Source organism: Meleagris gallopavo, chromosome Z (genome assembly GCF_905368555.1).
Source record: "Meleagris gallopavo chromosome Z, MGAL_WU_HG_1.1, whole genome shotgun sequence".
In the NCBI taxonomy this organism is placed as follows: Eukaryota; Metazoa; Chordata; class Aves; order Galliformes; family Phasianidae; genus Meleagris; species Meleagris gallopavo.
Window position 1 is genome coordinate 57872133 of NC_139435.1, and position 144179 is coordinate 58016311.

A 144179-nucleotide genomic window follows, 5' to 3' on the forward strand; every position below is an offset into this window, starting at 1 on the left:
CTGGGGAGACCTCACTATGGTCTTCTAGTACTTGAAGGAAGCTTACAGGCAGGAGGAGGACGAAATTATTACGTGGTCTGATAGTGATAGGATAAAGGGGAATGGCTTTAAACTAAAAGAAGGGACATTTATGTTAAATGTTAGAAAGTAATTTTTTACTCAGAGCAGCAAGATGCTGGAGCAGGCTGCCCACAGAGGTTACGGATGATCCTTCTCTGGAGGCCACGTTATGTGGGGCCCCAGGCAGCCTAACCTAGTGGGTGGCAACCTTGCCCATAGCATGGAGGCTGGAGCTAGATGATCTTTGAGCTTCCCTCCAACTCAAGTTACTATAATATAAGATGTTTTATGGAAAACACAATGCATATTAGACTGTTCATCCTGTAATTTTGAAACCCACAATTTGATTGAATATGTGTTGCTTAAAATACATTAAGTAAACTGTCCCATTCTATACTCATGTCTCACTGTCCCAGATGTTTTTTGAGAAATTATACCTTCTGAGAAAAATGTATTTCCCCTGTGGTTTTCTGCAAAGTAAAGACGTTTCCGTACCAGTTTCTATAAAAAAACTGTATGTCTTTCCTCTTTTAGATGTAGCAATATTATCAGAACAATAATTCAGAAGCATGAATAGACTGAAACATCCCTCAGTAACTGTGTTATCCCAATGAGCCATGCATCACCCCATGCCTTACAACGTTTTCTACAAGTTTTTTTCTTTCTTGGTTGAATCTATGGGAAAAATGAGATCTGTCATTTGCATTTGCTATTGGAATCCAGCTAGTTCAAACAAGGCAGGCTGATATTACATGACAACTCAGCAGAAAACTCCACATCCAATCTGCTCTGTTATTTCCACCAGTGTCAAGGGACATTAGCACCAAAAGCGTCCCTTTATTTTCAGCATGAATGAATATTTTGATTTCAACTCAGGAATATTCCCCACTAGTCACAAGAGGGATTCTCATCTCTGGTGTCACATTGGTGCAAGATGTTCAAGTCATCTCCCTAACATGTGGGTAAGATGCAACTGCTGTGATGCAGGTTTCTTGTCCCACTGGAGAATACATGGTACTTGAAAGTCATCTGAGTAGCTTGACAGATGAACACATGCCTTGCACATCTGTAATGATGAACAAGGTCCACCATGGAATTTCAGGGCCATGATAGGTATCTTATAGGATCAAAAATAACACATAGGTTTCTCTAAAAGTAATGCTTCCTGTTTATCTCCACGGAAAATACAAGAGGTACAAAGTATTCAATAACACTTACTGACAGAGCAAATTAGAGCAAGTTCTCAGCTATAAAAAACTATTTTTCAGCACAGTTACCTCCATTAGCACTTTCAACAACAATGGTCAAAACCTGCATGCCATGCTCATAAAAATCTGCACCAGCAGAAGTGACCACTGATGAAATGTGCTGTCCACCACCTCCCTGAGCTCATGTTCAATGTTTGGCCTCCAGAAAAGTTCAGAAAGCATTGATCAACACCAGTGGGTGCTATTTTTTCCTCGTTGAGGAATTAAATTCCACACCTTTGCTCCATAAGCATTTCCATGTCAATCACCATTTTGTCAGACTGGTCCTCTGCTACCATTTGTTGCATGGCAACAAAATGTAAAAGGATATTGGTGGGAAGGTTCAACCTGTACTGCTATACCACCAACATCTGCCTCTGACTTCATGGGTCAACATAATAAAATAGGAGACATTACTTCTGGAACATCCCTTTTATAAATGTTTTGGCAACATAGTACTTCCAGATATGCCTGGAAGTAACAGTGCTGTATCATTCAGAGATGCTGGTCAGAACCTGAAAGCAAGAGATTTGTTTTGGCATGCCATTGGAACATCTGATACCTTCCAGATAACTAGGCTTTTTCTTCCTGTGGTAATGAGGACATTTGCTTGTAGCACTGACACTAACTAGACCAGAGATGCCTTGGGAAGTAACACAGGGTCGCCTGGGACAATTCTTCAGAAATGGCACTTCAGTGAGATGGTAAAAGATGAATGCAGTTGTTAGAAAATACTTTGCATAACATATATTAGAAAAATATTGCTTATTGATCGCTGTGTCAAACTAGACGAAAATGCACATAAAAATTACAAGAAACCAATAAACCTACAAGAAAAAAGTTAGAGATTTTTCATTAGGATATCACAGTATAAGAACTTAAACATTAATGTCTGATTTGAGCCACATTCTGACAGGTGCAGAACAGGAGCAAGTACCAAGGCTTTTATATGGTTTTGGTTACCTAAGAACAGCTCTTTTCATTCCTTTCACGCCCTACCCTGCTCCAATCAGAACACTTTTAATGCCAGTCCAGCCCCTTACTGTGTAAGCTTTTCCCTACTCTAAGCATGAGGCTTCTGAACTCTGTTACTGAAAATCAGACTCTTCAGAACAGCCTAATGCATTTTATGTACAGGCAAAATGTCTTCAACAGTTTAAAAAAATGGAGTAAGAGCACTTAAGGGTGATGCAGGAATTGAAAAAATCAATCTCAACATTTGTGAGCCCCCACATACTAACACAATAAAAGGGAAGCTAGACATTCATAAATATCAAAGCTTTCATCTGTAATAACTACTCCAGCAAATGCAGCTCCGTGAGTTATAATGGTAACACAAATAACATGCAGTGAACTATCACAGTACACAGAAACAAGAAATAGTTCCTCAGTGCAATAAAATAAAACAGTGTGGGTGAAATATTTCATTCTGGTTATTCCTAGCAGCCGCATAGAGAAATGTAGTTCATAAAAGAAAAGCGTTAACATCCATACTGACAAGCAAGAGCTGGAGATCCAGCTCCCATCTAATGGAGCTCTGGTGTAGGCAGTGAACGCTCCTTCTAGAAATACTAAGAAGTTCAACTTGAAGCACAGTGATTTGTCAAGTAAAAAGGACCACAAAGATGCTAGGTCAGGTATGTCCAACCTGCAGCCTATGGGCCTCTTGCAGCCCAATACAACTCAACCTTGCGGATGCTCCCTGCCTCACACCATCATAGTGGCAACTCTGCCCTACTGAGCAGCCAGGCTCAGCCCCAGGCGTGCACCCATTTCTTGCAACAGCCACACAGTGGTGTGCAGTGAGCACTGTCTGAGATGAAATCAGGACATGGGAAGGGCGCAGTGCAGTGCTGATTCAAGTTATAGCCAATGACTGTGTGCATTTTGATGCAATGCCTGAACACAGCCCTGAAAACAACAAATGTGTATACCCATGTTGATGCACTGGTTTCACAAAAACAGGATAAAATATCCCACTAGTCTTGTGTTTTTGTTGCCTTCTCTTTTTTATGCTTTAATAAAATAAATAAATAAATTTTTTTTTTTGTTTCTTATATACATTAATGATGTACTCTTACATGGGCTGCTCAAAAAGTAATGCCTCCTATGTTATTAAGTTGGCTGACAGTGTTGGAGGTGATGTGGTGGTATGGCAGAAGAGGATGAACCTTCCCACCTGTATTCCATTACATTTCACTGCTGTGTGACATATGGCAGCAGAGGGACAGTCTGACAAAATGGCATATGACATGGAAGTATGTGTGAAGAAAAGATGTGTCATTGAATTCCTCCTTGCAGAAAAAAGGCACTCGCTGACATTGATCAACAGCTGCTGAATGTATCTGAAGACCAAACAGAATGTGAACACAGTGAGGCGGCGGGGGGTGCATTTCAGCAGTGGCAACAGTGGGTTATTTTTTGCTGGTGCAGATATTTATGAGCAAGGCATGCAGGTCTTGTTCATTGCTGGTGAAAATGCCTTGCTCATAGTGGTGACTATGATGAAAAAGTTTTGTTGCTGAGAATTTGCTCTATTAATCAGTGCTATTGCGCTCTTTGAATCTGCTTGTTTTCCATGGAAATAAACAGGAGGTATTACTTTTGCAGCAGCCTATGGCCCAAGACAATTCCTCTTCACTCATTACAGCCCAGGCAAGCCAGAAGGTTGGAAACCCATGTACTGGATTTTCCTCTGAATCATAGATGTATGCTAGCATCCAGCCAGTATCCCATCAGAGAATATCATACTGCCTTCTGAAAACGTACAAAGATTTGTAGTCTTCCTCTCATCTCTCTTCTTTTTCTGATCATATTCAAACATCAGACAAGGAGTCACCTTTCCGTGCTCCCTGTCTCCGTTCAACTTTTCCCAAAGGCAAACATGCCTGGGCTGGAGTTCCTTGCCTTTCAGTCCTGAACCAGAAAAGCAAGGTGCTCACATCTCTGCAGTGGTTTTTGGCAGCTCCTTTCCATTGAAATCTTCTGCCTCTGCTCTCTCTTATTCCCACTCAACTTTACACAGTAACTCGAAGCCAGCTGTACCACCATGGTGTTACCTCTGCTGTGACTGCCAAACTAGTCACAGGCATTTTTCTTACCAGGCAATTCAAAACAGTCAATTAATCGCTATTGAACCAGACACTATTTTATTACATAGATACAGTCTTTTTCTTTCCTTTTCTCAGTGAATTTATTAATTGCGTGATATACTAATAAAAGATTTTCGGGCTTTAATATTTTGCCTACAACACTCCTATCCTACACTCTTATTCTTTTTAGCTGTATAAAATTTAGATAGTATTAGAATTTATATCCAGTAAATATGAACTTTAAATATAATATGTAAGTGAAAGAAAGAAAAAGTATTCTAAAAAGATGTACAGAATAACTTTTCAATGTATGACTTATTTTTGTATCAGGGAGTCCCAGTATTTGTAGCAGATAAAAACTTCTTTTTCTTTTTGTTATTTTTCACTGCCCCAGTTATACTTTTTGAAGTATGCTTAATAATTTCTCTGTCTCCTTTTAAAGTGTCCCACTGTACCATTTTTAGTATGAGGTACTGCTATATTTGCAGCACAGACAATAAAAAGTAGTAATGATACATCAAAACAGCCTATGCATTTTCTGTCAACCCCAGCTCGAACATCCTTTAGAGCAAATCTCTTGTGCATGCATCAAGCAAAACAAGGTCTTGATAGAATAGAAATTCCATATACATGGTATTTAACGTTTCCAAGACTGTATTTTAAACACATTAACTGTCTCATAAACCTTCCTTACTCAAGTCTCCGTCATTACATGTCCACCTCACATGTGTTAAACCAGATTTACCATGCTATGAGATTCCCAAAGTCTTTGTGGACCACGGCACTGTTTGTGTATCTGATTAAGAGTGAAATATCAGAGAACTAAGTATGTCATCGGAGTATAAACCTGGAAATGGCTGGAGGAGCTGCCAAGATTATGCCTTTAGAACAGATTTTGCAGCATCACATGTATTGGTCACAGGCCTGGATCATTTGCTTGCACTTTAAAACAGCCATTCTTGTCAGGATCATGCAAAGGTTTTGTCTGATTAACAAAGGCCATAATTAGTATTATCGTGGAGATCTCACCAGCCTATTGCAGTCTGGGTAATGATATTGCAAAGACAAACTACAAAAACTCTGCATAATATACCATTCTTTGGTTTTCCATTTTTCACATGCTCTGTTGACACCCTGTTTGCAACCATCCTCAACATGACTCTGGCCGCAGGACATTGGATCAAATGGATCCCACACAGCTGTTTAGCATTCAGACATACACACATTGTATTGCCCCAGAAAAAAAAATAATAATAATAATAAAAAGCATGTTTTTCCTTACCTTTCCTTTCTTTGCCTCACAGGCTATTCAAAACAAACTCAGCTTGCCTTCCTTCACTCTTCTACCAAAGTCTTAAAGAATAAGAAAACAAGAAAAACTAACAAAAAAAAAAAATCTTTTTTTTTTTTTTGCCTCTGCCCTGCTTTTGAAAGCCTCAAAATTATTTGCTTTTCTTTACTGAACACTAGCGAAAAAAAAGTTTTTTTCCCTCTCTCTTCCAATCTGAAAGATGACAAGATTTATTTCACCCAGTGATCTCCTTTCCCAGTCATTCCACACGGCTTCTCACTTTTCTGTAAACTATTCCTGGATATCTTGCTAGTTAATTATCTTAGTCTTAGGCTCATTAATCTACTTGCTGTCCTTTTCCCAGAACAGCCATAGATGTAAAAATCAAACACTGAATGAATGATTATTCTCACACCTACCTCCACGTTGGGGACTGAATAGTCCTGAGACATTTTTCGTGCCTGGTCATGCTGCTATGACGTAGCATAGGTTAATGACACAAATAAACTTGCAAAGAAAAAAAAAAAAAAAAGGAAAATACAGAAATCTTTCTGCCCAGTAACTAAAAAGGACTAGTAAGCTAATAACAGCTATAGCAGCAAAAACCTTCAATAAATAAAACCAATTAATAAGAAAGTGGAGCCACTAAGAGAAACAGGACCAACTGTGAAATATCTGGTATCGAAAGAACTTGTAGTGCAGAAAACACAAACCTCTGTGGGATCTTGTAAAATGTAATAAAAATGAGGATGTTTTGCAACATAGCTCAGGAAATTGATGTACTGCATCAAAAAGTAAACTTGTTTCCAGCAGAGAGAGGTCCTGCGCCTGAAGCTTGCTGGGGTAGCTCTTGGTCAAATGGACATATCTGGAGAACTACCAGGAGGTCTGGAAAAATGGTAATGATAATTTGCAAGGCAGTGTTAAGTTTTCTTATCACTCTTGAGCCTCCTTTGCTGGGAGTCTCTATGGTAACCTCACTCGCAGATGGAAGGCAGAGCACTCTCCAGTGCCTGTCAACAAGTACTCTTTAGATGCCTTTCACCAGTTTCACACTGTGACCAGGGCTGACCTCTTGAAGTTTGAAGCACTTGTGGCAAAGAGAATATATGCTTCATTGCCAGTGACTGGAAACAAATAGTGTTCCCTAAAACACTGATGTCTACTCAAACACTAACACCATCTGAGGATACATTTGAAGCTGTGGAAGCCAGAACTGCATAAAAGCTTTTCAAATGTTGTGGATTTTTTTCATTCATGGTGGTTTTGGCCTTGGTCATAGAAACACAGTTACGTATTTGAGTCTGCTGGTTCTTTGGGAATTTGACTGTAATAAGGTGCTCAGAAGGTCTGCTTATTACAGAGTCTTATTACAGAAAACTTTTTCAGTCAAACTCTTATGAATTGTTCAGCTACTAAATACGTTACAAATTGAAAGGGAGGGAAATAAAGCAAAATACACTGCTAAAACTGCACAATAAGAGATATTAAGTGGACTAAATATAAAAATCTACTTCTAAACTCATGCTCAGCATTTATATAACATAGAATTTAGACAGAGAGGAACAGACAGGAGAGCATTACCAAACCTTAAGCTACCACTGCATGACCCATCGGAAAGAGATGTTCCTAGCTCCTGATGCCCACACTTGTTTGAGTACACAGCTTGTGATTGGTGAATTACTCTGACATCCAGTGAAGTACTCATGCTTTCTCATTTTTACAAAGGACATTTATAAATAATTGTGGTAGAATGATACGTTTCAACACAAAACCAAGAAAGATGGAAAACACTATAGGTTGATGCTAAGACGAGATGAAATATGTAGAACTGGTATTGCCAGGGTACAGATTTCTGAAGCACCACAGGAAAATCTGAGCAGAGAGACAACCATTTACAGAGAAATACGCAGCATCTTAAAGAAAAAGTATTCTCAGATGCACCTGTGGATTTCAGTTGCTTTTTTTCAACTTGTTTCATATATCAAACCCTTCTGATATGAGGATGTGGATATGTGCAAAACTTTCAGTATGTTAGCCCTGCAAATTATAAAAAAAAATTATAATCTTTTGTTTTTTAATAAAATACCTCTGTATTTAGGACAAGAATGCCAAAGATCAAAATTAATTTTAACGGTTATAGTTCAGAAGACTGCACATACCTCATCAAGCAAGTAATAGAGAAGCTTGCTACAGTTCTATGACAAAAGACACCACACAGACACTGTATGTGAAGACTATGTTGTTGACAATATTTAAGACAAGTCCACTGGTCATACAAAGTGGGAATGCTAGAGAAACAAAATGCCTAAAAGTAGAATTGCTTGTTTATGGCTGAAAACATATGTAGTTAGCTTTCAATTGAGGAAATTCTGGGTAGCTTTCTCAGCTGGTGCAAATGAGAATGCAGCAAACACTGTAAATCTGATCCTGAGTCTAAATAATATTTCTTTTCTGTGTGTGAAATTGTTTCTTTTTGCAATAATAAAAATGCAGAACGTACAACAAATAAAATAGATATGTTGAAATATAATATTATCTTATATCAAGCATTATATTGTAGTTACACTTTTTAATAAAATGTAATCAGCTAAACATTTATCCAGCATTGTTTTAAAAGAGTTCTTTATGGAGCAGATGCATTTGAGCCTCATGGAGAAACTGACTTCCTTTTGTTCTTGCTAATTATTATTTCTATTTTTGAAGGATTGCCTGTGATATTTTTCCTTAGTAACATATCACTACTAATTATAACTATTTTCTTTGACTAATTAATCAAGGGCAATTGATATTCATGACAAAAAAAAAAATTAAACTGCTCTCTAAGATAAGGAAGAAAAATAACATTTTTAATAGCATCTTAATCCAAATGTTCAATATTTCAAAAGCCATTAATTTCAAAGGGATTAGTTGTATAAAATACTTGCATATGGCAGTACAAATTTGCAGACATATGTAATAATCTTAATGCAAAAAATAGAGAGAACAGCTTTAGGGGAGAGGAAATGTGCTGATGAAAGATTAAGAGTAGACTACACATTCAGATTCATACTGTTAAATTTGCTCACCACTTGAACTGACATTATATGTCTGAGATCTGGCCTGTAAACTGTAGACTCATAGAAAACCTTAGGTTGGAAGGAGCCTTAAAGATCATCTAGTTTCACCCTTTTGCCTCTAAGAGAAGCTGACCTGTCTGTCTCTTTGGTTTCAAAATTTGAATGATGCCTGTGATAAGTACAAAGGGCCATGGGGTACAAGAATTGTGCTGCCTTGCCTAAACCATCTCTAATTATGAACCAGGAGAAGCCTGGATTTTGTATCATTCTGAGGTCAGGACGTGCTGACCTACCCAGAAGATGGGCTGAGAATGATTTGTAAAGCAGCTGACCTCTGAGGGCATGCTAATCTGTGATCACATATTTTGGAGAATTTTCAACCAATTTGAAGCTGATGAGTTATAAAGGAATCTTCCTGCAATTACAACATTTTTTTTTTCCTTATTAGTAAGCAATATTTGTTTTTTTTTTTTTTTTCTCTAAAACAAATGAATCAAACACATCACTCTTCTTTACAGAATCATAGAATTGTAGGCACTGGAAGGGATCAGTGGAGATCACCTAGTCCAACACCCCTGCTGAAATAGATTCTTGGTCCTCATAAATGATTAAAGGTGTGAAAGCATTTAATATTTCTCATAAAAAATATTTGATTAGTTGTTTCATTTTTAGCACTGGTTTTGAAGTTAGCATCTTTAAGTAATCCTGTACCATGTTTAGATTTTTAGGAGATACTTCTATATAAATGACATTATATTTAATGCTAAAACAAACTGGCTGTATTACAGATTAATATGTTGCCCTATGTACAGAATTCTCTAAAACTGCATTGTTAAACTTTATCTTCCTTTCAAACACATTCTTTTCTCTGTGCAAACAGATATTTCTCTTTTGTAAGACACCACCAAAAATCAATGGAAGTAACTTACAGCTACAATTTTAAACAGCACCACTCTCCCTTCTAGCCTGTTCCCTGAATGACTGTCTTTGCAAAGACTGTGTAGAAGTGTTTTCAGTAATACCAAGGCATGTATTAAAGAAAATGTTATTTTAAGAAACCTCTATTTGTTTTTTTCTCAGAGATTTAGTGAACTCTTCTGTCATTACAGATGTATCAAACACTAATATACTTCATAGGCCAAGGTAATGAATTCTTTTTGCTTCTACGACAGTATAAACAGTAAACAATAAAAGCCAACTATTCATTTTAGCACCAATCTTCAGAAAGTGGAAGAAACTTCATCTTCAGACAATGCATCACTAGAGAAAGGGAGTGCATAGCATTTTCTAAGCAAAAGTGCTTCTCAAGTGGAGAATGCTACTGTGAGCAGTGAGTTCTCTGTAAGTCATCTTATTGATCGTGACTTTATGAAATGGGATAGATAGATAGATAGATAGATAGATAGATAGATAGATAGATAGAAAAATTTTCAATAGTAAAATATTAGAAAAACAGTTTGCCTAAGGAGCAGTTTCACAATGCCTAAGTGTTCTGGTAAAAACTCCAACATAATGTGAAAAGAACTACTTAAAATCAAGAAACACTTTAAATAACTCTATGCAGCTTTTCATTATCTTCTCTAAAGGCTGCATGTCAAAACTTAACAGTCTCATCAGTTCAGTGTTATAATTCATTTCTTTCTTGTTTTTTCTTTCATGTCATGTCAGAGAAAAACTAATCATTTATTGTGTTGCCTAATTCTTAAAACATAACTTTAAAAAAAATCCATAATGTAGCTTTTTTTTTTAATTATTGGTTTTACTGAATCAATTTGGTATGCTATACATCTACCTTACATGGCTAAGTAACTTACCACATCCAAATATATTTTCCACTTTATCTTTCTCAGGTAGATATATTTTTTCAACAAAGAACACAGACATTTCAGAAGATCAATTTTCCATATATGAGTATCAGTTGAACTAAATACATATCCTTCAACCTGTTTATCAAATGATTCTTGCAACAGACTTTCATTATTTCTGTGAATCACCATTTGTTGCTGTTCTTTATTTCTTTTTCTCTGTAAAATCACCATAACTTTGTCAGTCTTCCCAGTTATTAGAGTTTTTATGCTACATTTTTAGATCTATGAGCTGCTAGAATTTACAGTCCCTATAAATCAAAAATCTTTTTTTTAGTGGACTTCATGTAGAACATTCCCAATGGTCACTGGACTTCTTATGACTGGGCAGATTTATATTTAATAAATAAATAAATAAATAAATAAATAAATATTTTCCCATTCGAGTCTAATAAAGATCAAATTTCTTCTTCTTGAATGTTGTAAAGCTCCCTTTCTTGTTAGACAATCTTCACTTCTCTTACTAACTTTCTTTCTTGAAGAAATTATCATCTTTACCTGTAGCCATTTAGCAACTGATTTCTTCATTATATATATTCCATTTATTATAAGTTAAATTGTGGTATATTATACAATATTGCTTTTAAATTTCTATTATTCCACTTCACAACTGGTGATTTATCACCAAAGTTTCTTAGTTCTGTTAGGGTGTAAGTGAACTTAAACACACCTTGCAGATGTTTTTGGCAGGCATTTTTTCTTTACATTGTTCTCTTGAGAATGCAGAAAAGAAAACTCTGAAATATTAGTTGAGTTTATTTTTGGAGAAGACATTATAAGCTGATGGAGTAATTAACAGGAAAAATGCAAGCGAGTTGGTGAAACAGCTGGAGGAAGCCTCCCCAGGAATATACATGGCTGACTTCCTTCTATGCGTGGCTATGTTTATACATAGGCACAGCATTCTGTATTTAAATGATACTTAAAGGAAAAATGGAATTATTAACCAAACTGTTGATCTCTATACCTTAATCGCTGAAGTTAATGTTAACTTAAATGAAAGTAATGTAGGTATGCATTCTCTGAAAAAGAGATTTTCCATTCTAAACTGAAGTCTTTGAATAAAAAAATGTCTAATGAATGAAATAAAAAAGACTGAGTGTAGATGGATTAGAAAATGAAAGTACGAGGATAAATCTATCAAGTTGACTTGCTTGAAGAAAAGAAGAAAATAAGAAAAAAAATACGTGATATCTCTTTAAATAAATGTTTATAGAAATCTTTTTGGATGCCTCCTTTGTCATGCAAAGGACAGAGAGCAGAGCACCTGGTGGCCTCCACAAGCAATGATAATAACATTCCTTAATTACAGTAATACAGATAAGCTGTTACAGCTGGCTAGACTGAATAAACGTCTGATTTATAATTCAGAAAAGTATTGCTATTCCTTGATTGCAGTATGAAAATACAAAGGAAGCAGAATACATAGAAGCTGAGAGGAAGCTTTGGGATTATAAATTAAGTGCCTGCTTTATCCTGCTAAACTTGAAACTGATGTGGGTGAAACCAGACATTCTTCTGTATTACAGAATGATTATCAGCTTTGATTTACACTAGAGAGGAAGAAGTGATATTGCTGTAAAAAAAGGAGTACTATCTTGAACATTCTAATCTGCAGGTTTAACAGTTCTCAAAAGAATGCAGAGTCCACAAGGCTCGTTCTCAGGTTTACTTCTGGATTTCATCCTCAAAGCAGAACACAGAAGAGTTTTAAAATCATGATTCTTCTTTCTTGAAGACCTTTTCCTCTCAAGGGTGGCATACCCTGGTATACATGATGTTTTCCTCCTGGGAAAGGATGCACACTTTGAATATATTTTAGAGGGCATTTCAGCTTTTACAGAATGTGTACACATACATAGCAGCTCACACGTATACGCCTGCAAAAGGAAAATCATCACACATACAGAAACACAAAGACTCTCATACTCATTGTTTAGCATTAGCTTGCGACAAAATCTGCAAAAAGGGGCAGCGGGCTGAGTCCTGTAGTCTCAGGTACTCACCATTCTGCATAGTGTAGAAGATAAAGCTGTAAAAGCACCAAAAATAAAAGAAAAAGAAAAAGATGAAGAAGAAGAAGAAGAAGAAGAAGAAAAGAAAAGAAAAGAAAAGAAAAGAAAAGAAAAGAAAAGAAAAGAAAAGAAAAGAAAAGAAAAGAAAAGAAAAGAAAAGAAAAGAAAAGAAAAGAAAAGAAAAGAAAAGAAAAGAAAAGAAAAGAAAAGAAAAGAAAAGGAAGAATAGAAAAGAGTGTTTTTTATCTACAGCTGGTTTGTTCATCTTTAAAAGAAAATAATGAAAGAAAATAATGATGTGATTGTCCATGCCCAACTGTATGAGATGAATACCTCATACTGGACACTGTTTTGCCACTGAGCCCCAGCCTTATAGAGGAAGTTTCCTTAGGCATCCAGGAAGGAGAGAACATATTTACGTCTTCATTATTTCTTTTCGGGCATATTAAAATTTTTGGACCTCAGTATGCTGGCTTCTGTGAATGTGTTTTTGAGTATCTAAATCTGCTCAAATTGACGTAGGACATTTACTCACTTTAATACAGCACCATGAATTTTACTGCTAAGAAAGAAACCTAACTTGAAGGCATAGTATTAAAAATAATCACAACATCTAATCTCCTCTTGGCATTTGATCCAAGAGCTTTGCAGATTTGTAGAGTAAGAATTTTCAAGCAGTCTTAAAAATCTCTCAGCTGTCTCTTGCTCACAAGCTGCCAATTATTACTTTTGGGCAATTCTGCCTGTTTAGTATAGCTACTTTCATTTGCAACTTGATTTTTGTTTCTTTCCATCTAAGAATAATATAAATTTAATAAAATATTTTGGCCTTAAAAATAGCTATGGAGTAAATAATTCATAAACATTCTGTATTGCTCCATATCTTGAGGAATTTCCTGGTAGGGGGTTAATGGAAATAATGTTTTTTACTGCAATAACTGTGGCAGTTTCGGAGCAGATAAATAGTTGGAAACGTGATCAGATCTTCCCAGACTAGCTCTTCACAGAGTTATCTCATAGCCGCTTTTGTGAGCTCTGATTTGGCAAGAAAACAGGTACCACAACTGCATTCCTAAGTTTTATATCTTATCTTATATAAAGCCTCTATAGGTGGCAGGTAACACAATAGCAGTAATAATCCCTTTGCTTCCTGTGTTCACAGTAAATTGCTGACAAGTCTTCCTGATAATCTTAGAAAAATAGTAGAGATCAATTATATGCAAAACGTTTTGAGATTGTAAACTCATGCTGAGGAGGTAGAGGGCTGGAGCTGCTGCATCTCAATGACTGGTATCAAATTTGCTACCGTCAGCAGCTCATGAAGATTCATTCACTTTTTTTTCTTTTTAAGAGAAATAAAACAAATGAAATGGAAAAGTGAAAGTGTTTGCCTATAACACTCCCGTTGCATTCCTGTCACATGCTATATTTTGCTAAAACCTCTCCTCTCCAGATAAATAAGCAGACTGAAATTGTTAAAGAGTTTGAGAATCACTAAAAGTGAATCTGACAGTTTCTGTCTCTTGATGGGTCAGAAGAATATCCTGAAGGAAAATAAGTCACTTCTTTCACAAATATTTGCTGCATTTAGATGTGCAAACAGGATTTTAAATGGCTGCTTAGGCATGATCATTGTAATACGGTGAGGCTGCAACTCAAGTACAGTGTTCAGTTTTGGGCCCCCCACTACAGGAAAGACATCAAAGCCCTGCAGCATATCCAGAGAAGGGCAACAAAGCTGGTGAGGGGTCTGGAGCACAAGTCTTATGAGGAGAGCTGAGGGAACTGGGATTGTTTAGTCTGGAGAAGAGGAAGCTCAGGGGAGACATTATAGATCTCTACAACAGCCTGAACACAACCTGTGGCAAGATGGGAATCAGACTCTTCTCCAGAGTAATTAGGATGAGATGGAACGGCCTTAAGTTTAGCCAGGGGAATTCAGGATGGATGTTAGGAAGAATTCCTTCTCCAAAAGACTGGTCAGGTGCTGGAACAGGTTGCACAGGGAGGTGATTGAGTCACCAACCCTAGAGATGTTCAAGAAACATTTAGATGTGTTGCTAAGGGTCATAGTTTACCGAAGATATGCTATATATGGAGGTCTTTTCCAACCTTGGTGATTCTATGATTCTATGCCTCTATGATCTGAAAGACCAAGCATGTGAATCTTTCCATTGTGTGAGAAAGCAGCTCAAGTGCCTGAAGAAAACTTTGGATAACACATTCCCCCAGCAGAGGATATTTCATACTGGATACTGGAAAGTATAATACACCCCAGACAGAGAGCAAATTGTGGAGCGTATTAGCATTGCATTTCAGAAGGAGACAATAGAGATGATGAAATCTTTATGGTCTGTGAAGGTTTCACTGAGTTTTTAGAATGCATGGATTAGACTATCACACGTGCAAACTGTAACAAAAACCATTCTGTGACACTTACATAAACCATGGATGATTTTGCATTCCAATAATGCCAAATCTCTAAATCTCTTTTTTTTTTTTCAGCCGGACACATCAAATGTTCTTACACTTTTTTGCTGGTTTGCCAACATACTAATAAGGGTATAAGACTCAACAGACCTCAGATTTTTGTAATATCCTACCATATAGATCACAAAATCTGGAAGCACGGAAACGTGACAAGTAGAGTTCCCAGGGAAGCAGAAAATATCATCAATCACTGAGTCATTTCTACTTCCTCTATAGCCTGTTAATTATTTTTACCCCAAAATGTATGTGATATGCTACAGAGACAGTGTTCATTCATGTCAGATCATGATTTCTGCATTTATTCCTAATGAGACAGAACACTAAAACAAAGGCTGATGACACAGTGAATATTCAGCAGAAAATATAATGCTGCTTTTATGTTCCAAGAACTGCTATCATATTAGCATCTTGACAGTCTATTGAGACAGGAGTTTTAGCAGTAATCATTTCAATAACATGGATGAAAAACTTAAACATACACTATTGTGATCTCCTGCTAAAAGACATTGAGAAAAATGCATTAGACACACATCAGCTATTTTAATTACAATTTTTAAAGCTTCACTAGTTCTTTTATCTTTTGTGCTTAATAAGCTTTTCTAACAGTTCTATATTATCTTCAAATTATCTTTTTTCTCATGGAAACTAAGAACCAAGTCAAATATTTTGTTACCAATAGACAAACTTTAAAAAATATTCTTAATTTTTCCCCTTACCATGATATTGTCTGAATAGCCAATAAACCTGAGGAACCTCTTCTATAGAGCCAATATTTCTCATTTATCTCTCTTCAGAATACAAATATGGATTGATACTCCATCTTCCTGAAAACTTCAGAGAGCTTATGAATTAATATCCTACAAGAAATCAGCATTGTGAAATCTCAACATTAATATCTAATCATATGCATGAAAACTTTTATCACACAGACAGAAATTTGTTGCGGCTGACATACACATTAACCATTACTTGGTAAAATTCTTCATGTGATTGTAATTCAAGTGTTTTTCTAACACATTCCAGTATGGTTTTGCCTCAGATTTGCTGTACTTCAAAGGAAAGACATACTCAAATGATTTTAGAACATTTTAAAAGTGATCTGTGAGAATTTTAGTGGAGAACATGCATTTTGAAACAGGCCTGTTTCAGGATTAGACACTGTTGGTTTCCGGTGATTCTGCTGATAGAACAAGATGGATCACAGGAAGACGTTGTTACCTGTTTGTAAATCCAAAATGGATTTCAGGGACATTAGATCTGATTTATGCAGTGTCACTGAGATCGACAGTAAAATTCTAGTGCATTCCAAAGCATTTCAAATGGTGCTAATGTCTCCAGCACATCCTAGAAAGAAATACTGCCTATAATTAAATAGTTTATAGGACAGCTTTGCTGTGCTGTAAGATCTTCTGCCCAGCAAAACAAAAGAGCAGTTCTTGGTAGAACACAAATATTAGAGTAATGTAGAGAATTGTAGATGGCACTTTGGAAAAAATATAGCCCCATTTACTAAAGTCATTTTCTTAGATTTATGGATTTTTTTTAAATTAGTTTGTTTTTAAATCATATGGCAAAGCCTAAACTAATGTCAATAACATACCTTAAGCATAACCACAGTACAAACCATATATACTTAAAATTATGAGAGCATTAAAGGAGAAGAATACCTACCAAGTTCTTAAGGTTACAGGGAGACACATAAGTGCCTTTGATATTTGTCTACCAACTCAAACGTGAGTGCTAGAAGTGTCTTAGATGCTGACAATTCTGTTTTGAGCATCCACAAAGATGGTAGGCCTCTAAGACATTTGTCCCTGCTGAAGTTGTTTGAGCTTCACAAGGAATGCTACCTTGATATGCCATTAAAATCACTGCCCATTAGACCTGTCTGGTAATTAATACATTTTGGTTTTTGCATTGTAAAGGAGTATTTGCTATTTTTATTTAAAACCCATGCAGAGGAGTAGGGCTTGCTTGTCTTCTGCCTATTAATGCACTAGATGAAAAAAAAGACTTTCACTGTGCTCTTGATAGGAGTTAGATTTCCTCATTTCCTAGGATAGTGATAGATGCTACATATCCAGAAATTGTATTTAGAGCCGATTATAGACAGATGTAGGACCATGAAAAGGTTGTGAGAATAAATGTTGCTATGAAATATATCTTGAAGAGAGCCAGGTAGCTCTCTTCTGTGACACTTTATCTGTTCTACTTTAGAATTTTTATTGACTGATTGATTGATTGATTGCATAAAACACAGAAATAAACAGAAATTAGCCATTACTGAAAGTATACATTGGACTTTCTTTATCTACTTCTGATATAGACACACTTCAAAACAGCAGTCAAACTGCAAGTCTGTCTCAATTTTCTTTGGTATTTTTTTGCTTTCATCTTCATTCCTTTCCTACGAAGAAGCTCGTGAGCTGGCCAAGGAGGCTTGAATGGCCCCAGTCCATATAATTACAACAATAGCATAACAGCTATAATTGATAGAAGCCATTTCATGCCATTTTAGCTCCACAGGTACTACACTTTATTCCTGTATAATCAGTAGCATTACAAATAACATGACATGCAACAGTGCCATCCTGAATAACAAAATACTCTGAGAGATTAGAGGAGAAGATTGCAGGATTAGAGTTAGACTGATTTGTAGGTGCTAAAATCATTGACTAGGCTCTCCACTAAGCTTCACCGACTCAATTGTCTACATTTCTATTTTTACTGAGTGTTTGACTTTCATTTTTCTAGTTCAAAGGATACCTAAAAATAAACAAATAAATAAATAAATAGAATCTATCCCTGAATCTGATGTTTATTTCATGATCTGCCTTGATAATAAAATTATGTTCCAGAAATGCATAGTACAACATTTAAACAAACATGCTGGATTCTTTGCCAAGGTAGACTTTGTGTCCATAAGATATACACCCTTGGCTACAGTAACAAAAATGAAGAATTTTCATACTTATACAGGTGCTTTTTTGTGCTTTGTTTTGTTTTGTTTTTTTTCCAAGATGATCGGAATAAGATTTGTTACAATCCACCCAAGGAGTCTTTTTAGACTTTATTATGTTTTTTCTAGATATAAGTAGAAGCAATGTGGCCTAAGAATATTTTAGTCTTCCTTGATTACCACCGGTTTATGCAATTACAGTCAAAAACACAGAGCTTTATAGCAATTAGCCTTAGGAACAACAACAAAGCTATTTTTGTGTTTAAAGGCCCTTCAAATTAACTGTAATAATTTGGAATCATTAATTTTTTTTACCATCTTTCTTCTAGATGAAAGCTTTTTAACCCGGTTCTCTGGAAAATGGATATTCATATAATTGAAATAACAACAAACCTACCATGTGAGAATCCTGTGTATTATCATTTTCTTTTTGATTTCTTAAACTCAACATGTAGCCGACTGTCAAAGTTCCAGAACTACTATGCTAACATTTTCATTTGATTAGATCTTTCTTGTGATTAATAGAGCAAGACCTCCTTTTTGCATTGAGAAATGTATGATGATTACGGCCTCTCGGTAAGAAAAAAAAAAACACAAAAGAACAAAACAACTCAGATAACAATATTGTTATTTGCTCACTTTAATTTTGTTGACTTAATCATATAAAAAAAAGTACAGAGAGTGCAGAAATCAGAACAAATTATTACTAATACCACAATGTGGATTTGCTTGTAAGACATATTTTAATTTCTTCCAGCATTTTGTTGTGAAAGAAACATTTTCTGTTTGGAAACTGGAAGTTACTACTCAGCTCCCTCAGACTTCTTAGATTTTCTCTGAGTTGAATAATTTGCTACCCATACATGGATTCACAAGTTTTGATAGATAGGTATAGATTGTTATAGTTGTTGTGTGAAATATCAGCTTGTTTTGTGACTCAAGCCTGGGTCATCTACTAGAAGAAGGAAAGAGAGAGGCAGGTTTAGTGACAAATGGTGAGACTATGTTTTTTTGCTACCTTGAAATCCTTCAAGATGGGTCAATTGCAGTGCACCTTCCAGTCTGAGAAGGGTATGGAACATACATCATATGACAAGCAGCTGAGGGAACTGAGATTGTTTAGTCTGGAGAAGAGGAGGCTCAGGGAGACCTTATAGCTCTCTATAACTACCCTGTGATAAGGTGGGAATTGGACACTTCTCCAGCGTAACTAGCAATAGGATGAGATGGAATGCCCTCAAATTGAGCCAGGGGAGATGCAGGTTGTACATTAGAAAGAATTTCTTCTCCAAAAGAGTGGTCGTGCTGGAACAGGCTGCCCAGAGAGGTGGTTGAGTTACCATCCCTGGAGATGTTCAAGAAACATTTAGATGTGGTGCTCAGGGACATAGTTTAGTGGGGAAATGTTGGTGGTAGGTGAATGGTTGGACTAGATGATCTTAGAAGTCTTTTCTAACCTTCATGATTCTATGATATTCTGAAATGTAGTGCAGTAGTACTTGGGGATTTCACAAAATTGCTATGGGATGTTTAGGGACAGTCCAAGGTAAGAAATTAAGTGACTAGAGAGAAATAAGGTTGGGAAAACAGAAGAATAAGTGGATAAAAAAGACATGTTGCATGTAAATAATTTGATTATCAGTACAGTGGTTTAGCTGTACAATGGATCTGATTAATGCAGTCATTCCTACTTTCTCACTGAATTGCTTTCTAACTCTTATCCCGTGTGAGAGATTCTCTATTTGTGTATATATGTTTAACAGGTGAGTTTCTGCCTGGAGTCAGGCCATGGTTTGGAGGCCCCACATGTTTGTCATGCCAGCAACTGGAGAGAGAAAAGTAAATAGACCTCAGTGTCAGTAAGTGGAGAGAATCCAAGGGTCAGGGGCACATGTATTTGTGGTGACAGTGACTGAAGATAATATGGAAACCAGACTAACCAGTGAATAGCCCATGAGCCATGCTTGTCTCTAAGGTTGAGAATCACAGAATCACTGAATATTTTGAGTTGGAGGTGACCCACAACGGTCACTGAGCACAACTCTTGGCTCCAACAGAGGGCATCCTAAATGATAAACCATGCATCTAGCAGTATTTTCCAAACAATTTATGAACGCTGTCAGCCTTGAAGCCAAGACTACTTCCCCAGGCAGATGCCCCTCCCATCAGCGAAGAAATTTTGCTAATATCCAATCTAAACTTCCCCTGACACAGCTTTTTTTTTTTAGCAATTCCCTTGCATGCTGCTACTAGTTACCAAAGAGATTACTGCCCCTTTTAAGATAGCCATAGACAGCAGTGAGATCAACCCTCAGTCCCCTCTTCTCTAATCTGAACAAACAAGGTATAGAACCATAGAATCATAAAATGGTTTGGCTTGGAAGGGAACCTTTAAGACCATCTAGTTCCAACCCCCTGTTGTAAGCAGAGACATCTCCCTCTAGACCAGGTTGTTCAAAGACCCATCCAGCCTGGCCTTGAAAGCCTCCAGAGAGGGGACATTCACAACCTCACTGGGCAACCTGTTCCCATGTCTCACCACTCTCACAGTAAAGAATTTCTTCCTAATATCTAGTCTAAATCTACCAGTTTAAAACCATCTCCTCTCGTCCTGTCACTACAAGCACTTATAAAAAGTCCCTCCTCAGCTTTCCTGTTGTTCCCCTTCAGGTACTGGGAGGACACTAAAAGATCTTCTTGAGCCTTCTCTTCTCCAGGCTGAAAAGCTCCAGCCCTCTCAACCTGTCTTCATAGGGAAGGTGCTCCAGCCTTCTGATAATTTTTGTCACCCTCCTCTAGACCTGCCCTAACAGCTCCATGTCCTTCTTGTGTTGTGGGATTCAGAATGGGACACAGCACTCCAGATGGGGTCTCATGAGAGCAGAGTAGAGTGGCAGAATCACCTCCCTTGACCTGCTGGTCACACTTCTCTTTATGCAACCCAGGATATAGTTAGCCTTCTGAGCTACAAGCACACACTGCTGGCTCATGTTGGGTCTTTCATCAATTGACAGCCCCAAATCCTTTTCCTCAGGGCTGCTCTTAAACTACTGTCTGCTCAGCCTTTATTTGTGCTTGAGATTGCCCCTCCCAGGTGCAGGATCTGGCACCTAGTCTTGCTGAACTTCATGAGGTTGGCACGGGCGCACCCGTAAAGCCTGTTTAGTTTCCTCTGGATGGAATTCTTTCCCTCGAGCATGTTTGCTGCACACTCAGCTTGGTGTCATCTGCAAGCTTGCTGAGGGTGTACTCAATCTCACTGTGTATCACCTACAAAGATATTAAATAGCACCTGTCCCAGCACTGATCCTTAAGGAATGCTGCTTTTCACCGGTCTCCTCTTGGACACTGTGCTGCTGATTACAAATCTCTGAATGCTCCATTTTGGAGACCAAGGTGTTGTGCAGGACTGTCTCAAATGCTTGACACTACCCTCAGCTGCTTCTCACATATCTTTCCCTCTAGACCTCTCACCATATTTTTTGCCCTCCTCTGGACACATTTAATTAGTTCTATGCTATTCTCATACTTTGGAGTCCAAAACTGAACAGAGTGCTTAGATGATGCAACACCAGTGCTGAGTATAGTAGGACAATCACTCCTTTAGACCAGTTAGCTGTTTGTGCTTAATGCACACCATAGGATGTGGTTGACCCTTTTGACCACCAGGGCACAATGTTGACCCATAAGAATTTACCAATTTATCAGCGAAAACCTCTGTATCTCTCACTGCACTACAGTTGCTTGTCCCCCAGACTATATGTACATCCAGGATTGCATTATCCCAGTTGCAGAATTTGACATTTTTTCTTTTTAATTTCAAAATTTTGATGTTCATGTACAACTTTAATCCACCAAGATCTCTAAGGATGTGGGGAAATTGGTTACTGGGGGCTAGTGGGAACTAAGGAAGTGCTGGTCAGCCTTGGCAGACGTAAAGAGGGGGACAGTTTTTATATGTGTGAAAAGATCTGTAGCAGCCACTGGAGGGGGACTGTGGCCTCAGAAGATCATGTATGTAAACCTAAGCGAAAGCAATAGCAGAAGCTGGCATACAGAAGCAGCTACTGGATAGAGTGAACCTATCTGCTGGAGGAGCCCACACTAAATAAGTATATACATATTCTCATTAAGTGACCTCCATCTGTTCAGACAGAGTGGAGAGGGAGATAGATTATGTTTTTAGTGATGCATGTGTTCATGTATGTGCTCAGTGCATCTGGCTGTGATCACTGGCCAGTCAATGTAGTGTAAAAATGTACTATTTTGCATGTGCCTACTGTGAACATGATTGGCCATAACTTTGGTGTGGAGCTACAGCAGCTGCAGCTTCCTGAAGCTGTCAGATTGGTAATGGAATAATTTTCTCCTAATAATGCTGACTGTGTTGATATATGTGAGCTCAAAGGTATGTACGTGAGGCTTATTCTCCTGGGCATGGAAGAGAGTATCTTGTGGACATCTTATATAAGAGCTGAGATTTGGGACTGTGATCATAGAAGTTATTCCGTCATTCACTCACACTTAGGAAAGACAGGATGTTTTAGGCAGAAAATATTCCTATCATCATCTGTCTCTTCTACTCACCATCTAGAGTAAAGAGGTTGTCTCTTCTTTATAGAATTAACCAAAGTTGTCAGCTGGTTGCCCTTGTGACCATACTGCATGGTAAGCAGCATGCTGTGGATTGAACCGTACATTTTACAAAGAAAATGTGTTTTGAAAAGGGACAGTTGTTCTCCCACAGTCTACCAAAAACAGATCAGAACAATTCTTCTTTACTGCACCTTTAAGAAACAAGGACTACACCCTAGAAAATCACATATGACAGGAGAAAATTACACACAATACCTGAGCTCTTCTAACAGATCACTGCTCCTGGAAAGGGTGTTAAGTTGGTTCATTGCACATAGTGCAATTTTACCCTTGATAGCATACATGCACAGCAACAGTAAGCCTCTGTAGATACTCTCAATTAAATTTACAAATATCCAAATTTACAACAGAAATGTGAATCAGGTTAAATGATGCCTCTTAATGTCCATAGCTTGGATTTGTTTAACTTTGTTTTCCAGTACATCTTACAGGTTAGCTCTGTAAGATTCATCAGTTTTCAGTTACAGGAAAGATCAATAACATTATTTATTTATTTATTTATTTATTTTGTCATGTTAAGACTTTATCTGTTTTCCTTTCACATGGAAAAATATGGAAAAATTGTTTACTTTCTGGATCTTAAGGCATTATCTTTATGGGCCGCAGACCAAGATATGAAGTACATCTCTGTTAGTTTCCCCCATTTTGCTTGTTTTTCTCATCCCTAGGCATTCAAGGATATGAAAAAAGCAACAAATTCTCATAGCATTTAGCATTACTACTTATTACTACTCAATCCTATGTACGAAGCTCTTAATACTAGGCAAGTTTACTACAGATTTTGCAAGCTCAGTTTTGGAAATAGAGTTTTGGAATTGGGCTTTCTTGTAATAAAAGTGGTAACAAATATATTAATGGTTATATTCATGGAGGCATGTTCTCCTTTCCCAGTTACCCTTTTTTTACTAAGCTCTACACAATGACAGAAAGATGAGACTCTTCTAAACTTCCAAGGGCACATGTAAAATTTTTACTAAATAGCTATAACATTGCATTGATTTGGGGGATACTACAAATACTGCTAATGCCTAATATAGTGATTGTTTTCATCTTCCCCTATCCATTTGCAATTTGTTACGTTCACAGCAATGGTTTCAGTGACTGAAATTCTTTTTTCTCCTTGTTTCACACTGGTAAAATACCTTTGAGATTCCAAAAGGAAATACTAGGAAGGAGGATTTGGAAGGAATTTAGGCTACATAAAGCTGAGACAACATTTTTTGGTTTTGTGTTTAGAACATTTGGTTGTTGTTTTGGGAGACTTTGAGAGTTTGTTTCCTTTAGGATCTTTGATAATATATATCCTTCACCTTTTTCTTCCTACAAATCAGGTACAGTGGATCTGCAACCTCCAGACATCTCTGTAACTTCTGCTATTTACTTGTCATGCACTGCTTGACCCAAGAACTTTTCTGCGTCTTTCTCTCCCCTTCTCAGTACGTTTTCTCTCCTTTCTCTAGGTAATCCCTTCAAATAATGCCAGTTTACCTTACCTATAGTCTTATCCCAATTATACAGCAGAATAGTACTATTTTCTTCCAAAGCTGGTGTCTCATTCCAACATTTTCTTAAGCTTCGAGATCCTAAAGGTTTCAATACAGAACCCCTTGTTCAGAGAATGGAGGCACTGCAAGTAAGTAACATTCCTTGCTTTATCTCCATTTAGGGTTCAGGATCTTACACTTCTTCTATTGAAAAGACCATACGCTAGAAACCACATTTACTAGAAGCCATTCTTTTTTTCAGTGCAATCACTATCTTCATGCCTTTTAGGGGCTACATTAATATTTTAATAAAATTTAATTCATACTATAAAATAATGTACTGTAGCAATACATAAGAAAAAGTTATTGAGAATAAAGAAAGGATTATTCATTCTTCTTAAGTGTTTTAGTAGATTTTTAGGAATAGATTATGCGTGAAATAGTCTTTTCCAGTACCAGCGTGTTGTCCAAAGCAGACAAAATAATAAACTGTATTACTGAAAGTCTCCCAGAGAAACACTGCCTCTGCAACAAACATTTCAGATACCACATAATTTTTAGCTACTTTCTCCAAGTGTGGTTTTATTTTGGAACCTTGGCTCTTGGGTTGATATAATAAGAATTTCTCATCTTTTACTGTCTTTTAGACTAATAGCACTGCAAAGGCTTGCTTGAACCATCAGAATGATGTGTGCATTGAATGCAAACACATCTTTTTTATTTTTCAGTATCCGACTTCACAGCTAAGACATTATTCTAAACAAAATAGATATCCAAATGTTTTGTTCTAATAGTTGGAATGGGGTAATAGTTTGATCTTAAATCATACAGGCATATCCCAAAGATCATTTCCTTCTACTACTTGTTATCACTGTTCCTTGTTACTATCAGTCAAAACTGTTTTTCAAAGACGTTTTAAGCAAAATTTCAAAAGAAGATATCCTCATAGGCACAGCATTGGAGTCATCATTACTATCCATTTAATAGCTGCAAGATTCATGATGCATAATCTTTTTAATTTCCTTTCTTATTTTTTGTTTGTTCAGTTGCCAAATAACTGATTCTCTTTTTCTTTTTCTTCCCTATTTTTGTCTACATTTTCACTGCTTAAACAAATTTAAAAGTAATCACTACTCTCTTTGGTCACTTTAAGGAAGTATAAGTAATTCATCAGATAAAAACAATCCTTGGCAACCTATGTCTCACTTATATAAGTTTCTTAGGTATCAGTTGATGCATAAAATAAGAAAATGTTTGCATGTTTTCACTTTACAGTCAGGAAACCCAACTCAGCTAAGCCTGCAGTAGCACAGTTTGCAAAATATGATGTGAAATAATTCCTAAATATTTTTATTTGATTTTGCAGCTTTCAGTATGTGTGAAAATAGTATTAGAGAGTATTTATAGGAGATTTCTCTTTGATGTTAATTGTTATAGTGTTTTATACAACTTTTCCTCCTAATAACTTGGTTTTTATAGCTGTAATTTTACAGTGTAGAGCATGGTCTTCCTCTGACAAGATCATAAGCTGTATAAATTTTTATTCATTTTTATCATTCTTTAGGAGGCACAAAACTTAAATTTATTTGCTGGACCTACGACTACTGTTTGGATTAATTTTTTACTCTACAAGACAGACTGCATAAAAATATTGTATCCTCTTTTCAAAGTAGGGTTCACTGTCCTTGAATTTCACCATCTAAATTTAGGGAGGAAATTCAAGAATTCTGAAAGAAAAAATATCAACACTGTGAGGAATTTTGTTTTGAATATGCTGAAGAATTTTCAGTTAACTTAAGATGGTATTTTGTTGGTTATTAAGTTGAATTTTTGACCAAATTTACATTTTGAAATAAGACTACTGTTAGTGTGAAGGCAAACTGAGAAGACTTTTGGCATTTTTATAAATGCTAATCGGAGCCCTGCAGAAATTCTCTTGATGCTAAGGCACAGTCCCACAAACTTAAATAAAGCAACTTTCATGAGATCAAGACCTTTTTAAAAACAAGAGTGATCTCACACCAAATGATTTCACTATGAGATGAAATTTCCAAATGCAAACTCTTGTACTGTATGAAACCACTCTTCCCTCACACTGCTGTTTCATCATTCAAATAAGCACTGATCAGAGAAGTGAAAGAAGGAATGAGACTTTCACTTCTCCTTTGAATCAGTATGAAAAGTTCTTGCAGTCTAATCCGAAGCCACTGACTCAAGAATTGGCCACTCCCTTTCATCACATCCTTATCTTATTTTGAAGGAGAGTCACATATAATAGAAATGAAATGAAGTGTATCAGTGGGAAAATACAGAGACATTTAACTTCAGCTGGGGTAAATAATCTATTTTCCAGCAAGGTTTGCAGCAGTCTGGGAACATACCCAAGCTGAAGGACTGTGTTGATTAAAGAGAAAAGTGGCCTCTTAACTAAGATGGGATATGTTTGCCAAAGTTAGAGTAATTGCCCCAGTAATTATTCATAGTGCTGAAGACAATGCATACCTAATGAAATATATGCTGTCTAGCTGCCAATATCACAGAAGCCTTCCTTTTTCATCTCAGCCTACACAGCAGGGTCTTTTACACTCGTTGAAGAGGAGAGATAAAACTTACAGGGCAAAAATGGGAATAATTAAAAGAAAACATGTAACACATATAAAGCAGTACTAAAATGACTCAGCATCACAAATAACTAAAAATCCTGCAGAAAATATATTGCATGCAATTTCACTAGACTGTATATATGTATTTATTTAATACAAACATATTTCTCTTCAGAAAATGAGTCATATTTATATGCATCTATGCACAACTACATATATACGCATTCTAAAATTATGGAAAAAAAAAAAAAAAGGTTGTTCAAATACATAGTTAAAATTAGTAAGACAAGAAACTAACTTAATGTCAGTTGGGAATTAGCAAAGTGAAGAACTCCCCAGCTCAAAATAGAAACAGATTTAGAAGACATCTGTAGAGAACCTGAACTGAAACAGACTGACTTCAGCAGTAAGACAAATTTCCTTGTATCTCAATTTCCTGAAGTTAAGGAATATTAAATATCTTGTTAGTCTTCTTGTGTCCTGTCAAGAAGTCCTGAGCAGCTGAGTAAGAGAAGAAAAAGGCATCAAAACATAGAAAACCAGCCAAGGAGTCGTGGGCAAAAGAATGAAAGTCAAGCATTAGAATATGTTCCCCAGGGCAGTGGTCAGGTCACCAAGTTTGCTGAAGTGCAAGGATCATTGCTCTCAGACATAGGGTTTAAATTTTGAGTAGTCCTGTGTGGAGCTAGGAGTTGGACTCAATGATCCTGGTGATCACTGTGGGCCATTCTATGATTTTTGATTCTATGATTCTATGATCAAAGCACACAGACTCTGTTTGCCATGTTAAAAGTAAAGAAAACAAACAAACAACTTATCTTAAGGAGAAGACATTTTCCTATCTCTCCAGATTTCCACTTTTCTCCTTGGTATAGCAATGTTTCAGAGATCTGTCAAAACTTATTCTGTCCCATCTTATCTGTATTTTAAAAGTTATATGTGCTCTCCATATTCAAAAATAAACTCTAGTGCAACCATGCAAGGGAGATTATAGAGTATACCATAAGACCTCCAAGATCATCAAGTCCAACCACCAACCTGTTCTATCGTGTCCTGTCATTAAACCATATCCCATAGTGCCATGTCCACACCTCTTAAATACCTTCAAGATTCTGGCCCTTCCCAGGGCTGCCATTCCAATAATTTGCCACAGTCTCCACAATAAAAATCTTCCTAATGTCCATTCTTAATCTTCCCTAGCTCAGCTTGAAACCTTCCTCCATTTCTTAGTTTTTCTGTCATCTGCCTCATTGTAGCTGAGTGACCTTAATTTATGTAATCAGGTACAGAAGATAGTTTCATTGGAATTAAATCAATTTATATTATTTTAAAATTTTTGTTTGTACTGTCTGCTTTGGAACATATTTGCTGTCTATGTTTGTGTGAACAGAATGCCACAATTGGTGAAAAATCATGGGTTATGCAATTTCTTAAACATTTTCAAAGCTTTGTTTTGTCCTTTTTTTTTCATACAAAGTGAGGTCAATTTGATGATGATTTCTTTTAGTTTTGCTGCACGTGCTGCTGCCTGATACAATCTTTGATGCTTTTTTTTCACCTTTTCTCTGACTCCTGAGACTCTATTTCAATAGTATTATCATCAACCATCTTCAGTCTTAGTCATGAAATACTTGTTTTCCTTGGGGGAAGACTTTTGGAGTATTTGGAAATGCATATTGCCAGTCTCCATGCATGTCATGGAAGGAACAATCCCACAGCTAAATACCCAGCTGAGAAAGCAACATATTTGGTTGTAAAGCTAAACCCATCAGGACTAAGGAAAGTGGAGTAATGATATCTTTACCTTTCAGGCACAAGTGAAGTTTTAATGTATCATCTGCAAGAAATGTCTATTCAAGACTTATATTTTATGTTATTCTTGTCTCTTTATAATTGTAGTTGGTGATTAAAATTGGGCTGAATAATGGTTTATACTATTTTACAAATTATTTAATTATGAAAGAAGTAGATAAAATCTGAATACATTCATTTTTCCCTTTAAACTGTAACTTTAGGAAGATTTATTTAAAGAAGAAAAAGGAATAAAACAGAGCAATGGGGTAAGAAGAAAGAAAATAACAGAGAGACTTGCAAAGTGAAGGAGCACAAGAACTCTATATGAACAATAAAGAGATCAAAATTGAGAAACACAACTGTAGACTCTTCCTACAAGATATCACCAACATGTTTAACTAAACAAGATTCAACTGTAGCTTCATCAAATGAATCATCAATTAAATAAACAACATGCAGATTATAAAATAATTTATACATATCTTGGCAAAACACAAGTTTTTAATTCATGGCACCCTATGGATGCCAATAAAAACAAGACTGCAGGAGCTGTCATTGTTAGAAAAATTTGGAACTCTGCTTTCTTTTTTTTTTTCTTGGGCTCACACTATCATTTAAATACAGTCTCATTTGCAGTTATCCAACAGAAAGAGATCAATTTGTTCTGAGTCAGGCTAAGTCCAAACAGCTTACTTTGTAAACACTGCTTGTCTATGTAACCTATATTAGGTGTTACTTTTGCACAAGTTTACTTAAAATGTCCTCCATTGACAAGTGTTTGATATAAAGACATTAGAAATGCAAGTATCATTACTAAAATGAGTTTTTTAAAAAAGTATTGCAAGTAAATATTAAGATTTGTACTTAATCATGTGTATATGTATTCAGAAGCTTCTTATTAAGTAGATTTAATCAATGTCTTGATCTCAGGAATGTGGCAAGGAGACCCAAGAGAGTGTTTTCTATGTTCTTAATTGACTAAACTTCAAGAAGCAGAAATCAAATCATCAGAAGTCAAGGACTGAACATCCAAATTAGCTACTATTCATATGACCCAGTTTCATTTGAGACACTCATGTGGAAAGGATCACATTTGTCTGCAAATCTGAATTTCTTGTAGGCAAGTAAAAGAGAATAATGCATACTGGAGTGGAAAATTAGGGAAAAGAGTGTAATATGTTTTAAAATTATATTGCATTCATTTTCAACATCCCAGGATTTTTGTTTTGTTTTGTTTTATCATTGTTATGTCTACATGTTTATTATGCTTATGATTTCCTTAACAAAATCCATTACTTAAGTTTTTAAAGGGCTAAGGAGGATTAAAATAAAAATAAGCTGTTTTACTGTAAATGCATGAATTTAGAATTGTGTGGTGTACAAAGAACATTTTTCAGAGGGAGGGAAAGAGGGAGAAGGGTCAACAGTGGGTGAGAAGTAATGGAGGAAAGAGAGATAGTGAGAGGTAGAAGACAGGAGGGGAGAAAGAGAAGTGAAAAATTGAGTGAGAAGGTATGAAAGAAAGAAAAGGAGAGAAAGAGGATGGGAGAGGAGAAGGGAAAGAAGGAAGGAAAAGTGTATGAAGGAGAAAGAGGGAAGGAAAGATTGCATTTAGGCGTTAGTGGTGCAAAATCATAGACACTTCCGAAAATGTCCTTCTGCCAGTAAGCATGTCTGTGAGTTCAGGTGAAACAGAAATGGAGATTAATCTCTTTGCCAAACGTGAAATGGTGAATGGTTATTTAGGCTCTGTTCAGGCACGGTGAGGTAGTAAGCTGAAAAGCCACATTATTGTCAAACTGTGTTTGAGGGTCATTCTGTGTTAAAATGGGATGAGAAGAATCAGCAATCTATAATTTTAACTGGAGGACAGATAAAAAGTAAGACACAAGCAAAATAAAAAATGATGATAATAAAAAAATTCCCAGCAGACATCCCAGCCCCATTTGTCAGCTCCCAAAGATGCAGTATGCAAGAGGCAGTTCTGTGACTTTACTGTCTGTACTATACAAAATAATCGAATATAGCCATCAATTAAAATGAAGACAGCATTTTAATAGGATGCTGCTGGGCTATGGCTACTTTCTTTAAAAGATTTTGATTTGGCTAATCACAGCCATTTCTGTGAGATTCTAGCTACAGACATCAAGCCGTACACTTTTGTCCCTCATGATATCTTGCAGCACACAGTGTGGAATAATACGAATGAGGGCCTGAAAAATGTGATCAACATGGAACTAAAATCCTCTGCCAGAACAAGACAATCTGCAGGTGAGCCATAGACACACGACAGGCTTTTGAGATCTTCCTAGTGAGCTGTCACTACCTCTGTGTAAATGAGCCTAACTCTAACAGTCATTCAATATTTTCTACTGATGTGAACTATATACTGTTTTCTGAAGGATTTCTCTGAAACACTTCATTTTCGCATATCTCCTAAGCTGTAAGCAAAAGTACATGGAAAACACCCTGAAAATTAAAGTGATGCTACTGTTCTCTGTTCATTCCTGTGTCAGAATACAGTTAGCACAGAATGAAATAGGTCAAGTTCTCTGTCAGTTGTCTTCCCTCATTCTTGTAAACTTGTGTCCAAGCTATTTCATGCTATTCTCAAGGACAGCTATGCTGTAATATCTCTGCTTCTGTACAGCAAAATTAGCCCTCTGGAATGGACAGGATGCAGGAGAAGTACATTGCTTTGGCAGTAATACTCATTTTGCTGGCTCTAGCTTACCAGCAGAGTACAGCTTTCAATTCCTCTTCTCACTGTTACTGTCAGGAGACAAGAAAAGTGTATGGTAGTATGATAGGAACTATGATTGCATCCTATCACTTGGATCTTGCATCATGCTGATTAGAGCAATTTAAAGCACAAAATAACTCAATGTGATATTAACCTTTCATGTTTGTTTGTTTGTTTGTTTTATAAACATATATTGTTTCAGTTAAATCTTCAATTATTCCCATTAAAATGGGAATAAAGCCAATTTCTAAGAATTAATTATTTTTCATTATAGCAATAAGAAGCTTCAAGAAGTTACGTATTCATTTGGGTTTTCTAACATGAGAACTTAAAGAAGTTTAATATGTCCAGAACCAAGGTGCTGCATTTAGATCAGGCAAATCCCATATGTGTTTACAGACTGGCAGAAGAACTCCATGAGAGCAGCCCTACTGAGAAGGACTTAGGGGTTCTGGTAGATAAAATACTGATATGACACAGCAGTCTTGTCCAGCTTCCAGCCTGAAAGGCCAACAGGATCCTGGCCTGCATTAAAAAATCGGTGGCAGAAGGAAAAAGGAGAGGGTTGTTCCTCTCTACTCTGCCCCAGTGAGGGCCAATCTGGAGTATTGAATCCAGATCTAGGGCCTCCAACACAGGAAGGATGAGGAGCTTTTGGACAGGGTCCAGAGAAGGGTCATGAAGATGAGCATGGGCTGGAGCACCTCTCCTATGATGACAGGCTGAGGGAGCTGGGCTTGTTTACTCTGGAGAAGAGAGGGCTACAGGCAGACCTCATTACTGCCTTCCAGTATTTAAAAGACTATAAACAGGAGAGAAGTCAACATTTTACAGAGGTAGATAGTGATAGGGCAAGGGGGGAACTTAAAACTAGGGGATGAAAGATTTAGTTTAGATATCAAGGGGAATGTTTTCACTAAGAGAGCGGTGAGGTGATGAAACCGGTTGTTCAGAGAAGTTGTGAATGCCTCATTGCTGGAGGTATTCAAGGCCAGAGTGGATGGTGTACTGGGCAGCCTGATATAATACTTTATGTCAGGAGGTTGGGACTTTATGATTATTGAGGTCCTTTCCAACACAATTATATGATTATATGATTCTGTGATATCTTTCAAAATACAAGAAAAAGCTCACTCCAATTGATGAAACAAACTGCACAAGGTGATTTTATTATAAACTGTAGTTGAGAAATGCTCACAGTACCTCTGCTGTAAGCTATTTCTCAACCATCCACAAACAGAGCCAAATACCTTATGACAGCTAGAAGATCAACACAAAGTAAATCACACTAAGTCTATGGGGATCAAGGACTTTACCAGTCCTCTGTCCTTGCAGTCATCTCTACAGAAAGGGAAAGTAGAGCCTTCTCCAATTTTCAGTTTTGCTGAAATACATTTTCAGGTGCTGAGTGGCTCATGGTGGTCCACAGTCTCTTTCTTGCAGAAAGGCAAAATGACCGCAGATTACAGGATTTTTCTTTTTAATAGATTAGTGACTGACAGGTCTCTTCAACTCAAATCAGCTGAGCTTCAAGATTGCTTTGATACTGCCTAGGGGCTGCTCCATGGATCAAAGCACACAAATCCGACCTTGCAGTTTATGTATTTTATCAGTCAAACTTAACATGTCAGATCTGAAGCCATCCCATTAAATTACATATACTTTGAAAGTTATTGCTCTCTGAAAATTTGCATGAACATTCCATGCATACTTTATAGAAAAAGTGACAAAACACATTTATAGAAAAATGGTATGAAACAGCTGAATAGTTTTGGGGAAAAAAATATGCAGGCCAATTATGACCATATTCACTTAGTGATAAAAGATAATGAGTTAGAAAAATGATGCTATGAATGTTATCTGTTTTTTTCAAGGACAAAGCTTGTGGAACTAGAACAAAATACCCTTTTAGAAGATAGAGTCATTAAGAAGCATTTCTCTTTTTAAGATCTTCAGAATAAAATGAGAAGTTACAGTTTCCTCAATCATAAATTTTAAGTATATGCAACAAATGAACTCTATTTTTGCCTCTTATATGTAGTCTTGTGCTGTTCCTTGAAGAACAATCAAACATGCATATCTTTCTTCCCCCATTGCTCAGTGAGTTTTCACCATCACATTTTTAATAACACATACAAACACACACACATACTCTTTAGTATCCATTTAAGTGCTAATTTGTACGTTGTTGCTTTGCTCTTTAAATACTCAGGTGAATGAGAAGCATGCGGGAGCAGCCAGTGTTTTACAGTCCTTTAAAACCAAGCTTTGTTTCCAGTAACAATGCAGAAAATTGGTCCTTTTCTGTTAGATATGAAACTTCTAAATATATTTGTCAACTGCTTTTTAAAAAACTTGTGCTAAAAGTTGGTTCTGTCTTAAAATACTGGTGAAAAAAAGCATACATATGTACAAAATAAATAGATTTTACCTAAAATATGTATTAAATACTGAAATATATACTTTTAATCCTGGAGTAGCTGCACTGCACTATGAATGACTTATTACAACAAGAGGAAGGACACAGTATGTAACTGCATGAAGATATGTGAAAATTGCTACAGCGATCATTTCTCATTAACTATATATGCATCTCTGCTGGGAAGATCTGTTAAAATCCTCTCAGATAGCAGACAGGAATGTAGGATTATTCAAGCCATTGCCCAGCCAAAACCAACTTACTGCATTCTTCCCTCCTACGAGCTATAGATGTATCCAAATAGAAGACATACTGCTTAGGCATCTCTGCAGTTGTGCCAAATGTACTGGGAAAATATGTTAACATAAATAAACTCTTTTGGCCATTTTCATGTGCAGGGAGTATAACTTGAGTAAGTAAAAGATACTGAAACACTGGAAAAGAAGAAGGACAATGAGGTAGGTCAAAAGATATCTTTGAGCTACTCGATGTAAGTAAGTCTGAGTTTTCTTTCTCTTGTCATGATCCAGAGGCAAGCAGTTAATGTTCATGTGTTGGATCAAGCATGTCAGTTTTAGGCATTTTAGTGTGAAGATTGCAAACTATAGATGTGCTCAATATTTTGCTGACAATCACTTCATATTCTCAATATAACATATCCCTCTTCAGATAAGTGGAGTTTGACCGTTGAAGAACTAAATATTCAGGTACTGCATTCTGGGTCTTCCTCTGTGATGATATGTTAGGTTTTGACTGTCATAGATGGCAAACACATAAAAGGAAAATTCCATGAGCTTTCTCAGCAACTGGGATTCCAGTTCAAGTCATTCTCTGTTACATTTCTTTAAAAAGTTTGAAATAGGCTATATCTTTGAAACTACTCGTCAGTGTGACAAGGGAGAAAGCCCTGGAGAGAAGAGACGCCCAAAAGGGCTTGTCAGTATTCAAGGGCCATCTCCTCCAAACCTGGAAGCAGTGCATCCTGAGAAAAAGGAAGGTGGGCAAGAATGGCAGGAGACCTCCATGGATCAGCAAAGAGCTGGACTTACTTAAACTCAAAAAGAAAATCTATAGGGAATAGAAGTGGGAACAGGTCACCTGGGAGGACTACAAAGAAATTGTCCAGGAAGCCAGGGGTCAAGTTAGGAATGCTAAAACCCAGGCAGAATTAAACCTAGCCAGACACATGAAGTGGAACAAGAACAAATTCTACAGGTATATCAGTGATAAAAAGGAGGTCAGGGAGGATGTGGGCTCTCTCTGGAAGGAAACTAAAGACCTGGTCACAAGGAGTATGGAGGAAGCTGAGGTGCTCAATGACTTCTTTGGCTCAATTTTCAGTGACAAGGGCTCTAGCCATTCTGCTCAAGTTGCAGAAAACAGTGGTAAGAATTGGAGAAAGTAGATCTGCATGCTGTAAGTGAAGAGCAAGTTTGAGACCATCTAAAGTACCTGAAAGTGCACAAGTCCATGAGACATGACGAGATCCATCCACAGCTACATGAGCCAGCAATGTTCACTTGTAGCCCAGAAGGCCAAATGTATCCTGGGTTGCATAAAGAGAAGTGTGACCAGCAGGTCCTGAGAAGTGATTCTGTCCCTCTGCTCTGCTCTCAGGAGACCCCATCTGGAGTGCTGTGTCCTATTCTGAATCCAGCAACACAAGAACGACATGGAGTTCTTGGAGCAGGTCTAGAGGAGAGCCACTAAGACGATCAGAAGGCTGGAGCACCTCCCCTACAAGGATAAGCTGAGAGAACTGGGGCTCTTCAGCCTGGAAAAGAGGAGGCTCACAGACAACATTATAATGACCTTCCAGTACCTGAAAGGGGCCTAGAGGAAAGCTGGGGAGGGACTTTTTATCCAGGTGTGTAGTGACAGGACAAGGGGAAATGGTTTTAAGCTGGAAACGAGTAGATTTAGACTAGATATTAAGAAGAAATTCTTTACAGCGAGGGTAGTAAGACACAGAATCAGGTTGCTCAAAGAGGTTGTAAATGTCCCCTCCCTGGAGGCGTTCAAGGTTAGGTTGGGTGGGGCTTTGAGCAACCTGGTCTAGATGTCCCTGCCTATAGCAGGGGGGTTGGAACTAGGGATCTTAAAGGTCTCTTCCAACCCAAACCATTCTATGATTCTATGATTTTCTGCACTCCCCTCTCTCACACAGAGAAACTTTTCTTAGCATCTTTTATAATCTTAATTTTCTCTTTCATGTAATAATATAATAATAAAATCATGACAAAAGAGCCATGAACTTAAACAATTATGCTTGAAAATAAGTGATAACTATCCTTTAAACTGTGTATCATTTGACTGATGAATCAAATAATTTGATTTGATTGATTCGATCCGTTTCAAATTAATTAAAATATAAAAAGAACTACTTACTCTTCAACTTCAGAGCAAGGTACCATAGTATTTCTCTAACTTTCTAGAATGGGGAAAAAAAAATTGCATTTTTCTTTCACTCTGTTCTTTTTTTTTATCTTGTGTTTTTTTTTCACAGTTTTTTCTCTTACACATATCTCTTAAAAACCCTTTCATTTACTAATTTCTCACTTTATTCCTCCTCTTTTTTTTTATTTTCCTGTCATTGTTCCAAATGTTGTGACCTGTCCTCCCATTTATGTGTTTGCTCTTTTACAATCTGCTTTTCAGCTTTTTTGCTTTAGTATTCCTAAATTCATCAGCAGTCTTTAATGATTACAGACACCTTGAGTACTTACAGCTCAAGAAGCTACTTTTTATCTCCAATTGTTACTTGTTTTCAGACAAGACAGTATTAATGGCATATGAATGTGTTGGTTAATGCTCAGTAGTGGATGCTTTCTGGTTGTCTTTAACATACTCATCAGTACTATAAAATTCAGCGTTCTTGGGCTCATTTTATTTCCTGGGAGGCAGTTATAGGAAATCTGATAATAAGTCCATGATAAACGTAAGTAGAACAGATTCTTTCTTCCTTTAGACCACTTACAAACACCCACAGGATCTGTGAAAATTCTCCAGCTCCTTGTAACACCGGTCAGATTTCTGCTTTTCTTTTCCCACCAACACCAAATTTTACTGGCTTGTTTAGGCTATTGAATTATTGTTAATTCTATCAGTATTCTTACCTTAAACTTTTCCACTTAGGGTGAGTATTGACTCTATATCTGAGTAGTCCACAACCAGGCTGAATATTCGTGAGGGGGTTAGGGGCTGTAGGCAAGTAGGGACATATTTTTAAATATGAAAACGTACATATGAAATACATGTGTCACACACACCTGCCCCTTGTTGAGGAGTCCAAGTACTTTGAATAATATTATCCTAAATTAAAATGGTAAATTATTAAGCATAGTGGTAGTCTAGACAAGAACAAAATTTTCTATGCTAAGTCTGTGGGTTTTTTTGTTTGTTTGTTTGCTTTTCAGTATACTGCTACTGTCATTGACATTTGAGATTACTATGTGGGTAGAAACACTACAGAAGATATAAATAAGAGCGATGATCCAAACTGGGTTTTTAGCCTCCAAAGCTACGTGAAGATATAATTCAATATCTTACATCAGATGACCAAAGTGAGGATAATGTATCATAGCATTGATGACATCAGTTAAGAAAAAACGTTTGTTTCTTTCCCCTTTTCTGTCATTTTTAAGAATAGTGCTACCATTCCTTCAATACACATGATTTCCAACTACCAATTACCTTTACAAGTATATTTATTTTTTGCATACAAGCAGTACAGAATATGTGTCTCTGCATATATTTCTGCATTTCCACCTGTAAAGTAAGTCTCTCTAAGTAATAGAATTCTACTCAGCAGATAATAATTTCATAATTTAGAAAAAAACGAGTATGCAGAATTTCTGAGTTCCTTTTAGTAATCAGTCCCTTTGAACTAAAGCTTTTGTTAGCTTTCTTCTGTGAAGCATCATCAGGGGATATAATTACACAGAACACAGTTTTGGCCATATTCTGGGATAAAAAGAAGGACCCTTCAGAAAAATCAAATGTATTTCTTTTAGAAAACCTTGAAACTAAGTTAATGGATTCTGATGAGAGGCAAAAGATACTAGCGTAGCAATGAATTCAAGCTAATGCAATAAAAATGTTTAGTCTCAAAGCTGTCATAGTCAGTGCACTCAGAAAGTGGCCTAGTGTCTTCAGCGTAGCCATTCCTTAAATCTGCCTCATACTTGCTGCCTGTGTATTATTGCAACTCAGCCTATGTGAAGCTTTACCACTTTACAACTTAGTTGAGTTATTGATGAAAGGTTTTACCTCTTGTGGAAGATCTTATAAGATGCCAATGCTCAATGTACCACAGAAGAAAAAAGTATCCATATTTTTAATCCAAAATGGGTTACCTATGAAGTGATGAAAAGCACAGCTTTTGAAACTCTTATCATGTTTAATATTAGACTCGTGGTTGGTCAGTTTGAGAATATTTTATTTTGAATATCTGGAGTATACCACTTCCACAAATGTTTTTAAAATTTCTTAATATTGATTCTTAATATTAATTTAGCAAGACATTCTCTGCATTCTATATTAATGAAGTGAAATAGATTTTGTTATGGGCCTCGTGGAAGTCTTCTTATGATTGACATATTTTTCTGGAGATCTGAAAATGAATTTTCACTGTTCTAAGCAAGTACATATATGAAGCAACATCACTTGAAAGAAAAGAAGAAAGAAAAGAAAAACCTTAAAACCTTAGGCATTAAAGTGACTGCACATTGACACCTGAATAAAGATAAATAGGCCTTACAATATAGACATTTATTCTCAGTAAGAGATAATAAAACTCTGTTTTTTCTCCTCTGCCATCTGGCCACTTTCAAGAGAGAATTTGTTTTATAAGCAAGAGGTACCCCAAAAAACAGTGCTGAACCATATATCTGGAGAGAGCTAGAAAGGCCACACTAATTTCTTTTTTTCTCAGACAGCCAAATAGATGGTTCCATATATTACTCTTTCTCTACGCAAATCTTTTAGGTAGGCTTGCATTATATTGCCATTAAGGAACTTGGAAAATTGAAAATCATCTTTGACCAGCTAATCATTGCCTAACATCCAGGAACACAAAAAGGATTAATTAAGATTTTATTGAATTTTCAGCATCAAATATTACCTTTCAAGAAATGTTCTGTTATTTCTCAAGCAATCTAATAAATTTCACAGTGATACTTTGCAAAATTAACTATTAACAGAGACAGCTTGTAGAGCTTCTGTTGTTCCGGATTTGTCTAAGCTCATCTTTAAAGGATGACTGTCATCTAAACCTCTGACTTACCTCTCTGGTTGAACAGTTATTGGATATGAACACCTGGACCTGCATTGCTGAAATCAGACCAGAGAGCCATTCAAGCAATGCCATGTTAGGCAACATGAATTATCTCAAAGCTCCAGAGGAGCCAGACACTTCAAAACATTACCCCCTAGTTTCCAGTAACCTCTACACAATAGCAATTAAGTAATAAGCTGTGCTGTCTCGTAAATCTAGCTTATACCAATGTATAAGCTCACAAGGAAAAATTTAGAAGAATTTAGGCATTTAGTTTAAAAGAAAGTGTAAAGATCTGGCCACAAAAAAAAAATCATCATTTTCTTATTCACATCTCAGAACTTGTTGAGATATAAGAGAAAATGGCAAACAAAACCACTATGTACTCTTATATATGCATATGATAATTCAGTAGAAATTGAATAAGTACGCTTTCTTGACACTCAAATAACATCCAAGACTTTCTTTTTTGTGTGTGAGAACAGTTTTAAAAACTTGTGTGTGGACATCAAAGTTGTGATATTCACAGTTATGAAATGCTTCGTCTGTTCATCTGTGTACATTTTTTTCTTTCACTTCTCAATCTTCAGCCTGCATTTAATTTCAATAGTCAACTTAAAATGGTTATTCAAACAAAAATGGCATGTTTTATACAAATATCTTACAAAGTCTGTGCTCTCTTAACCAAAGATTAATGGAATATGAAAAAGGTACTATGTGTACAAAAAATAATCACCAACTCCATGACATATTTGGTCTGGAAATTTTTTCCAAAGGAAGACTTATTGGAAATCTGCCACTAAATTAAAATGTCATACTTCCTTCACTTCCCCACCTCAGACTGATTTAAACAAACAAAGCATTGTGAGGCATTCAGGTTACTTGTTTTTTTCTATTCTAAGATGATTTTTTTTGGGGGGGGGAGAGGGGGCGGACGGGCTGGGAGAAGGAGGAAGATAAATTATACCACAAATGTTTAGTTAGTTGTAATTGGATGGTGGAATTCGTTAGGTTACTGTTAAACTCATAACCACACTTGCTACTAGTTCTGTGTATAAATGCACAGTTTAGCAAAATATTATTGCCATTGTTAGTAAAATACCATAAGCTTCACAACAAGTCTTCAGGACTAACAATATAATTACTCTTTTTCTGCTATAACGAGATCAGATTTAATAATGTTTCTTGAATTAGACTGTTTAGATTTCAGTGATGCTAACAATGAACTCTTGGAGTGATATGTGAAGTGTACTTCTTGTACTTCTCCTCAGTCCATAAATAAAACTTTGAAAATGAAGTATGTATTGAACTGACATTTGTACCATCACATTTCTTAGCTGGATCAGACAACCAGACAATTCAGACAGCAGTAGAAGTGTTCCCAGAAGACTAGAAACTGAAGAACCAAGGAAAAAATATCTCATAGGAAGACCTAGCTATTGCCAAGACATTTTTTTAAGTTTAAAATTGCCAGTTTTCATATATCCTGTTATTAAATTTTCTTGTTCTGTTTATCAAGAAACATCAGCTAATGCTAAGAGATGGGAAGTCAAAATTATCATTACTGTTACACATTCCAATTATGAGCACTGACATTGGTTTACTTTCTCCTTACATGCATGATCTGATTACTTTGAACACTGAAGTAGGCCAGTTATTTTCTGTAGGGGTAAGACAGACAAGCAGAATGGAGAGCTGATACAAACAGTCATCACAACATATTTCAGTGTTTTTTGTAAAAAGTTGGCAAGTTGCCTGGTTAATAAATTTGAGATTAAATGTGCTGGCACCATCTGCTAAAGGAGATTAATGTGGACTGAATTATGTTTTAATGACCATTATCTGGAAATGCTCCTTTCCTTTTAGTTACCTTCAAATTCCTAGCCTATTGATTCAGGCTTTTGTTTTGTCTTGTTTTTAAATGTTTGCAGTGAAAGCCATCCATCAAAAGATCTTCATCACTGAACCCATCAGATTCACTATTTAAAAATCTTAGGATCATTTACAATATTACCTAGAGAAGAAATTCGTATTTTCACCCACATTTATAGCCTGTCACACTGCATCTGAACTATCCTCAAGAAAAAATCATTTATCACCTTTCCACCTCAAAGATTCTTGCAGTACTACAGTAACACGAAACAGCTTCAGCTTCATCTCCTGTGCTTCAAGTCCATGTAAAAAACTTTTTTTTGTCATAGGCAGTGGACTGTTTCACAGGGCATACAATACTAGAAGACTGTTTGGTTACTGGACTTTTCAGAATTATTTCCATAATAAAGTCAATCACTCTTCATATTCCATAAAGGGGTACACTATCACATTCTTACCTAAGTCTTTTGCTAGAACTTGACAAAGACAATGGCACTTAAATTCCTTAAGTTTCACTTTTGATTGTACCTTTGCCCAGAGTCTGGAAAATGAACTAAAATTCCTGGAATGGAAAGTGTTTGTCTTCAGTGTATATTAGAATACTTAACCAGAATACTTAACTTAATACTTCTTCCAGCCAAAATGCTATCGCTTCCTTCCTCCTTGAATCTGTCTGTTCTAGCCACCAGTTCTTTTCAGATACTGTTTTTCACCTTTAGCTCCTGGTACTTTCTCTACGTAACTGTATATAGAAGATGTTATCTCCTCTTGATTACCCTTACATCTTGCTGGGTTTTCACTGCAATAGGAACAACAAAAAAAGAAGTGACAAAAATAATCCTTTCCTCATTCTCTATGAAATGCACACAGCAACCAAACACCATCTACTTTCCAGCTATCTCTATAATTCATGGCTTGCTGCAGAATGATTTTTAAGGTAAGCTGAAAATCTGATGGCAATCAGCAGTGACAGAGGGTTGCCTGCTCCGGAACTCACTCACTCAGTTTTAATCCTAGCTGTTGCTTAAGCCTAAAAGTTAGGGTGTTTGTTTTGTTTTGTTTTGTTTTGTTTTTTAAAGAAAGGGAGGAAGGAATGTGGTAATATACAAATAGAATCATGGCTGTACTTTGTCCACATTAGGTAGTGCATGGAAAAGAGTTGTCTTCATACTCTTTCATTTCATCTGCATACATCTTTACCAGCTGAAAACTGTATGTCAAAGGATGAGTAAGCTGAAGGCATTAACAGGAATGTTTATAAAGTTTTTGCACCAATAAGCCTAATTTAAGCAGCTTATGATTCAAACAGCCTGTGCACTTAAGCTCAAATTCAAATCAATGAATCAATGAAGTAGAAGTGGTAGTCAATGCCAAGAAAGTAAGACTAAATTCAACTCATTAACAGACTGTGGATGCTTCATGTAGGCACCCAAATGAGAAAATATTGGTCTGTAATCCTCAAAGTCATCATCTGTAACTGGCAGTTCTTAAGAGGTCGAGTATATTTTTCCTCCTCAGTATTTATTGTGAAGATATATCTGCAGTCAGGAGCCAAGAGCACAAGGACCCATTCTCATAAATAACCTGAATGACTGTAGCACACCACTTCTTCAAAAACAACCTAATTCAGACCATATTTGCTGGAAATACTTAAAAAGGCCCCTTCCCTATTATTTCCCCTTTCCTAAATCCCCCCACACACAAACCGACTGATCATAAGCAGCCCTAGCTCTGTCCCTTTCCTCACAGCTGCCAAGAGGCAGCTCCATGGCTGCCCCAGCTGCTAGAAGGGCGTATTTGCACAGCTGACCACACTGCTACCAAAACCACTCTAGCTACAGGCCAACCCATTAACATCAGCTTTCTGAACACATGCTGTCTTTACCTCTCATTATTTTTACAGTCCTAATAGTTTGTCATTTACCTCCTTATTATTAATAGCTCTTGTGAACTAAGCTTACTAATTTGCTTATTTCTGCCTATGGTTTCAATCTTTATTCCAGAATGCCTTTCCTAAGGTGAGGAAATCTCTCCGTAGAACAAATTTGTAAGATATTTGCTACTCAGGACATGTTAAATATCACCATTCAGTCATTTTACTCTTTCTGCATCTGTTTCCCATCCACACTCTAAGCTGACTACATCAAAACGTGATCTAATTTTGCTGTCTGTGGACTATTCATTTTTGCTGGCAGGAAATGTTTCAGTTTATCCTACAGAGAAGCAGAGAGAAGCTGTAAACATACTGTTGGCTCAAATGAAATTTAAAAACAAAGTATGTGTTTTTCAAATGTCTGTATTAAATATTTGGGGTTTTGTTCATGTGATCCACTGAAAACTTTGCTGAAGTACTGAGGAAAATATGCTTTCAGCAAACACAATGTACTCTTACCAGCTAAAATCTACTTCTACACTCATGTTTTATGCATTGTACTGTAATGTTAGTCAGTACAGTGACACAGACGGTCCTAAGGACTTCACTTAGGAGCAGCAGCAGAAATGTAACAGTAACAGACTTTCTCCTTATGTGAGCATAAAAAACTGTAGGATAGCTGTCCGGCCTACAACACTGCCAGAAAGCAAACTGGCTTTATACGTAGGTTGATTATTGAAAGTAATCCAAGGAGATTTTGCTTTCCTGTCTGCATAGTACACACTTATTTTCTACCTCTTTTCTTTTTAGATTGCATCTCACTCATATAGAAAGGCACAGAAAAACATTCATGTATATTCTTTGTCAGCTGCATCCTCAGCCACTTCAACTTTGAGACCATCCATTAGCAACAGAAAAATCCACTGTTCTGAAATATATCGTATTAGTGAGCTCAGTCTGAAGGCACATTCACTATGGCTCTTTCTTGATTTAGAATACATTCTGCATTCATAAGCAACAGTTCTTGCCTTTTGCAATTTAGAAGTTTGCTTAAAATTCATATTGATCATCTTTACTACTTCAACTGCATTTAAATAATTTAGATAGTCAATAAAATGTCTACAATTTGTAAACAGATTAAATATGTAGCTTCATGTTTTATTTATTCTACTCTCTATAGTATATTTTTGTTGAAACAACTCAAGAATTGGCTTAAATTGGAATCTGTATGCTTCTCTTCATTAGGTAAGCAAAAGAGCCCTACCATTATCAAGAAAGATTTCAGAGCCACAATCCTGTTTTATTGTGCTCTGTCAGACAGTGCTGTCAACTCCTGTGAAGTCCAAAGGCAGATAGAAATAACATGAGAGTCATTTCCTGAAGATTCTTTCCTGTTTCTTTCACCTCAGCTGCATGTCTAACTTTTCTTTCCAAGATTTTGATCTAGAAATCAGAAACTGTATAGGAACTAACTGAGACTTTCTCACTGTTACTGACATCTTGCCTTCAAGTTAGTTTTCTTGTTACTAAGCTCTCTCCTCCAGCAAAGTAGAGCTGAGAACCTCCCTGAATGACCTGTTGAAAATGGAGTGAGTGCACTGTGACAAAAAGTTGCCTGCACACAAATGTTTTTCCAGTCTGAAAGGTTTCTTCTGATTTTCCTCTTAGTGGGTACATATATGACATCGGAGGTTTTTAAAAAAATTATCAAGAAATCAAGGAAGCAAGAACACTCTGAGGAGGAAAATACTTCTATCAAACAGTGTTATCTGTTGCTCTCTGTATCTGTTGCAGTTTGGATGGAAATAAATAGGAAAAATTACTCTGGAGCAACCTACATAATAATTCCTTATTAATTGACACCATTCAAATTAAGGAAGTAACCAGTACCTGTGTCTTCAACATAGTCAGCTGAAGATGAGCTCAAGATACGTAGTGGCTATAAAACCATAATCTTATTCTAGGGAATCCCAGTGATATAGGAATTTTCTTATTAGGAATTATCATCATCTTTCCTAACATTTTCAAATGTTCCAGATAACGAAATACTAAGAAGTGTAACAGAGAGAACATGGAGTGGATTCCTATTCACTTGCCATTCTTTTATAACAGATAAAGCCACATAGCTTTGTCCTTGCCAATAGCTCATTTCAAATTTGCTAAGACAGTGATAACTTATATGCCAGAATTGCCTGTCAATTCATCCTATTAACTAACCTGGAGACTCCAGCACAGGGCAAAGAAAATGACAAAGGACTAAACACACCTCTTCTGCTGCTATAGGGAAGACAAGTTACACTATAATTCCTCATCTGTAACAGCCTGATCCCTAATTGAGGTACAGATTTATTAAGAGGAATTTATCAGTCTTTGCAAAGCTGCAAACAGGCACCTTTGCCTGTCTGAGTAGCGAGTTTCTCCTACTTCAGAAAATAGATCCTCTGCCTCATGCTGCAGTGGTGGATATTGGTATGATTATTGAAGAGGCAACCAGCTCAGTGAGAGGACTCTGGAAGACACTGGAAGTAGAAAAGATGAAAGGTGGACAAGCAGTGATACAGCTGGCAGAGGAGGAGCTGAGGCTACTTCAGGACATCACTGTATGTAAAAATAAGGCTTTAGGCATTCTTGTTTGATGAAGAGAGCTGGAGCTATTACAGTACTCATTGCTGTTTGTATATTACAGAGCACTCTTCTACATCCTGTAGGAGCAGGTCAGAAGGCATTACCACGATGCAGCATTCAGGCTACTTCATCCTTCTTTGAAAATAAGCAATTAATCCAAAAGTAATACTGTACTACTGTACTGTAGTGTTTTTTTTCTGCCATGTGGCTGCATCACTACATAATACTGCCTCATACTTCAAATATTCTCTCTTTGCACATAGATTAAGGAGTCAGCTTGCACTTACCAGTGGTCCAGCAGGAGTATGAACAGAGAAGTTGGAGAGCAAATAGACAGAAAGAATGAATCCTATGAATTTATCAGGAGTGGAGGAGGAGGAGAACTGAAGTCATCCACTCTTATTTTGTTACTTGTTTTCCAAGTTTGGTTGATTGTTTTTTTTTTTTTGTTTTTGCTACTATAATGTTATTAACCTTTGCTCTGGCAGTTTTTCTCTTTTATCAGAGAATTATAAAAGAAAACTGTGAAAATTATGAAAGAAAATGTGAGGACTATCTACTTAGGCACCATTGTTGAATCTTTTGGACCTAAGGGTAATTCCTGTTAGCCCAGCAAGGGGATGGATGAATATAAGGTTTTGAACAGCTGCTGAGCCATGAAACTGAGTCTGAAAAACCTGATAGCAAAGGCAAGCAGTTGAGATGAACTGTGAGCATCTGAATAGAAGCACCTAAGAACAATATTTAGTAAGTAGTAAGGAATAGAATAAAGACTGAGAAACATTACCTGGGCAGCACTTTTTTTTTTTTTTTTTTTTTTTTTTTTTTTTTTTTTAAAGAGGTGGGCACCAGAAAAGACAGAGCATTGCTACAGAGCAGAGCTACTTGCTACCATCCAGGGAAATAGCATGCTTCAGCCTTTCTGTTTTAGTGAAACACTTAGTGAGTTTGATTTTGCTTTGCTGGGATTTCAGAAATTGTCTGTCTACTCAACAACTTGAAGCAAAAAGGCCAGCACAAAAGTCTGCATATGTGAGATATAAGTGATGCAATTATTTCAAGATTGTTTCAATGTACAGTGCGTATTTTCAGCTAGTTGGGATTCTGGGTGCTTCTCCATACCTACCCTGGCTCTGGAACTAACTAATTTCCCACCTTTGCATTGATCTGGGGCTTTAATCTTGGTTTAGCATCCTAGCATGTTAACAGAATTTTCTCTGGCAGGAAGATTTCTGGGAATGCCCATAGGATACTATTATGTCAATCTGCGCATCTGCACAGTAACTGAGTAAGTCTCAGATACTGTTCAGCCACACTAAGCACAGATCTTTCAAGTTTTGCTATGAGAAAATGGTGGAAACATCTTGAATTATGTATTTGTTTTGGGACAGAAAAGACATAAAGAGGTTAAGAAAGCTTAAACCAGGTACAGAGAGGTCAGGCTCGCCAGGCCACTGTTAAAGACTACAACAGAAATGACGTCTGAAAAGAATCATAGAATCATTCAGGTTGGAAAGACCAATAAGATCATCTAGTCCAATCATTAACCCGTGTCTGTGATCACTCTAGACCATGTACCTCAGTGCCACATCTACACTGTTCTTGAAAACCATCAGGGATGGTGACTCCACCTTCTCCCTGGGGAGGCTGTTCTAACACCTTATCACTCTTTCAGAAAATAAATTTTTTGCAGTATCCAACCTGAACCTTCCCTGGTGCAATTTAAGGCCATTCTCTCTCGTCCTATCACTGTTACCTGGGTGAAGAGGCCAATTCCCATCTCACCACAACCTCCTTTCAGGAAAGTCTAGGGAGCAAAAAGGTCTTCCCTGAGCCTTCACTTCTCTAGACTGAACAATCCCAGTTCAGCCACTCACCATGAGACTTGTGCTCCAGATCCTTCACAACTTCACTGCCCTTCTCTGGAGATGCTTCAGAGCCTCTATTGCCACTATAAGCAGATCTTGATTACAGTTCAAGAATTTTTCATGATCACGTTTACTGATTATCAGTTACATGCTTACATTTCTGCTGTAGTAGGTAATTAAAAGACAGCACTTACCCAGTAAATAGTCATGTAAATTAATCCAATCATTAGTACACAGTTACAAACATGATTCAGCAAAATATGGCCTCTTGCATCTGTGCAGTGGAAAAGAATACAGCTCAAAAATACCAATTTTCATACTATTCTCAAATAAGCATGAACTCCAGTGGGGTGTGAAGGCTAAATATGTCATTATAGACTAAAAATAACAACTTCATTGAAAAAAAAAAAAAAAAAAAAAAGATTTTTTTCCCCAGTTTCTTTATAAAGAGTGGAGTTTTATATTTTTCACATAGTTGGTGAAGGTATAGAATTTTCTTATTGGTTGATTCTATAAGCTTTAAAGCCTAGTGCAGGGTTTTTGAAACATTTTATATGATTTCTACAAATTATTTTTCATTTTCTTTTAAATTTTGAATTATGTACAGAGGCTAACTTTAGCTCTGATGGGATTGTTTAGTTGTTATGTGCTTGCTTTTAACATTTTCTAATAAATTATGTAACTGTTAAGAGATGTTGGGAGCATGGCCACCTCCTTCAGCTGCTTTGTCTCAGTTCTTTCCTGCCCAGTGACTGGGGCACACCATAGTGCCAGAAGACCTGGAATCATGGCTACTGCCATATCTCTTGGCAAAGTTGAGCAAGTATCTCAAACAGACAAACTATCACTTCCCTTGACCTGCTGACAACATTTCACCTACTTCACTCCACCTATTTGCCCGGAATATCATTAGTCTTCATTGCAGCAAGGCCTCATTGCTGTTCCTCATTCACTTGCCATGCACTTACAATAGCAAAAGTAACCACCAGATGGCTGGTAATGTTGCCCATACTCCACGTCACTGCACAGAACACTATCCTGGGGAATGAAGTGCAAGTCTTATGGCAGCAATGCTCCCCAGAAAGAACTGAGCCAGGCACAGGACTCATTTCCAAAACAACTTCAAAGACACCTGGTCTAAGGAGAATGGCATTGAGAAGGTATATCAAATTTTCCTGTCATGAATCAGCCTGTAGAAAAATGAAAAAGTACAAAGGACTGTAAAGGAAAGAGGAAGGCTGCTGGGGACATTTAACCCTAATGAGGTTCTAGTAATTGATTTGACCCTGCTCAGTCAAAATCGTTACATACTGCAGAATAGAATAAGGTCCCTGTAGTGCATATAAAAAGCATTCTGGGAAAGACAGTCCGGATTATTCCTGCCTCAGGCAGAGGTAAATACATTGTGAGGCTACTTTTTCAATAACCTAAGCATAACCAGCAATACAAACTGGCAGGAGAGAAGAGGTCTGAGTTTTGGAGACAGAGAGTAAGGTGAAGAGGAGGCCAGGTCTGGGGTGATGGAGATGTGCAAGCGCTGGCATTATGGTCCCTTAGACTGGAAAAAACTCCCTGGGAGAATCTGTAGTGGTGCAGGCCTGGAGCTGAGCTGTGCATGCTTTTTAGGTAGTATTGCCTCTCACATGGGGAATAAAGTGCCAACATGAACACCTCAACCCTGCCCAAAAAAGGATAGGATTGTCATGTTCTGTTCCTATGAGACAACCTCATGCACCTGAGGACCTCATAGGCACATCAGGACACAGTGGGCAAATCAACACAGAAAACAGCAGGAGTGGAGACAGCAATGACGAAAGCATTGTTAGCAGTGCTACTGCTGTCCCTCTCTTCACTCTCACTCATGAGGAAGAAGGAAGAGGAGGAAGAAATCTGGGCTTGGTCTTAAAGTTACATCATCAGCAGCATGGACAAGTCATGGTGAGAAAATCCCTGTGGCTGGTGTGTCACAATGGACAGTGTGGGATCCTCAGCAGAGACATGCTGGGCAGGTGATGCAGGGGAAGTAGCTGTTCATGAGGGAGGGGCTGAGCTGTACAGAGTTCCTGCTTGGCAATGATGTGGTGGAGAGCCTCTGGGCAGGGATAAAAAGAAAAAGTAAATAAAGTGGATGTTGTTGTTCAATAGTCATCCCACACAGGCTGAAAACATCAATGAATTATTAAAAGTTCTAAGAGATACCTCGAGATCAGCTGACCTTAACTTTATGGGTGATATCAAAATCACAAGATATAACCTGGGAACACCACAAATCTAATACAGATTTTTCTTTAATATTGTATTACTCAATCTGATACACAGTCTGAGCCCCTGAGGGCTGGTTGTGCCCCAGCTGCAGGCCCGGCCCTGTTCTCGCCAGCTGCTGGGGCGGTGTCTTAGTGCTGCCGACGGGGTGGCCTCTTGGCGGGAGGTACAGAGGCCTCAGAGTTGCGGGCCCTCCTCTTCGGAGCTCTCCGAGGCGCCCTGCGTGAGCGCTCCCTGCCTGTGCTGGTGCTTGAGGGACCTGGCACTGCCTCCCCCAGGTCCTCCTGTGTTGCTGCTTGGCTGGTCCGCCATGGAGCCGGGATGGATGGAGGCTGGCTGGGACCCTCACTAAGGGCAGCAGTTGAGGGGACAGGAAGCTCCTCCTCCACATTGTCTTCCCCGGTGCTGCTGGAAGGCTGTGGGCCACGGTCGGGAGTCTGTGCACCATGGGCAGCTGCACCACGGGCAGTTGCGGGGTTGCCCTCCCGTCCTGTGGCAGCATGGGAGGCCTCTGGGCCAGGCAGATGTTGCACCTGCCCACTGCACACCCGCGCAGCTTGTACAACGAGCCGTCGCACAAAGCTGGCGGTCCGGCTTCGCAGGGAGCAGTGCAGCCACAAAGTCAGCGCTCCCTCGTCCAGGCCAAAGTAGCACAGGCCAGAGATGACATGGCGCTGTGCTGCAGAGGCTGCCCTGTGGTCAGCCCCAAAGAGCTGCCTCAGCTCCTGGCGCAGCCAGGGCAGCAGGGGCCGGAGCACAGCTGGAGGCTGGTGGAACATGGACGGCCAGCTGGGGGGTGCCCCTGTTTGCTCTTGGGCTGATGTTGTGTGGTGGGGGGCTGTTCTGGCTCTCTCCTGCCGTTCGATGACAAGCTCTTGAAAGCTGTCGTCTGCATGCACCGAGTGCAAGATGGACCCCACCCTGCATTTGCAGAGGGGGCACGTGGGCCTGCTCTCAGCCCACCGCTGGATGCAGCCAAAGCAAAACTGGTGCAGGCACGGCATCACGTAGCTGGCATCATCCATGGTGTCCAGGCAGATGGGGCAGCGACGGTCCAGCTCGGTGGCCATGCTGTCCAGCTGCTGTGGGGAGCAGGAGAGCGAAGGGGATGAGGGGCTGCTCCTCACCCCGCTGCTGCAGCAGCAGGGATCACGCTAGGAAAGGAAGAGAGGTCACGGTTACTCGCTGACCCCGTCAGCGGAGGAACAAGTGCCTGGGTCCCTCAGGAAGGAAACCCTCCCAGCTGGGCTGCCCAGGCTGAGGCGTCCCTTACCGGTTCCCTTTGCTGCTGCGGCCTCCTGGGTGCCCCGGCTGCCTGAGCCAGGCAGGGCGGGGAAGAAGCTTCAGTGGCTCTGGGGACGAGCACTGAGAGCGGCTGTCGGCAGCTCCCAGAGCACGAGACCAGCTCCAAGGCTATCCTCGCTGCTCGCTCCAAACCTCACGGACACGCTCGGCTGGAGTGCGGGCACAAGGCAGAGTGAGAGACTCTGTGCCCGGCTACAGGCAGTGAGGGCCAAGAGGTCACAATCCACTGCTGCGTATGTCACTATCCCTCACGTAGGGGATGGGTGCCAGTGACATCACAACAGGCGAGCGTCATCTGCAGCACTCCAACCCCAGCAATGGCTTCCGGGTTTTCCGCAGTGCCTCTGTCCGTTCCATTCCCTATACTGTGTCTGCTCGCTGTTGGCATTTTGCAGCAGTGTTGGGGCTTTGATTGAGTCTTCCCACGTCGCCCCACCCGTGACAAATCTCCAGATCTGTACAGCACTGGGGTGCCTTCGACAAAACACACGTCTTCCTCTGAGGCAACAGGACACGGGCCTAACTGACTCTCCCCACAAGCCAGCACTGCTGCCCTGCCCCCTGCATGCATTGGTTCCTCCTACACCAAGTCAAAGATGGCCCGTGGCTCGCCCCTGGAGATTTTCTCCTGTTCTCCTGTCTCCCTTAGCTGGGGACAGCAGGGCTGATCCCCTCTGCCCAGCACCCACCAGGCCTAATCCAGGCTCTGCCTCTTTTCTGGGATTGCAGCCAGGAGTGACACCACCCATCCAGAGGGCCTCACTGGAGACTGCTGAGGCAATGAAGCTGGAGCACTTGTCCTGCAAGGCTTGCGTTGCCAGCACCAGTTCAGAGGCAGTTGACATGAACTGCAATTGGGAGGATCAGGCTGGAGACAGAAAAATCACACCAGCGAGACATCAGAATCCCTAAGCCGAGCTGAGTGCACAACTCAGCTGTCGCAAGCCTGTGGACACACAGTCAAATCCAGAAAGAAAAATGTAGCAATGACATCCTCCTTTGCAACGATGTCTAGGCACTGCAGTATGAGAAATCGACCTTCACCATTCAGTTCATCAAAAGAATCATTTAGTTCCTCAAGAGACTTAGTTCTTCCAAGAGAATCTTTCAAAATCTAGGAGGACGGGTGGGAGGTTAACTAATTGGCTTGTTCTACCTAGTGCAGACTGCTGGAGAACTTCAAAGCTTGGTGTTTAGAGAACAGACTTCAAGCAGTAATCTTTAAGGGAGTAGACTTTAAGCAGTCAAAATCTGTGCAAGATAGAGACATTCTGGTGGGTCATTTATGTTGACCCTAACCATTAACCTTCATATAACTAAGGAACACCCACAGATTTTGCTGAACGTATGATGCTCTTAGCAAGGAAAATAGGCCACACCAGTGAACTTCTGGTGGTTAAACTTGGTGATGAGGCAGTGAGCATATCAGTGAGATGAGATCCTGATGAGAGAAAACATGGCACTGCAGTCAACAGCTCTGCTGCTGCAAATTCTGACTGCAGAAAGACAACCCCATTCCTGTTCTCAGGAAGTCGGACAGAAGACAAATTTTCTTTTTATTATTATTACTAATATTTTATTTTATGAAGAAGGGGGGCACATATTTTGGAAAGCTAAGGGATTTCTGATTGGAAGATGTTCTGCTTCTTTAAGATCATGATGGTATTGCTTGCGTTCCCCTTGTGATCCATCTAATTGCAATGTGTTAATTTTGTATGGAAATTCTCTCTTCCAGAGAAACTTAGGTCGTGATATTTTGATTGGCCATACAGCTTGGTTGTTAACATTTAGATTTGCTGTGACAGGATCAGAGAAATACAGATTATGTTTATTTACTTTCATTCTACACAAATGCAAAAACATACCAGAAATCTCAAGAGGCTCAAGAAAGGAGAAGACCGTCATCACCGTGGTAAGAGAATGGTTTAGAAAACTGGTAAGAATGGGAAAAAAGAACAATTTTCTCCTTGAAAATAAATTTGTGGATAAAGTTTGCTGTCTCCAAAGGCCTGAATATCTGTGTCATAGTCCTGTGCTTTTGTATGCTTCCTCTTTAGCTACCTCTCCTGAGTCTGTGCCTCAAACTGGCCATACAGAGGCCCCACAGAAACAATGTCAACCTCAGTGCTCGGACAAAGGCCCCATCTGACACTGTTTTACTCCATAAACATCCTGAAGCAGACATCCAGACACACCATGGGCCTCTCTGTGAAGTTCTGATGGAACCGAAGGCTTAAATGGCATTTATTGTGATTTTGTGTACATGTGTTTTTTGCAGGGTGAAGCTGAATGGGATTTCCAAGACCTTTCCTACGCACATTTAGCACCACCTACCGCCCCCTGCCCCATTGCCTTCTTGAGGAATTGTATGGTGATGCAAGTGGGAGCGTAGGCTGATGAATTTCATGGCTGTAAATGTTCACCAGCCATTTATTAAGCCGCCTCACACTCATTACTGGCTGTACAAAACAACTTGTGAGTGCAGCATTAGCACAGAATGTATATGCAAGCAGAGATTAACAAAGTTCCCCACAAAAATTAGCTGATTGAAGAAGCAGTTTGTTAAGAACATTTCTTAAAGCAAACCTCTAACACACTAGTTCTCATGGAATTTTAATTTTTCCTACTACGTTTGCTCAGGAGCAGGTATTACTGCAACTAAGCGTCATGTCTTGTGCTACCAGGCTGCCCAAGGCCCCCATCCTACCTGGCCTTGTACACCTCCAGGCATCCACAACCTCTCTGACCAGCCTGTTTCAGCACCTCACCACTCTCATAGTAAAAGAACTTCCCCCGCAGCACAGTGTGGGGCTGGAGCACAGCTGGGGGAGGTGGAGGACGGATGCCTTGGACACCATGGCGCTTGCCTTGCAGGCCTTGTTTGGTACTGGAGAGGCCACCTGACAACTAACTCTTCAAAGCTGTCATCCACATGCACCAAGTGCAATATGGACTGCACCCTCCATTTGCAGAGGGGGCACGTGGGCTTGCTCTTGTCTCACCAACAGATGCAGCCAAAGCAAAACTGGTGCAGGCACGGCATCATGTATCTGGTATCATCCATGGTATCCCGGCAAATGGTGGCCATGTTGTCCAGCTGCTGTGGTGAGCAGGAGAGCGAAGGGGATGAGGGGCTGCTCCTCACCCCGCTGCTGCAGCAGCAGGGATCATGGTAGAAAAGGAAGAGAGGTCACGGTCACTCGCTGACCCCGTCAGCGGAGGAACAAGTGCCCGGGTCCCTCAGGAAGGAAACCCTCCCAGCTGGGCTGCCCAGGCTGAGGCATCCCTTACCGGTTCCCTTTGCTGCTCCGGCCTCCTGGGTGCCCTGGCTGTCTGAGTCAGGCAGGGTGGGGAAGAAGCTTTAGTTGCTCTGGGGACGAGCACTGAGAGCGGCTGTCAACAGTTCTCAGAGCACAAGACCAGCACCAAGTCTATCCTTGCTGCTCACTCCAGATCTCATAGATATGCTCAGCTGGCATGTGGGCATAGCAAGGGCCATGTGGTCACCATCCACTGCTGCGTATGTCTCCATTCCTCATGTAGGGATGTCCATTATCATGGTCATTACAATGGGCAATTGTCACCTGCAGCAAACCAACACCAACAAATGCATCTGTATTTTCCCCAGTTCCTCTGTCCATTCCATTCCCCTTATCATGTACAGTTGGCACTTGGGTTTTGCAGCAGTGATCAAGGGTTTGATTGAGTTTTCCAACAGGTTGCCCCAATCTTGACACATCTCCAGATCCATACAGCACTGGGGTGCCTTCAACAAAATCCATGTCTTCTCTGAGGCAACAGGACATTGGCCAATGACTCTCCTCACATGCCTGCATTTCTGCCCAGTCCTCTGCATCAAAGGAAGCCCTTTGCTCTCTCAGAGATTTTCTCCTATTTTTCTCCCCTACTTGAAGGCAGCAGGCCTATTCCAGGCTCTATGTCCTTTCTGGGGCCACAGGCTGGAGTGACACAATCAAGCAAGTGAGGCTCATTGGAGACTACTGCAACACTGGAGCACTTGCTCTGTGAGAAAAGCCTGTTTGGCCAGGCCTAGTTCAGTACACAGCAGAAAAGGGGGAGTTAAAGAGGAGTTATGAGGTTCAGGCTGGGGACAAAGAAAGATTATGGTGAAGCTCATTAAACACCAGCAATACATGGAATCTGTAAGTCTGGAGTTTTGAAGAGCTGAGTGGGTATAATCCAGTCACAAGTGTCCTAAGTCCATTTATACACATTTAAGTCCAGGAAGAGAAAGCACTGCCAGTATAAAAAGTAGCAATTACATCCTCAATTGCATCAACATCTAGAAATTGCAATATGAGAAATCCACCTTCTTCTTCATTTAGTTCATTGGTTTCCAAGAGGATATTTCAGAATCTGAGAGATCAGGTGGGAGACTGACTATTTGATTGTCTTGTTTTGCTTTCGAAATAAATTCCTGCAATGAAATGTTTGGTGGAGTGCTTTGATGTGGCAAAGGATAAGTGGTAAAATTTATAAAAGCAAATGGGGTTGAATTTTGACATCATTAGGTCCATGGCTGGGGTTAGCTTCATCTTTCCCACACAAACTGGAAGGAAAGTGGAAAACAAAACATAAGAAGAGAAAATAGTACTCAGAGGAAAATAAAATGTGAGACCTCCCTAAAATGGGTTTTATTCAGTGCCCAGCAGCAGCTTTTGTTGCCAAAGCTAGCAGCTCCCGCAGTCCCTCAGCATATGGAGATACTCGTGCTGAAAAGAATCCTGTTCAAGTAACAAAAAAGAAATGCCATAGTCAGGGTGAAATGCCCATGGGTCCCACTCACTGCCCTCAGGTCAAGAGTACTGTCTGGGGAGCAGAGCCCCTTTGCCTCCTGCCCCAGCTGGAGACTAACTGTTGCAGGCGGAACAGTCTCCCTGGATGACTCTAAGAGATTGAGGTCCTTTAGCTCATGGCCTCCAGCTCTTCGAGTGTCCAGCCAATTTTAACAGCCCAAGTCTGAGTGCCATTGGCTTGTCAGAACTGCCATTTGCTGCCCACTGACTACCTTTCTTCTACACCTCCGTATCTCCCACTTGCACACTGCATGTGTGCCTGCAATTGGCACAGTAGCACCTCTCATGGCTTCTGTTCCTCTAAATTTTCCCAGATTCAGAGGAAGCTGCCAAAGATGTCATGACGTTTTCTAAATGCTTTTGAAAGCCTGTCCTGCAGCAGCCTCCCAAGGAAAACGCGTAGAGACCTGCAAAAGAAGATTTGGAGTCAACCAACCCAAACCCATATTTATGCCTTGAATATATGTCTGTATGTCTATCAATTAGGGAATTTAAGAAATCTGATGGGAGTGTTGAAAAGATTAATTGATCTTTTGATCCTGTTGCTAAGCATGATTGGGGCAGGGTTTGTAGCTGTAGCCAGAGCCCTAGTGCATGCCTGGCAGCAGGACAGAGTTCTTGTGTATCACAGACAGGCTTTGAGTGCTTGAGAGTTTGAAAGTATGAGAATGAGTGAGAGCAACTTGTGTTCTTCCAGTTTTTATCTGTAAGTAAATCACCTCTCCTGTTTGCCCCCTCCAGGTATTTAGTACACTGTGGGTATGCTGATGCAACAGTCTTTGCTACTCCCTCTGATCTGCTGTTGTGGCCTCCACAATAGCACCTGGAAGAGTTTTTGATCCTGTCAGCACACAGTCTCAGCGGCATGAAGCAGTCCCCTGCTTTTAACAGCTTCCCTTATCCTATAATCCTATAATATAAAGAGCCATTGCTAAGCCTCTGTCCACACTTTGAGCTGTTAATCCCATAAACCTTTGTGTTGTTTCTCCAGGACAAAGTTGCTCATCCCTCATTACAGTGGTGGAAACCACTTTTCCTCTTCTGGATTCTGGAAGTCCCATTCTGAAACTGTCTCACTGGGATACAGGCTGAAGGCATTAGTTGCTCCTGCAAAATGTAAATCCACCTACGCTGCAGCACCCAGAAGCAACAGGCCTGACAGTAGTCACTTTTTTTCCCACCTTAAGCCTTCGAAAACAAACTGCCTGGATCCTGAAGCTTTGTTGTCCAACTGCTTTCTGTGTACTTCACCCTTCATTAAGTTTTAGGATTTGACTATAAACAAGTCCATGGATATACCTGGATTGTTTTATTCCAGAGCAGTCTAACCTTGCCAGATGGAAGAAAAGAGTATGTGTAGATACCCTGAAGCCAACCCTGGTTCTTGGAGGCACTGATGGATGGGTATCTGGGTAATTTTTTTTTATCACATATATGTGGAGAGCTGGTGACCAGCCTTGGAACCACTGAATTGGGCTGCTGGCAGCAATGATCAGCTTCAGCCCAGGGATACTGGCAGACTAAGTATAAACCATGACCCAGCTTTCTCATTTTAAGCCATGGCAAAGTTCACATACTACAGAGTGCAGGTAACTTACTGCATTTAACTTACTGCTAAGTGATTGAAGGAACACAGCAGCTTCCTCCACTTGCTCTGCCTCAGGCTGCTGCTGCCTGGCTGCTATACAGCCGGCTCCAGCCCAGATGCTGCCCGCAGCAGCCCCACACATAGGATCCCACATCTGAGGGGCACAGCCTCCTACCCTGGGGCTGGCAGAGCCAGCAGGCCCTGCTGCAGGCCCACATGCAACATCACTGGGACATCATCAGCACTCACACACCCACCACTCCCACCACAGAACAGCACAGCCCCTCTGTCCACACCCTGGGCTTTTCAACTGCCTGTGCACCCCCAGCTGCCTGATGCCCTCAGTTTGACACTGGGCCCTGACACCAGCCCACTCACTCCTTTCCCAGGAGCTGGCAGCCAGTCCTTGACACTCCAACACATGTGAGAGACTGAGATCACACAGAGAGATGACTGAGAGAGGATTTAATAGAGACAGAACAGGCTGTGGCGATCAGGTGCAGGCCTCAGACAAACGCACTGACTGGCAACTATTCACATGCGACCAGCCCCTTCCTATCTCTCTCTTCTATCTGTTCCCCATTATGCTGACCTCTGCCCCCTTCCCTTACAGGCCACCTTATCAGCTGACACAGTCCCACTGACCTCCTCTGACATCCTTGACCCTCATGTCTGCATCCTTATCAACTGCAAAATCCTACTTTATGTGCAGTTTCTTGCCAATCCATCAGTTAGTGTGAGTGACCAAGCTGGTTTCTTGTTCTTGTCTCTGTTAGATTTGTATACCAGGTTTGTGCCTCCGTATATTTTATTGTTTTCTCCTTTTCCTTGGTATCCCACTTAACAAGGTCCTCAATTAGATAATCCTACTGCAAGAAATATTTCCACACTCCAAGTTAACAAGCAGCATGACTGCTTCTGTTACCATGTGTTGATCGAGTTTGTGTCTGTGTTCTTGTTTATGGCTTCCACCTTTTCTCAATGTCCCCTTTTGTGCTGGTAAGGTCCTCAATCACACACCCTTAAAGGAGAAGACACTCTTCCATGTATCTTCACAATTTGCACATAATTGAAAAATATTACCAACACTGTATTAGAAAGGAATATGGAGTAGAATATAGCAGAAAAATGAAAAAAAAAAACCTCTTTATTTTACAGTTGTACAAATAAGAAAACAATCCCCAATAGCTGTACTTGGAATAATATTAAAGTGTCAAACATGACAATTCTGACAGAATACATATCAATACTTTAAACCACAGAAATTGTGTTACATATGCTCAGTATCAGTAGTACTGTGCAGGAATGATGCCCTCTGTAAACGGTCTTCCTTTATTTTATCTACATTTAGAACAATTGTGCTTTTCCCAATACACAGTAACAGTGCTCTTAAAAATAAATAACGTGCAATTTCAGATTAATATCCTGAAATATGCTAATCTAGATCCCCATCTAAATCCCGGACACATCTCTCCAGGAAAGTCACTGTAAGGAGTGTTCAGCACTTTCTTCAGACCAAACACTAATAAAATGTTCTGAACCTACACCTATTTTTTCTTCAAATTGCAATCAATTGAAAAAAGCAACTTTTTTTTTTTTTTTCAAAAAAAAAAAAAAGGTGCTGACCTCAGACATGTACTGATTCTCTTGTTTAACAAAATAATAACACAGTTTTTACTAAACATCATACTGTGTAAACAAGCCAAAGTCTGAAAGGTTAAGTTGAGAGTAGCTCAGAGCTGAGGGAGAAAGAATCTTCCCAAAGCTGAAAACTTAACAATGAAAGGTATATATCTTTTATCTTTATGAAATATAAGAGAAAGACTGTCTGGCACAGAAACATTAATATACATGATGTTAAACTATTTATAATAAATTTATATGAATGAAATTGAGTTCTTCAATGTAGAGCTGCAATGAGATTTGGAAAAATATGCAAGGCTGTCCTGATGTAGCTCCTGGTTCTTATTTTTAACATATATTTAGAAAATATGGCTGGCAATTACCATGGCTTATGGGAGGATAAATTTAAGGAACACTCAGTCAATGGGTATTCCACAGATGATCATCACAATATTAGGTATCTTTCCTCTTATCCTACCTACTTCATATTTGTTGTGGATAGTGTTGGATGATAAAAGTAGTAATTTTAATAAAGCCTGTTACCTGATAGGCAACACAGGAAGTATGAATATTTATCGAAAAACAGAAATGATCCCAGGCATCTACGGAGGTTTGAGCTGTTCACTGCTGCACTGAGAAGGATCAGTAGGTGAAATGTATTCCACTGTAAAGTCCCTATGCAGCTGCTAAGCATCTGGGGTACCTTTGCTTCTGCACTAGGTCAACTGTAAGGAAAAAGTCATACAGATGACTGGGACGTGACATACCGGGAGAGACATGTATGAAGATCCCATAGCAATACAGAGACAGGTCTAAAGGAAAGGTGAGAAAGGATGTTTGCAGAGTCTACTGCTATGGCTCCCTAGCAGTAACAGGGCTAACAACCAAGGCCATTAAACCTACCAGGAAAACTGCAGGGCACACTGCAACTCAGGTCAACCTGGAGCAATTGGTAACCCACTGTCACAAACTAATTGAAAATGGACAGCTTGCAGCACGGTTTGTATTTTAGTTTACTTGAATTCTCTTTTTGTTGATAGCCTGACACCACTTTGAATAAAAAACATTCCCAGAGGAACAGACAAAGCTCACTAAGATGCTCTTCTGAGCTTCTGTGAGACTGGCATCTGTGAATTCACCAAGGGAAAGTCAATCAATGTGTACAAAAAGCATTTTAAAAACTTGACACTAGCTGTTGGGAAACAATATTAATATGCCCACTTTCTATCAAGGAAATATCTTGTCCTAAACTACAAGTTTTCACAGGGTACACAGAACATTCTGTGGCTGATCAATGTCAAGTTAAACATTCTACTCTGTGTTGCTACTTAGTTCCTAGTCATGCCTTTGTTTCAGTGGTGCTCACATTAGGATCTTATCCCAGACCTCTGTATATAGCTGAAGTAAACTGTCCCGATGAATAAGTAAAGATGCTATTGTGTCCTAGATAAAGTAAAGTAATTTCTGTTTCCCATCAACTTTTAGCAAAATTGTCTGAAAGGCAGTGATTTAACCTACTAAACTATCAGAGACCTCTAGCCATGTGTGATGAAATACATGTGAATACATAAAAGAAAAGTAATTAACAAGTGATGTTTTTAACTAGTAATATTTGTTAGTGCCATGCTACATATTGCTCAAACTAGGATAGATAAACTAAACATCACTGGAGATGAAAATCTAACCTAGAGCTGAAAACATTACAAGAAAATACTCCTGGTATCTGCATGCCATCTCCTTAGTCTAGCCTTACATGAAAAGAGTGAAACCACAGTGTTTTTACTTCACCTGCTCCTGAAGAGCTAAAACATACTGTATGTACACATGTACTGTATATTATTATATGTTGTAGTGACCCTCCCATGCCCTCCTATATCCTCTTCATTTCTGAAAGAAAAGAGGGAAAGAATTCTTAATTTCATGGATAAACAAAGTTGATGGTCAATGTAAAAGTCAATGTAAAATAATGCAGCTCTGTGTTATTTCAGAGAATTACCCATCAGAACATCAAGTTGATAGAAAAGAGGTATATTAGATGGGGTTATCATCCAACACCATTAGAAATGTAAGCTTTAAAAGAACTCTTTCATCTGCAGTTCATTTATTTTCCATTTAATTGGACGTCCTCCTCTTTAACCATATTCCACTGTGTCACCTGAGTTTCTTTAGACTTTGTGTTTTTCATTCAATTAGGAATAAAAATCACATACATATTTGAATGTATGAAACAATTTCTTTACTCTTGCAGATTTTTCTGAAGAATGAAATTATATAGGCAAAGTAAAGTCTTCACTTTTGAGATGCTTAGTTCAAAAATTTAAACACGTTCTCCTCAGCAACAAAGAAATCTACTCTATTTCTTCAAGGAAAAAGGTTTATACACTGTAAGAGTAATCTTTGGTACCAAAAATAAGGGCACCTTTTTGTAAATGTTTTCAAATCTGAACACAACAGAAACACTCTTAAAAAGTGGCTCAAATGACCTATCTCTGAGTGCTTCCACGTATTGACAGCTGTAGCTAGAAAAACAATTGGGAGGTTAAGAGTTGTGTGACAATAGGCTACAACACAATAACAACTGACGAAGTATTTTATGTTTCCCTCCACCCTCCTACCCTTACTTTTTTTTGTGTTTATTTTTTGTAGGTTTTTTTTTCCTAAGACAATTCCATAAAATATTTACTTTTAATTACTCATTACATCCTCAAAATCCTTTAAGGATTCAATTACTCAAAAGCAACAAAACCCAACCAACAGCCATAAGAAAAACAGCAACAAAAGCTCAGGTTATAATACAAGATCAGAAACAGTCCCCTGACTGAATGCATTTACTTGTTTGACTTTATGGATTTCACTTTCTCTACTCAATTTCATCATGATATATGTATTTTTTTTCTGCCAAAGCCTAGTTTCTTTGCAGAAGAAAATATGTTGTCCCCAGGTGATGTCTTCTCTCTGACCACAGTGTCAATTCAGCAGTAAGCAGGCTATATTTTTCTTCTTTAATTCATGATGAATGTATCACTGGATACTGTAAACACTACTGAGTATACATTCAAACTTTGTTCTTAGTGAAAGTGGCACTTACTTGAACCCTTGCACTCAAAATAGCTTAGTTTTATAGCACTTTGCAGGTATAATAGCTGGTTATGTAATTTTGATAAAATTCCTTTTTCCAATGGCTGAAAGGGTATTGAAGCATATCCTCGTCGGGATCCCACTGCCATTCCACAGCATCTTTATGATGAAGAGCATATTCTGTACTTCTTTCTGTACTTTACATGTGCTTTATTGCTGTACACATTTCCCTGTTGTTAACTTAAGTGCTCCTCTGTTATGTAATACATATAATGTTTTAAACTCTAATGGCATCCTGTGAGGGCTGGCATTAGAAAAGTACCGATACTTCAGATCATCGTAATAATGATATTTGACTGGTTTTCCATGTAAATCCTTTGGGAATGGCCAAAATCCATACAGGTGAATTTCATCACAAAATCTGGTGGCAAGCGTGTACATGAGGAGACCAGTGCTGGGTCGTTTGATGTGGACCTTGTTTGTCAGCCAGTAGCTGCAAAGAAAAAAAAAAGTACATTAAAATCATCTCATACAACTTCTAGTGAATAAATCATGTAAATCATGAGAAAGTGCTCAGAGACAAAGCCTAACTGGTGGTGCAGTTAGAATACTGGAGGGAAGGGATGCCATCTGGAGCAGGTTTGAGAGGTGTGCCCGGACAAATATTATAAAGTTCAACAAAGCCAAATGCAAGGTCCTGCACGTGAGCTGGGGCAATCCAAAGCACAAATATGGATTGACAGCAGTGCTTTCTGAGGGGAAGGAATTGGGAGAGCAGTGCTCTGTGCTGCACTGTATCACACTGTGAAGTACTCAAACTGACAATATGAGCTTGCAGCACAGAAAGCAAACTGTATCGTTCGCTGCAGCAAAAGAATTGCAGCTAACACAGGTTGAGAGATCAACAGAAGAAAGACTGTCAAGACTGGGTCCAGAGGAGGGCCACACAATCATACAGCTGGAGCACATCCCCTGTGAAGAAATGTTGAGACAGCTGGGTTTGTTCAGTCAAGAGAAGGTTTTGGAGAGGCCTAACTACAGCCTTTCTGTACTTTACTTACAGACACCCATTAAGAAATATACGGAGACATTTTTTCTAGGGCCTGTAGTGATAGGACAAGAGGTACTGGTTTTAAACTAAAGGAGGGGAGACTGAGGTTAGATGCTAGGAGGAAACTCTTTACTCAGAGGACGATGAGGCCCTGGCACAGCTGCCTAGAGAAGCTGTGGATGCCACAACCCTGGAGGCGCTCAAGGCCAGGCTGGATAGGGCCATGGGCAGCATGAGCTGTTGGAATATGTGTCTGTCCATGGCAGGGAGATCAGAACTGGATTATTTTTAAGGTCCTTTCCAATTCAAACCATTCTAAGATTCTATGATTCTACACTTATTTTTATCTGTTCATTTTTTAAACATCCATTTTCCCCATCAAACAAACAAGTTTCTTTCTTCTCTCTAAACTGAGATCATAATCAGTGACACTGTATTTAATATGCCTTTATACCACCAGGAGGAAAAATGACAGTGCTGGAGAAAGGGTAGCTAAATTAAGTTTTCCTTTCAGGCTTCAACTCTGATAAGAACCCACAATGTCGGCAACTGCTAGAAAATTTCCATTAACATCCTCGCTGCAGTGATCAGGAAACACAGCTCTTGTTGTAAGCTTTCACCCCATGCAGTATCCAATTCACCTCATCAAGTCAACCCTACACTGAATATCTGATTAGCCTTGCAATTACTTCACAGATTATTTGACTAAATATAGAGAAATATAAACAATAGTAAATATAATGTTACATAACTAAATACAAATTTAGCTTTAATTAGTTTGCTTGGAAGTACTTAGAGCTTCCTATTTTCAAACAGCAGTCTCTGGAAAAACTCAAAATCTGATTTTTATAATTGTGAAATGGTTTGATTTTGTACTCAGTAGCACACAAACCCACCTAAAACTACGGGACTGTTACTCTTCTGAGCCAATAACAACATTTGATTGTCAGCTTAAAAGCTGCAAGTAGTTTTCAACGACATAGGTGGTGGGTAGATACAGAAGGCACATAGAAACTGGTCAGGATTCTGGTACGTAACTCACTTTGGTACCTTCAAAATTCACTACCAAAATTGTTTTACATTCTTAATCTTTAAAAATTAGACTTCAATAAACTAATGCCATTCTATTATTACTGCTAACATAATTTTCCCATCCTTGATTCAGTAGAGTTACAGAAAAAGAAGGGCATTTAGAAATTTAAATCTGGTCATTCTGCTGGTCCAGATAAACATCAGCCACACACAGAGCTGTACTGGTCAAACTGTGGGAACAAGAAGATGTAAAACCAGAAAAATAATCAAGTCCTTATACAGCACTGCCACACAAATCTAAACCACTGCACTGCATCACTACACTCTTGGAAAGGGTCAAAGAAGATTAGCCTTACCAGAACAGAGTTAGTCTTGTGTTAAACAGTTATAATAAGGTTGAAGGTTAGACAGTGTCATATTAAAGGCATTTAAAGATACAGCAAAATGACTCTCGCCCAAATGAGAAAAAACAAGAGCATGTCTTTAATCAAACAGTGAACAGTCTCAAAAGCATCAGATGCTATGTAACATTAATAATAATCTTCACATTGCACCTGGCCTCTTCAGTTTCCATTTTCCAAAAACACGGGCCCTACAGGCTAATGTCTTTGAATAAAAGATACATGTGAATGAGATTATTTTCCATTGTACTCAGTTACTTTTTTGAAAGCTGAAGGAATCTATGAGCAGAAAGCAATTCTAAGCTGACTGGTTGTCTCTCCAAAGACAACAAAGCAAATGAGTCAGAATTTTGTTTGGCTGTAAAAAAAAAGTAGCATGGTAATAAGTGTAGTTAGAAAGCAGATACAGTGGGGAATAGTTACATGTACAAATGACCAAAGTACTGAATGTACTGCACATAATTCTTCATAAACTTGAGCTTTGAGACAAAAGTTCCTGACATATTCACATCCTATTCTGAGAAACTGATACAACATTTTTAAAACAAGACAAGCTAAAGGAGAGACTCTTATTGTTTTTCGTTGATGTGAGTCAGCAGTGTGTGCAGGTGACCAAGAAGGCCAACAGTAGCCTGGCTTGTATCAGAAATACAGTGGCCACGTACACTGGAGAAGTGATTGTCCCCCTGTACTCAGCTCTGGTAAGGCCACACCCTGAATACAGCGCTCAGTTTCAGACTTCTTATTAAAAGATGCATACTGAGTCACTGGAATATATTCAGAGAAGTGCAACGAAGCTGGTGAATGGACTAGAAAAGACTTACGAGGAGTGGCTCGTAAGATACAAGGTTGTTCAGTATGGAGGAGACTGAGGGAAGACCTCAACACTCCCTCTAACCATGTGAGAGGAGGAGGCAGCAAGAAGGATGTCCATTTTTTACACAGGTGATACGTGACAGTGTAAGAGGAACCACACAAGTTGCACCAGGGAAGGTTTAGACTGGATATTAAGAAGAATGGAAGGGATATTTAGGCATTGGAACGGGATGAACAGGGAAGTGGTAAAGTTGTCATTTGTCTCTTGCAGCATTTAGGGACAAGGTTTAGTGGTGGACTCAGTTGTGTTAGGTTGATGGTTCGACAAGATGACTTTAAGGGTTTTATTTGTGATCAATGATCCTATGATTTTTTATTACTGTTACTTTTGAAAGCTTGCTTGTAGAAAAGTTTTTGAAAAAACTAAGCTCAACACTTTCAGCAATTTGTATCATAGATATAGTAGAACAGACTGAAAGTAAAACTTAATTATTTAATATTCACATAAATTGGAATGTATGTCCTCAGAAATAATTTTGTATCTGCTCTAATTACATTTAGTAATCAGCTATCTACACAACTGTCTCTAGCCAAACAGTAATCAGACTTGATGTATCTAGTACAATAGCCTACAACTGCCATCATTCAAGCTGAATTTCAACCTTACAAGATGATTACTGCAGAGAAGAAAGTTAACAGTAAATGGATGTATCTTAATAACTGAGAGCGCCACAAAAACTTCTAACTGAGAGCTTCTGTACAGGAGTAAGTATTAAAAACATAATGAAGAGCATTTCACGATTTTAGAACTTAAAAGCTCATCTTCTTTTCTGCTTGTCACAGAAAAAGTAAATTTCTCTCTTTGGTTTCTCTCAAAAATGAAAAAGATATCCAAGCTCTGCAGTCCAGATTTGATACTGATTGCACTTACTATCAAGAAGGTAACACAACTGTCTGATATTCTGGAATAGATAAAACATTGCTGAAGTGAATGCAAATGGCACGGGCAAAATTAGAGGATTAGATAAAATCCAACAACTCATGTATTTCTTCAGAGGTGTATGTAGAGTTCAAAACTGGTCATTAACTACCTGTGAGTCAAAAAGATAAATCTCTTATACCTTATCTGTAATTCAAGATACTATTGTAATGTGAGATACTTGCAGGTCAATTACTGTTACTTCAGGAACTGCAAGAGGGCTTTCAACTACATACAGAAAAGCAGAAGTAGGAAAACTTCTCTACCTAGAAGTTCCTACCCCATACTTGCTGTACCTCCATCAGAATCAATAAAATTATATTAGAAAATAAGAGCTTAAGAAGTTGTTATTGCAGTCAACAAATTGTCAGAGTTCCTGAGATTAGGACTTTCTAAATCTACTTTTGAGCATATTTCTATTTCTTTACAACATTTCATGATGCCTTTACATCCTTACAAATATTCATCTTTTTGGTTTAAACCTGAAATGGTGTAACTCAACCTCACATGAAAGAAATTGAAATAAAGGGAAACAAAATGAAAAACAGAACGTGAGCAGAATATAATCTAAAACCTTTCTTCTTTGGTTAGACAGTAAACTTTCTGTCAAAATGGTTATTCCCAACCAGCGACACAACTCTCCAATTGCTATAATTAATCCTTTGACACTGGAACAGAGAGGTAACACACAGTACAAGTTACAAATCAGGTATACCCTAGACTGGTCTTAAGTCTTGCATCAGCAGTATACTTTTGTAATTTGTTATGATCTGGAAAAATGAATAGAATTTTAAAGGAAATGAGTATGAGCTCCAAAATTCCTTCCACAGCAGAAAACTGTAAGAAAAACAAATGAAGAATTAAAAGTCTGCCCTAACGAATGTGAGATACGTCAATATTATATAACTAATAATCATTGGTAAAAGACACACTTTTCTTATGTGTTTATGAAATGTCAGTGTTTTGGCCTTTAAGCATATTGAACTTGCTTCTGCCAGATGAAAATATCACCTGTAGTTTAATTTGCAGTCAAAACCACCAGACTTCCATTTACATCTAGCAAAATACCTTTGCATTTATAAAAATGAAATGCAGTATTAAAAGCATGATTTCAGAGGAAATGTTAATTGAATAGCATATTGCTACCTGGTCATGACTCCTTGCAGCTATTGACAAAAATTAAATTCAAATAAACAATCAAAAATATAGACGTCTGTTTAAAAGATAGTGGGTAAATGATCTTTTCACAATGACAAATACATGAAACAACTGATGTCAATCTTCATTACATTAAATGGAGAATTCAGATGACGATTATTGTCTCTGCTGCTGTGGAATGGATAAATTCTGACTACATTAGAACATGATATGTGCTTTCCCTAGGCTATCCTGAGTTAACAAAGAAAATCTGAACTGATGGGCTACATTAAATTACCCCATAATTTAGCATATTTAATGCTTTTACTTGCTGTATCTGTGTACCAAATTCAATAGTGTTGCCCAGCATGTTAGATCAGAATCTGGCTGTGTGTATTTCAGCATATTTTTAAGTGTTTTCTTTGATCAAGATTGAACAGGAGGAAACATAAAAATTTAAAGTCGAAATAGCTCTTAAAGATTACTTATCAATCTCTGTTCATAGAGTGGAAGGTCAGTTTCAGTATGAAACTGTTTCTGTACATTTGTCTGGCAGTAAAATTCTTTCTACAGTCACTAAATTGAGAGAATACTTTTAACTGAATTTTACGTTTTATATAGTATTTGAAAACATAAAATTAAGAAGTAATACAGGGGAAAGGATAGTGTGAAAAGATGTATTACAAGAAGAAGCCAGAGCTTCCATATTGTCTCAATTACATTCTTTCAAAATAATTCTAAAAGAAAAAAAAAAAAAAGACAAAAAACCAACATGGTTAGCAGGAAAAAAAAGAAAAAGAAGTAATTTCTGTATGAAGACAAAGAGATTGGAGTACCTTGAAAGAGGGAATGTTCTTGGCAGTGAACTCCAAACTTAACTTATGTAGTGTGTAAAGAGGACAAACAGGGTTTTAACGACTTAAACAAAAAGACTGCAATATAAAAGCTATGTACCCAATGGAGATACTAAATAGTACGACAACATCTAACCTACTAAAAAGAGTGAAACTCAGAAGTTGACAAACACTGTGTCACAGATGAAGTTCGTTCTCAGGGATCTGCTAAGCTGTTGCCCTCAAGAGCACAGCTTGGCATCCCATCTGTGTTTAACATTCCCATCCAGTAGGCATCCAGTATCCATGACAGCAAGCAAGGAAAGGATCTATTTCAGCAGACAGTTTAGACAGAAGATTGGGTCTTAGACCCAGAATCTGGCTGGACGTCATGTTGGATGGTATGTTGGATGGCATGTTACGAATAGCAACTTACATTGAAGAAAGAGGTATCTTGTCACAGAAGCATTGCATAGCTTACCATAAAACTATGCTTCTAACTGTAGTCATTTTAAGTAATTATTCCCAAATAAGGAAAGTTGAATCACTTGTCTGACTTTAGCCTTTCTAAGGTCAAAGCTGAAACTTCCACTGTCTTCAGTTAAGCAGGATCTAGACTCAATTTATTTAGCTTATTTTCTAGAAGACGTTAGTTAAAATAACAAATTCTGAAGGAATAAAGCCTCTGCTAGTTCTCAGTTCTTTCTTTTTGAACTTTCATGTCTTCAGTGGGATTAATCACATCAGTGATATAAACAGCCCTTCATCTGACCCTCTCAACTGTATTACTTAAATGCATTAATGTATTAATTAAAAATCTATTAGGCAGAATACTCCATAAGGAAAACATGAAAGGATTCAAGAAGAGATAACACTGAGAATGCAACAGCCACTATGAAAACACTGCTGAGGGTTTGCATGAGACTGCCTTATATCTTTCAATGTACAGTATTTTTAAACAGTATGTGTATCAGCAAAATAAATCGTTGTTTAATGAAGAGCTGAAACATTCCTCAAATTGTCATTCACTTTCAACTAAGCTTAATTAACTATATCAATATTAAGGACTGTTTTTTCGTTTTGTTTTTTTTTTTCCATTATCCCATCATCTTACATTGTTAAGTTCCAAATTCAAATTTTTGCTTATGAAGGAGATTTAAAAGACCACTAAAGAGCTTGGACTCTGCATGGAAACCTTACTGTGAAAGACAATGAAAAAAATTAATGACATCAATGGTGAATATGACCATGGTGCATGGTACACACATTACACTGCCCCAGCTATCAGTAGGCATGGCCACCACCTTTCCACATAAATTTAACCACTGTGTACATAGTCTTTTCTGGATGTGGCAAAATAATTTAGAACATATTGAAGCTTACTATTTCCTGTCTCCAAGAAAAAAGAGAAAAACAAAAACAAAAACAAAAAAAAGGTACAACTCTCCTGGTTTTAGTAAACTATTCTGCTTTGAACTATTGTAGGAAGTTCTGCTCCCAAGACAGCCTTATCAACTTATGGCAAATCACCTCAATAAGAAAAGGATCAGCTAAGGATAAAGAAGTATCAAGTTATTGCATAGCACTGCATTTCTTTTGCCAGTAAATTAAGAATTACTTGCCAGTTAAAACCATGTAAGCATATGAACTCTTTGCTCATACATAAAAAGATTTTGGTATCGCAGCTGAAATCCTCTACAGCTGTAAGTGACATAAACCACATCTTATTTGGAAGTATAAGGCAGTAATCTTTATAAACGAAGAAGAGAATCTTCTCAGTCACTTTACAGAATACTTGTAAGACTGACAATGTGTCAACCTTTGAACCACTTCAGCATTATTTCCAAACCACCAAAACACTCTCATTTGAAACTAAATGACCTCCTTCACTTTTCATATCCAGAAAGTTAAGTATTGAGCTTGGTTTAGAAGAATATTGAAAGATGAATAAGCCTCTTTAGATATTTGATAAGAAAATTCAGCAAAAGAAAATAAATACCCCTCTTTTGGTCACTGATGAATCAGTGACAACAGCTTTTTTTCTGTTAAACTGTAAGATTATGTTATAAGGAACTCATATATTTCAGTATATTAAGGTCATATGATGCAGAAACTTTGACCCTTCATTCATAAACAAGGACTTTCAAAAATGCTCACGTTTTTGATTATGATGCAGAAGCACTCCAGCAGGACAGACGGACAACAACTGTTTCCTCAGAAATGCCCGCTAACAAATATATGACACACCACGACTGCAGAAAACATGGGCCTCAGTTTATCACATCTATGTGAAAAAAGTTTAAGTCATCAGGTCCTTTGCAAGTGCTCTGTACCCAGTACTGTACTAAAAAGTGGGAATGGATGACAGTATCTTCCATCTCTTTCAGTAGCTTCTGAAAGAGAACAGAAGCATATGTCTGCGGGGCCTAATTTTTAACAGGCAAGGGCCACCACAAAACACACCTGCAAGGCCAGTAGGTGTGTTTTATTAGGCTGAAAGAACATCACACTGCCACACCACTGCGAAGTTTAGCACTGAGGCACTTGAGACCTTGCCTGTAGCTGTCATGGCTAGGTATTTCACAATGTGAGCAAAAGTTGAACTTTGTATCAGAAATTCCAAATTAAAAACGAACAAACAAACAAACAAACCTCAAAAAGCAAAAAACAAGCTGTTCTTCTAAACACTTGTGCCTCAATACAAAACTGCTTGTACAAAGCATATTTCAACTGAAGAGAGATAATTTCTTCACTTAGCTATGAAACTCTGGTAAATGCTCTTGTTTTCACACTTGTGGGTACACTGTGTCTATGAAATTATTGATCTTTATGACATAAGAAAGAAACAGTAGGAATCAAAGTGGGCACTATTATACTTTTATTAGAAATAATTTAAAAGAAATGTCAAGGTTTCTATTAGGAAAATCCTCCTTTTTGAAGAAGTTAGTTGTTACTTGTATTTTCCATCTGCAAATAGCAAACTCTGGAAGAAAGGAGAAATAGGAAACAGAAATTTTATGAAATAAAAAAGTGAATGTGCAATTTAAGCAATAAACAATACATATTTATTATGATTCTGCACTTAATCTACAGAAGTAGCTGGAGTACATATGTATGTATATTTTTAAAAAGCAACTGCAATTATCTTTAAATAGGCTTTATACATGAAAGAAAAAATGTGATATAGCAGCTGTTTCAAATTAGATTTCACTAATGAAATTGTTGGCATTCCCGTAGAAAGTAACAGTGCACTATCCTGCTTTAACAGGTTCATAAAGAACCAGACTATAGTTTTAAGTCTTACCCTAAATTTCAATTGCTGGGCTAACTGAAAATGACAGGAGTGCAGAGACACTAGCCCATGCTTGTGTAACTTTTCTTTCAAAATTGTAAGTTATTTGTAAGTTATTCATAGCACTAACAAGAGACGTCCCCAAGAGCTTCTGTGAAAAGAGAATTGATGCAGCTACCAGAACACTAAACATGTCACAGTAGGAAAGTGAGGTCTTTTTTCAAGACAGCTACGATGTGACTGAAACTGAAAACTGATGTTTCACTTTCATTCCATGAGCAGTATATTAATGATCAAATAGGCAAAATAACTTATATGGCTATTCACACAGATACTATCATTCACATTATTTAGACACCAGATGAGTACAAGTACTCTGAGAACATAAAACAAATTTCCAAGCCTATTTTGCATATACATCAATTGCCTTTTTGGAAAATACAGATACATTTCTCTAAAGAGACAATAACAGTGAAGGCCCACCTTTACAGAAGACCTTAACAAGTATATGTAAGATGACTGACACAGATGAATGAGTGTGTTTAAAGAGTTGCAAAGGAGGCATATGAGGACAATGACCTACATTAAATTTGAGTTTCATTTACGTGCTACTGGCCTGTCAGTTGAACTGACTTGAAAATCTTATAGCAGTTAACATGCCAGAGAGATTTCTTGATGAAATAGTTTAAACTCTTATATGAGTTATGCATATGACATACAGACAACATCACTGAAGTCAGATACTAACAGAAGAATAAATCCTTGCCTGATCAGTCTGGTGGCATTCTGTGATGGAGCGATGGCATGGGTACAAAGAGAAAGGTCAACTGATGTTGTCTACCTGGACCTTTGCAAGGCCTTTGACATGGTCCCATACCACATCCTTATCACTAAGTTAGAGAAATATGGATTTGAAAGTTGGATACTTGGTGGATAAAGGGCTGGTTGGATGGTTACAGACATTGTTCTGGTCAACAGATCTATATCTAGGTGGAGGCTGTTCATGAGTGGTGTCCCTGAGGGGTTCATCTTAGACCAGTGCTCTTCAACATCATTACCAAAAACAGAGGCAGTGGGACTGAGTGCACCCTCAGCAAGTTTGCTGATGACACCATGCTTAGTGCTGCAGCTGACATAACATAAGGCGGAAATGCCATCCAGAGGGACCTGGACAGGCTTGAAAAGTGGGCCCAAATGGACATAAAGAGTTTAGCAAGGACAAGTATTAGGTGCTGCACTTGTTGTTGGAGCAATCCTGGATCTGAGTACAGACTGGGAGAAGAACTCATCAAGAGCAGCCCTGTGGAGAAGAACCTAGGGGTCCTGGCAGATGAAAACCTAGGCATGAGCCATCAGTGTATGCTTGCAGTCCAGAAGGCCAACTGTATCCCGAGCTGCATCAAAAGAGGAGTGGCCAGCAGGAAGAGGGAGGGGACTGTCCCCCTTCTGCTGTGCTGTTGTAAGGCCTCTTCTACAATATTGCATCCAGGGCTGGAGACCTCATAGCAGAGAAGATGTGGAACTGTTTATGTGATTCCAGAGGAGGGTCACAAAGATGACCAGAGATCTGGAACACCTCTGCTATGAAGAAAGCTTGAGGGAGTTGGGCATGTTCAGCATGAAGAATGCTGCAGAGAGATTTCATTTCAACCCTTCAGTACTCAAATGGAATTTATAAGCAGGAAGGAGATCACCAACTTTTTACACAGGCAGATAGGAATAGTGCAAGGGGGTACAGCTTGAAAATAAAAGGGGAGATTTAGGTTACATAGGAGGAAATTCTTTATTCATAGGGTGGTGGGGCAGTGGCACAGGCTGCTCAGAGAAGCTGTGGATGCCTCATCGCTGGGAGTGTTCAAGACCAGGTTGGATATGGCCTCGGGCAGCTTGAGCTGAGATGGGTAAGGAATGTCTCAAATCAACATCAGGCAATTAGCATCACTGTGGACAGTTTTATATCTGAAAGCATTTCTGTGTCAGCCTTTGAATGGGAGGGCCCAACAGTGTTTACTGACTGAAGATTTGGCCATTTGGCAAATGAAACCAGGTCAATATAGGAGACTGGGAGATGATATCACTGCATCCTGTGAAGGCAAGATAAAAGCTGGAGTCTCCTTACTTCCTCTTATCTGTTAAGTTAAATTTGCAAGGCCTGGAAGGAACAAGAAGTTCCTGCTGAGATCCCAAAGCCAGAAGCCATCACTCTAAAAAAGCAGGCTCAACTGTCACTTTCAGTTGACAACTGACCAACACAACCTTGGACGACCTGTCCACAGTAGGGGATTGGAACTGCATGATCTTTAAGGAACCTTCCAACTCAAGCCATTCCATGATTCTATATTAAGTTATTTTGATTTCTGCTCCCCTGGAATTGGAAATTCACAGTCTGAATTTGCTCTGTGGGGTAGGAGATTTGGTGCTGAGTGTGGGATGTCCATATCATACAAAGATCCTTTCCCACCTGGCAACACATACTGAGAGCATTTTTGCAGTTAGGGCATACTTAGTGTGCCACAAGAATAGCTCAGTTTATTTTTATCTGACATACATTTGCTTTAAGAACCTCCCATGAAGAACAGTAAAGTAATAGAACATTTACTTTAAAAACGCCCTTCTGATTCAAAGTAAAAACACACAACAGTTAACTACTGACTCAAATGGTATCAACAAAAGTCTCCAGGACATTTCCTAATGATTCTAACTAGCTTGTTTGAAATGTTCTTTGAGGTCTCTCACTAAAACTAGCCCACTGTACTCAATAAAGCAACATAACATTTATTTTTTCCCGTCTATAATGAAAGAGATATCATTCTTATTCTCCTCTGAGACTAAGTCTTTCAAGAATTAAGATTATGAGAAAAGATGCCAAATGTAAGATGGGTTTGTTGCTCATTGGGAAAGAATGCAAATATGTCAGTACAACAGCTATATTTTACTTGCCCGAGTTGTGCTTTGGCTGTCACTATGAAGAACAAAGTAAGTAACAGGGAAAAAAAAAGAAGAAAAAGAAGTAATTGTGTGCACATGTGCTTGCATGGAAAAGTGAATTTGCAGTTTTGAATCCAAACATTATCTAGGACTGTTCTTACTTTCCAAACTATTGAGACCAAAATCTATTGAGACCAAGCAATGCAAGAAGGGCATTTTAAATGTGAAAAGTTGATTCCAATTGAAGAATGAAACTGTTTAAAATTCAGTTATATTATTAGCAAACTGAACTTCTAACTAAATCCTACTAGAAGGATCACCGTATCAGTATGTTCTTCATTTATAATAACTGTCTTCTCATAGCCTTACTGTGCTGCCTGGCATGCATACACATCCTGTAATGTTAAGTTTTGTTAAGACTTCCTTAAACAAGATATTTTGAAAATCTGAAAATCTGTGTTAGGAATCCTCAGGTTCTAAGCCTTGGTCTGTTTGGCATTCCCTTGATAGTTTCTAGTAGAAACTATCACTTTTCTAGTTTTGTTTATTATTTGCAGTAGAAAAGAGTTTTTTTCCTGCTGATCATTGATCTTCCAGATCATTTATTCACTTTCATCTATGATTACCCACATCACATTTTTTCAGCTCTAAGGGAAGATGCGTCTTCCCTTAATTTTCATACTCTTTTCACTGTGCAACTCTCATTCAAAACAACTTTTAAAATATGTTTGAGCAAACATTTTGCCGATGGGACAATATTTTGTTCCATCTGTGGAACACCTTAGTCTTCATATTGTGCTTAACTGCCCAGCATTCTCACAGAAAATCCTGAACGGGACTTCTCAGTCTGCACAGTTTCTTTTAACCTCTTCCTTTATCAAAGTATATGAGCTTCTGGGAAGTCACCTTAATCACTTCTGTTTTCATCAGGACTTTCAAGACGCAGAAAGCACTCACTGTACTTGCAACTTTCCTAACAAGGTATTTACCTGCTCAGGGACATGATTTAGTGGAGGGTTGTTAGGGTTGTACGGTTGTTCTTAATATTTTAATCAAAGTATTCTACAACTTCAAATTGATTAGTATTTCTTTCCTCTGAAAATTTTAATACCATGTTACTGGGGTACAACTTGCACTAATGATTTTGTCTTTCACCAGGAGAGTAAATATTCGTATCAGTAGGAAAAAGATCTAGATTCTAGTAATAACGCTTTTCTAACAGAAGAAAAAAACAGCACAGCAAAACAATAATTAAAAATAAGAGCAAACAATTTTCTATCTCTGAGTTAAGGTCATAAAAGAAAAAAAAATAATGAAAGAGAAATTAGAATATAAATTAGACTACTTCAGGATGCATTTTGCTCACTGGACTGATAGCATAAAACCATTTTCGGCTTGTGCTGAACTCTCCTTGAAGCCTGAAGTCAGTCTAATATCAGCTCCCAGTTGATACAGTAAATCAACATGTGCAGTGCTATGTTATTTGTTCAACTACCCTCAATTATATAGAAGAAAATCCGACCTCTTGGTTTAATCAATAAAATTTGAAATATCTTTTTTAGAAATTACTACATAATATATCCATTACAGGCATTTAGATTTGAACAGTACAATGAGATAGAGCAGATTATTCAAATGCATATAAAAGCTATTGATTTTACCATAATAAATCCCACAGCTGCAATGAATTAATCAAGCAGAAGAACCAGACTTCATACTAATACAACTACTTCAATATAATAAGGAGGTAGAAGTTACTCCCTAAGATAAAGACTCCACAAGACTTCAAACAGGTAAAAAACATTCTTTAAAGCCTATTTTGAAGAACGTGATTGAACAGAAATAATTTGTTCCATCACAACTTAATATACAGATCAGGAGAAGTGAGACATAGCCTTACAAAGTCCATCAAATATGAAAAATACTTTTAAACAATACACTGGAGTCCACATTGTGGCTTTTCAATACTTAAAAGGAGTTTATAAAGAGGGGCAAAATAACTTTTTACACAGGTCGACAGTGATACAACAAGGGGCAATGGTTTTAAGCTAAAGGAGAGAAGATTTATACTAGATGTTGGTGAAGTTTTTACTGATAGACAGTACCTGGAGGAGTTCAAGGCCAGGTTGGATGGTGCCATGGACAATCTATCTAGTACTTAATCTGGTGGCTGGCAGTCCTGCCTGTCACAGGGAGTTTGGAGCTGGATGATCCTTGAGATCCCTTCCAACCCAAGCCATTCTGTGCCAAAGTATCAGTGTATTTAAAGAGCAAATGTTCATTTTTCATACTCTATTAAGCTGTAGCTTCACGGCAAACAATGCCAACCATAATGCTATTTATCAGCAATAAAATGTGATCAGAGCTCTGCCAAGCCCACCAACTGGTTTCACAAGCATATGCAACGGACTGAGAAAAAAACGGTTTGAGTCACTACTACACTGGGTCATAAATTAATATGTGATGACTATGAGAAAGGCTGCAGATTGCACTGATAAATTTTCCAGGCGATTTCCAACACAAATTCCCATGGTTTTAAGCAAAGAGATTAGTGCTTGATTTTCTTCCAGAAAGACTTCCTGTATTTATATTGCCGTCCTCCCAGATCTACCAACATGACAGCTTCCTGCATCAATTTTTCTGTTATACTACATATTTCAAAAAAGAGTGTAGAAAAATATAAAATAAAAAAAAAACTTTGTCATGATTGGTCAGTATTTGGGGAAAAAAAAAAGAAGAAAAAAAAAAAAGATGTGTCCTCTCTCTTTTTTATAGTTTATTTTATTTATTTTCTCTCCATGGGTTTTGTATGCTTTTAAATGCATATATAAAGTATGCAAGTTTACGTGTCTATTTTTATTAGTACTGTTAAAAAAGGTGAAACACAAATCAGTTAGCCAGATAACTGTAAAATTACATGAAGAAAAAAAAAAAAAAAGATTTGTGGTTGGAATTCACAGTTAACAATTCTTTTGAGAAGAAAGGAAATACTTGTCACTTTCTTGGTTAAAGCATTGGTCAAGCAGAAACTTATCTAACTCTAACTTACTATTATTCTAGACATTGTATAATGCCAGTGGCTCTACTAAGTCATCATCAGCCATATAATTAACAACAACTTAAGGTGAGATCTCCTGTCTGAAAGTCAAACTACTCAAATTCAAGTCATTAACATTATAGAATTAAAGTATGTTTACTTCTTGGAACACTTCCCAGATACTTTGTTGCTTTACATATTACAAACAAGTTAAATACACTGCAAACAAAAACAGAAAGACATATTTCCTCTTTTTCACCTCTGCTTCAGAGGATGATCACAGTATCAAAATTGCTTGGCAGTCTCATGAGTTAAAAGCATGAGAGTGTCAGGAAAATCCTGTGCTTTAAAAAACAGACCCTTCTACATTACCCTTGTGGGCGAGCAGCCTACTGCTCTGTAAAGGGATTCAGTTGGAAAGAAGCAGATGTTTACTATTGACAACATCATGGAGCTGAGATTTACGAAAGCATCGGCCAAATTTTCTTCTAACCACATAATCTGAAAGTAGTTCTTCTCCATCACCAGAATTCTTGCAGTCCACCTCTTAATTGATTCAGCCTTTCCACTGACCCTACAGATCTGCTCCTGTGTGAAACACCACTCCGGTCTCTAAGAAATCCAAACTACAGAGCATCACATTCTCACAAGATAAACCCTTTACAGGTAGTGGAAATCTCAGTGATCATCAGTGGGTCTGTAAGTCAAGCCCTGCACTCTTTTTCTAGCACCAGTTTACACACATCCCTTACAGCAGCCCCAAAGTCTCCACAGAAGGTTCACAGCTTGTGAGGATTCATGTGGCCATCCAGCTTCCCAGCTGCTGCCAGTAAGTATACCTCACTGTTCAAAAGGGAGAGCACACTGCAGCATCAAAAGAAGTGCTCTTTCCTGGATCCTGTCTTTAACAGCCTTCAGGGTTCTAACCTTTGTGATTTTTAAATGACTACTAGCTTTGTAGAAGGAACAACAACAACAAAAAAAAACAAAAACAAAAACCCACTCCAAAAAACACCTAAAACACTCAGGATTATTTTCTGAAAGCTTCTTGTCTTGAAGAGCAATATGCCATGGTCTACATTCTCTTTCTTGCATCTTCTTTGTCCCTTACAGACTAAACATGAGAAGGGCCTCATCTGGAAAGTTCTTGCCAGCATGCATATTCACAGTTTGCAAAGGCTGCAGATGAATTTGAGATTGTAAGAGCTGTCTGGAACATGAGGAGGAGGATACTACCCTTTTAGGCCTTCTGCATGTTACAGGCTTTGTCTGAAGATAAAGATTTTGACATAAGACAGACGTGCCACCTGTTGGTTTCAGTATGACTCCGGCGTACCCACTACTTCCTCTCCTTCCAGCACCTCTGGTGACTGTGCCTTCTTTTATACTGAAGTGAAGACGGAAAAACAAACAACAACAACAACAAAACCAACACAAAACCCCATGAACCTCCTAGATGTTCTGAAACCAGTAGTTGCTCTTACTCTTTGTAGGGTCTTCTCTCGGATCCTTTTGCAGATGTTCACTTGCAAGTTGTAAGAGAAAACAATTACTCAGTCTGGTTGGAAATTCTCCTATATCCCTCTGCTGGTTAATAGAGTACAACTAAGATTAAAAAGAAATACAAGCTCTAGCAATAGCTTTCTCTAAGTTAATTTTCTTTGACTACTCCACTAAATACACGCTTCAAAGAACACAATTACACTTGTGCCCACTAAAAATAGAAATGTAAATGACATGTCTGCAATGCTTTGAGGTATATCAAGTGTTATTTCAAAACAGAAATACTGAAAAGCAAATGTAAAAATAAAACTATTTTCTTTTACATTTACAAATACAATTTATATTCTTTTCTTGTGATCCATAAATTCACTTGCTAAAGATTAAAGGACAAATCTCAAAATCAGACTTCAGAGCAGCAAACTCAATCTGTCAGCGAATATGACATACAATCTAATCTCCCACACACAAAAAACATGTCTTCATTGTCTATATAGGAGCATTAGGGCAGCAGGACACCTGAGAAGAAGATTCCCAGGAATCAGCTGAAGGAAGTGCACAAGACAGTGCACGGCAAGACAGAGGCAAGAAGACACTGGCAAGAGATTAAAACCTTTCTCCCTGTGTAGCGAGCTTCTAACTGAGCAGTGGTGTGTCAGAATTCTGATATCAAAGAAACACAATCCAGAACTGTCACCTGATTGCTCAACCACTTTCTTTCCAAAAGTGTTCAGTGCTTAAGAACTCTGTTCACATTACAGCACTGACCTAACCGCCTGGCCTTTTAATTTCACAAATACATGAAATAAGTAATGCTCACCAGTTCCTCATCTTGTAACTCACCAAGTATTTTAATTCTCTGATGCAAACCAAGCAGACTAGAAGGCTTTTCTAGCCACTGAAAAACTCAGTTTTGCTTGATTTCACTCCCCCCACATAGCTGCTCACTGCCTCCCCAGTGCAATGGGGGAGATGACAGGAAGAGTGAAAGTGTGATAACTCATGCACTGAGATAAAGGCAGCTTATTAGACAAAGGAAATGGAAAAAAATCTGAAGTTATGCATAGGTAGTAACTCAGCACCTTACACACACAGACTAAAGGCCCAGCCACTCAGTCTTTCAGTGGTGGCTGTGTTGGAAGACAAAAAAGACAACAACAAAAAACATATTTATCTACTGCTGGCTTTTTATGCTCAGCATGGCTGAGCATACATGGAACATACACTTGGTCAGCTCAGGTCAATCACCCCAGCTGTACCTCTTCCCAGCCTCTTCTCCACCCAAGCCAGCTCAATGTGGGGGAAGAGAAAGACAAGGACAAGGCCCTGATGCCAGAACAGTGGTATGTTACCAACAGTGATTCAGCCACTAATCCAGAACACAGCATCTGTGTGCTGTGGCACAGGGCTACTGTGAAAAACGTTAATGTCATTCCAGCCAGACCTAGTCGTACACTTCACAAAGTGGAGGGAAGATGTGCTTTTTGTGTAATGTCTAAGTAGTCTTCTAAGGAAGAGGCAGAGTGTGTCCTCACAAGCAGTCTTTGGAAGTAAGGTAGTGATAAGCTTCAGCACTGGTAAACTTTAAAATGCCTAAGTTCTACTTAGCTCTGACCTGAAGTATTGGAGTCTTTCTCCATATAAGAACAGGAATCCAGGAACTTCAAACAAACCTGTTAAAACATTTTTTGAAGAAGCTCATGTGGACTAAAATGGGAGGCCATGACTGACATCAAGCCAAACTGCTCATTCATGCACTGGCACTACTTGTCCCAGCGTACCACTTCGCTGAAGGACCAGACTGTTTATTCAGTCTAATAAACTATCCAATTATTAGAGCTGGAGTAAAAGGTAACTGTTAGGACCTGCTAGAATCACTGTCCCTCTGCCAAAATCGTCCATTCTGAAAAACATGGCATACAGTTTTCTAGTTCAGTTTAAAAAATCAGTGGGACCTTCAGAAGTATATCAAAGAACAAAGGAACCAGAAGAAGTATGTGTATCCTTTCTTCTCTATTTTTTTTTCCCCTATGAAAATATGTAATGAAGATAAAACAAACAAACAAAACACTCAAGTCTTCTTAATTTTCTTTTTCTAACTATTTTTAGTTCTTATTCCAGTTGAAGAATCAGTTTGGAAAATATATTAATATAGTAGAATCTATTGCATCATAATAGCGCTCCAATTCTACTGAAAAATTTAGAATCATCCATGCAGGAAAATCAGAAGACCATTTTTAGTCACATCTTTTAAAACCATATCTGTTTGATAATTTCCACTCTACTTTGGAAATTAACTGATCATATGAATATGAAGAAATAAGTTACTGGCTAGATACTCATCATAACTGCTCCTTATCACAGAAGTTCATTAAGATGAAAGATAAATACACAGAATTTTGAAAACTCTACCCAACCATTTCAGACAAAATAAAAAATAGCAGAACTGTAAGTTTCACCTTCCTTTAAAGAAATAAAAGTAAACCTGACAGAACTTCCTCATTCACACATGTATCATACAGAACCAACAGACAGCTTACTTCATGTATCAAAAGTACTGAGAAACTCTTCTCCATCCAGTCAGCACTGCCCATTAAACACGGCTCTTTATGGACTCCATGGACCCCCTTTACAGTCTATGAATACTGTTTCTGATTTGCTTTTCTGTTGTGCATCAACAATTATTGTTACAGGAGCAAGATACAGACAAATAAGAGTTAGTTAATTTTGCACTTTTGTATACTTTTCAAAAACACAGAAATTAAAAGAATAATTAAAAGAGCATACAAAACAACTGAAAAATAACAAATCAGTAGCAAAACGTAAATATAGTGCGTGAATAAACTATGTGTAGTTTATCCTTTCCTTAGATGCTAACAGCCATGCTAACAGCCACAAACTAAGCTTCAAAAACTAGAAAATAAGCAATTTCATTGCTATTTTTCATATAACCAAGTCCGCTGCTCTCATCTGCTTGAAAGCTAAAATTCAACCTTAGGAGAGTAAGTTTTACAATTCCTAAGTACATCCATTGCTCATGTTTAGGAGCAAAGCAGTTGCCACAGCAAAAGGAACATGCACGTGCACGCACGCACACACATACACATACAAGAAACAACTGAGAGCTTTATTATCAACAAATAAATAAGAATAAAGGTTGTCTCTCTACAATCATGACCTGACTTTTCAGGTTCTACTCTGCTAAATGGACTAGACTGTGAAAAATATAAAAACATAGGTCACTTCAAAAGTCATGCTTCCTATTTCTTTCCATGGAAACTAGAACAGATACAAAAAGCATAGTAAAATTATTTGACAGAGAAAGTTCTTACCTACAAAACACTCTTCTTTCAACATAGTCACCACCACTAGCCATGCATTTTTGCCAATTACAAACAAGAGCTCACATGCCACACTCATGCACAGTCCAGCTTTCGCAGTGTTCACATCCACTGTTTGGTTTCCAGAAATGTTCATCAAACATCAATGAATGTGTCATTTTTTCCACATGGAGGAACTCAGTGACACACCTTTGCTCATATGCATTTGCATGTCAAATACCATTGTGAGAATGCTACCATCTGCCACAAGGCAACAACATGTAACAGAATATTGGTGGGAAGGTTCAACTTCTACTTTCATATCACCAACGTCCACCTCTGATGTTGTAGGCCAACATAATAAAATAGGAAGCATTACTTTCAGAGCAGCCTCATATCTGCTTCCCCTTATTGTCCTCCCCTACTTTAATTGGGTTTGCTCCCATTGAAAAAAAAGACTTATTTTTCTCAGAAAGCATCACATCTCATCTTTCCTAAACTTCCCCAAAACAGAAGAAGAAAAGAGATTTTGCGCAAAGCAATCAGCAGGACATACTGAGGAGCTCTAAGCCAGTTAAGTAGACTGGTAACTTTCATGGCATGCAGGATTCCAGCAGCCCTGGCCATCAGCTGCTGGCTGAGACTGGCCCAGGTGCTTTGGTGGTGTCTCAGCCTTAGGAAGAGGAGTACCATATGCTCTTCTCACATTAGGGAAAGATCTTGAGACATGGCGAATGACTTCACACAACATAAATTCTGAAAATCCAGACCGACTGGTGTCCCAGTGGTTTGAAAGAATTTGGCAGACAAAGCCAGCTCTACTAATAGGTTAGACCAAGTCAGAAGGATACTTTTGACACAGAAACGCTATTTCTACACCCACGTTTATAGAAAACAGGAACGTGGTTTACTGGAAAGCAGAGAAATCTGATTTTTTTTTCCACATATTGAGTATTTTTTCTGACATGATGTAAGAGTCTTTCTCATTTTGTATTAAATCTGTGCTCTTATTTTCAGTTTATTGGCCATCTTTTTCTTTCCTTGATTTCTGCAGTGACTGCAATCCATGTAGTTCAAAATATCTTTTCTTTAGGAACATATTTTAGCAGTAAGAAACAATATGGTAGCAGTAAAGAAAGGAGCAGAACTGTTTACAGTATCAATTGCTCCTGGAAATTGTTTCTTTATTAGCAGAGAGCTGCTGGAGAAGTATTTGATTTCTGCCCGTTTCAGTTTCTCAGAATACTTCTGTATTTCCCACAGTGAAGGGCTCCAGAGCTGTGGTGAAGCTGTGCAAAAGGTCACTCCACTCAAACGACAGCTGTTTGCTTTCACCAACAAAGGGAAAAAGACTCTGCAGTGAAATGCCCATAAATAGACAAGGCATACTCTTTACACAGGCACAACACAGAGATTTCAGTGGGAATTCTGCTGTGTTTAGTGTAGGATCAAGTCTAATACCACTCTCGTAAAGGCAGTAGCGAGGAGGAAGTTAGTGGAGCCCAAACTAATCCCACAGGATGCCCATGCAGTTGTTGTGTATCCCTAAGCCTGAAGGAATCTTCTGTGAAGCTGTTGCAATGATTTACCGCTGGTGAGTGACTCATAGTTCATGGGATGACTCCAACAGGAAAAAAGCCAAGAAAATATTCTCACACATTAAGATAAATGTGAGAATTTTGTTTTGCAGAGACAGGGAGGAAATATGAGAAAAACTGCAGAAAATAAAAGGACAGTGTTGGCAGGAGTGAGGGTGTTTCCGCATCTTCAGCCCATGTCTTCCAATACGCACCGGCAGATGTGGGCTCTGGGAGTTAACTCTGGCCTCTAATGCATCAACATTGCCTATCCTCAGCAGCTCTCCCTGCTCCCCCTGGGGAACTGGAAGACAGCACCAACAGGAAAAAGCATCTGCTTGTCCTCTTTCCAGGTTTAGTTGTCTGCCATCATCAGAAATAAACAAGAGCATCTGGACTCTGATCCCTGGAAGCTCAGTTCCTGTTTGCCTACACTGCAGTTTAGCAAGCCTTCCAGTGGAACTCTGCTACTGAAACTAGATTGTACAGACACACTTCACGTTTGAAAGGGTATCAAACACCTGGAATAGATCATTAAAAACAATCCTAATAATGAAAGTGTTCAGTATAAATCAAAGTTTCTGAAATTTGTTGCTAAATTCAATTAAAAAAAATAATAATGCTGTTTGTTCATCTTAATTACTTTATAATTAACCTTCCTAGGGCTGGCAAAGAAGAGAGCGAAGAATCTTTTAATCAATTAAGCTCCTCATTTATAGATTCTACCTCTATCTTGAACTCAGTTTGGTACTAACTACCTCAATTATTTTGTCAATAATGCGTGCACAATTACATTAAAAATTCCATTAAAAGAGCTTTTAGAAACACTTCAAGAGGAAATCATGCAACTGCCCCCCAAACACTTTTTAAATCTGATTTTTAACTCAATAAACAAACTTCTTGATCAAGAAGTACAAAAGTTAAAAAAAAAAACAATTAGTAATTATCATATGGAACTACTAGATCATCTTGGTATTAAACTGCCCAAGTTAAATATATGTATACCTCAGCCATTTAAAATTTATGCTACTGGTTAAGATACTAGCTGCCACGCTGGACTTAGTGTTTATATAATCTCTTCTTCAAACTTTGAATCTCTCTGAGATTTTAGAGGAGAAGAGGAGAAGACATCATTCACATAAGTTTAATAAGCCATGGAATCAAAAAAAAAAAAAAAAAAAAAGCAATTTCTTTTTTAAACACCACATTACCTCTTTTATGACCCAAAACATGCAAGAATAGACAGAAAAAAGTTTTCAGAATGTTCTCAGAATACAGACTTTATGCTAGCATGTGATCAAAATCAACTCCCAAACACTAAGTACTGCTCAGAAAATTGCTTTTATTAAAAGAAAAGGAAAAAAAAAAAAAAAAAAAAGGACAGAATCTCAATGATCTATGCGATTGCAGCAAAACTGCTGTTATTAAATAGAGCACATAGAGTTTAGTGACTCTAGATTACAACAGGAGTTCAAGAAAACTACTGTCCTGTCTTTGGCAACTGACTATGCCTTACAGTTTATAGACTAATGAAGGAAAAATCTAATTTGCTTGAACAATGTGGCAGTGTGATACGTACAAAAGGAATAGAGGCAATCCTTTCCAAGCCTTATGGCCATCAGCCTCCATCCTTCAGCATTCAAGATCTCCATTACTACTAAGTGTGTCAGACTGACTTTATAAGCATTAGTTATTAAATTATTTAGCACACAATACACTACATTTCTGTGTTTTTCAGTTAATTGTCAGTGTGTTAGATAACTCATTATCAATTTACGTTTACATAAGCAGTCTGTTCTTCAGGAAAAATAAGTCAGAACTGAAACCTGTTAAGAATAGTTACACGCTCTTTTTAGTCTGTTTTCAGGCCTGTAGTACAGAGTTGTATATTTTTGGATTATGAAGACCTGTAGTTGCAGTGTAATACGTTTCAAATACAAGCCTCATTTCACCCAGCTGAATGATAAGGATGTGGTGTAGCCCTCGAAACAAAAACCAGCAAGGCTGCTGAAGTTCTCAAAAACAGCTAAGGGACTATTTTAGCTTATTAAAGATAAAACTGCACCTTTTATTCACCTCCATAAGCATATATTTTCCAACTAAGTATGGTAGATCGGTACATCCTCCTGGTATTATGTCTTTGGCACAGTCTAAGAAAATTCTCACTGTGCTTTAGTTACACCAGGATGATTTAAAAATGTAGGAAGCAATATATGAACCAGGCTGACTTTCCTGAGTGATTCTCTTATCACTGAAGTCTAAGTTAAAGTAGTTCTAACTACCTTCATATCAATTATTATTTAATCCAAAATATGGCTACTCAAAGCCAGAATGGTTTGGTATTATTAACACAAGAGAAGGAAAATAAGTGAATTTTTATTTGTATGGAAGTTAAAAGAAGCTTGAAGATGTTACAATTAGAGGACAACAACTGCTCCAAGCATTCGTAAATTAAAAGGTCATTATGCCGCATTGAAACTAAGATACAAATATTTGAGAGCAATGCACTCTACCCAACAGTCATTTCCTCATGTAAAGGAAGACAAACGACAGAACACATCTCCTGCAGTTCAGATTTCCTTATCATTCTTTCATCAACAACTCGAATTTCATTTCCCTCTTACGGCTTAAGACACTGAAAGACATAGCATAAGCCTTACAATCTCAATTGCACACATGTGCTCAGACACCTATTAAGAATGGTCTGCACAAGCCTTGCAGTGTTTTCACACAATTTTTGTGGGTGGATTTCCTGTTTTCTCATCCAAGTAGAAGCTGTTTTCAGGTTGTGTTTATTTTATCTTTTCTGTTTTGCAGCACCGTGGGCCCTCCGCAGGTCATCACTATTTACTTTATGTGGTCACAAAGACTTACACTTGCAAAACACAGCTTGCAAAAGTATGAAAAATAAATAGATTCATGAAATTCATGATTCAGATTCATGAAACAAGGACTGCTTCATAGGTGTATTTTAGGAAGTGTCTCTTCATAAGCTCATAAATTATAAGTTTACCAGATTTGAAAAAGATATGACATAACAGAATAAAATATGAATATTTCACTTAAAAATTATGTAGCTACATTGCACACACTGCTTTAAATGGCAATGGGGTTAGGTGTCCTTTAGTTTCAAACTGAAATTAACACCCATAGCTTGCTTAAATTCTCCCATGTCTTACTGCTCAAAATGGGCTGATTTGACATCAGTTCACTTACAGAAAACATTAATTTTTAGCTCAGACATGCTTAATTTAAAAATATTTTTTGCTCATTTGTTTCCCATGCTGCCATGCTATTCCATTTAAAATAGAAACCAAACACATCTTAGAAGGGTTTAATGCAACATATAAAGAGACGATACTCACTCCTTAAATTTAACCTTGTTGTAATACAAGCCTCATTACTATGGACTGGTGTCGTAAGTCTGCTTTCTGTAAAATCTAAGAAGAGTTCCAAATGTATTATTGCTAGCTGCATCACTTCCAAATTTGACTCATGAAGACACATTCATGTCATGCATTACACTTTATATATAAAGTCAAGGGTGAAATCAAGCACGAATTTATCTTCTAATTTTTATCTTCCTATTTGGTTCTTATTTTAATTACAAAAAAGAATATTAAAGAATACTTGATGATATAGAATTACCTCCCAGAAGAACAAAACAGCAAAAGCAACCTGATAAAACAACAAAGCCTGAAAATGGAGTGCCTAGCAGTTAGAGCAAAGATTCAAGAGATTTGTCTAGTCACATCAGATTACACCAATAGCTATAAGTGGAAATACGGTACAGCCTAAATTTTCATCAACAACTGTGATGGCAGATTTTATTTTTACTTCAGAGAGACAATGAAGGTTCTAATTTCTGGAAATGAGGCCCTCTGGAGGGGCCCTATGTTGGGCAACTGACAGAGTATTCTCAATTGCGATTCATTCTGGACAATTTTGCCTAGACTCAGCAGATGGGAACAAGAACAGCTGCTTGTAATTTAAAAGTGAACTTATTCAGATTTATACACACATGCAAAGCCCACTGCACTTATCTATGCGCTATAGGCACTTTGAACACTTGAAAATTCAACACAATCAAGGCCCAAAAGTAATTAAACTGTAACTGTATAATGAAAGAACTATCCACCAGAAAACTGAGTAACATAGTGAAAAAATCAATGAAAGCCCAAAAGGGACAGTGATTTCTTTCAGTGCCAGAATTATACCATATGAAGAACAGAGCAGTCAGTCTATCTGAGACATGGCAGAAGAAGAGAAACACACTCAAAAGCCCTAATACCCAAAAGAAGGACATATTTCTAAGCTTTATTCTCATGTTCTCATACTACACTGGGCTATCAGATGAAAATATCCCCTCTGCTCCCATCTTTGCTGCTGTAACACAACAAACTTTTTAGGCAGATACATAAAGCTTGCACAGCAATTAATGATTAAGACATCTCCCAAAACTCCATGAATTGGACAGTTCAAGGAAAAGAAGCTGAAAATTATCACAGTGTCATATTTCATGTAACAAATAGATATTGTACTACCGTATTCTGAATGTTTTTCATGTATAGCCCTCATACTTGCAATGCAGCCTTCAACTAAGAGTTTTGTTTGATTAAGAGGTTGAAGAACCAAGCCTCTGCACAAAGAGTGAATGTGAATCTTTTTGGTCAATACTCTTGAAGTGACCAAGCACCTGGCTGAATTCAAAAGGAGAAAGTTTGCTACTTAGGCATTAAGTCTTAGGCATTTTGGGAAGGAGCTCATTACTTTCAGATCTGCCAGACTTCATTATCTGCATGGTTGTTATCCAACGCCAACATGTTGCCTGAATTTGTATTTCTACTCCATAGTCTTGCCCAAAAAAGGACAAACAGCACTTTTATTGTCCTCTGATTTGTTAAGAATACAAATATTCTTTGAATCCTGTCTGTTTTTCATCAATTTCCCACTCTAATGAGCATAAAAATACTTTGCATATGAAAGCAGAAGAGAAATATTATTGTGCTGTCGCATTTCAATTGCTTGCATTACAGTGGGCTAAATGAGTGGATAACATTTATTGCCGAACAAGCTTATTTCATCATAAATGCAATCCATTACAACAATAGGGGAAATATGCTAATAATTTTAACAATTTATGCGCTCTTTTTTTCTGGCTGCTAGAAATTCTAGTTTTGAGTTTCATTGTGCCAAGGACAGACCAGTCTTTTCCAGACACTTACCCTCTGACAGCATGAATAAGTCTCAGTGATGGATAGGCGGTTCGCACTTTCAATTTATTCTTAAGGATTAATGCATTAACCCACTCCACATGCTTCTCTCCGCCTTTGACCATGAAAGCAGGGATCCAAAGGACACTGTCATTCAGCATGGATAGTCTACGCACAAATTTTTCTCTGTCACTCTCATTCCGAAAGCCTCCAAATGCTCTTTGTACAACTGATGGGTTCATGGTAATAAAATCAGATTTATTTCCCACATCTGCAGCAAACTCCACCACGGGAGCTAGATTGCACCTGAAGAGGAAGAAATTAATGGAAAAAATGAAAATAAATATGAAACATTAACTCAGAAAAATGTATGCATGAAGGAAAAGCTAAAAATGAACATGCAAGCCTATTTCAATTGACATGAGGAAAAAATACCAGTCATAGTAAGTGTGATTGCACATTTTGCCAACATTTTCAGACTTCAAAAAACCGAAACACACTGAATGCAACTAAGTCAGTGAGAAAAGACTTTTCTGTACATTTGAAAACAATGTCATCATGCTTTAAAAGCACAGCTCAGAGTATGCCTTGTAATACCTATTACCTTTCATTAGTGTTCATTTCTCATCTTCTTGTTACCAGCAACTCACATACTTACAGGAAATCTTGTCAGCCAATGTAGGTATAATTTATATACTCATTGCCTTTTTGCTCAGTACAGTATTTAAGTATAATTGACAAATTAAATTTAGTTCATATTAAAAAGATTTTTGTTTTTTTAGAATATCACTGCAGCTGATCAGATGTTTTGAAATTTAATGTTTTTATTTCATTTTGAAATTAAATTTTTTTTGGAAAAAAAAAAAAAAAAATCATGTTTCCATTCTGCCATGATGTCTTATGGCCAAACCTCGTCCAACCTGCAGTAACTTTGCTGTTCTCATCAGGCTTTTGCTCTCATATCTTTCCATCTCTGTCATATAAATATGTGTATCATAAGCAGGAAGCCCTTCCCTATGGCAGCACAAAAGACAGGTGTTCTGTACTTCAGAAACTACCTATGATTTCAGTGATGAGTTAGACCTAAGAAAAATCACCTCCAGAACATCTTCTGTGAATTCACCTCTATCTTACATGTACCAGTGCAGCACCTTGACACCATATATTCATGATTTAGCAAACTTTTTAGCTGAGTGAAAGGATGTTAAGTGATGTCAGATGTAATTTCCATGTTATTATATTCCAACATAACGTCACTCTACTAGTTCTGCAATTATTTTCTGGCACAATGAACTTATTGCTTAAGCTTAATCCTTTAGCATCTTCTACTGGTCAGATACTTACGTGATACAAAAATAACTCAATTCAGCATGGTGATAGAGATTAATACCCATGATCTAGGCCTAGATAACAATACTAATTTCTTAAAACGACACCTTATTCTGTAATTATCAAGTAAAGTGGTGCAATCATCTTCAGAAATAAATGTTCATAAGGCTATAAACCCTACATATTCTGAAGAGATACAGTTGCCCAACTTTCTCATGACATGGAGGCAGATGTGAGTTTTCTTGGGAAATGGATTTACATTTTTCTGTAACTCTGCACATCTGCTCGATAAACTTTCTCCACATGTGTACAAGAGTTTGTGCAATGGTAGCACTCGTTCTGAACTGACTGCACAAGAAAATATGTATTATCAGATAGCTTCCAGAAATCTTTATAGAAAAGTACATTCAAAGCTAATAAAACTGGCTATCATGTGTTTGCCTTCAGACTTGAGTGTGTGTAAATAACTTCTGTTACGTATTTTTGAGTTTTATCTTAGACTCTAATGCATCTTTATATGTTAACATCGCTTCATACAGCTACTGAAATTTTAGAGTTAATTTTGCTAGCCAACATCAATGATCTACCAGGATTCTTCCATGACAGTTATCAGGATTCTTTCATGAAAACATCCTATACATAGACTCATATACCTACTTTCTGCCAAGTAAATTAAGAAGTCTATTAATTGAAACACTTTGAAACAGGCAATGCAATAGCCTTTCCTGCTTATTTAGGCACAGAACTCCATGCACATCCACAGGAGTAAAAAGGAGGTGAGCAGGACACCGCAGCTTTGACATTAAGTACCTAGGATTTTGTACACAATAAATAAAACCTTACTTTTTTATTAAGTTGACACTGCTATACTAAATCCATTAGAATAAATAGAAGACTATCATTTACTGAGCTCCCTCTTTCTCACATGCTGCATTGCTGATACTTTGCAGCAATACTGTTGTTTAAAATTTGAGTCCAAAACACAATTTTCTGCAACATGCCATATCTTGCACCACATACACACACTTTTATTCTAGAAGTACTTCTTTGTTGCCTTCACCTTAGACAATCCAACTAAGTGGACTGCAGATCAGAGTTGAGTAGGACAAAGTTTACAACAAGGCTACTAAAATTGGGATGGTAAGAACAGGTTGGAAATAATAGTCACATGCAGCACAGAAAATCAGTTCGGTCAATTACAATAAAATCTAATGAATATACATTAGATTTTAACAAGGTTTGTAAAGCTGGTTCTCCTGAGCCCAAGCTCTTGACTGCTTAAAGGGAAAAGGATGAAATGTCTCTTGCTTCAGGAAAAAAAATAAATAAATTAATTAAAAAATTGCCAAATAATGACTTCCCTGAGTTCCTTTTAGTTTTCTTTTGTTTTTCCATTAAAAAAAAAAAATCATTTCAAGTGCACTCTTCAGTCTTTTAAACTAACAACTGATGAATAATATTGTCTTTCTATATATGTATTTAAATCAGAATCTCTAGCTACTTCTTTCTTCCGTTGCACTAAGATGACGACTATTCACTTATTCCCCTAATTCTTGTAAGCACATTTTCTACAGTAGAAGTGTTCAGAAGGTAGTCTAATGAGACAAAATATTAAGTAAAGCTGGGAGAGGGAGTTAGCCAAAACCGAAGAGGGACAAGGTTCATAATGACAGAATGTGAGACAGTAGTACAAAGCAGCACCAAGGAAGGTTCAGCATGGATATTAGGAAAAATTTATTCTGGTCTGCTCTGGAATGGATTTCCTAAAGACGTGGTTGATCTCCATGCTTTCCATGCTTGTCAGTGTTCAGGACACACTTGGGTAATGTGGAACTACGTGAATATGAGTTTATAGAAGTCATTTCTTATCGCAGTTCCATTAGCTTTCTACATTTACGTCCTTAAATCACCTCTTATATTAGAAATTATTTTTTTTCCCCGTAAAAAAGAAAAAAGATAGAAGAAAAATGCTCCAATGTTGGACTTCTAAATACTTATGGAGTGTATTCAGTACTTTGGCCCACCAGCATTTGTGGCACAGGTGCTACTTATTGACAGAAGAAGTTCAGCTTCATACTGAAACATCTCCGTTTCATTTCTGTTGCCAGAACAGGCTGAATGACTTATCATTCACAGCACCTTCCAGCAGTCGAAGTTATCATTAGGTGAAGCCAAAAAGAAAATGTGGCCACAAGAAATCAGACCTATATCAAGAATCTCCTGAGGTGGAAGCTACGCATGTCTATGGAAGGCCATCCAAATTATTGAGGAAGCATATTTGTAGACTGCACTTGTTAAGCATTTTGATGCTCAAGAAGGGACAGTGAAGGAAAAAAAAAAAAAGAGTGCCACATTTAAGAGCTGAAAATACTCTAATGAGCTAGTGATGACACGTTCAAAGGAAGTGTTTTGTTTTGAAGTCAAGTCTGTTTAACTGGCAACTTCTCTTTTGACAGATCAACTTCCTTGTGCATCCAGCTCCACTGGCACAATGGTTGTGCTTCAAGCAAGGCAAATTAAATGAGCTTTGAAATACAAAAGCTAATACTTAAAAATGAAAAAATAATAGTTTCAAGATATAACTAAATTACTACCCTCAAACTTATGCTTCTGACAAAATTACAACTTTTTTTCCTATCAATTTAAGGAACAAAACAGAAGAAAAAAAGATACTACCACTGTCCACTCAGATTAAGATTTGAGGGGAGACAGAGAAATTTCAGCTATCCTCCTGAAATGAGAAATCACATGTCCACACTATTGTTGGCAGGTCTGTCATTTTATTCTTTCCAAATAGAGCTGCTAATTGTCTGCTGCTCACATCACAATTGTCCGCAAAACCGGGACATCGGAGAGGAAGTGGGACAGATTATCTTCCTCCTCACACAGAATCAAACAGCAGATCTATTAAATGACTACAAGCTTTTTCCATCTCAAATTCACTAAGCATGAGACTGGATAAAGCAAGAAATGAAAGTTAAGTGACACTGGAAAAATAAGAGCTAGGTTCGTCTATTAAAATAGCATTACCAACAATGGCAAAAATTTCCAGATTCATTCCTAGGTGTTGACACTTAAACTGGAAGGAAAAAATTCTGTGCTGGGCAAAAGGATTTGTAATATAAAAATTGTGCACTTCAATCCAAAGAAGCAATTAAATACTGATATTCTGACATGGTCGTTCCTTGCCAAAGCAGGTCTGTGGCAGTGAAGAAGCTTCATGTAACATGTCTTAGCTACTTCAGGTCCACATAGACCAACTAAAATGGATTTCTCCAGAAGTAGCATCACCAGGAGTAATCTACAAGATTTTGCTACTCATTTACATATTTTATCAAAAAAATTGCAAAAATCTAGTTGGCAACTGCTTTTGACAAGGTTCCATAATAAAAACTAAAGTCCATTAAAAAAAGAGGTGGGGAGGGGAGGAGATAGGAACAGGGGAAAGAAGGAAGGAGATAATTATAATATATGCAGGTTACTCTGAAAGTAACGCCTATTTATTTCCATAGAAACTATAACAGAAACAAACATTACAGTAACATCAATTGAGATAGGTAATATGCCTAACAGAGCCTTGGTCTCTGACGTCCAGGATGAAAAAGTGTAGACAACAGGAAAGCAAAATGTATCACATTTAACTCTCAGATCTAGTGAATACCATCTGACCCAACCACTATAAAAACAGCTGAAAAGAGCACCATGTGAAAAACAGCTCCTGAAACAGAACTGTGCTATTTAAACATTTAAAATGCAATCAGATTAATTACCTAGTATTTTCATTCTAATTTACTTTATGGAATCAGTTATTTGGGAATGCTTCAGAGTCTTTTCCAGGCCTGGCAGCAACATATACTTTCCTTTAGCTTGCCACCACAAAAGTTCTAAAGGTGCAAGGATCAATAAGGTGTTTAAAAAAAAAAAAAAAAAAAAAAAAAACAGAAAAAACAAAAAGGATAGGAGAAACAGGAAAGTAGTATAGTATAGTAGTAGCATAGACATCGTAAGTTTTTTTTTATTATTTTTTTTTATTAGTGAAGAGCCCCTGTGCTTACCATTTTAGCTAGGTGTGTCACATTTTCTGCTGTCAAAGCAAGCATGACTTTGCTAAACTTGTGGAACTAATCCGTTTTATCCTGGCAGAAGACATGTCCCTAGACTCTTCATTTCTGATGTTCCAAAAACAAAGTGCCCAAGTGATCAAGTAACTAAAAAAGAGACCACTTTAAAATGTCCAGTAAATACAGTAAATCTGCTTATGCTTATATTACATTCCTTGCAAAAATGACTCTTGCATAAAGAAAAACTGCGCTGTTTTACTTGTAAAATTTGTAGGATTTCAGGAATGCTTACTATTTACCTCTATTTTAGATGTCTTTTTTAAAACATTCTTCTAAATTTTAGTATTCTAATTATCTTGTGTCTTTGTTGGATGAATGCTCTTTGATAGGTACTGTTAAACAGAAGGCTGGATTGTCTCGAAGAAAGATGGCCAGTTATTAGCAACTTTGGATGACTTTCAAAGACACTAATTTACACCTGATAGCACCTGGGAAACCGCTAGGTACTGACTACATCTTTACTTTCATAGGGCATATATTCTCTTATTCTCTGTCTTTATTAGTTATTACTAAGATCTTCATATCATTTTAATAGAAAGATTAAAATTTAGGGTATTCTATCCTTTTCAGTTTCACAGATTTTCACCATCAGCTTAATCATAAAATCAGTGGTATTGGTGTTGGATCTACCATTAAAACTCCTATTCTAAGAAATGACCCTCTCTCAAACACAAATACCTTTGTTTTAGATCTCATAAAAGAAAAAGAACATAAATTAGTATCAAAATCAACTGGATCATAAATTTAATCCCAATAGTATAAATTACTTTTTGTAGCACTTAAATATAATGCACTCAGCATCATGAGATTCTGCAAGTTTTGCTCATCAGTCAACTCACCTAGATGCACTCACGATTTCCTATATACATACACTAACTGCTTTTCAGAACAGTGCTAGGCAGTGAGTAGAACTAGTACATATTACTTTTAGAAAAATGAGCTGAAGAAAAACACAGCTGGCTGCCACACTGCAAACACCAGAATCCCAGCCGAAGCTGAGTGGTTACCAAGTGCATTTTTAATATTAGATCATGTGATCATCTATGTTGTATATGACATTTTTTTTTTTTTAAATGTAAGAAGAAGAATGTAGGAAACTATAACCCTGAAGTATGCTTTGACTTTAATTTGAAATAAAAGTAATTCTCCATTTTACTCCCATTTATCACATTACATACATTAACTATGGATAATCTGTGATCTTTTGAAAAGTTTGATTTCTACACCAAAAACTACTGTATTAAAACTGTCTATAGACTGCAAGGTCAAATATGTACTATTATCCAGAAGATTATTTGTTATTCAGATTGCTTTACCTATTCATACACCAAAGGAGATGTCTTTCCAGCCTAAAAAACTGATCAGCAGCTGTAACTGTGTGATGTAAAAATTGTATCTTTATGCCACATAGCTTCAACTTGTTAAGATCTTGTTAGATTCACAACTTAGCTTCATGACTAGTTGAACAAGGGGAAGACTACAGACATAAATTCAATTTAAATTCAATTAAACATGTGAACAAAGAACATACTTTGTTGACTTAAACTTTCTGAATGGCATTCTTGAGTTTGCTTTCTGAAAAAAGACTTTTCCCTACAAAATCTTGCATCTTAATTTTTCTGTAGTTCTGTTGGATAAATCACATTTAACACAAGAGAGTATAAAACCATGGCATAGCTAAAAGCTATGCAAAAAGCTGGTATTTATTTGTGGATTCCTTCTGCGTTAAGGATGCTAACTTGAAAGACTAACCCTGATACTAGCAAAACAAACAGGAAAAATGAAAGAATGGTGTGCAATTGTTTCAGTGGCCCCTTACCACTTTCATGCACACATCCAATTTTGAATTAAGGATTGAAAAAATACAAATTTTCTTTTCCATATTCTTTTGATTATTGCCAACATCTTTTCTCAAGGTAAGAAAAGTATCCTGCAATGACAACGATTTCCATATTGCATTTTAACACTGTCTTTTCACTCTTCTCAGAGCAAACCAATTAAAACTTCTTAAAAATCAGTGCTTAAAAAATCAGTGACCTATGTTCTGCCTAACCTTCTCTATATCTATATAATGCCAGGCTCTGAGATGAAGCCAGCTACTATTCTGCATAGTTTCTATTGATTTATGAAGGCCAATGGTATTCCATTGTATGTACTTGACAGATGAATGAATAAAAAGTGAAGCCTATCAGCATTTTTTCCCAAGCTGCATTGATACGTTTCTAAAGCAATGTGAAAAGATTTACGTGTGTGACTTCCAATTACCTTAATGGCAGCCATCTGGTTCAGCATCAACACATCACACTGAAATGTTACCCCATGCTGCACAGAAGTAATGTAGTAATTTACAACAGGCCATCACTATTGGCTAAAGAAAGAAAAGGCCATCACTACTGAAAGAAAGAATATTTTTTAAAAAGAAAATATTTTGCATTTTTTCTACTATGGGCTCCATAACAATTATTATTTTGTTTGGAATAAAAACAACAGCAAAAATAAGTAGCTCAAATCTCTCTCCCCTCATCGAGTGCGCTTCTTGTTTTACTTTCACTTCAGAAAAAAACCTCTTGTAAATAATACAGGAACATATTCAAATCTGGGGAATCACATAATGAGGAACACAGTTTCACATTAATTGTTCTTTAATTTCAGATAAGCCCTGAAATCTGTAGGTGAGATTAAAGCACTTCTCCCAGCTTTTGTCCAAGAAGCAAAGCAGGCCGCGTGTCCAAAAGCAGAACACTCACCTTATAACAAAGTCATGGGTATCAATCTCTTTTCCACACCCGCTGTCCAGAAGGATGCCAGAATTCCCAACTACAGCACAGGTTTTAAATCGGCGATTCTTCATCGGGGAAACCTCAGGGAGAAGGCTGTGCAAATCCTGAGAAATATTTAGGGTGCGACGTCTGTCTAGTACATAATGGATTACATCTCCTGGCTTGAAGCTGCTTTTGACCACTGAGACATCTCTTTCCGCATCCAAGAATCGAAGAATACTCTTTCTGGGTGGAAAAAAAAAAAGATGCATGGCTAAGACCCCGTATTCACTGCTGCATGGAATTATCCAACGTGCAGAGCATGCAGCACACTACAGAAGGTAGTTAGCAACAGACAGACAGAAGTCACTTCCCATGTTCTGGAATGGAGTTAGAGGAAAGCTGTCATGAGAGAATTCAAATCTTAATTACAATATCACAAGTAAAGTACTACAGCAGTAGATTTTAATCTCTTCATAGAGATGAAAGCACTGAGAGACCAAGGGAAGATGACTTTAAAAATTACACAGTAAATACTATTCTAACGTTTTACAATGCTTCAGAACGTTTACATACTTCAAAGAGGACAAGAGCTGTTTGTTTTCATAGTAACGTGGCAGTTTAAAACATTAAGTATTTATAGTTCAGGAAATAAGTCTTTCAGAACACTGTCACGTCTCGCAACTCAGCTTGTTTCAAGAATAGCTGTGTTTTCATATAGCTCCTTATTTCACTGTAACACATTCAGTTTAGCATAAACTTAGTACTAATTAACTGAAGCTCAGCTAAAGTTATTCTAATTAACGTGAAATAAGAACACCCACTGTCTTTCACACTGATTTAAGCAAAATCAGCTTAAAAACATGCTGGAAATTAAAGTACTGCAGCTCAAGTTAAACTGTTCCCTGAACTCAAAGAAGCACTTCCTAGAAAACAATCGTTACTTTCAATCAGTTTAATTCAGTCCTGCAGCTTGTTTCTCTGCCATTAAGTGTTTGAACTGTTAAAAGGGTTTAGATACACGTGATCAAAATCAGGGCTTAACAAGCTATCACAGATCAAGGCACTGTGATAATTAAGTATCTGTACACTCCCAGTGCCCAGAAAATAACAAAGTGCGTCTGCTTAAAGGTTAGCTGCGGAAGTTAAATCATATACCTGCTTGTAAGCATTTTAAGCATTTTAAGACTCTTTTAAGGACTACACTTAAGTATGGACTTATCCCAGCACTGGCAGTCTCAAGCAGTCTGCCGTACGTCTGTCCCTAGGATAAAATGCTATGAAAGATCAAAGCTACAGGAGACTCTGCTGGCTCAGGATGATCACTGACCACAGCCTTATGCACCTGTGCCCATCCCTCCTTGGCAAAGTGTGAATATTTGTGAGAATGTGTGAATACCATGCCTGAATTTAAGCTCATGCTGAAGTCCAATATGGAACAGACAGGACTTAATGAACTGAGGTAGGTCATCCCCACAGCTGTTAGTATGAACACACTTCTTTTTTCTATTTCTGCAATACTAATGAGACAAGAAGAAAAGCAATAACTTTACATTTTCCACTGCTGTCAGCAGATAATGTAAGATTTAAAATAGACTATTTCTTGAGTAAGAGAACACTATTTTTACGTAACCAACTTTTAGAGCAGAACTTCCTTAAAGCAGATCAAAACAGGAAAAGGTAACCAGAGACGCCGCTCCAGCAGTTGCAACACCTGCTGAGAGATATAAAGGAGAAATAATCTCAAGTAAAAAGGAATGAACTATAGGAGCACCATGACCAGACAGCTCTTGTGTCATTGCCTGAAGTGGAAAGAGCAAGTCTAAACCTTGCCGTTATACAAAGCACTCACCCTGGAATTGACTTTAAAAGCCATAGGGGAAAGGAAAAAAATATTTTTATAAAATAAAAGGATAAAAATATTTTTTTGAGTGCTTCCTCTCACTTGCTACAATAGGACAAAGGGGGAAAAAAAAGAATGTTCTGAGGTGTCTGTTGCAGTTGTCAGGTATAAATGAAAGAGCATCGGGGCAAACACAGCATGCACTGAGGGTCTCAGAATAAGGAAGAATGGTGGAGAATATTAAAATTCTGAGTACTGAAAACTTCCAGCAAATGGCATAAAGGGCCAGGCAAAGTACTTCTGTAACAAAGATAAAGACTCCACTTCAGCCTGTAAGTCTAATGAACTTTAATTCTCACAGGCCGATGAATTCATTTTGTGAATATTCTGCAGCAAATACAGAAACTGCTATGAAATCAGAAGGAAAAAAAAAAAAAGACCAAGAAAGAATGATCTGTCTGATCTAGCAGTACTATAAGTGACTAAAATTATTAATTATCTAAGAAGATCCACCAGACCAGTGGCTGTAATGCACCAGTGGCTGGATAATGAATGCACTGAAAGTTACAAACAGCATCAGCCAAAGTGTCCAGAGACTCATTTCATAACGCATTCTAATGTGAGATGGGGTGACCACAACTAAACCAGAAAACACAACAGAAATTACATGAAACCTAGGGCTCTGACTAAAAAAAGGCACACATGATCACTACCCACCAGCTCTGCTTTAATTATTTAAAGCACCCATACTACAACACCCAAACAACAAATGGACCTAAATATTTGTGGAACCAAACAAGTAGCAACATTTATGCATCAACTGAGTATCTCGTACATTATTCCAAAATATAAGATGAAGGCAGTGAAGTTACGCAAACAGTGTCCCCCCCCCCCCCCCCCCAGTCCGCCCCCCCAAGAAAAAGAAAAAAAGAAAAAAGAAAAAAGTGCCTTAGCTTTCATTACTTATTTGGCAACTCACAGCTAAATCTTCTTTACCTGACTATGGTCCTACATATGCTCATGGAATCTCTCCACAAATCCTCAAGTGGACCTGAATCAGATCTATACAGCCAAACAAATATTAAACAGCTGAAATTTTTTAGTTTGATTTTTTCATTAGAAAATTCAATTTTGTGCACAGATATTAAGTATGCATAAGAATCCCTGTGCTGATAAGAAATGTGTATAATGACAACATTAAAATATATATTTTAATATTAAAGGAAATATGATTAAGAATGCAGATGTTCATATTATTGTTTTAAGTTCCTCTCTGCTACTGACTCATCTGTACCATAGAGGCAGCAGGACTTCCCACTTTCACGTAAGTGCTGAGATAAAAAGATATGCTAAAAGATACAACAACTTCAAACTATGAAACACATATGGCTGTCTCAGTCTCAATCCTGGTTAATAATAAGAGTGCTTTTAAATCTCTACTCTGTCTCAAGCATAGATTTTAACAAGGCTGAATAAATGGACTTGACGAACCATTTTAAGAAACTAATTCACATCCTGATGCACATAAAATTCAAAAGCATGCTCAATTAGAGGAAGTAAACACATTTAGTAAATGTGTTAAACAGACTGCAGAATCACAGAATTGTAGGGGTTGGAAGGGACCTCTAGAGATCATCGAGACCAACCCCCCTGCCAAAGCAGGTTCCCTACACCAGGTCGCACAGGTAGGCGTCCAGGCGAGACTTGAATATCTCCAGAGAAGGAGACTCCACAACCTCCCTGGGCAGCCTGTTCCAGTGCTCCGTCACCCTCACCGTGAAGAAGTTCTTACGCACATTCGTGCGAAACTTCCTATGCTGCAGCTTGTGTCCATTTCCCCTCGTCCTGTCTCCACGTACCGCTGAAAAGATACTGGTCTCACCACTATGGCCGCCACACCTTAGTGTATGGGGCTGTTTAATCACGGCCTGAACCTCTGATTGATCACCTGAGATGAACAATGAGTCAGCTACGGGAGCACAGGTGAAAGCAAATCACCTGTGCTGCAGGAAGGGTGGAGCCTAGCTCCACCTCTCCTAGACCCATTTAAGAGCTGACTGCCAGTGGGGAAGGATCTCTCTGGAGATCTGCTCCATTAGAGTTCATCTTGCAAGCCTAGGACAGGGTGAGTGACTTTCTCTCATTACTCTAATATAAATTATATTAGCCAAGCTCCTGGATATATATAGATAGATATATACATACAGTTATATACATACCATCTGTATATCCATTGACTATACACTCAGATATTTATAAACCTGGATTAGGTCCCCTCTCAGTCATCTTTTCTCAAGGCTAAACAGACCCAGTTCAATTAGCCTTTCTTCACAGGGGAGATGCTCCAGGCCCTTCACCATCTTTGTGGCCCTCTGCTGGACTCTTTCCAAGAGATCCCTGTCTTTTTTTCTACTGGGGAGCTCAGAACTGGACACAGATATAGCTTCTGCAACCTTAAGACAGAATGTGGAACAGAACTGTTTCATTTGAGGTGGTCTTCAAGTTTTGTCTGGATGAATAAAACTGCAACTGAGCCCTTCGTGGGCAGGTGAGGCAGATGTGGCTCAGGCTCATGTGGAGCCAAGGAACTGTCTGCAACCTGTTTACATGACTTACACAAACATGGTGTCACAAAGTGTGGTTGACCTGGGGGCTTGTCTTCAATGACCAAAACCAGATGTTCGTAATACTTAAACAATCAGTACAACTCCTGGTTAACTGACAAGGGATATGTAACAGATAGCACCGTCTTCGAATAGCTTTCCAAACAATGTAAAGTGTATTATTTCAGGGCAGTGAGGTGACATCTTTCTACTTACATGCATTTTTAGCTTTAGTTTGTTAAAATTAGCCTTTGAACTAGTAGCAACTACACTTACAATTACACAGTGGTTAACTCTTCCTCAAACTCTTCCTCATTTTCCTCCAAACTGTGTGAATTATGGGGAAAAAAAAAATCATTTAAATGCTTGACTTCTACGATTGCAAATAAATTTCTAAACCATGGTCATAAACATTAATATATGACCTGTCAGTGAAAGCCAAAGTAGACCACAACCCTATCTGAAATACCTTTCCAGAGAAAATCCTTCCTCTGTGCATGGCACTGCTGGAAAGCCTTGACACCAGAGTGTCCAGGCTTTTCTGGCTAGGAATTCCCAGGATTTGGAGAAGTGCCTGACTGGTATCCTCACTACTGAGGTAGATAGCTGAGGTAAGCCACCAACTACTACCTTATGGAAACAGAAGGGTTGAGTGGTCACCTAGTCCATACCCTACCCCTCTGAAGATAGATCTTTTTCAACATCACCCTGCATATGTTTATCAAACTTAGCCCTAGCAGCCTCCCCAGTGGTGCAGACTCAACAGACCCATTCATGATCTTGATTAATTTCAGTGCTTTCTTATCCTTACTGGAGCACAATATTCAAAGTGCTGGTGTGAATATTTCCCACAGCAACTGAAGCCTGTTTTTCCATTTACCTTGCATGTGGAGGACAGATTATTGCTTACTCTTGGCAAGAACCTTCATTTAACTGAAGCTAGGAAGACATCCAATTAAAATATATATATACTTTTTTTAAGTACAGGTCATGTGTTTGAGGTCATTGACACTTCTTGTTGCTTTCCTACAGACTTTCTCCAACTGATTTACTCAGGCCTTCAAACAATTTAATTTTCCAGTGACTCCAGTCTAACTCCCGCAAGTATTGACATCACTTCACCCTCTGCAGATGGAAGGCAGAATGTGGCCCTCAGCTGTTGATAGCCCCAAGGACAATGGACACTAGGCAAAGCATACTTTTTTTTTGCCAATTAATCAATTCTTTCTTTGAAGAGCTTTTTTAAAAAAATTGTTTCAGTCAGACAAAAGAGAAATACAGAAATCCCGTTGACCAAAGCCAACTTAGGTGCAAACATCTCTGCCTCCTCTGAAGACAAACAGGAGTTGCAGCTGTCTAGAAGGGCAGGCTGTGACTTCATGTTACTGCAGAGTTCTTTCTTGTTTGGTTGTTTTTATTTAAGACACTAAAAATACTCCTGCTCCAAAGGAGCAGTGCTCTCCAACTCTCTGCTTGCCTTCAGCACTGAAAGAGATACTTACAAACAGTTTGATTAATTCTTTCCTTTCCAGGACATCCTTTTTATGCTCTATGTGTGCCAATCACATGGAGATTCCTAAATTAAGATCAGTTATTTTTTTGAATGTGTGCTTCATCCAACTACATGGAATATTTTTCACATGCTAACAAAACTAAAGTTTTTGTTTGTTTCTTTTTCTAAAGAGCTACTTATTACTGAAAGGCCAGTAGCTACTTGTCCACAAACACTTGGAGGGTTTTTTTTTCTTCCATAAAGAAACTAACCAGAAATAATTATTTAAATGTCTAAATATTGTTTTGATCACAATGGTAACTAAATGGTTAGCTAAACTGCTGTCTTAGATCTCTCTTAAACTGACGTTAGGCTTTTCAAGTTTTAGATATTTCGGGTCTCGTTTGATGCTTGCTTTTTTTTTTTTCATAAAACAATGTAAACAATTCTTTTGATATACAACTAGCATATGCCTGCAACATCTCACTCTCAGAAGTTCTTACTCCACTTAAGTCACTGCAGACTCTCACTTGCTTTCTTCCTAATAATTTTGCAAATTCTTAGAGATTTGGATTTGTTAAAACCATGCATACTGCATCTAATACAGGAGAGATTCCTGGCAATCAGTAGCCCACAGACAACCAACACAAGTGCTGGCTGACAGGCAGTTTCTGACTGTTCCCATGCTGACCCCCACTCACTACTTTGAGGGCACTATGCTCCTCCTTGACCAGAAAGGTCACTTTAGCAGCTGAAGCATACACTAATCGAGCTACAATAATCGAGCTACAAATCTTTAGAGCTTTCCAGCGAAAGGAAGAGTGGACTTTTAAATAGCATGACCTAACTGCTGCTTAACATATGAAGGCTAGAATTACCTCAGCTTTCAATGCATGGAGAAAGCCAGAGTCAAAGGAAAGGAGTCAGAGGAGTAACTGCCTCCAATTACAGAGAACACTGAATTTTTAATGATGTTAAGGAATGAGCAGGAAAAAACTCTTATGTTTATTGTCACCATAGTGGAAAGCCCCAGTTCGCAGGTCTCAGAATTTGGAGGAAACAGCCAATGGCTGGCTCTAAAACCTACGAAAGCTCCTACAAAAGCTTCAGAGCAGTTTTACTATTCCAGTGCCAATTCAGTGTCTATCATTTGCTATTCAGTGGCTTATCATAGCTGTTTCATATTAACTTGAAAGATAAACAATGATAATAACCAAAACTCTTCAGAAGGGGAAGTTACAATGGTGCTTTTTCGTGTGTTTTGTTCTGTTTTTTTTGGTGTTTTTTTTAATGATGCTGTTAACATCTTAGAAGTTCTCACACTTCTCAGAAAGGAAATTTCCACTTTCTCACCTTGTAAAGAGATGAATATAGCCTAGACGCACATCATTTTTTCATTTTGTCTTCCCAAAATTCAAAACCTCTATCTGTTCCCTTCAACACAAACACATGTCCACGTTTAATTAAAAATAAGTGGAAGAATAAAGTCCCATCCTGAAACTTCACATTGTAATTACATGATTTCATACGAGTTACAGAGGTGCTAGCATTAGTCCTCCATCAGAGAGGCTTGTATCAGCTCAGCCACACCTCTCTTGTTTGAAGGGACAGCCCCTTATGTGACCAAAATTTCCTTGTTTCTGTACCAGGAAAACCTTCACATTTCTACTAAGAATAGGAAGGACTTAAAACGCACAATTTTGCAGAAGGTGGGTTTTCGTTACACACGGCTGAAATCATTCTGACAGAGAGAGAGTCAAGCAAGCAGTCTTCTACCCTCAGGCACAAGAGTTACTAATTATTTTTCAAAGAAGTTTCAGCAATCGGTAGGTAGCATCAGTTGGAAAAATCTCTCTCCCACTACAGCAACTGTGACCAGTAAAAGAGCAAATGTGCTACAGTCTCTTGTAATTAATGACATCACCATTCCTTCCTCTATAATAGAAAAAAGCCTAGTACTTTCTTTTAATGCTTGCTTAGCATCTCCTCAAAAGGGCATTGGCCTCCCAAAACAGCTGCTACATTCCGCTATCTCTTCTGGTTGCAGGGTCCCAAGAGAAAGCAGTCTATGACACCAGACACCCTGCAGAACCTTTATAGGTCTGGATAATGAAGCTTTTCACTCACTGACTCACTAAGGCATGACCTGGCCAAGATCCTATATGACCTTTGTGGTTGACAGAAACTGGTCACTACCCTGAGCTAATAATAAAATCAACACATGACCAAACAGAGAAAGCAGCACAGTATAATAACAAAGGATAACATTCCAGCTGCCAGACAGCAATGTCCAGACATACCATTAAGAACAGTCCTCGCACAAAGCAAAATTCACTGACAAATATTTTCCATGTTTTAAAATAGTCATTGTGGGTGTCAAGCTGATGTAAGACACAGAGGTAGCTGCAGTTTATGAGTGATGAACAGTTTTATGAAATATCTCTAGGTTGTACTCTAATAGTTACACAAACTATTTCTCTACTGCTTAGAAGTGATGAGCTTTTTTATACATTATTCAAAAGGTGCTAGCTTTTTTTAAAGCGTTTCTCTCCTACTGTTACTTGCTAGGATGACGCTCAACCACAAGAGTATCGCTCCTCACATTAACAGTTGCAGTAACAGCATGAATCATTCTCATGGTCTTCACAGTGAGTGTAAAGCTCTTTGGAGGGCTGAAGAATTAGTTTAACCATGAAAACACTACGGGAGATTGCTAGATACACTTGAAGTTATTCCTGAAAGATTCCTAAGTGTACAAATATTTAAGGTTAAGATGCTTCTTTCTGCTGAAATCGGGAAGAAAGGTTATGGCAATCCTCCTGCAATAATGAAAGAAGAACATGTATTGTTCAGTCAGCACCAGGAACAGAACAAGTATCACAAGGGGGTCCTCAGGAGAAAGTACAGGAAAAGTTCCCTTCCTCAATGCTGAATACCATAACTGAATATGCTACGCATATTAGCAAAGATGATTTCTGGAAAGGATAGGACTAGCAGGTGGCATGGACTCCTTTCATATACTGTGCTCAGGATACACATTTTTCCCCACTGCACTACTGAGACAAAAAGCATTCTTCACTGTACCTTTTTTAAGAAATACCACATGTTCACATCATTCAGAGCTCATTAATTATCTTTTAAATGGCAGAACTTCCCCACCTCCAACAATGCAGAAAACGTGTTGATTTTGAAACTCATCTTTTGGAGTAGATTGAGATGACACTCTTGTAGCTACAGATTTTTAAAAAAACCCTCAAGGGCATTCACCATTGTTTGACCCTCTGTCTGAATGATCTATGCTGCTTCTGAAGCAGGTGAAAAATGAGCATAACCCAAGCTTTGTTTTCACTTTTAAGTTTAATCAAAAATCTATTGTAACGTTTTTACTAGTTTGTTGTTTGGCTTGAGCAGTAAAGATGTATTGGTTGTAAATGGTTCCAAAATAGGATAATTCATTTTTCCAAAAAAATAGATAACTAAAAAGGATAATTACCTCTTTCTTACTTACAGTCTTTCAGTGGCTTCCAAGTTAGTTTACTTCACAAGAAAAACAGTGTGCTGTTTTCTTCTCATTGTCAAAACTATAATATATGATTTGAAATTTCTGCAGTATTCTTCTGAAGTTGCTTCCTATTTGTCCAAGTTAAACTGTCTGTCACATGCATATGAATTTTAGATATTGGTACAGAATATCACATATCTTTCCTAGCCCACTTTCAGAGCATAACTTGTCCATTATATCGTGATCAACACACCGGCCAAACAGGTAACAAAAAAGATTATTGGGAAAAACTCAGTGCTGAGATCTGGCAGTGCATCCGTGGTGGCTGATTCCCAGATGCCCGCTGGTATGAGCCTGGAAAGCAGCGGGGAGCCCATCCAGGGGACAGGACATCACAGTGCACCGCAGAGCTGAGACACAGCTACAGGATCCGAAGTATCAAGAGCAGCATAGTTCACTGCCTACTCAATTCTTGCTACCGTTTTCATCCCTAATCTCATTCTCTGCTGCAGTGGGAATGCACTTCACCTGTCACAGCAGAGGACCTCCAGAATGGGGTGACAAACACAGCTCACTGCTTTTACTACCACTTTGTACATATTAATCATTTTTGAGGTAACCGTGTGCTCTAGAGGCATTCAAGGCCAAGTTGGATGGGCTCCTGGGAAGCCTGACCTGGTGGGTGGCAGCCCTGCCCAAGGCAACGGGGCTGGAACAAGATGATCTTTGAGGCCTCTTCCAACCCAAATCATTGTGGTTCTATGATTCTGTGTTTCTCTACGTGTTTTAGAATTAAGAACATATAATTGTAGTCATAAAAAAATTCCATAGTTCCTCATTCAGAAAAGACATGTTTTCATAAGATGAAAGATTGCTAGTTGAGGGTTTTTTTTAAGCTGGCCTTTTTTTGTTGTTGTTTGTTTTGTTTTGAAAAAAAAAGGAAAAGAAAGAAGAAAAAAGAAAAAAAAGGAAGAAAGAGCAACCACATTGAAAATACAGTTTAATTAGATGAAATTCCAATTTAGCATCCTAATATTCCAAAAATCAAGGCTACTCTGATAAACAACAGCAGTTAAAATTTGTTTACTTTCATGTTTCTCAGCCCCCCACACTGCTAAGTCTTGCCCAAATTCATCTCCTGCTGCCTGCACACATCACTAACTGAGACAAAGAAGATATGATGGCAATACAGTACTTGGAGGCTTTCACTTGCTCTTCCCCCAGGCCCCAGCATGGGTAGGCCCACTCTGTTAAGACACATCAGAGCTACCATTTGCTTTAATTCTTCCACTGTGCTTCCACATTCAATACGAGCCTAAGGCTCTTTCTGGCCTCTCTGTCTCTGAAAAAAGGAAAACTGTATGAGATTGTCAACATCACCAGGCCATGTATGCCTTCTGACTCGGACCAGCCTCAGGGAGGTCAGCACCTCATGTCCCAGCTCTTGACTTCTACATCTAAGTCACATGCCTGAGCTCCCTTTGTAGTTAGGAAGAAAAATAGGCACTTTCAGGCTACATCTATCTTATTTTAGTCCTCTAGGATGAGAGGAAATCATATTCTAAAAGTGCCAGCTTCTCATTACTGACTCCAAGAGGGTTCTTGACAACATGCATAATGTAGATACTGTCGTCAAGGTCTGACTGACATAGCCAGGTGAAAACATTTTATTCATTCTTACAAAGGTTGACTTTACTTTGCAGCCTGATGGCATTTAGTTGCATTTAACACTGCACCTTTAAAGAGTACAGTTATAAAACACCCACCTGCAGCAGTAAATCAAATGACTTTGTTCTGGACCAGAAGAACTGTAGGCAATAGTAATATGAACTGAACCGTGTGTTACTTAAGATACTCACCTTATCTCCAGTACCAAAGTAGAATTGATTTTCCAACCTTCTACAGAATGCTGGAAGATAGCGGAACCACCCTTTCGGATTGTTTTATCAGAGCTATTGATCATTGATCGACTCAAACTCAGCTCACCATCTCTGCAATGCAACACAGAAAAGACAGTTACGGCAAGGCTAGCTCTGTTTTTAAGTACGTTACTTCACAAGCACCAGCTCTATTTCCTTTTCTTCACAAAAAGAAGCAGTTATCTCCCGTTCTCTTATTCCACTTGCCACACCAAGTAAGCTCTCCCTGTGAGTAATCTATGAGACATCTATATATAACACTTTAATGTGTCATTTAAGAGTTCTAGTATGTTTTTGTTCTTAATGAAAAGTATATACGTATAAAAAAAAAAAAGACAACAAATTCCAAATTGTGAATCTACACCAAATTTCAGCAGGTGTACAAAGCAGATTCTGCACTCCTGTGTTACAAATTTCCAGCATTAAACTAAGAACTAAATGTTAACTTTCAATCTTTCCCACAGCAATTGGTCACATTGCACACAGTAATTGCCTTGCAAACTCTCTTTCCCACCCACTAGTACTTTCACGAGTGGAATTTTGGAGTTTAGTGGCTCTAACCACACAAAATTTCCTTTCATGAAACTTTTGCATGTGTGTATCCAAACAATTTCAGTTGTCTTAAACCTCTTCATTTACCTCATACTGAAATTGTGGTAGCTATCTGAGTAAAGAAAGAACCATAGTAAGTTGTGGCTGACAACCACAGAGTACCTGATGAAGAATCATAAATGTTATCAACTGTAATTATATTCATCAACAGGGTCACACAAATAAAACAAATGATAAAACACTGCAAGCACAGTGTAAAGCCTTACGTCTGAATTGTGTTTTATCACCGTATGTTTTCATTATCTTCCACACTGTTTCCCTGTAAGCGACATTCAGCTCAGTTCAATCAAAGCTGTCAATCATAAATATATCATACATGTATATGTATGCATATGTATATATATATACACAAGCAAATGTGTATGTATATGTAAATATATCAAAATCACTGGATTTAACATTTTACCATGCAGAATGTATTGAAGAAAGAATATGTATCACAGTAATGTACAGAAATGTCTTTGTAAGTTAAATAAGCATGGTCTGAAATACCACTAACAATAAAGGCATCGCTTGGCTTGCCAACAGAACTCTTGATCACCAGCCATTCAACGAACAGGACCCAAGATTAAAGATGTGTGGCTGAAGGTCATCTAGGCAATTGCTGGCTTTTGTTTTCCTATGGCTGTAAGTACATGAAGCAACTGGATCCTGGTCCTTAATGAGAACTATGACAATACGGAGCCACACTGAGCATTAACATTTGGATCAAGGCTGAATCAAACCCTGGGCAACCTGATCTAGCTGCACATGTCCATGTTCATTGCAAGGGAGCTGGACTAGATGACCTCTGAAGATCCCTTCCAACTCTAAGCATTCTATGATTCAATGATTTTGTAAATTACCATCCAGACAAAACTTGAACTATCCTTCAGTGGGACATTAATTAAGCTAACTTAACTTGTAGCAGTGGTCATTTGCAAAAGCTGCAACGACTGCAGAAGACTCTGTAGCCAACAAACCAACAAAGACAAAAGCAGCCCAGCATCACTAACAGCAGTCTCCCTCCCTCCCCGATGCCAGCACACTGCAGCACCAGCATTGCACGGACTCATAGGTAAGAGTGCCACCTACCGAAAAATCTACCACTGTAAGCAACTGTGTATGTACATGATGTGCATGCAAACCATGCTCCCTACTCTAATTGATTCACAGGATGTGAGGATGACACTGGACACTCTGAATTCAATAGTCAGAATGTAATATTAATATTTTTTGCTATCCTTTTTTATTATTATTATTTTATCCCTTAAAATTTTCCATAATGGTTATGGATAACCACATATATCTTATTGCAGTAAGATCAAGTGTATGCACCTAACAAAAAACTACCAAAATGCATCTGGGGAAAGTATCCGGTCTAAAAGCACCTCACAGATGTCCCCCAAGTCCTATCCCGCAGGTATCTTAAGAGTGACACAGGTGACACAACTCAGGGAGAAATGATGCCCTTGCATTTCAAATGTCATTGTCTTCTGCACTCGTAATTTACACATGCAGTGAACTGCGCAGATTTTCATACGGTGGAGCAGAACAACGTTGAATTATGTTCTCATGAGCTAAAATAAGGTCCTATGCACTAAAGTACTAGCATGAATACAAAGGGTGTTCACTTCATGCTCCCCTCCATTTACTGTTACTGGTTCATTCAACTTTTACTTAAAATAAAATGAAATAAGCTAATACATAAAATTCTCAGTTTACTCTAGAAAATTCTTCATTGTTTAAAAAGGTGTGAAATGGATTTGGGCCTCCCTGTACCACCCAGAACCACAGTGATCCCTACCTGGAGCAATAGCAACGTGTGGCTGATGGTATCAGCCCCAGCCCCAAGCCAGCTTCCTCTGGTTGACCAACCTGACTGGGACAGCACAGGACAACAGTCTCTTCTCCTGAACATGGTTCATTGAATGTGAGTAACTGCCTTACAGCTTTAATGGCATATTTCATACCAAGACAATGATATGTAGGAAACAGCCCTTCCATGTAACAAATATTTCATTACACACATTACTTCACATAACCTTTAAGAGGACATTGGGCACAGTCTTGCAATTACCATCTGTGAGAACTCAACTATGAAAGCACAGTACCACCACATGCCTGTGAATCACACAAATAGCCTGGGATCTAACTGTGGTGCTACCAAGAGCCCCAAACAGACCACCTTCCGCCTTCACAGCTCTGTTCCTGGCGCTCCTGGAAGTAACATGTCCCACAGAAAAAACAGCTCGATCTCCTGTGTGGCAGCCAGAAACAACTCATGTAATACCAGAGAGCCCTTCCTTCAAGAGGAAGGGAGCCTCGTGCCAGCAGTGGTGGCAGGTGGTCACCAGTGAAGTACAGGACAGTGGGTGAGAAGGGCCTTCATCCCATTGCCTTCCACCCTGCATAGGACATCCCGCTGCCACCAAAGCGAGTATCTCAGTGACTTGGCACTGATGCCTTTTGAAGCACTGTTAAAGACATACATACCTATGCTTAAACACACTTTCGTTAATGTTAATGCATTGGTTCTCCTTACTACCTCTTAAATAATGTCAAATAGAATGCATCATAACATGTAGGGGACTTTTCTGGCAAATACGGGGGTTTTACCTAGTGACTAATTCCTGTATCATTTACCCTGCTCCTAATGTGACAAGAAGTGTCTGCTAAAAAATACACTACCTCTGGTCAAGACTGACTGTCCCTCACAGCTCTGTATTCACACCAACCTCTGTGCACCCCACAGCTTAGACACTTTACACTTTCATACATCTCCAAATATCCTGGTGCCACAACACTGCAGCAGAAGCATCACACCCAAACTGAACAACAGGGAAAGTTACAGCAAGTTGTGAAAATCCTTAATGCCACAAGAACCGAACACCACACCAGAGCTGCAGAGGCACGACCAGCCCTACTCATACAGTCTGATTTTTGGGTTGTGCTGTGTGGAGCCAGGAGTTGTATTCGATGATCTTGGCAGGTCTCTTCCAACTCAAGATATTCTGTGGTTCTGTCATTCTATGACCTGCCACTGCTATGAGGCACCGCATCGCTGTCCCACTGCACCGCAGATGTGCCCCGCACCGCTGTGCCGCGATGCACCCGAGCAGCAGCTGCGGGAGGACGCGCTTTGTGCTCCGATGGGGGGCAAAAGGGTGTGCGGGAAAGCATGGGAATGCAGTTGTCCTCGCTCCCTCCGGGCTTCTATGGGCACTTTCAGCAACTTTACTCCTTCTCCTCAAATGTAAGGGCTTACACGCAAGGAGAACGGGTGCTGAGCGCATCTCACCGCAGCAGACGCGCACAGGCGAACGCGAGGCGCGAGCCCTCTGCCCGCCCTAGCCGGGCTGACCGTGCCTGCAGGATTCATACGCATCCTTCACCCGAACAGTGTCGGTTACCGCTGAGGTAAAAGAGGCAGCCAGGGCTGAACACCCAACTCCTGCACAGGATGGGTGCAAGTTAGGAGGGAGAAGAGGAACGCCGGCATGCACGTACACAGCCAAGGTGACCAACAAAGAAAGAGAAAGCTGAGGTGCAGCACAAAGCGGGAAGGGACTTTTCGCCTCTTATTTCCACAGGCTGGTGGTGGTGGGCAGCGGCGGCTCTCCAGCAGAGCAATGCCAGGCTCAAGGGGAAGGAATGCCCCGAGTTACGCGCGGCGCCCGGACAAACTTCGGGCGGGGTCCGAGGCCACGCTCGGCTCTGGGTGGACCCTCCGGGCCTCCGGGAGAGCCGCGGCCGCGCTCACACCGCGGGCTCAGGAATACCGCAGTCGTGGAGGGGCCGGGGAGCCCCCAGGACAGCGCCGCCGCCCCCGCGGGGACCCTCCCGGCGCGGCGCCGCATTTACCCGGCGAGCGGAGTCTCCTGGCGCTCCTCAGTGCGCGCGATCTCCTTGGTCTTGTAGAAGATGAGGAGGAGACTTATGGTGCACACAGTCCACCTCTTCCTGACGGAACGCATGTCTTCTGCGAAGCGCGGTCCCCCTCCCCCTTTTCCTTTGTTTGTCAACGGTGCGCGGAAAACAACTCCGCATGCGGAGTAGTGTGCCAAAAACACAGTGATGTTTCTCTTTCGGAATAATTTTAAGAAAAAAAAAAAAAAAAGCGGGCGGCTGCGGATGTTGGAGGCTGTTGGGCGGTTAGTTTGACTCTCCTGCCTCTTGCCCTCCCCTGCCCGGTTGGTGGGCCCGCAGCCGGCGCCTCGCTCCCCTCCGCCCGGAGCACAACTCCGCGCCGCGCTCTTCCCGCCGCCGCCCCACTCCGCGCCGACCTCGCTCCGTTAGCGGCGTCGGCGATGGCCCGAGGGCGACGTTTGCACCTCCCTCCCCGCGGCGGGGCGGTGGCGGGCGGAGCGCAGCCAATGGGCGCCGCGCGGGGGCGGGCATCCAACGCGTCCGGCGGGCCGGGGTGGGGGGAGCGGCCTCGGTTCCCGCGGACGGACCGTGGCTGGGGATTTGCCGGGCGGCCGGGACCGGGCACCAGGAGGAGTGTGGGCGCTGGATCGGGGTGGTGACCGGTCCCCGGGGCGGGAGGGAGGAAGTGGCTTGGTGCTGTCGGAGCCGGGTTCCTCGCTGTCCGGCGCTCATTTCATCGGCGCCGACGCTGTGTTGTCATTTGCCAACTTGTGCGGGGACGGTTTTCGTGAAATGCCCCAAACGCCCCTTTCTCAGAAACCAACAAGCGAACCTGAAACTTAAATGCGTAATGCAACACGAGAAAGAAATCACGAGCTGTGCCCGCTTCCTTCTGCGTTGTTTTGCCCTTCGCGGTGTGGCTGAGCTGTCCCGTGCTGTCCTCATTCTGTGTGACAGGGATCTGCTCACACAGGTTCGCATTTGCGGAGCAAAGCTCCAGCACCAGCGTCGCTCTTCTCCCACGAACACACGAGAAGATTTTGTGACAAATCGAGGGTGACTCTTCTCCCACCTCAGGGCAGATACCCGTGTGCGGGATGACAGAATCTTCCCTGTGTTTCGTTAGTTTAATGGCCTGTCTCCAAAATTGTTCAGTATCAGATATTTCACATGCAAGCAAATGGGGAGATGGGTAGGGATTTTTCCTACCCAAGAGAATATTCACTCAGAGGAGTAGTATATGAAGCAAGGTTTAGAAAAATCCTTGAGGATGCCAGAGCTTCTAATAGTTGTATTGCTCTAAAAATCAATTTTCTTTAGTGAGAAAGGTTTAATTCAGCCTCGCTGGGAAAGAATGGAAGCTTAGCAATTTCCTTCCACACAAGCCAGATTGAGCTCTGTTTTCTGTGCTCTGCGCTTCTGCAGCTCCAAAAACTTTGTCTCAGAAAGTGACCTCCAAACAGCATCACCAGTAAAAGGAGAAAAACTCATTCTATTTTGTGTGTGTGTGTGTGTGTGTGCAAACTTCAAATTTCACTTGATACAATTCATACAAGATAGGTTATTTTTTGAAAAAATAAATAAACAAGTAACTCAAAGAAAACACCAATTTTGATACCACTGTGCAAACTACAAACAGAAAGTCAAGGTGTCAAGGTTCCATCAGTCCTGTTAGCCCTGCTGGGCATCTGTAATGCTCTTTTTCATACATTACATTATTGTATTATTTTTGTAGCTATATGGGCTCATCAGCAACAGATATTGAAAAGCATACAGAGGATCTCTGATTCTTCTATCCTCAGTGGTGGCTTTACTCAGCTTCACTCATAACTAATGATGGCAGCTCACAGTATCACTGCAGCAGCACAGCACTATGACAGCAGTAGTTCCTGGTTTCATTCCAGGCCATGTGTACATTCAGAAAGTAGCGTGCGATCCCCTTGTTCCTCTTCCTTTTCCTTGTCTGCAGCTGCTCTTTCTTCCCCTCAAGCTCAAGATACAGCTCCTCAGGTGCAGGCTGATCTTCACCCCAGACAAAGACTAGCCTGCTCGCATCAAAGAGATTTAAGAACTAATGGGGATGGATGCAGTGAGGCAGATCCCTGCTCAGCAGAGAACTTTTTTGTCTGCGCTTGACCTGCATGCAACCAGTCTACCTAAAACACATTTCCATCACCTACAGAGGTGTCATGGTTTTATGATTTTTAGTCATCAGTATTCCACATTATAACATCTTGTAATGCACTGGGGGTTTGACTGCTGACGCTCAAGTTCCAGTTGCCTGTCTGGAGGAGAAGAAGAGCTACATTTCCTCAGGGGGCTTTGCGGTCAGCAAGGAGATAGAACTCCTGGCAAGGTCACCTGATGTTCTCTTTCTTGCCTGCTCTTCTTCGCCTGCACTTCTGCGTCTGCTCTTCTTTGTCTGCATTTCTTCATCAGCTCAAATGGACTTCGCTTCTCACCTCAGGGTTGTGGTGAGGCCTATCCACCTTTCAGACACACTGTCTCTCTCTCCCATTATATTTTGCTGATACTATATTTAGTAAGTTAGTTTGTTTCACCTCAGATCATTGCCGCTGTTTTCAATTATTTTGGGGTCCCCTTTTTCTCTTTTCCGGAGGCGCGGATCTGCAGATCCCTCCACCCCGCTAGTCATGGAACCGGGCCGAACCAGCCTGTAAACCGTTGACAAGAGGCCAAGAAAGTTGGCTTCAGACTGCCTTTGTGGGCAGGGAATGCACTGAAATTTTTGATACAGGTATCAAAACACTCAAAACACTCAGGGTGCTGACTAGTAAAGGTGCCCTTCTTGGTCTTGGTTGTTTGTAAATAAAGACGGTCTCATAGATGAACTGATGACTTGGTTGCTTTCTTGGCCACAATAATCATGAAATGGTTGAGTTTAAAATCAAGCACAATTACAACTGAAACGAAGTGTTTTTCAAGTATATTAATAGTAAGAGGAGGTCTAAACAAAATATCAGTTCTTTATTTGATGATGATGGTCACTCAAAAAAAGAGATGAAAGGTAAAGCAAGCCTTCCCCATCTCTGTCTTTAACCTGCTGTTGACAGGTCTGGGACCTGTAGCGCCTGGGTTGGTGGACCACAAGTGGAGGACTGACAAGCTCCTTGCTGATACTAAACTTGTACAGGATTTTCTGCTGCAACTGAATGCACATAAGTCTGTGGGGTCCAATGGAATTCATCGTAGGCTACTGGCAGAACTTAAGATCTCTCTCAATTATTTATCAACAGTACTGGGAAAGTGGAGAAGTTCCAGTCGACTGGAAGCTAGCAAATGTTATTCCAGTTTTCAAGAAGGGCAGGAGAGAAGACTCTGGCAATTACAGGCTTGTCAGTCTCACTTCAGTGCCTGGTAAAAATATGGAGAAGATCATTTTTTGAGTTATTGAAAAACACCTGAAAAACAGTGCAGCCATCGGAGAAAGCTGATATGAGTTCATGAGTCATGCCTTACTAACCTAATATTCTTTTAAGATAAGATAAGGTTGTACTTCTACATGACCAAAGGAATGCAGTGGATGTAGTTTTTGGATTTTTGCAAAGCTTTGGTACTGCCTGTCACAGCATCTTTCTGGACAAAATGTCCAGCATACTGCTGGATATATATGCAATATGATGGGAGAAAAATTAGCTGAAGGGTTGAACTGGAAAAGGTTATAATTAGTAGAACAACATCTGGGTGGTAGACAGTCACTGATGGTGTTCCTTAGTGTCCTGGTTTTGTCTGTGTTAGAGTTAATTTTATTCATAGCAGCTGGTATGGTGCTGTGATTTGGATTTAGGACGAGAATAATGTTGATAACGCACCAATACTCTAGTTGTTGGTGAATAGTGCTCACACTAGATCAAGGACATTTCTGCTTCTCTAACTTCCCTACCAATAAGGAGACTGGGACACACAAAAAGTAGAAGCTTCTTTTTCTGGTACGGAACCACCACAGCTGACCAACCTGACCATAGGGGTGTTCCACACCATTTGACATTCTGCTAAACAATAAAACTGGGGGAGTTGGCCAGGGTGGGGGACAGCTATTGGTCAGAGACTGGCTGGCCTTGGTCAGTGGGTGGCAAACAGTAGCACTGTGAATCATCTGTCTTGTGTATTATTTATTTTTATTGTTTTTACTGTTGTTATTGATGATGATGTTGTGATTCCCCTTCCATTTCTGTCGTATTAAGCTATCCTTCCCCTCCTCATCCCTCTGGAATGGTGCTTAGCTGCCTACTGGGTCAAACCATAATCTTAGGGCCTGTTTTTTTATGTTTTCATCATTGACCTGGCTGCTGGAGTTAAGTGCACATTAAATAATTTTTTAAACAACATTAAACTGAGAGGAGCTGCCAATTCCCTTCAGAGTAGAAAGGCCCTAAAGAGATGTCTTAATAGACCAAAGTGCTAGTCAGTCATCAGTCATGTGATATTTAAAACAAGGAGACACCAGATTCTGTACCTGGAATGGTGCAATCCTGGATTTCCTTATAGGTTGTGTTATGAGCAGCTGAAGTGCAGGCCTACAAAGAGGGATCTGGAGGTTTCAATTGATTATGAACTCATTTGAGCTAACAATGTGCATTGGCAGCCTAAAAGGCCAAATATAACCTGGGATGCATGAAGCAGCACAGGTAAATAGAGATGGTCTTGTGGGCCAGTGGGAGATTGGCAGCTGTCTTGGCCATAGCGATCACGAAATGGTTATTTCAAATTTTTGATAATACGAGAAAAATTGTCAACAAAGCTGCTACCCTGGTCTTTGGGAAAGCAGATTTCAGGCTTCTTAAAGAACTAGTTTGTAATATTGTCTGGGAATCTGCTTTCAAGGGTATTGGGGTCCATCACTGCTGGCCACTTCTGAACTATCACCTGAAAGCAAACAAGCAGGCAATTCCAACATGTCAGAAGTGAACATGTGTGGTATGAGGCTAGTTTGACTGAGCTGTGATTTTCTTTTCCACTTCTGTGGAACAGCAAAGTCTATGGACATTGGAAGCTAGGTGAGAAACATGGTAGGACTGCAAAGATGTTGTTCATCACTGCCAAGAGAAAATTCATGCAGACAAAAATCAATTAGAGTTGAAGCTGCTCACTACTGTGGGAAACAACAAAAAGGATTTTTTTTCAAGTTTTTAAAAGCATCAGGAGAACCAGAGATAACATTGTTCCATTATTTGATGAGGGTAGTCATTTCACAAACCAGGATGCAATGGAAAGATGTTTAATGCAAGCTAAACTTCTGTCTGTAATTCCAGAGCCCATAGCTGGAGGACTATGACTTCAAAAACTAACTCTCAGTGGACTGAACTTGTGTGCGATTTGCTGCTTCAGCTGAATGGATGTACGTTTATGAGGCCCAGTGGGATTCATCCCAAGGTACCAAAAAGAGTTGGTACCTGATAATATTGTGAGACCTCTCTCAATTCTTTTTCAATAGTTTTGGGATTTGGAAGAGATGAAATGGAAACTGGCAAATGCAGTCCTCATTTCCAAGAAGATAAGAAAGAAGACCCTGGTAATTATAGGCCTGTCAGCCTCACTTTACTGTCTGATAAAATTATGGAGAAGATTATTTTGGAAATTGCTGAAAAATGTTTAGGGGCAACACAGTTGTTGGTCATAGTGAACACAGGTTAATGAGGAGAAAGTCCAGTTTTACGAACTTAATTTCCTTTTATGACAAAGTTACCCACCTAGGTGACCAAGGGAAAACAGTTGATGTAATATTTTTGGATTTCAGAAAAGCTTTCCGTATCTTTCTATATTTTTCTCCTTCTGAATAAAATGTCCAGCATACAACTTGGCAAAACCATAATAGAATGGATGAACAATGGACTAGTGGGTCAGGCTCAAAAATTATAGTAAATGCAATTCAGTTGCATCAGACCGGCAGCCAGTTGCTGGTGGGGTGCCCAGGGGCTCTATTTTGGGGCCAGTTCTCTTCACTGTTTTTATAAATGATCTGGATACAGAACTCATATGCATACTAAGTAATTTTGTAGATGACACTAAACTGAGAGTAGACAGATGACTCCCTTGAGGGCTAAGGGACCTTGCAGAAAGATCTGAACAAATTAAAGGGCTGGGAAATCACCAGCCACGTTAGTGTTTAGAAGAGCAAATGCCAGATTTTACACCTGGGATGTGGCAACCATGGATATATTTCTATACTGGGGACCAAGAGAATGAAAAACAGTGCTGTGGAAAGGAATCTGGGATGATGGTGAGCTGAGCATGACACAGCAGTATGCCCTAGAGCCCAAAGTGCCAACTGTACCCCAGGGTGCAGCAGGCCCAACACTGCCCCTTCTGCTCTGCGCTGTGCGGCCTCACCTACAGCGCTGCATGCAGGTTGGGTGCCAGAGTACAAGAAGGACATAAAGCTGTTAGAGATTATATAAGACATAAAAGGAACAGCATAAGAGACCTCATGGCAGCTGCAGCCTTCACAGGGCAGTGCTGAGCTCTTCTCTCTGGTGACAGCAACAGGGCCCCAAGACATAGTGTGGAGCTGTGTCAGGAGGATTGGGGGTGGTTAGAGAAGGGTTCTGGACCAGAGAGGAGTGAGCATGGAACAGGCTCCCCAGAGCAGTGTGCACACCCCAAGCTGACAGAGGTCATGGAGCATCTGGACAATGGTCTCAAAAATAGGGTTGAGTTTTGGGTAATCCTTTGTGGAGCCAAGAGTGAGACTAGATGATCCTCGTGGATTCTTTCCAACCCAGGATATTCTGTGACTCTATGATTCTCTCCTAATGTACCTCTATCCTGCAGTTCTCTGATGTACAGGCAGAGGCATCAGGGGCATATAGCATCATATATATAGTATATATAACATAAATGAGCCAGGTGGTGCATTTCATTTCCAGTGACAAAGCTTATTATGACACAAAATGAGTTTACCATATAAAGAATTTAAACATTCATGTCTAGTACTTCAACAATTCTTTTAATTACCTTTCTTTAATGTATCATCAACAGCACTTCATAACTCTAACAAGCTATCTAAATTATGCCTTGAAATGCTTTCCTCTTTCTCATACAATCTAATGGCATTTAAATAATGAATAGAGTTTATATCAAATAGTGTGGTTTATTTTATGTGAATTAAAGAAATGGTTTTAGCTTTGTGGACCTAGAAACATGTTCAGTAAATCCTATTTCATGGCAGCTGGTGATGACAGTAAAATTTCTTTCATGAGGTCTACTAGAGGAGTGAAAATGTGAATAATACAAATAATCATGCATTTAAGCATTTCAAATTTCAGAGTGCTAATTAGTTCCTACGGCAAAGAGTTCTTGAAAAGGCTTCATTTCATTCTGAAGAAAGCAGCTCAAGACTTGAAACATTTACATTCTTTGAAATGTATTATCATATAAAGCCCTTTTTGCATTAAGGGTTTTTCATGTTGAGTGTCAGTGCCCAGAAAATATCTTTTGCGTTAATTCTGTCCTCATTAACAGTGAGAACAGAGATACACTAGAAGAGATTGCCTGGGGAAGCTATAGCATTTCCATCAATGGGTGTCTTAAGGATGAGGCTAAACAAATCTCTGGATTCTTAACCCATATTGAAAGGATAGGTGAGGCAGCTTTTTCTGGTCCCTTATATGTATATCTTTTTTCCTATGATTATAATGTAACTATGCTCAATTTACAGTATAGTTTTCTGATTCATAGAAAATAACTTATACCAGAATACTGAATACTATGCTGGCAAGGTCATCTGTTTGTCCATCTTCTGTTTCAGGAATAGGCTTATCAAGTATTTTTTTGTTGTCTTTGCTAACAGTTTTAAACCCCAATTTATGCAACATATTTAAGAGTATTAACTTTTCAAGCTTTGTTGTAGAAAAGAAACACCAGATAAAAAAATGAACGACTCTATGAGAAATATTTATGTAAAGCTGTTACTTAGATCTTATTCCTTTCAGACATCAATATCTTTTAATATTTTCATTGATGGCTCAAGCAAAGATACCAGACATCCCCATTGTTTGTTTAATGTTCACAAATCACTAATACTTTGCAAAAGAAATATTCTTACAGTCAAAATCTGAATATCTTCTGTGCTTCTATTTGCCATTATCCACACATACTTTTGTTAAGATGTCTTTCTCTTTGGAATGTAATCTACATGCTATTGTACTAGAAACAGTTCTGTATTACATTTTTAGCATCAGTGGCATTGGAAATAGCATCATTTCAAATACATCAGCTTTATAGAGCAATTGCTTTCCTATATGCAGCAGAATTAAAGATGATCCAATGAATTACATTTTTACACTGTTAAGTGCATTTATTCCACTGTATAAGATTCAAGGTTTGGGTTAGTGATGCTTAAATTTCTCTTAATGTTCAGAGACATAAAAAGCAGTTCAGAATCTATATTCAGATTCACCTCCACTTTTGTTTTTGTGACTAACATGCAATGGTGACTTATTGTATGCAGTTGCCTTACAGAACAACCTCAGGATCAATAATATGGAGACAGGTACAGTAAACTTACATGAATCTCTGAGAAGTTCTGTGTGTGTGTATGACAGGAAGAGAAGTTCTTCTGCAAAGAAATGCTACAGCAGCTCCTTAGACATGTTAGAACTAAATCCCACTGAGGTCGTATTTTCTGTTTTACATTTTATTGTGCATCAGGTATTCATCCACTGCAGAGGTTCCTAGCTGAAGTTGCAGTGTAACAGCAAGTAAGGTTGTTTAATTTAAGGGTGCACAATATTGTGTACAGACTTCCCTGATCCAGGCACAATTTTTTTATGATGGTAAAATATAAATCAGATTAACATTTCAAGTAGAGTGATCATGCAGAGACAGGCCAACCTGCCAACCTAAAACAGGACATTTTCAGGTGTCATTACCTCATTACCTTTTTGTGACGTGTGATATTGCAAATGTCCCATAGACCTTGGTATATATATGCAACTTTCTGATAATTCAAAATGTCTATCAGCTACTGCACCTTTCAGAAAAGCTAAAACCACACTGCTTTATATCAAAATGGCTATCATATTCCTAGAGGCTGTATGCATGAAATTCAATAATGATGAGCACGACCTCCCATATTTTGTTTTCAGTGAGACTTAAGGTAATCTGCCCTCAGGGAAAGTGATCATCCTATATTTTTTATGAACAGAAAAAAATCAGGAGGCAGAAATAAGGATTAGAGAATTCACTATTTCCACTAGGAAAATAATAGAAGAAAAGGAGAGAAAAAGAAATAGAGAAGGAGGCTGAGGATGAAGAGATTAGTGTTTTGGGAACTGGCAAAGAAGGAAACAGCTATGTATATAGTCCAATCAAAGAGAAGGGAGAAAAAACAGTCTAGAGAAGAACAAGAAACCTCTTGAATGCAAGAGCACAACTAACTCATGTGTACTCCAGAAACTGAGGTAAGAAATGCATAGACTTGTGTCTATTTCCTTGATTTGTCCTTCCTGTGCTAGGAAAAAACTGTTTTTTAAAGGGGAGAACAAACAGTTATCTCCTTTGCTTGAATGCACTTAAGCCTGTGCTCTAGTCCCAGGTTCTCTTAACCGTTGAGATATGATTTTGCTTTGGTTCAGCTAGGATACTGCTGTTTACTTAAAAATTCCTTTTCATTCAAATAAATGACAGACAAGAAAACACCTGGTTGTATGTCCATCTTTGTAGTTTAGCAACATGTATATTGCAAATACAATTAAAACAATTACAGCTACAGCAAAAGTCCTCTTTCTAATTACACCAAATGTCCAACTCCTTTCACGGTAAAGGGAATGAGACGCCTTTTCTATCAACTCTAAACCCAGGCCTGTGACTTAAGTATCCCACAAGAAAGATTATATGAGTTAATCAAGAAAACCTACATTACAGTACCATTCTTCAGAGAATTTCCTTCCTTATGAGTCATAGGAATTTCCCGACAAAGTGAGAGACAGTGAATTCCTTCTTGAGGTGCTAACTGACCTGCTCATAATGCAGAAGGGGAGATGACCAATACTGGCATTGATGTAATCCTGATCCTTTGTTCTTGCTCATGCATGCAAATAAAGCTTTAGTTCAAACAGGCTCCAAAACATCTCTAACTAAGCTGCAGTAGCCTCAGCTCAGGGATCCTAGTACAGACCCTTACTATGTGGTACAGGAAGAGCACAGTCGTCCTAGCTGTAACTAAGGCATGTTGTCAGCACACCTGCTACTAAAATACTCTTCAATTGTGACAGCAGAAATGGAGTTTAAGGAAATATGTGAAAGATATAATAGCGGATCCAGTAATGCAGAGCTTGCATGGTGAAAATTCTTTTTTTTTTTTTCTCCTTACGTGAGTAATCACAATTATAGAAGTAAGAAAGATACAACATTACATGACTGTTTCATATATGTGAAATGCTATGCTTCAGTTTCAGTTTCATTAATTTATAACATTTCTTAACTCATTATGACATGCAAAGCAATATATTTCCTACACATTATGAAGAAAACATAATGTGAGAGATTACTGCATTGATTTTCCATGTCAGACAACTGGAAATAATTTTTTTTTCTATTTATGAGAGGCTATGAGATACGTGGATTTGTAAGGTTCTACTATATTTTAACAACCTCCGAGTGAGAACCATCATTTTCCTAATAGTTTCCAGCAGGATTTCCAGCTAAGCATAATAGATTTGGAGGAAGAAAAGGAAGCTTGATCTGAATTCAAACCACAGCAGGAGCCATTCTCTCTTTGGGAATTAATTCCCATTTTTATTATTGCTATTTTTAATTTTGCTTAATTTAGTGGTGTTTAAACTGTATATAAAAAGATACTACAAAACCACCTGACTTTTCTTGCTCTGTGATAGGAACAAAATAATCGAAACAACACAAAACAGCCTTAAGCTGTGTTTTCTTACTTATCTCTATTTGACAGCAACTTTGAGGAATGTGCTGAGATCAAGACTACAGCTTGTTGTGAACTATTTTTACAATTTTTTTTCCTAATTGGAAAATTTTTATGACATCTTTGTACTTCAGCAAACGAAAATGTTTTCTATATCCAAAACTGAATTTCTGGTTGATGGGAGAGGTTACTCTTACAAGTAATTTAGTATATTTTACACTCATCTGGCATACAAAGGATTTGGACAAAAATCTCCTGCTTGAGAAGATTCTCCACCTGTTTTACCAGCAGCTTATAGGCCTTGTATGTACAGACAAACAGGCCACCACTATTTCTTAACTTCTCGAGGTTAAGCTACCTCAAAATGCTCTTCTGTTTGCTGCTGATAGGAGTATCTGCTCATTTACTGTGTAACAGTGTACATGTCAGAAGTGGGTGTTGGTGGTATGGCAGTAGAAGTTGAATCTTCCCACTAATACCTCATTCCATTTTATTGCCGTGTTACAGGTGGCAGCAGAGGACAATCAGGCAGAATGGCATCTGGCATGGAAGCACGGATGAAGCAAAGGTGTGTTATTGAATTCCTCCTTCTGGAAAAAAATGGCACCCAGTGACAAATATTCATCAGTTCTTGCTGAAATTGCTTAAGACCAAACAGTGAATGTGAGCACAGTGAGTATCTGGGTGGTGTTTTTCAACAGGGGAAAAAGCAGTAGCGTCACCACTGCTGGTGCAGTTTGATACAAGTGCGGTGTGCAGGCTATTGTTCATTGCTGGTGAACAATTCATAGCAAATGGTGGTGACTGCATTGAAAAATAGTGTTTTGTAGCTGAGAATTTGCTCTATCAAGCAGTGCTATTGTGCTCTTTGTGTCTGTTGTAGTTTCCATGGAAATAAATAGGAGACATTACTTTCAGAACAACTGAAGTACATTTCATTAAATATTATGTCTTAGGATATTTATTTATTTTTTTAATGTCAAAAAGTACAAACATATATCATAGAAATTGCATGAATAACCTAATAATATTACTCATATTCAACACAAAGACAGTATAGAGAGAAATAATTTTTTCCATATTTTGATGACTCAGGAAGAGCATACAAAATCTTAACTGGTCACACTTATAGAAGTCTTTTAAAAGCTTTACAATTCTAAGAAATTTTCATCTGAAGAAATGTAAGCACTGTATCAACTTCAGAGACTTCTGCTTTTGACTTTTAAAGATATGATTTGCATAAATTAAATACAGATAACTTATTTTTGCTTAGCATACTTTGAATTTTAATACTCTTTAAAGCAAATTATGCCACAAAAACAAACATTGCTATTTTTAATGAAAATGAGTAGCACTATAAATATTTTTATAATTTAGATAATGTGTTGTTTGAACGTAAATTTGATTTACCCAGCTTATTAGCAACTGTGAACTTTAATGTTAAAGTGAAAAAGATGTTCAATCTTAAATCAATTTTAATTCTTTCTGAAATGCAGCATTGTGTGAAAGATTATAGATATGTGTATATATGTGCATAAGCACACACATACACATGAGATGCCATAAATTAGAAGGTATAAAAACACTCTATTTACAGAAGAAGTGACAAATCTAAGTTTGAAGTGTTTAACAGGGAATCAGCACCTACCTGAGCAGAATTTAGGCAAAATATTTCAGCTGAAGAATGCAAAAATCTTTCTTGGTTCTAGGGTAGACAAAAGTGCATAATTAATATAGATTTGTGAGCATAAACAGGTTATTTAAAATGGTTTTGCTGAGCTGCAGTAAAATGCTTGATCTATTTATGTGCTCCCTGAGGAGAATGCTCGCAGTGTAAAGCAGAGAAGAACCATATCAAGATCTGTGCTTCTTCATTCTCTTCTCCACCTCCTTGCCTTCCAAACCGAAACAAAAAACATGCCAAGAAGAGAGAAGATGAGATAGAAGATCTCTGGGGATGTGTACAGTGTCATCCTCCTCTGGCAGGGACTAAAACTGCTCTCGGGCCAGGTCACACTAACCTTTAGAGAAAGCTTCAAGACCACTTTGTGTGCTTCCAGTACTTGAGGGAAGCTTACAAGCAGGATGGCGACCAACTTTTTATGTGGGCAGACGGTAATGAGACAAGAGGAAAAGGCTCTAAACTAAAGGAGAGGGGATTTAGATTAAATGTTAGGACAAAGTTCTTTACTCAGAGGGCCAAGAGAAAAACTGTGGGTGTCCCTGGAGGTGTTCAAGGCCGGGTTGGATGGGGCCCTGGGCAGCCTGATTTGGTGAGCGCACACCCTGTCCATGGTAGGGGGCTGGAACTGGGTGATCTTTAAGATTCCTTTCAACTTAGGCCATTCTATGATTCTGAAACTCAAGCTCCAGTACAGAGTGCAGGCATATTCCATTCTCAGGATAGAGGAAGAGCATGGGAAGCACTTTTGGGAATAATACTATGGCACTTGTGATGAATTCCAGGTGGCAGTGCCTTTCCAAAAATAAATGATTTGCAGATTTCTTAGTACAATATGTGAGTCTTTCTTCATTTGAGACTGTTGACCTTCAGCTTGTGTAAGCAGCTGTGATGCATTAGCAGATTTTGATCACACCATTGCAAATGAGTTTAGTAGCACCTTTCTCAGTGTTTGGATAACTTAGTGTTGGACCTAGTTCAAATTTAGGACTCCTCCAAGCATTTCTGTCAGTATCTCAGATTATCAAGTTTTGAGGTGCGCATCTGGCAATGTAGCGTTCCTAGAGTAATGATTTTAGAATTGAGGTGGATGATTGTCAAGAAAAATGTGTGCTTATTGTCAGGGAGCTTTGTACTTTGACAGTCTAGGGAAACAAGCAAGTTTATGACGAATGAGCTAAGGCTTACTGCAAATATTCCTTCTTCCTTGTAAGATTAACTTTTATCCCAGCTGTGCTATGCTGTTTTATTTACCTGTGAAAGTTTTTCCATAGGGTGACTCAAAAAGCAATCGGAGGAAATGGAACCTTTCATTGCTACATGTTCACAGACTTTTTCTCTGCTGACAAATCCTTTGCCACACAATGATCCTTTTTTTTTTTTTTTGCCTCAGTAGATACATCTTTTCCCACAGGCCAACAATTCTTTGAGTTTGTGTAGGGAATGTTTTCTGTTTGATTTTGTGTTGTTTCCCTGCCACTTCTCCACTGTTCTTCCCTCCCCTCACACTTTCCCCATCACAATCTAGTCAATTACCCAAAGCATTGCCTGTTTGTTTTGCTTTGTCTGCTTTATTACACTGGAAGTTTTTCTAATAGTTAAACTGTGTCACTTACTTTTGACTTCAGATTTTTTCTTATTGAGGGCTTCCCAAGTGCTGGAAATGACCTAAAACTCCCATAAAATGAATTTGACCCCTTACTGTTAAAATGAAAGTAGTATTTTCATTTTAAAAGTATGCTGAATAACATTCCTTGTCAGTATATTCCTTTATTTAAGGACATCTTGTTCTAAAAGGGAGATGAAAATAGAAGTAAAAATCTTGCACTTGATCTTACTCTTCAGCTGTCCTTTTTATCCACATTACGCATCCTTTATGGGTACTCATCAGCTCATGCAAACCCTGCTGCATTTCTTGCATTTTTTCACCAAATGCCAGGTAATGCTTTGTCTTCTTCTAATTTTCACAGCATGTAGCTTTGTATTCTTGATTCTGACATTTACATTTCTGGATCAAGGTTTTATTATCTAAAGCAATTTGAATTTGCAATCGCTGTATCAAACTACTCTACATTCTTATCTCCAGGTTTGTTCTTGGTCCAGTAAGTCTCCAGGTTTTTAATCAATTCATTGCTCCAGATTCTATCTCACTGAGGAAGGACTCATTTTATTAAAGACTGTAAGACTCACTATTCTCTAGTTGCACTTCTTCTTGGCTTTGCAGATGAATTCTATTACTTCTGTATGTTCCACTTTCATATTAACTCATGCTGATCACTGATTTTTTTGTCTCAGGTCCTAAGTGAACATAATTGAAGTCACCACTTCACTAAATTCCCTACAGTCATCTCATCTATCTCAACTGGAATGAATATCTGACCCCTCGTCCCAAAGACTTTATTTTCTATGTACCCTTATGGAATGATCTTCTGTGAGTAGTCAGTCCTCACTTGTGGCCTAGGCTTCTCTGACCTTTTTCATGCAGTGACCTACATTCACCTGTCTCTCTGTAAAATAAAACAGATGTTGATGACATCTTTCCTCAGAGATTCTGTATCTGATATGTGCAACAATTTAAAATCAGAGTTCCCTGTTGAAGCTGTACCTGTGTGCCAGCTATTAGTCTTCCAAGCTTTTTAATTGAGGTTTAAATGGAAGGGGAGGTTTCACAACAGAAGCCAAAGTGAATGTCTGGGCTACTTCTGCTTTATTCTAAAAGGAAATGGAAGCTGGATATGAAAAAACAGTTTCTTAATCTTTGACACTTACTTCAACTGCCCTGTGACGTACTTGAGTATATCCAAATAAAGGAAAATTTATGATGCCTTTCTCACTAAGACTCTAGAATGTTCAGCTCTGCAAGCCTGTAGGAGTAGATGTTAAAGCCAGTAGTTTTAATTGACATCTTAAGTCAGAAGACATCCGAGAAAGAAAACATTTTTTTTCTCTTACCATCACTTTTGTACATCACATTTCTATTATGTAGTTTGAGAAACTTAAAAATAAATTAATAATGTACCAAAATTGAAGTAAAGCCTCTATGATCTCTCCTATCTGTCGTTACGAATCTCTGTAAAGCTTTTGTTTTCTTCTTTAAGCAAACCTAAGGACAAAGAAATCAGGTATGTAAAATTCTCCTCATTTGAAAGTTTCAGGAAGCTAAGATGTGCTCGCTGGGATCAGGAATGTTATGCAGACTATGTTATGTAGAATTTAAGTAATTAATTCATATCTGAAGGGCTCATTTTGAGAAGATTACAGGATATCATGTGAAACTGCAGGGCGATGTTATTACAGGCCTCTAAAAAGCTAGTTTGTGTGTATGTGAATATTCCAGTCAGGAGCTAAACAGTGTTCACATTCCATGTGACATAAAAAGCCACATTCACAGTTAGTGTGAGAAAGGAGAGTTATCCTGCAAAGTCTAAAGAAAATCTTCAGGGCCAGTGGAAACTGTATTTCACAAATGTTTTTGTTAGCAATCAGAAGAAGAAACTCAATTTTATTAAACACAGATAACACAGAAAGAAACATAAAAGGGGAAATCACTGACTGAAATAAGCTGTCAGTGCAGTAAATGTTTTCTTAATACAAAATGCCAAGGTGTGAATGACAAGAGGCATTAGATCATGCAGACAGTAACAGCAACATTGACAGTATGCTCTTTAAAAAAAACCTGCTGATGAAATAAAGAATTTGAGGTTGGTCATGATGCAGACTCTTGTATGTCAGACATGGATACGTGGAGATGTTTGACAACTAACTTCTGTATTATGGCAGACTAAATAATCAGAGAAATTTAAAAAAAAAAAAACAACCTTATTTGAAAATGTCTTTTGACCTTTTATCAATCAGAAAGAGAAAATGGAGATCTTGATTTTGCACAATATTTAAAAGAAAAAAAAAAGAGAGAGAAAGAGAGAGGTCTGTTCTCCTTAACTTAAAATGTGTGCTGTCCTAAGATGATACTATACATGTAATCAAGTCCATTTTAAGAAGTTCTGGAGTCATTCTGGGTTCTCAGGAATTTAAACAGAGCCAAGACTTAAAGTTCTTTTTCACCTGGATGTGTTTTTCTTTTTGGTAGTAGATTGAGCTGTTTTATCATTTAACATTTTGGGCAAAACAAACTTTGTTTTCTAGACAGAGCCCAGTCAAATAATTTTTTTACAGCAGCAAAACAGTTTGACACAAAAAATTTGTGCATTGAAGACAATGCACAATTAGAAAAGTTCTGTTTAAGTAAATGCCCCAAACTAAATTCATGTAACTATTATATTAGGCCCATCTGACAAATTTAATTCATTATCCCACTAAGTAATATCTTTATGTTAGTCTGTATAGTAAAGCACAGACTAATTTTACTCAACATTTATTCAAATAGATTTTTAATCTGAGCAGTAACTAAATCTGACATGGCTGTAATATTACCCTGATCAACTCAATTTTCTCACCTTTTTGTTGGGATTCTCAGAGAGCAATCAGAAGGGTTTTAGACTAATGGCAATCAAATTTATTAAACTAAAAAACAAAAAGTCATACCACCACACTCCTGCACACATGCAATGCCTGTTAAAACATTTTTTTAAAAGACATTTTCTGATGACTGGCTTTATGAAAGCACTTACCTATCCCTAGGAATTAGATTAATAGCATATCTATGGACTTGAAAACATTTATCAAACACAATTGCCAGATTTTTTATACTGACTAGTATGTGCAAACTTGCTTTGTGGATTGATTCAATGTCAACATAAATAATTTTCTCATGTTATTGTTGGACTGTGATCGCTATGGTAGCAGATGTCTCTCTTGCAATTCAAAGTGGTGCATGAAGTACTTCCCTGGAGAGGACTCCACTACTCTGTAGAGGCAGCAGAGAAAAGTGGAATAAAATAATCATCAGTAGAGAGGGTCTTGCTCAGGAATTTCTGAGGGCTTATGGCTAGATTTCTAAAAACTGCAAAGGAATAGAGGGACACTACCCAAGCACTGCAGTGCAGTATGTGCTACAAGAGTGCAGTTGCTTTTTATATTACTTCAGAAATAATATTTATAATAACTTGTCTATATTTAGATAGAGGGATTTTTTTTATCACAAATGTTTTGGAAGAATTTCTGTCTACCCATGTCTAGGTTACTGTCTACCTCTTACAGTTATTCTTTGTATGTTTCTGTCTTTTCTTCAGATTCATTCCAGTTTTGGGATACACTCAAGAATAGATGGAGATGTTTCTAAAATTGTATATTTCTATTCGCAATCTAATATTACTAATAGAGTTTGTATGTTGACTAATATTTATAGAAATGTATACAGATTAAGAAAAAGTGCCCGATCTTGAAAGTTTTTTGAATTGGATAAAATCCATAATCAGATTTTGTGTTAGAAGAAAGGAATCATACATCTAATTAATACTCCGAAGTAGACAGGAGACTACACTCACTGAATATTATTTTCATAGGCTGCATTTAAGAACAACATTCAGTCTCAGGATGCAGACACGTGATATCTTATATTGTTTTTCCACAGAAGTTTTAAGTTGTGCAATTAATCTACTGAAAAGTTAAGGCTCCAAAGCAGAGCAGCACAGAGACAGCACTACAGAAAATTGTCTCAGTCTGCATCCCTTCCTAGATCTGGCTCCCAAAGGGCAGAATCAACTCATTTCCTGTTTGGATTTTATCTAAAGTACCTACAGATCAGTTTTGGACACTTTGTTGGTCCATGCTGTCACTTACATTAAAGGCTAAAGAATGAACAATACTCTGAAGTTATGCTGTTGCACCTTAATTTCAGAAAAAAAACTTCTGCAAATGAGGGAATGCAATACAAATACTAAAACTTTTTCGTATGATCACATATTTTTGTTAATCCCATTATATAAATATAGCTTCAAAGACAAAAATATACATATATATATATATACATGTGGGATGTTGCTAACCTGTGTGCGCCCTGTCCCTGAAGGTGTTCAAGGCCAGGTTGGGTGGGGCCTTGGGCAGCCTGGTCTAGCATTACATATGGAGGCTGATGGCCCTGCCTGCAGGGGGTTTGGAGATTCATGACCCTTGAGGTCCCTTCTAACCTGGGCTATTCTGTGATTCTGTGATACAATACTGCATTCCATATAAACAATTTTCAATACAATGCTCCAAGAATATCTTTTATGTCAGACCATAAGAATCAAGAGAAATGGTTTACTTTTTAGTAAATGAATGAACTACATCCCTGTGCACTAAATGTATCTAAGCTTTAAGCTATATCTGTTCAGAAAATGTACTTTTGAGTGAATTTTGAGGTGTGCCTAGTAACCCTAACTTTGTGCTTATACAGTGTTTGAAAACTTAAATGTTTTGAGTCTTCTGCGAAAACAGCATCCAAATCCTACTGTATTTCTACTCCATGCATCTTTTGTTCAAACCACTTTTAAAGCCTTTTGATTTATTTTTATGTTTTAGGCTGCATCTTGTTTAATATGCTAGAATTGATTACTTGCATAATGATTTTCTTTTGTTCCCCGTAGCCCTAATTCAAAGAGTCATTTGCACAAGTTTTCTGAACATTGATGCTTTTTGTAGTTAAGACCAGAGAAAAATAGAAAATAAAAATCTACTTACTGAATAGCTATGTTATTTAATATAAACCTTCCCCACTGTAAGCATGTTTTCTATCTATATATATATATCTAAAAATTAAACTGATAATGATGAATTAAAATGTCAATAAATAGCAGCTTTATACTAATAAACAAAAAATTTTTTGACACCTGCAGATGAAACTGCTACAGTAAACTTTCAAGTCGTAAAACAGGAAAGGGAGAAAGGTCTCTTACTCCGTTTGTCATCCTTATCTGTCTAATAACTGCAAAAAAGAATCATCATTCTATTTTTCCAATCACAGAATCATGAGACTTCTGGTATGTCACATCCTCTAGACACTATTTAGTTCTTGATGTTTGAAAACAGAGGAAGAAAAGACAAGAAGTGAAGCGTATATATTTGACTTTACTAATAAATTTCAACTTACATGTAAATCTAAAATTAAGACAAAATTCTCTTTTTGGATAAAAATGATCTCTAATACCATATCTTCTGTACGTCACTCCTTCCTTTATTTGCTAAAAATGCTGCAACTTTTTTCTTCCCTCCATGTAAATCTGGAAACATGACAATATGTACACACATTGACAAACAAAACAAAAGAGCGGTTTTAAATCTTAGCTGAGAATCAGAAATATTAGCAGTACTAGTATTAGCAGTAGCATTTAAGTCATGAAGTCTATCTTCAGTGAATGAAAAGAAAGTAGATTTATTCTTGCTGTAAATTTAAAATAGTATCACTTTGTCTGAAACGTACGTAAAGAAGGCCAATCATTTTATAATTTGTCAGGGCCTCAATTATTCTTAGCTCTCAAGAAGCATACCTTCTAAAGACAGAATAATACCTATTTGGGGAACTAGTTTGCCCTTCGTTTCTGTTAAAATATTTTTAATGTCTCTGAATTTGTTTTTGGAATTGTAACATTACTGAAAAATTGAGGGACTGACAGAGTGTTGCTACCAGAGGAAGCACATCGTAATGCAAACAAAGCAGGCTTACAACCAGATTGATTCAGCCCCTAGAGCCAACAGGGGTATTTTACCATCCCTACTATGACAAAGCTTTTCTCTGCATGGCCTACTCTGAATACAAGCCATGGTCATGTCTTTAAATGCATCTTCAACCAATCTGAATGCATCTATGTTGTCCCTAATAGTCTTTTCGATCTCCTTTTCCTCTTCCACGAATAGAATCCTATTGTCAGCAGAATTCTCATTCTGTTGCCAGTGCAGTTTGGCCTATCCACTTACATACAGTTTGAGAATGGAAACATGGTCACCACACAAGAATCTTTGAAAACGAGGTTGTATCAAAAACATGTAAATGCCTGTGCTATTCTACAGCCAATAGCATAGGTTGCTAAGTATTCATTTGAGTTTGCTTTGTGATAAAAAAGATACGTATCAGCCTAAGAAAGGCTTTTCTTTGTTGTTTCTTTTGTTTTGTTTTGTTTTGCTGTGTTTTTATGCTAGGTACAGGGTGGTTTGTAGAATATTGTAATAAACGAGCACTCTACAAAAATTGAAATTTGTCATTATAATGTCATCACTTACCAAGTTAACTATCCATAAAGTGATATTTTAAAATCTGTAACAATCCTTTTTTATGTTTCTTATACAACTCACATTTTAAAAACTTCATTTATTTCCATGACAATGAAGTATAAGCAGATTGAGTGCAGTAGAACATCTGCTTAAGAGTTGCAACTTGATAGGATGCACAGTCATGAAACAATTCAGTTGATTTACTTTCATATAACAATATGTCATAAAGTTAATGCATTCTGGTTAATATTCTCTTTATACTCTCATTGAAAGTTACTACAATAGGAATATGATATGCATTTTGAGCATTAAAGTTATTCATGATTGGTACTCAGGGCCATGTGAATAATAACTGCTAGGAAAAAGATATATTCTATACAGTTTTCACTTTCTTGTTTGTTTTCTTTTTTCTTCTTTTTTTTTCCTATTTTCTTTTTAAGAAAAAAAAAAAAGTATTTCAGAACAAATTGAGAAAATCCCACTTTGGAAATGTTTTTGTAGTGTCTGATGTAAACTTCATTTGTCATTGCTGTTATTGTCCTGTGTGATCAAAATTTGCTGACTTGGATGGTTAATTCTTCATCATGCCACATTCTATCTTTCTACATCACTGTGTTGCAGTTTTAAAGTCTGTTTCTACTATTCTGTTAGAGACATAGTCCGGTTTAAAAAAAGAATATGTTCATTGAAAAAGATCATGCACAGGTGCTTTCAGTGACAATAATTATCAAAAAGAAGTTTCTTCAGTGCTAGGCCAAAAATGATTGTTCATTTTGTTGCCAGAGAGCTGACATCATCTGAATTAGAAAGTCATTTTTGAAAGGGAGTCCCAGTAGCTGAAAATCATTTCAGGGATCAAAACAAATAAGCAAGCAAACAAATAAACAAGAGCTTGGATGGAAATAATTCAATTATGTCAAGCTAGAATAGTGTTACCTGTTTTTAAAAACAGGATAATTAAAAATCCTACAAATTAAGTTTCTAAATATTAAAATACAATTTCATAATATAAAGATAGGGAAGGGAATACAAATGGCAGGGTAGGAAGAAGTGAAAAATATGTAATTTTAGTGATTTCTCAGATAGAAGATTGAGTGAAATGTCAAGTGCTCATCTTAAGAAAGAATACAGAGAAATTAAAAATAATAAAAAGCATTGACAATTTATTTGCTAGACTGATGAAACTTAATAACAAAAGGCCTTCAAAAATTAGTTACTAAAGGGGAAATAAACTCTACAAATAGATTTTGGGAACATAAAATCAATGACTACAGAAACAGAAAACATGCAGGCAGTGAGAATAAGTGAAGGAATATAATGCCAAAGTTCTTGGAATAAATGAATGCAGAGAAATTGGAAATAAAAAATGAAAAAAAAAATCTTTCTGTGGTTATGAGGTTTTCTCCCAGAGATAACATTTATTATCATTTCCAAAGCAGAAAAATTTATCGTGTTCTAGGAACTTAATGGTTTTAAGCTGAGACTAAGCTATAGAATCAATGACAGCATAAACGGCTACATATAATTATGTGATCAATTATTAACTTTTAAAAAGCCTTTCAAGCTCACACTGACTATTTTATCTATAAAAATGGCAAGTATCAATGCAAAGGCTGGGGAGCAGAACCGTGGTGTTTATGATGGGAAAATGTAATGTAAGCTGCTATAGCCAGGATGAGGAAGGTGTGACAGCAATGCATCTGATCTCAGGGTTTGTCCCAAAATAGAGCTGCCCTTGCAAAGATAAATGGATGTTCCCAGTTCATCTCGGGACTAAACCTCATGTAAGTTTGGAAAAAAAAGGTTTGGCTGTGTATGTTCATAAAATTGTAGAATCGTAGAATGACCTCAGTTGAAAAGGACCGCAATGATCATCTAGTTTCACCTGCTATGTGCAGGGTTACCAACCACAGACAAGGCTGCTGAGAACCACATCCAGCCTGGTCTTGACATGCCTTCAGGGATGGGGCATCCGCAATCTCCTTGGGCAACCTGTTCCAGTGCGTCACCACCCTCTGTGTGAAAAACTTCTTCCTAATATCTAACCTAAACCTCCCCTGTCCTGTCACTCTCTAGCCTTGTAGACAGACAGCCTTACCCCCTCCTGCTTATGCGTTCCCTTCAAGTACTGGAAGGCCACAATGAGGTCATTCTGGAGCCATCTCTTCTCCAAACTAAACAAGCTCAGTTCTCTCAACCTTTCCTCATAGGAGAGATGCTCCAGCCCTCCAATCATCTTAGTGTCCCTCCTCAGTAGTTTCACATGGGCCCACTTCTCCAGCCTGTTCATGTCCCTTTGGATGGCTTTCCTTCTATCCAATGTATCCACTGCACTGCTTAGCTTGGTGTTGTCTGCAAACTTGCTGAGGGTGCTCTCAGTGCCATCATTTGTGTCATTGATAAGCACTGGTCTCAACACTGACCCCTGAGGGTCACCACTCATTACTGGCCTCCACCCAGACATAAAACCATTGATCACAACCCTTTGGCTGTGACCAACCAACCAGTTCTTAATACACTTAACTGTCTATCTTTCAAATCCAGAGTAGAGAGAAAGACATGATAAGGGATCATGTCAAAGGCTTTGCAGAAATCCAGGTAGATGACATCCATCACCTTTCCTCTGTCCACTGATGCCATCACCACCACAGAAGGCCACCAGACCGGTCAGGTAAGATCTGCCCTTGGGGAAGCCGTGCTGGCTGTCTCAGATCACTTCTTCATCTCTTATATGCCCTAACATGGAAACCAGGAGGATCTGCTCCATGATCTTCCAGGCTCACCTGCCTGTAGATTCCCAGGCCACTTTTTCTCCCTTTCTTGAAGAATGTGAGAAATATTTCCCCTTTTCCAGTCACTTGGGATTTCACTCATGATTTTTCAAATATAATGTTCTACAATCATAGAAAAATATCAGCATTAAAAAAAAAAATCGAGTTCACTCTGGAGCGGGGTGGAACAAGTCTGTAATACAAAGAGGAAAAAGTACATGCATACAGATGTATATTTATGTATCTTAACTACATAGCTTATATAATTGAAGTACAGTCAGAGGCAAGTGAGCAGTTTCAAAAGAATGCTGGTGATAACCTCAGCATCACACCTTTATTCTTTCTATTTCCCATTTACTGAAGGAAAAGACTGACAGTTATGAAACAAACATGAAGTGGCTGAAAAGAAAGCATGTTCTTCTTATGCTTTAGGACTATAGGTTTTATTCCATTACATACACATTATACATGCCCACGCTTTCTCTCAGCAAGGAAGTTAATATCTCTGTCAACCTTTAGAGCTGAGAGAATGCAACCTTGAATTACAAATCAAAATTTAAATTTCACTGCTGTCATAACTCTGCATGTTAGTGCTAGTAAAATTCAAGCATATTGGTCATCACCTTGAAATTGCATATTTATTAATAATAACCCTAATATTTTCCAGCAGAAATGGTATATTTGCATATCAAATAAATAAAACAGCTGAATCAATTCATATGCTCAGCAGTAGCTGCACACTAGATGGGCTATGCAAAGGTAAATTATGCACCAAAATGGCAACTATTTTCAGCTTACTGTTTCATTAAATTGTTTAGTCAAAAAAGGATGAAAGTTAAAGATGAAAGTAAAGGTATGCATCCTCAATTTAATTACAGATTTCAGGTTAAATTGTGGAAACAAAATTTGGGAATTCAGAAGACATCAACAGGCATCTAACTGCCAAAGAGAAGTACTACGTCTTGCAAAAAGCATGATTTCAAAATATACTAAGATAATCAGAGGGCTCAGCAGTTCATCAGCTTTAAAACTACCTAGAAAATGAAAAGGTGGATATAATTGGCATTTAAGAATAAAATTTGAGTGCCTGAAATACAACTATGTGAGTGAAAGGGATTGAAAAGCTCGTTATACTGGGTAACAATTAGCTGTGAAATAAGAAAAGGACAAAGTAGATAGAGTGACCTGAGCTTTGTTTTGCAATAAATGACAAAACTGATGTGCAAAAAAGATTCAAATTCTCTTTTATTATTTTGTTCATATAATATATGTCCATCAACCATCAGACTGTATAATGGAAAATAAATGGAAGTGTAGTGTTGCAGTTAATACTACTTCTGCAAATGCATCCAAACTGGAACTAATGCATGCTGTGTCAGATTATTTTCAGAGAAACATAAATGTTTTGAAATATTCCTCAAGTATAACTGGCTACTTGACAAGTTTCATCAGCTGGGTGATTTCAAGGGGTGTGTGTGATCTAGAGTAACTGTAGAGGTAGTCATGGAATTTTATTTTCATTCTTCCTTCTCTTGCATTCTCTGGAGGAAAATATAATGCAAATAAAATGTATTACTAAGGCCTATAACTTACCATTAGGAGAAGAATAAGAGGAAAAGAGATTCATTTTAGATTCATTTTAGAATGCACATACTTCAGTGGAATTAGGTCAGGTCAGGTCACTCCCTACATATCGTGTTCAGGACTGTCATATACGTTCAGACCGCTGGCAACATCTTGCCTTTAGCAGTGGCCACCAATATCCATTGTCTAAAGTAAATGTAAGCAATATGTCTCCTGGCATGCTTTCTCAGTAATCAGGGGTTTCATGATATAGTGAGTCAAATGACTGTCTCCAATAGACCTTACATTAATTTGTCTATTTCTTTTTTTGTTTTTGTTTTTGTTTTTTAATTTATTTACTCTTTTGGTCTTTACAATCTTTTGTGTAAATTAGTTCTATGCATCTTAATATTAAGCAGACTGTGAAGAAGCATTTCTCTTCAAGAGAGCTCTGAAAAAAATTTCTGCCTTCTAATTCCAATGGATGCCTGCCAGTTTTTGTGCTAAAAGGAGTGATGAATAGTCTATATTTACCTTCTCCTCATCATGTCTTTTTTTTTTTTTTTTTTCAGGGACCTGTCATCTCCTGCTTTTGTCTTTGCTATTCCAGGTTGAAGAGTCCTAGCCTAATTAGTTTCTTTTCCTGTAAAAATCATCCCCTAACTTCCATCATCCTTGTTACTATTCTCTCTATTTTTGTACTTTAGTATTTAGAAATAGGGTTACAAAGCCTGCCTTTATATGCAATTCAGGATATGAAATAGTGGCATTTTCTGATTTATCCCTTCCATAGGTTTCTGGACTTAGGGTCAGGCTGCCCACAAACTTCCCATAGTCTCTTTGTGGCTGATAAAGAATGTCCTTTTATGTAGAGATCTTCATTGTCATACAGTTGTGCAAACTGCTTTTCATTGTGTTCATTATTGTGCAGGTGTGAACTCTGTATTTCAGTTGCCATGCTATCATGTAGTTAGATGGTATCTCTAACTATCTTTAGTCAATCTTTGTTTTTTGACTTCTCTGAATAATTTTAAAGCTTCAACCAGCCCTGGTTGGAAGCTGCCTCAGAACCAGGGAGGTGTTTTTCTCCCTTTGTGTTTTAATGATTGTCTTTTTGTTTCCCTGTACCAAAATCATTAATTACATATGTGAATTGGCAATAAACTTTCTTAAAATCTAGCTTTTTTTTTTTTTTTTTTTCCATCTACAGAAATTAGTAAGTAATCTCCCTGTCTGTATTTTGACTCACAAGTTTTTCAGTTGTGTTCCCTGTTTTCTCACTCTTCCCATGGTTCAGGAATGCAGAGAGTGGATGGGTGGCTCTGTGGGTGTTTTGCAGCCAGGTGAGGTCAACACATGGCCTACCTTTTCCTCTAGAGGTCTTACCTGCTTCAAAGGGTGCATTGAAATTTCATAGACAATGAGTGATACAGACCACAGGGAAGCTCTTTTTGTAAAGGTTGTACATACTTTACAATGTGCAGACAAGTCATTTATAATGACTCCTAATCTCTTGTTAATATGTATGATCATCTTTTCATCCTATGACAGGTAAGAATTTTCATAAGTGTCTTTAGTTCTAAATATATTAAAATTTGCTTTAATGTAGGAACAGTAAGTTGTCCAGATCATCCTTAATTGCATAACCATTGTATCCTTCAAAAGACTGGTCATAGACTTATAGAGTATAATTTTAACTTACAAAAGAACTAACCAATTGTATTTTTCAGGTATGGAAACTAGACTCAATGATGTATAGATCCCTTGATTCTTCTACAGACCTTTTTAGGGTTGGTGAATACAGCTTTGTTTGCTCTGAAGAGATTTTAAATACCTCATCCCTTCATTCTGCTGTCTTCACTGCTCCTTCTTTCATCAGTCCTCCCCTTACTGCATTATAACCTAGAAGAAATGCTTTGTTAAACCTTGCAGTCTGGAATATCCACAAATACAAAGACTTCTGTCAGTATACTTCTGCAGAACACAGCTCATCCTGGGTTCTGTTGTTGGTCAATTCTTTTGTTTACTGTCAAGCAGAGGGAACGTGTTAGATTCCCCTCATTCCTTTGTATCTTTAAGGTTTAAAACATCCTGTAAGGAAAGAAATGTAGCCTAGCATACTGTGCAAGACAGAAATAAAAATTCTGGTCCTTGTGGTTCCACAAAAGAGCAATGAAATACTGAAGATATTGTAAGTCTTCAAAAGCTGATAAGCACAGAGCTTAGTGGAGTCAACAGCAGCCAATATTGTAACCCCTCTGATAACAGGGAAGCTTAAAATAAAATGGTGCTTCAGACTGAGCTCAAGCTTTCAACAGAATCAGTATTGGAGTATACTTGTTATTTTAAAATTGACCTAAACTTGCTCTCACATTCATCACATCTGGCTGAATCAAGTCAGATAGGCCTAACAAGAGGGTTAAGGACCATTTCCAGAAGGACTTTTTTATCTGTCAAGGAAAACTGGAACAATGTCATACTTAGTTTAGACATCTCTAAACATACACAGTTTACCAAATAGTTTAAAACAAGAAATGCAAAGAGAGGGGCATGAGAGGCATGAGTATGGCTCCTGTGGAGCTTTCTATTCAAATTGTAGGACAACTTTATTGAGTGACATCAATACTAATTTGGCAGTTACTACTACTTCAAATCTAGACTCCTCTCGGGGTGTCTGTATGTCCAAGTAAAGGACAGGAATCACCCGATCCTCCCTCTGGATGATATACATTTGTATATACTTTGTACAGGTTTTAGTATGAATTTTTTTTGTGGCAAAACTACTCCAACCATTCATTTTACTACCTGCACAACAAAGTATGTGCAAGAATTACATTAAAAATAAACAGATTATGTTAATGTAAATGTGCACTCCAGCTAGAAGCAATAAAATAAATTACCAACCCTGCTGTGGACACTACAGAAAGCTATGACAACGCAAAATATAAGACAAACAAACTCACGACATCAAATGAAGAATTATTCTCATTGGGGATGAGTCTACACTAGGGAATAACAGTTATAGTTCGCTTTATAAAAACAATATGTACAATGTTGATACTTCAAAACAAACTTTTAAACACCATAGCTACATCTCTTGCCCCCATTTATGGTTTCATCTGGCCTGGTTCTAAGTTTCCAAAGCAGGACACTGGAGTGTCATCATTTTTCATGAAACACTTGTTTTTTGTATTTTCAGCTCACTACTATGCAGGATTTGTTCCTATTTCCATACAAATGCTGAAGTTTGAAAGTTATGTGGGTATATATATGAACATATGCATGTACATACACACACACATATGTAAATACATACACATACATGTATATGTATATACAAATATATTTGCTTGTATTTTTTACACTGAACAAAATGCCAGATTTAACATAGGAAAAGATATCTTCTGATGCCCTGTAGTGAGTGAAAAAACAGAGGTACAAATATTTGTTTGGCTACAGGGATTTCAAGAGATTTTGGTAAATGCTTCCTTCTTTCTATTTAAGTTTAAGCTTATGAAATGAACTTTCTATGCAAAAAAGTACTACTGCTTTCACTGAAAATTTATGTGATTATCTTAAACTCATGTAACTCCAGGGAACTGGGGTCTACCCAGCTGTAACGCAGATTGGTATATCAGGAAAATAGTACAAGAGAGATATGGACAAACTGGAGATAGACCAGTGTAAGGTCACAAATATGACAAAGGGAATGAAACATCTCTTCTACGAGGAAAGACATGAGAGGTACAAAGAGGATGGATCCAGACTCTTCAGAGTTGTGCATAAGAGAAGACACGGTGGGCACACAATGAAAGACGGGAGCTATTCTCTGAAAATCAGGAAACACTTCTGTGCTGTGCTGGTGACAGAGCACTATCACAGGCTGCCTGCAGGGGCCATGGGGTCTCTCCTCTAGGAGAGATACTCAAAAGCTTCTTGGCCGTGGTCTTGGGCAACATAGTCTTTGTGTTCCTGATGGAGCAGGGAATTGCACCAGATGATATCCAGAGTTCACTTCCAAACTCAACTACTCTGTGAGCCCGTGATTCTGTAATTCTGTGATACAGCAAATCTCCATATTGAGGATGTAGTCAGGATTGCAGTTTCCAAAACTGTAGATAAGGCTGGCATTATTTACAGTTTTTTTATGTATGAAAGAATTTTTTAAGCTAGGTACAATATCAGGAAAATACATTCCCCTCCTAGTTAGATATTAGCACCATTTTTATGCTGATGCACTTTTATAGTTAAATTTAGTGCTTTTTTTTTTGTTTGTTTGTTTGTTAAAATAGATTGCAGTCTCACAGTCTGTACTTAGGCGATCCCCTGCAATGCTGATGTACAATGTATTTGAAAAGAGATGAAAAATATTATTTTAAAAAGCGTTTAATTTAATTTCCATTCAACCCAAATCTCTCTGGGATGATTCTTGATAAAGAAATCAAAGCCTGCAGTGTTTGACTACATAGCAAAGATTTTTTAACAAAAATTCCTTCAATAATTCTAGTTTACTAGCAAGAAACCTGAAAATTAATGATTTATGACATTTTATGACATTTTGTATGACATTTTAAAAAAACTGAATATCATTCCTTTCACTTTTCATTTTATGAATGTAAATGTAAGTTTCACATCTTGAAATATATTGTAAAATGTCATCTGAACCATTTTTTAACAGCTGCCTGGGTTTTTTTGTTTGTTTGCTTGTTTTAGCTGCCTCTTGGAAGGTGTAAGGTAAGCTATCTTTTATATCCATTAGAATATAGCTATGTTCCTAGCTCTAAAAGAAAATTAATTGAATAGCAAAGGTACTAGAGCTTACGATGCTCAAGTGTTATATTAACTACCAGTGAAATAATTCCAAAATTTCAAAATTTCAAAAGTGGCAAAATTGCTCATATCCAGCAGCCATTTCGCTGTCTTTCCTACACACAATAGTCACAGAAGACCATTTTCCTCATCAAAGAAAGAAATGTTGAAATAAAATTATCAGTATTTTGAGAGTATTTTTGTTTTTGTAGAGGTAAGCTCTCTAATATTAGGAAATATCATTAGGAAGTCACTGTATCCAAGAAACATTTAGATGTTTTACTGAAGGACATGGTTTAGTGGGAAATATTGGTGATAAGTGGACGACTGGTCTGAATGATCTTGCAGGTCTTTTCCAACCTTGGACAACATGGACAGTGTCAGAAAAACCAGAAAGTCAATAATTTGCCTTAGATCAAAATACACTTGTTTAGGGAAAAGAATCTGGTAAACAACAAGATATAATGCAGATTTAGAAGTACTCTTGTGAAGCCTTTCATAAAACCGTTTCAAGGTACAATATTTAAACAAAAATAAATGCTCTTATAGTAAATCTGCCATTGGTTTCATACCTGAAAGTCTCAACAATAAAGGATTTGTCCATGTTGTCTCACTGCATATCAAATTATGCTGTCTGATGGAGTTCTCTTTAAAATGTGAAAGCATAGCATACTTTTATTTTAAAAGTAATTTTAATAAGGATTCAATAATAGTGCTGAATCACAGCCAAAGAGACCTCAATAGGGAAATGTTATTGTGTCACATGAAGGATCAAATGTAAAGCAGAAAAACAGAATTTGTAAGAAAAAAAGCGTAATAATAACAACACAGTTTTCTTCCTTGTTCTTTTTACGTGTTTACATGTCTTAGTCATTACAACTACTTTAAGATGTTTTCACAGCACTTTTCATGCAGTCTAAAGTTTTTGCCTTACAACTGATTTCAAAAATTATTTTTTTCTAAATTAAAAAAAAGCTGTTCAAAATGCAGAATTTCCATCTTATACCAGATTGCATTTCAGCTTTTTCATGATAGAGCTTATAAGTAGTTAAGAATATCTCACAAAAGGTAATTTGACAGAATTCAATTTTCACACAGCAATTTGTTTCATTTCAGAATTCTTTGTGATAACTGATTTAATGTGATTTAATTGACCAATGTAGTGTTAAAATCAAAATAGCTTAAAATAAAATTAAAAACCAAATCCA

General features: G+C 38.2%; 2 protein-coding genes across 2 annotated transcripts; both read right to left on the reverse strand.

Moving 5' to 3' along the window:
- Positions 1–49683: 49683 nt before the first annotated feature.
- Positions 49684–50667, reverse strand: LOC109364032 (uncharacterized). The gene has a single exon (XM_019610578.2). It carries the CDS (start codon positions 50620–50622, stop codon positions 49684–49686), a length of 939 nt encoding a protein of 312 aa, XP_019466123.1. The 5' UTR covers positions 50623–50667.
- Positions 50668–58380: 7713 nt separating this feature from the next.
- Positions 58381–113591, reverse strand: ST8SIA4 (ST8 alpha-N-acetyl-neuraminide alpha-2,8-sialyltransferase 4). Its single transcript, XM_085213307.1, has 5 exons — positions 113103–113591; positions 108588–108719; positions 97277–97534; positions 89092–89385; positions 58381–62456 (listed from the first exon to the last, which is right to left on the reverse strand). Exons 1-5 carry the CDS (start codon positions 113213–113215, stop codon positions 62174–62176), a joined length of 1080 nt encoding a protein of 359 aa, XP_085069433.1. The 5' UTR covers positions 113216–113591; the 3' UTR covers positions 58381–62173.
- Between the last annotated feature and the right edge of the window lie 30588 nt (positions 113592–144179).

Coding starts and splice junctions, on each gene's coding strand:
- LOC109364032 (XM_019610578.2), bottom strand. CDS start 50,622: ATGGCCACCGAGCTGGACCGTCGCTGCCCCATCTGCCTGGACACCATG.
- ST8SIA4 (XM_085213307.1), bottom strand. CDS start 113,215: ATGCGTTCCGTCAGGAAGAGGTGGACTGTGTGCACCATAAGTCTCCTC. Junction 108,720..113,102: donor CAGGAGACTCCGCTCGCCGG/GTAAATGCGGCG, acceptor GTTGCATTGCAG/AGATGGTGAGCTGAGTTTGA. Junction 62,457..89,091: donor CTTATTCATGCTGTCAGAGG/GTAAGTGTCTGG, acceptor TTTTCTTTGCAG/CTACTGGCTGACAAACAAGG.